Source organism: Globicephala melas, chromosome 2 (genome assembly GCF_963455315.2).
Source record: "Globicephala melas chromosome 2, mGloMel1.2, whole genome shotgun sequence".
NCBI classification, from domain to species: Eukaryota; Metazoa; Chordata; class Mammalia; order Artiodactyla; family Delphinidae; genus Globicephala; species Globicephala melas.
Window position 1 is genome coordinate 19,740,444 of NC_083315.2, and position 119,477 is coordinate 19,859,920.

Sequence of the window (119,477 nt, forward strand, 5' to 3'; positions counted from 1 at the left end):
GCTTTAGTGCGGGGGTCTTAATCTGAGGTCTAAGACCCCCTGAAACTGTGTGTAAAGATTTTCCTCAGGTGAGCCTATATCTTTCACCAGATTCTCAAAGAAATCCATTTCTCCTCACGCTTATTTGGAAGATTATGATGTTATTTACACTCAGTTCCCCAATGACTGCTTGTTCACACGCTATGAATGGGTAGTTGACGCCCCAGCTGCTTGCCTTGTTCCGAAATTAGTGCTGACATTTTACAGACATTTTTCAAGGTGGGGAGAACCACTTGCAACTAGTTGGGGAAATTCAGTTTAAGTCTTTCCTTGATTAAAAGTTTGTAAGTACATGGTGAGATAATCCACCTAAGAACTCTACCCATTAAATGTGAGTGTCCAACAGTCAAAAAAATCAGTGATGCAGAAAACCCAATTTAAGTCATCTTAGTTCATACTGAGACTTTAACAAAATTAAATGATCAATTAAAGAATCTCAAAATAATTATATTGCTAAATATTAACTTCTGTTGTGCGAAGAGAGATTTGTACTTTATACATAAATATCAGTAAGAATCACCGGTCTAAATTTACATTAAACACCCACATTAGGTCTTCCAACAAATTAAAAGATTTCAACCTGTAATATGTAAGAACTTTTTTTGTTGCCTTATCTAATTTTTTTTTTTTTTGGCTGTGCTGGGTCTTCATTGCTGCACGCCGGCTTTCTCTAGTTGCGGCGGGCAGGGTCTACTCTTTGTTGCGGTGCACGGGCTTTTCATTGCAGTGGCTTCTCTTGCTGCAGAGCACGGGCTCTAGGTGCACTGGTTTCAGTAGTTGTGGCTTGTGGGCTCTAGAGTGTGGGCTCAGTAGTTGTGGCACACAGCCTTAGTTGCTCTGCGGCATGTGGGATCTTCCAGGATCAGGGCTCGAACCTGTGTCTGTTGCATTGGCAGGCGGGTTCTTAACCACTGCGCCACGAGGGAAGCCCACCTTATCTAACTTCTTAGCAGTGTCCCACAGAGCTGGACATAATGCCACCCCCTGGCTTTCTTCCCCAATTTGCCAGGCCTTTTGATCTGCTCCCACTCTTCCACAGAAGTTCCAATTGTTTTTGGGGGGTTGTTTTAGCCGCACTGTGTGGCTCGTGGGACCTTAGTTCCCCGACCAGGGATTGAACCTGGGCCCACAGCAGTGGAAGTGCCGGGTCCTAACCACTGGACCACCAGGGAATTCCCCAAGTTCTAATTGTTAAATCCAACTGTCTCTCGACGTGTTTACTTGGTAAGTCACTGCAATCTCAAATTCTTCATGTCCAAGACGGAGGTCTTGATTTCCCTCCCTAACCTGGTTCCCTTTTATTCCTTCTCATGCTTAGAAAACTGCCTCCCCTCCACCCGGCAGCTCACACCCTCCTTCTCCTTCACGCCCTACATCCCATCAGTGCTTCCCCTTGGCTGTATCCCCAATCTTTGCACTTCATGTCTTCACACCGCCTTCCCCCGCAGCAGGGGCCACCCTGACCATCACGAGTCACTGTCTCCTAACTGATGGCTCCGCTTCCCACCCAGAAACCAGAGTGACACCTCAAAGCCCTAAAGGAGATTATGTCTCTCCTTTGCGTAAACCTCCCAATGGCCTCCCGCCTCACCTGAGAATGAAATCCCAACATCTCACCTGGACGAGGCCCTGACCGCTCTTTCTGCACCCACAGAGGTCTTCAAGTTGCTGCAACTCATCAAACCCTCCTTCTTTACGTACGAGTCTATCATGGTGTCCTGTATCCTGTTAGGTCTCTGAAGGCAGGACGCTTAAGGTGTACACACAGCATCTAACACTGTCCTGGACCCGAAAAATGTCTGCTGGATGAACAAGTCGCTGCCTCAGCATCTTTACCTTAATGTTCCACCTCTGTTAATTTTTCTGTCTATATGTATTTAGAAGCGTCATTTTATTTGGTTTCCCTGGTTAAAAAAAAAAAAAAGACACATTTGAATGCATTCTCTCTTCGGGTAATTAATGCCAGACTCACTGCCTAAGCTCATGACATGGGGCATTTAGCTGCTGCTTCAACCACTTTTTTGTTACTAGGTCTTATGTTGCCATTCCTCAAGCCTCTTCTTAATGTGTATACATAATAGAGCTGCAGTGCATATGGAGGGTGCGTTTATCACTATTTCTTTTCTTAGAACACTTACTGAAACTGTTTTCTATGAGCCAAGACAACACATGAATAAAACGTTTAGTTAAATAGGAATTCTGTCTTTAAAATGTTTAAAGATGGCTAAGTCTCCTCTCAAGATCAGCCTAGTTAATACAAACATGAAATTGAATTAAATCTTTCCGTTATTTCTTCATTTAATTTCTCTATATTTAGTATCTTTTTATTTAATTTCTCTGCACAGAGATGTGTGAAACGAATCTGTACTTACATTTATTTAAAAAACAATTCTTTTTGAAAATTTTATTATTAAAATAATAATTTGTTCTGGTTGAAACTTATCTACAAAAAATATTAGGCTACAAATCCTTAGAGAGCAGCATTAGACTAGAGGTTCTTTTGTGGTTCTGATTCTGCTACAATTTTGGACAAGTCTTAACTTCTGTGAGCAGTTTTCTGTTAAAAAAAAAAGGAAGGGAAAAAGAGGAAAGGGAAGGGGGAAAAAGGAAAAGAAACTGGGCTGAATGATCTCTGAAGTCCCTTTCCACTCAAAATTTTTTTGGTTCAGAAAGAATTTGCCTTTAATCTACATAAGTCTGCAAAGCAGAATGGTAATAATAGCTGACATTTCTTAGGGGCTTGCGTACGATGCACTACATGAAAAGCTTTACATCTCATTTAACGGAGGCATGAGTTGATTATTCTCCCAATTTATAGGTAAGAAAACAAATTTAAGCTGAAGAACTCAGTCACACAAGCTTTGTTTGCTTTTTTTTGTTTGTTTGTTTGTTTGCTTTTTAACAGACATGATCCTCAATTTCCAAAAAAAAAAAAAAAAAAAAAGCTGAGTAGATGGGAAAGATCTATGAACTCAGAAAATGCAGATCCAAATGACACTTCTTTAAACAGAACTTTTGGCAAAGTCTGCTGTTGGCGAGGCCTGGGCTACATGCCACTGCCTGCAGGACAAAGTAAACGTGTTTATCCCAACCTGTCAGAATCAAGATCTGTAATGTCTTCTCTTCCGAAGGCAGGATTTCAGAACCAGACTAAGGAATCACACGTGTATCCACTCTCTAAATTCAAGCGCAAACCTGAGGTACCTCAAAGAAAGAATAGATAAAGCCAACATAATAAAAGGATAATTCGAAAACTAATCTTTAGGCAGGCATAAATGACATCTGAATTAGGAGAATATTTCCTGCATGTTATCCTATATTTAATATTAACACCAGGATAATCAATTAGAATTAAATATACTACAGAAACAATGTACCAAATCACATTTTTAAAAGGGAGGTGCGAGTTCAACTCAATCATACCCTCAGGAAAATTAAAGGAAAAAGTTAATGAGTTTTACACCAAGAATTGTCCTTCTTATAAACTGTTTGCTAAATTTTGCTTGAGTCTTTTTATTATACATAGTCTGAACTTTTTCAATTGGTATCAAATACATTTCCTTTTTTTGACTGGTCAAGTGTCATCTTGGTGAAGCCAGCTTCGGAGCTAAGATGAAATCAACTCACAATAGATCCCTCCATTATGAGTTAACAGAAGGCCATGAGCAGTTTAAAAAACAAAAATATTTTTGAAGCACTTATACCTCAAACAGTTGGCCTCAGAAATGGCATTTGATACACTTGATCTTTGTATTTTAAACACCAATATCAAGTGACTGTAACGGAGAAACCACACAGCAAGCTAGAATTCGAAATAACCTAATGAGAAATGATATCTTTCATCACTACACGTAATCTGCCTTAACTACACAGAAAGGGGAGATTTCGCCCCACTTCTCTCTGTTATCTTTCTATGGGAGCACATGCTCTCTGATGTTGAGAAACATACCTCCAACTAGTAAAATATTCTTTGATACCACATTAGATAGATACCCTAGGAAACTGTAACGTCTGTTTTCTTAAATTGCTCCGTGATGTAAAATACCACATAAAGAGCACTTAGCAGAGCGTCTTAGCATTTAGTGAGTGCTGAGTAAATCAGGTATCGCTGACATATCATCAGTCACGACACTGAAGAATTACTAAAACGGTGGCCTCAAAAAGTGAATCTACCTCCCCCCAAATTCCAATAATTGTTTGAAAGGCTGAATTATATCTGTGATAGTTTTAGGTACTATACTGAAATTCATAGTTGACAGTTTGAGAAGTCTGTATTATTTTAACTATACCCAAACCGAAGCTCAACTGATAGAAAAATTACATGAAAATCCTCAAAGTAGGAAAAATATTTTCTATAGTAATATAAGGTTCTATTTTTTCAATGGGAAAAGTAATGATAAAGAAAGAACCCATTTCTGTATAACAAATATAAACTTGCCCAGCTACCTGCCAGGTATAAAAAAAATAGCACAAGGAACAGAGATAAATATAAATAGACTGAACCTAAGGAACAAGGTATTTCATAGAAAGTATTTTATCATCAGAACAGGATGGTTTCCTATGTTTAAGATCTATTTATTGTGTTATTTTTACAAGTAGCAAAGGCCCTCCATTTCCCCCAGTTTTATACATGAATATAAAAAGCCACTGACTTCCACGCTGCCCCCTCCCCCTCCCCCGCTGACTGGGTTAATAGGAGGTTGTGGACTATGTACGGCCTCCAGAAGCAGCAGTGGTTTCCTGTGTGACTTGGCCTTGAACTCTAGCATGCTAATCAGTCATCCTCTTGCTGATTCCTTTTCTGTCAAAGGAAACCAAGATGCATTAAAACAGCACATTCTAATTGGGATATTTGCTCAGCCAAGATCGCTTTTTCTGTCAGCAAGTATAATTTTCTAGAGGCCCTTAGCAAAAGATGTGGTTGAAAATTATCATGGAAAAAAACCCATGCCTTATGTAGTTCATTAAAGTAGTTTATCACTTTGGCTCCTGGGCACATTATCCTCAAGATATTTGAACATTTTCTTCTCTTTCTTCTTTATGTACAAATATTCCCACCCAGAAACACACACAAATACAAATACTCACCTTCCCCCTGGAGTACCCACAGGAGAGATCTGATCTGCTCTCAGCCCTATAACAGTATACAGTTCACCCTTGAACAACATGGGTTTGAACTTCACAGGCCACTTACATGTGGATTTGCTTCAGTAGCGAATACTACGGTACTGAGGACCCACCGCCGGCTGAATCCATGGATGCAGAACCGTGGATACGAAGGGTTCATTATAAATTATATGTGGATTTGCCCCTGGTTGTTTAAGGGTCAACTATACATACTTTCTTCAAGATTACAAGTATTATGAAAATTACTCAAACCATACACATAAAAAACATTTTCTGTCATTTTAATCAATAAATTAATCTTTCAGCTTACTTGACATATGTCATTATAAAATGACCTCAATTAGTAATTCTTGCCCATTAATTCCCAATCATCAAATAGAAGTCTACGTGGTATATAACTAAAGTGAAATATTCAAGAGTCAACTTGAAAGCAGAGCTGGCCAGCCTACGAAGTACACATAAACCTTACCAGTTTCAGAAAATCGATGAGTTTGTGAGCGTCCTCCCCGGTGGAGAGGTCCACAAAGTCCTTGGGCAGCCGGCAGCTCAGGTAGGGACTCGGCTGAACTGTGACCTCGCTGTTGGTGCAACGGAAGGCCGGAGCATCCTTTACAAAGGAAAAGAAAAAGGAAAGTCGCTGAGAAAGTCCTTTTTTAAGTCTACTCTTCAAACTGAAAAAGATACCGACCGGTGTAGCAATTCCTACTCCATGTCCTCTTCTGTACTACGTAGGGAAGAAAATCAGATACTGAAGTAAAAGAAAGCACCAAGGTTTTAAAAATACTTCCACATGTTCACAAGAAAATACACATCTAAGGTATCTGAAGCCAGAGTCCCTGCGGGGGGCTAGGTGGTCCCTGAGTGCTGGGTGTGCAGCCACCATGGCCATGAAGGGCTGCGGGTCTCTCCAGGCCTGAGGCTGCCTCGAGTGGTCCCACACAGGCCAGCATGCTTTATAAACATTGTCGCTTTCCACAGGTGCACTGCTGGAAATACTCCTTAGAGAACAGAGTCAACAGTAAGGGCAAACGAGTGCTCCGAACCCCTAACGCTGCTGTGCTTTTCTCACGGCATTTTACAGACTTATTTGTAGATTCCTCTCAGCACCTATGTAAAACTGCAAATTCAAGGATCATATTTAACAAGTCTTCACATTCTTTATTGTACACGCTCTGAGTCTTGCATAGGATATTCACATGTTGCCTGGTGCTGAAAAGGATTTCAGAGCCAGAGGCCTTGTGTTTGGGCTTCATGGGAGGCAGAGACCTAGGTGAGGGATGGATCGTGTCCAGCACGTGGAGACAGGCCGGGAACTTGGATGGAACAGGACCATGGAGCCCTAGAAAGCAGGCCACACCTTATGACAGACAGACCAGCCATCTGACAAGTACTCATGAAACACCTGTCTGCTGGACCTTGTTCTAGGGGTGGGAGAAAAACTGGAAAACAAGATGGTAGACAGCCACCAAGCAAGCAAATAATAAATTAACAAGCTTGTTCCAGAGAGTAAAAAGTGTTATAAAAACAAAAGAGCAGGGCACTATGGTAAGAGGAGAACCATGCAGACTCCTCTTTAGAGGGGGGCCAGGTGGGACCTTGCTCAGGAGGCGACGTCTGGACTGAGAACTGAGAAGTAGGAGGAAAGCAGCCTCGTGAGGTCTAGGAGTGAACACGGCTTTGGAGGCAGTGGAAACGACCAGTGCAAAGACCTGAAGGCCAGGCAGGGCTTTGTGGCTTCGAGGAACACAAGGAAGGCAGATCTCTTTGCGGTGGAGGACAGACGGGAGGTGATGCTGGGGAAAGGCAGGGGCCAGTTCCTGTTGCCCTTCTGTCATCCCCAACCTCCAATATGAGGTTGTTTACATTAAGAAGAAAGAAAGGGAGGGAGGGAGGGAAGGAAGAATGAATGAATTTGGATCATACAGTGAATCTTGTGCAAACTGTTTCTATCCAATAACTCTGTCCCTCATATTTAAAAATAACCTTGTGTGGGCTTCCCTGGTGGCGCAGTGGTTGAGAGTCCGCCTCCCGATGCAGGGGACATGGGTTCGTGCCCCGGTCCGGGAGGATCCCACATGCCGCGGAGCGGCTGGGCCCGTGAGCCATGGCCGCTGAGCCTGAGCGTCCGGAGCCTGTGCTCCGCAATGGGAGAGGCCACAACAGTGAGAGGCCCGCGTACCGGAAAAAAAATAACCTTGTGCCAAATCTTCTTCCTTGACGCTCAGATTTAATGGCCCACAACTCTTAAGATGCCAGCAGGAATAAGATCCCTTCATTCACTAATTCGATCAAGCTTAGCTGTGCCTGGCACTGTGTGCAGCCCCAAAGACACATGGAGAACAGAGACCCCATCAATGGGCTCGGAAACCTACAGCCCGAGGCAGGAGGCAGGCAAGTCCGCAGGCGAGGCCCACACAGCAGGGCAAGCGCCTTTATGTGGAAAACCGGGACCACAGTCAGATCTAGAAAAACAAGGCCCAGGACGGCCTGGGACGGAGTAAGGATGAAAAGGACTATATCAGAGACAGACAGAAGGAAAGATGTTCCCACAGAGGGCAAGGCAGCAGCCGGAGAAGCAGGAAGAAAGCCGGGAGGCGAGCAGGCGTCACGGAAACCAGGGGAAAGGGTGTGACAGGAACAAGAGGTAACAGCTCAGACGCGGCCCAGCGTTAAGGAAGAGCAGGGCCGTGCACTGCTCGCTGGAATTCCTGACACGTTGGTGGAGCCCTCACCACAAACAGTTTCTTCGGAACCGGGGGTGGGGGGGCGAAGCGGGGGGAGCCGGGGGAGGCCCGGCGGCAAGCGGGCTGGGGAGCGGTGGCCACAGGACTAGCGAGTGGCCCAACAGCAGGAGAGGAACTCGCAGGACTCCACTGCCAAAATAATGTGTGCACGCGCATGTGTATATAAACAAAAAATGCCCAGAAAACCTTAACAGAGGTGGTAAGAATAGCCATTTCTAGGTAGTAGGATTTCAAGTCTCGCCTCTTTCTAATTCTCTCTGTGTGTTTTTAAACAACCGTGTGAAAATAAAAGTATTTTGTAAAAGACAGAAAACACTCACGAGAGAGTACGAAATGAAGAGCTCCGTGGACAGAACTGTAGACGCAGAGCACTCTCATTTACTTTAGAAAGCCTCGTGTGTATGTGCAGGCAGGTTACACACCAGAATATTAACAGTGGTTCTCGAGGAGGTGGGATTATGGGTGACTTTAGAATTTCCTTTAAAAATGAGCAGGCATTACGGGGCTGAGGGAAGTCTTGCTTTCTATGACAGGAGGCGTCAGAACACGGTTACTTGCTTACAGAGAAAGGAAGAGACTGGAAAAAGGAAAGAAGACAGATGGTAGCCCCAGGAACCTGGAGAGACGCAGGGGCAGAGACGAGACTCGGGGGCGGGGAAGGATGCAGGTAAGTCTGTAGGTTTGACAACAGTTAAATGGAGTGAGTTCTCACCGATGGATTCTCTTTTCCTAAGAGGGAAGACATGAAAGCAGCTGCTGAGGAGGACAGGAGTGATGGACGGAAGCTCAGAGGAGCGTGGAGTGCGTGGAACGGCCACCGTGGACAGCAGGAGGGGACGTTGGTGAGGGCGACAGAACCTGCGGTCAGAGCCCACAGGAAGCTGGGGGTGGTGACTGGGACAAGCCCCCTCCCCGCCCCGTCTGCGCATCGGGGCGACATCCCTCTAACTATGCGTGGCAGCACGGGGCTGGGACCAGAATAAACAGATGCGTGACCTGACCCACGGTCCGGATTCTCAGGTGGGCAGGACAGAAGAGCCAAGAGAAAGAAAAATAACCAGAAAAGAAACTATCAGATGATCATCTTCACTTTAGACAAAGTGAAGTGAAGGAATCAAAGCGCACACCCTTTCTCTAATACAACTATTTTGTGAAAGCCAGAAAACATTCACGAGAGAGTATGAAACGAAGAACCCAGCAAAGCATCTATGAGTAAATCTGTGTCAGCGCCTGGAGAACCAGCAAGCAATTCCTCAGTGGACTGACAGGCTTCCTGGGGATCTTTCTGATCATCTTACCTGCTCCAGGGCTTCCTCACTAAAATCACCCTTTAAGTTTCTTCCAGATAACAGTTCGTCCCAAGTAAACAGCAGCGCATCTGTGACTTCACCAAATGGATTAAAATCAATCAGCCACACCTTCCCCTGCAGTACAGAAAGAAAGATCAATAAGTATAAAATAAAGTCTGTAATCTGGCTTATCAGAAAGATCATCTTATTCTACCCAAAAGGTCATCTTAAAAATCACATCACTTCTTTCAAAAGACAGTTTCCTCCAGGCCCCATCTGAGAAGGGGCCACCTGTCTAAGTGGTGCAGGCACAGCGCCAAAGGGGAGGCCGCCCATAAAGGCGGAAGAGAGACCCTGAAAAGAAAGCCCGACGAAGACATATACGTAGACTTTTGCCTCCAATCACACGAGAATTTTATGTCAAAAACCCAAGCAGGGAAAGGAAAATCTCACAAAATGGTTCCACCGAAGTAGCATGACTGCAATGCTCTCAAGGGTGACTTCAATGATCTTTCATGAAGAGGCCAGCAGTTCTCAGCACCATGCCTGAGCCCTGAGAGGTTTCTGCAAAGGCTTTTTTTTTTTTTGGTTTTTTTTTTTGTGGTACGCGGACCTTTCACTACTGTGGCCTCTCCCGTCACAGAGCACAGGCTCCGGACGCGCAGCCTCAGCGGCCATGGCTCACGGGCCCAGCCGCTCTGCGGCATGTGGGATCTTCCTGGACCGGGGCACGAACCCGTGTCCCCTGCATCGGCAGGCGGACTCTCAACCACTGCGCCACCAGGGAAGCCCGAGGCTTGTTTTTTTTAAACACACAAAAGACATAAGAAAATGCTCAGCTGTCTTTCATTTCAATGTAATAACTGTTTTCTCTGCATGACAGAACTTGATGGTACATGAAAGGGAGATGAAGAAAAGAAATCAACCTTTAAAAGAAAAGCCATCTTCTCCTACTCTGAGAGTAGCGATGGCCAAAGTGATAGGTTCCAGCCTCAGGGAAAGGACACCTCTGACCCAAGTCAGACAGAGTCTGCACCTTTGCACCTTGGTATAAAGTGGCAGAGCACCGACATAAAGGAGCTGGAGAATCTGTGAAATCCTGCCAGGAGATTAAAGTCAACACATTTGATCACGGAGACGTTATGTGACATTTTACTAGATAAATGTTTCGTTGAAACTTTCATCTTTGCTCCTTTTGATTTTTCTCACTGAGACATTTATTTAATCGTACCGTTTTGTTGTTGGTAGTTTTTTCTGTAAATATGTAGCAATCGTGTCTTGATCAGCCGCACATGTGTAAAATTGAAAAGGAACTGGACTGCTAAGCCAGCATTACTAATATCTAGCACTGTTTCTCATCTGTGTTAAAGGAAAAGTTTAAGAAAGATGAAACATCTTCCTAGGATTGGCTGCAAACTAGAAACCTCTAATAAGAGGCAAAGAACTACTGCAGGAAGTTTCTACCATATACCATTGGCTAAGTTTCCTGGTTTCTACAATCCCCAGGAGAAACCCTGCAATTCCTTCTTGCCACTTGACTTGTATCCTCACTTCAGTTTGGTGCCCACTCGTACCTTCTCTGACTACGTGAAATAATGTCAGCCATCAATCAACTCCTTGGTATGATTTCAGCTTTGCTTTTTCAGCAATTACTCAGATGTCTCTGATATACTGTATGTTATTTTAACAAAATGAGTACTTTCTAAAATTCAAACCATTTCAACTTGAGATTTTATAACCAGTAAAACTATCTCCTTATTAAAAAGAAAGAAAAAAAAACTTTTGCACCTGTTAGCATCAGAATATTTAGCTGTATAAACTAAAAATATGCCACATTGTAAAAAACAAATAAAATCACCACTGTTAGGACTGATAGCTGGCAGAATTTGTTATGTAGTTCAGAAGCCATCCTCTAGTTTAAAGAAAAATAAGCCAGCTGTAATCAGGCATAAAACTATCAAGATAAGGATTTCAAACCTGTAATATGTTTTTCATGTCACACCTCGGGAACAAAACATCCTGAGAAATTCTGCTTTTAGGCAACCCATCAGACAAGAGTGGTCACACCGACCTTCCTAATATCAACCAACTGACCACCCCCCCATCCACCCAATTAAATCTCTATGCACCAAACACCGTGCCAGGCATGAGGGCATAAAGATCAGTAACACAGAGTCTACTCCCTGAAAGAGTTCAGTTCAGACCAGGACATGCACACATGTGCACACACCAGTATATGGATTGTTCACCATAGCACAGTGTGTAAAAGACTAGAGACAAGCTAAGCATTCATCCATAGGGAAGTGACTCATCAAACTAGACAGTACATCCACATAACGAAATACTATGCCTTGTAAGAAAAGGGAAAGCTCTGCAAGATACACTGTTTTTAAAAAGTATAAAAAGCAAGGTGCAAGCGTATATCATATGCTAACTCTTGTGTAAGAAAGATGGAAAAAAATAAGTATCTTGCTTGTTTTTGCATCAAGAAATACTGGAAGGATACATAAGAAACTAACACCATAGGAGTGCAGAGGAGCAAGGTTAAGAATCAGACCTTCTATGTATATTTTCACACTAATGACATTAACAAGCTTAATCTAACAAATATCTAAAGAATACTTAGCACATTAGAAATTATACTTTCTTTCTCAATCACTCGTAAGACAGAAATAAAAAATAAAAAATGATGAGGCTGCAGATCCATTCTCAACAATATCAAAGATACAAGATGATATTCATCCCCAAAAGCAATGAAATTAATAACAAGACAATAACCATACCAAAAAAAAATACACAGGGGGACCCGAATCATTTTTCAAGTACCTAAAGTAGTTATTCTAAATTCTAGTTGTGCATTATCATCACTTAAGAAGCTTTTATTTTCTTTAAAAATAAACTTTTATTTTAGAACAGTTTTAGATTTATAGTTATTGCAAATATAGTACAGAGAGTTTTAATGTACTCCGCCCAGTTTTTAAATTTAGTTCTTGTTTGCTGTTGTTGAGTTTTAAGAGTTATTTGTGTAATTTTAGATAGAAGTTCTTTACCAGAAATGTGTATTGCACATATTTTCTCCCAGCTCCTGGTTTGTCTTTTATTTTTCTTAACTGTATTCTAATTTCCTTTTCCTGTTCTAGGATCTCATCAGCGATACCACATCACATTTAATGGTCATGTCTCCTTAGGCTTCTCTTGGTTTTCACAGTCTCTCAGACTCTTGTTTTCAATGACCTTGACAGTTTTGCAGATTACTGGTCAGACATTCTGCAGAATGTCCCACAACTGGGATTTGTAATACATTTAAATTCTTTTCTCAGTTTCTGCATTCCATTCTGGGATTCCCCCAAACTCCTAAATGATTTTTTTAAATTGGTATACATTAAGATTTATTCTTTTTCTTAAATATCTTTATTGGAGTATAATTGCTTTACAATGGTGTGTTAGTTTCTGCTTTATAACAAAGTGAATCAGTTATATATATACATATGTTCCCATATCTCTTCCCTCTTGCGTCTCCCTCCCTCCCACCCTCCCTATCCCACCCCTCTAGGTGGTCACAAAGCACTGAGCTGAGCTGATCTCCCTGTGCTATGCGACTGCTTCCCACTAGCTATCTATTTTACGTTTGGTAGTGTATATATGTCCATGCCACTCTCTCGCTTTGTCACAGCTTACCATTCTCCCTCCCCATATCCTCAAGTCCATTCCCTAGTAGGTCTGTGTCTTTATTCCCATCTTACCCCTAGGTTCTTCATGACCATTTTTTTTTTCTTAGATTCCATATGTACGTGTTAGCATATGGTATTTGTTTTTCTCTTTCTGATTTACTTCACTCTGTATGACAGACTCTAGGTCCATCCACCTCACTACAAATAACTCAATTTCGTTTCTTTTTATGGCTGAGCAATATTCCATTGTATATATGTGCCACATCTTCTTTATCCATTCATCCGATGATGGACACTTAGGTTGCTTCCAAAAAGCTTCTTAAAATACATATTCCAAGGCCTCGTCCCAGACCTACTGGATGGGGGCGCTGTAGCTCTGACTTCCCGGTCAGGTAGAAGCTCTCAACACTGAGTCCACCTGCCCAGTTGCTGTCAGAACGTGGACACATCAGAGTGTCACCAAGCCTAGATACACTTTGGTTATACTTCAGATCAGAGACAACATAAAAGAAGAGTTAACTTTCTCACAAGAGTAGCCATAAAATTATATATTCAAGACAATGTCTAAGAAACAGTGATACAAGTACCACTGAATGAATACAAATGAGTTTTACATCATGGCTGACATCTCTTCTCAGAAACCGTCAGGATGTTTACACTGGCGTGTTTCCCAATTTAAAAGCACGCAAACTGCTTTCAGTTCTGTCAGATCAGTCATAATTACTGACGTCCATGTCCAACTTCACTTAAGACATTTATATAGCTGTTTCACCAACTCACACATGTGCACGGACCTGCCAGCCCTACTGAACCACAGCAGACCTGGGCATGTGCCAGGGAAATACTGAGACACCCCAGCAAACCCCAAATTTTCAAATGCCATTAAATATAAGTGCATTAGAACAGAAATGCTTCAGACTGAATATCTGAACAATGGGAACAAATAACACAACTCACAGGGTGGTATGGACTAAGGGAGATGCTGAATTAAATGAGAATAAAGCTCTTCTGAGCCGCACATTCAGGGCAATGGGCTAGGTTCCCTCCCTCCCTCACTGATTCCATCCTGCTCGCTACCAGGCCAATCCTGGAACGCTTAAGTCTCGAAGATAAGCTCCTTGACAGTCGAGAGATCATCTGGTTGGAAGCTGCTTGTTAGAAGCCCAGCATCTAACACAGGACAGGCTCTCGATAAACAATGGTGCGTGACTGACTGGATGTCGCCGGGGTCCGGCTTTAGAACAGAGCCATGGGCGCACACCAGCTCAGGTTCCTACCCATTCTACTGTGCCAGCTCCCCGTCCTTTCTCTGAGATTTGTTTCCACTAAGCTGAAACTCTGCCAGGTGACATCTCTAGTACCACATCTCAGTTCATGCCTCCTCTTTCTAACTCTTAACAGATGCCATCACCCGTGAAGACACACACGTGGGAGGAGCTTCAAGATGGTGGAAGGGTAAGACGCGGAGATCACCTTCCTCCCCACAAATACATCAGAAATACATCTACACGTGGAACAGCTCCTACAGAACACGTACTGAACGCTGGCAGCAGACCTCAGACCTCCCAAAGGGCAAGAAACTCCCCACGTACCTGGGTAGGGCAAAAGAAAAAAAAAAACAGAGACAAAAGAATAGGGACGTGACCTGCACCAGTGGGAGGGAGCCGTGAAGGAGGAAAGGCTTCCACACACTAGGAAGCCCCTTCGCGGGTGGAGACTGCAGGTGGCGGAGGGGGAAAGCTTCGGAGCCGCAGAGGAGAGCGCAGCAACAGGGGTGCGGAGGGCAAAGCGGGGAGATTCCCACACAGAGGGTCAGGGCCGACCAGCACTCACCAGCCCGAGAGGCTTGTCTGCTCCCCCGCTGGGCCGGGCGGGGGCTGGGAGCTGAGGCTCGGGCTTCGGTCGGATGGCAGGGAGAGGACTGGGGTTGGCGGCGTGAACACAGCCTGCAGGGGCTGAGTGCACCACGGCTAGCCGGGAGGAAGTCCGGGAAAAAGTCTGGAGCTGCCGAAGAGGCAAGAGACCATTGTTTCGGGGTGCTCGAGGAGAGGGGATTAAGAGCACCACTTAAAGGAGCTCCAGAGATGGGCGCGAGCCGTGGCTAACAGCGCGGACCCCAGAGACAGGCATGAGACGCTAAGGCTGCTGCTGCCGCCACCAAGAAGCCTGTGTGCGAGCACAGGTCACTATCCACACCTCCCCTCCAGGGAGCCTGTGCAGCCCACCACTGCCAGGGTCCCGGGATCCAGGAACAACTTCCCCGGGAGAACGCACGGTGTGCCTCAGGCTGGTGCAACGTTATGCTGGCCTCTGCCGCCGCAGGCTTGCCCCGCATCCGCACCCCTCCCTCGCCCCGGCCTGAGTGAGCCAGAGCCCCCGAATCAGCTGCTCCTTTAACCCTGTCCTGTCTGAGCGAAGAACAGATGCCCTCAGGCGACCTACACGGAGAGGCGGGTCCAAATCCAAAGCTGAGCCCCGGGAGCTGTGAGAACAAAGAGAAAGGGAAATCTCTCCCAGCAGCCTCAGGAGCAGTGAATTAAATCTCCACAATCAACTTGATGTACCCTGCATCTGTGGAATACATGAATAGACAACGAATCATCCCAAACTGAAGAGGTGGACTTTGGGAGCAACAATAAATATATATATTTTTTCCCCTTTTCTCTTTTTGTGAGTGTGTATGTGTATGCTTCTGGGTGTGATTTTGTCTGTATAGCTTTGCTTTTACCATTTGTCCTAGGGTTCTGCCTGTCCTTTTTTTTTTTTTTTTTTTTACTTTTTAAAATTTTTCTCTTAGAAATTATTTTTTATTTTAATAACTTTTCTTTTCTTTTATCTTCTTCTTTCTTTTTTCTGTTTTTGCTCCCTTTTATTCTGATCTGTGTGGAGGACAGGCTCTTGGTGCTCCAGCCAGGCGTCAGGGCTGTGCCACTGAGGTGGGAGAGTCAAGTTCAGGACACAGGTCCACAAGAAACCTCCCAGCTCCACATAATATTAAACGGCAAAAATCTCCCAGAGATCTCCATATGAACGCCAAGACCCAGCTCCACTCAACGACCAGGAAGCTACAGTGCTGGACACTCTATGCCAAACAACTAGCAAGACAGGAACACAACCCCATCCATTAGCACAGAGGCTGCCTAAAATCATAGTAAAGCCACAGACATCCCAAAACACACCACCAGACGTGGACCTGCCCAACAGAAAGACAAGATCCAGCCTCATCCACGAGAACACAGGCACTAGTTCCCTCCACCAGGCAGCTTACACAACCCACTGAACCAACCTTAGCCACTGGGGACAGACACCAAAACAACGGGAACTATGAACCTGCAGCCTGTGAAAAGGAGACCCCAAACACAGTAGGTTAAGCAAAATGAGAACACAGAGAAACACACCACAGATGAAAGAGCAAGATAAAAACCCACCAGACCTAACAAATGAAGACGAAATAGGCAGTCTTTCTGAAAAAGAATTCAGAATAATGATAGTAAAGATGATCCAAAATCCTGGAAATAGAATGGAGAAAATACAAGAAATGTTTAACAAGGACCTAGAAGAACTAAAGAGCAAACAAACAGTGATGAACAACACAATAAATGAAATTAAGAATTCTCTAGAAGGGATCAATAGCAGAATAACTGGGGCAGAAAAACAGATAAGGGACCTGGAAGATAAAATAGTGGAAATAACTACTGCAGAGCAGAATAAAGAAAAAAGAAGGAAAAGAATTGAGGACAGTCTCAGAGACCTCTGGGACAACATTAAATGCACCAGCATCTGAATTATAGGGGTCTCAGAAGAAGAGAAAAAGAAAGGGACTGAGAAAATATTTGAAGAGATTATACTTGAAAACTTCCCTAATATCAGAAAGGAAATAGTTAATCAAGTCCAGGAAGCACAGAGGGTCCGATACAGGATAAATCCACGGAGAAACACGCCAAGACACTTACTAATCAAACTATCAGGGCTTCCCTGGTGGTGCAGTGGTTGAGAGTCCGCCTGCCGATGCAGGGGACACAGGTTCGTGCCCTGGTCTGGGAAGATCCCACATGCCGCGGAGTGGCTGGGCCCGCGAGCCATGGCTGCTGAGCCTGCGTGTCCGGAGCCTGTGTTCCGCAACAGGAGAGGCCACAACAGTGAGAGGCCCACGTACCGCAAAAAATATATAAATAAATAAAATCAAACTATCAAAAATTAAATACAAAGAACAGATATTAAAAGCAGCAAGGGAAAAACAATAAATAACACATAAGGGAATCCCCATAAGGTTAACAGCTGATCTTTCAGCAGAAACTCTGCAAGCCAGAAGGGAGTGGCAGGACATATATAAAGTGATGAAGGAGAAAAACCTACAACCAAGATTACTCTACCCAGCAAGGATCTCATTCAGATTTGACAGAGAAATTAAAATCTTTACAGACAAGCAAAAGCTAAGAGAATTCAGCACCACCAAACCAGCTTTACAACAAATGCTAAAGGAACTTCTCTAGGCAGGAAACACAAGAGAAGGAAAAGACCTACAATAACAAACCCAAAACAATTAAGAAAATGGGAAGAGGAACCCACATATCGGTAATTACCTTAAATTTAAATGGCTTAAATACTCCAACCAAAAGATACAGACCGGTTGAATGGATACAAAAACAAGACCCGTATATATGCTGTCTGCAAGAGACCCATTTATAGACCTAGGGACACATACAGACTAAAAGTGAGGGGATGGAAAAAGATATTCCATGCAAATGGAAATCAAAAGAAAGCTGGAGTAACAATTCTCATATCAGACAAAATAGACTTTATAACAAACACTATTACAACAGACAGAGAAAGACACTACATAATGATCAAGGGATCAATCCAAGAAGATATAACAATTGTAAATATTTATGCACCCAACATAGGAGCACCTCAATACATAAGGCAAATACTAAGAGCCATAAAGGGGAAATCGACAGTAACACAATCATAGTAGGGGACTTTAACACCCCACTTTCACCAATGGACAGATCATACAAAATGAAAAAAATAAGGAAACACAAGCTTTAAATGATACATTAAACAAGATGGACTTGATATTTATAGGACATTCCATCCAAAAACAACAGAATACACATTCTTCTCAAGTGCTCATGGAACATTATCCAGGATAGATCATATCTTGGGTCACAAATCAAGTCTTGGTAAATTTAAGAAAATTGAAATCATATCAAGTATCTTTTCTGACCACAACGCTATGAGACTAGATACCAATTACAGGAAAAAATCTGTAAGAAATACAAACACGTGGAGGCTAAACAACACACTACTTAATAACCAAGAGATCACTGAAGAAATCAAAGAGGAAATAAAAAAATACCTAGAAACAAATGACAATGAAAACACGACAACCCAAAACCTATGGGATGCAGCAAAAGCAGTTCTAAGAGGGAAGTTTATAGCAATACAATCCTATCTTAACAAACAAGAAACATCTCAAATAAACAACCTAACCTTACACCTAAAGCAATTAGAGAAAGAAGAACAAAAAAAACCCCCAAAGTTAGCAGAAGGAAAGAAATCATAAAGATGAGATCAGTAATAAATGAAAAAGAAATTAAGGAAACAACAGCAAAGATCAACAGAACTTAAAGCTGGTTCTTTGAGAAGATAAACAAAATTGATAAACCATTAGCTAGACTTATCAAGAAAAAAAGGGAGAAGACTCAAATCAATACAATTAGAAATGAAAAAGGAGAAGTAACAACTGACACTGAAAAATACAAAGGATCATGAGAGATTACTACAAGCAACTGTATGCCAATAAAATGGACAACCTGGAAGAAATGTTTTCAAATTCTTAGAAAAGCACAACCTTCCGAGACTGAACCAGGAAGAAATAAAAAATATGAACGGACCAATTACAAGCACTGAAATTGAAACTGTGATTAAAAATCTTCCAACAAACTAAGGCCCAGGACCAGATGGCTTCACAGGTAAATTCTATCAAATATTTAGAGAAGAGCTAACACCGATCCTTCTCAAACTCTTCCAAAATATAGCAGAGGGAGGAACACTCCCAAACTCATTCTACTAGGCCACCATCACTCTGATACCAAAACCAGACAAGGATGTCACAAAGAAAGAAAACTATAGGCCAATATCACTGATGAACATAGATGCAAAAATGCTCAACAAAATACTAGCAAACAGAATCCAACAGCACATGAAAAGGATCATACACCAGGATCAAGTGGGGTTTATTCCAGGAATGCAAGGATCCTTCAATATACGCAAATCAATCAACGTGATACACCATATTAACAAACTGAAGGAGAAAAACCATATGATCATCTCAATAGATGCAGAGAAAGCTTTTGACAACATTCAACACCCATTTATGATAAAAATCCTGCAGAAAGTAGGCATAGAGGGAACTTTCCTCAACATAGTTAAGGCCATATATGACAAATCTACAGCCAACATCGTCCTCAATGGTGAAAAACTGAAACCATTTCCACTAAGATCAGGAACAAGACAACGTTGCCCAATAGTGCTCTCACCACTATTATTCAACATAGTTTTGGAAGTTTTAGCCACAGCAATCAGAGAAGAAAAAGAAATAAATGGAATTCAAATCAGAAAAGAAGAAGTAAAGCTGTCACTGTTTGCAGATGACATGATAGTATACATAGAGAATCCTAAAGATGCTACCAGAAAACTACTAGAGCTAATCAATGAATTTGGTAAAGTAGCAGGATACAAAATTAATCCACAGAAATCTCTGGCATTCCTATACACTAATAGTGAAAAATCTGAAAGTGAAATTAAGAAAACTCTCCCATTTACCATTGCAACAAAAAGAATAAAATATCTAGGAATAAACCTACCTAAGGAGATAAGAGCTGTATGCAAAAAATTATAAGACACTGATGAAAGAAATTAAAGATGATACAAAGAGATGGAGAGATATACCATGTTCTTGGATTGGAAGAATCAACATTGTGAAAATGACTATACTACCCAAAGCAATCTACAGATTCAATGCAATCCCTATCAAACTACCACTGGCATTTTTCACTGAACTAGAACAAAAATTTCACAATTTGTATGGAAACACAAAAGACCCCGAATAGCCAAAGCAATCTTGAGAATGAAAAACGGAGCTGGAGGAATCAGGCTCCCTGACTTTAGACTATACTACAAAGCTACAGTAATCAAGACAGTATGGTACTGGCACAAAAACAGAAATATAGATCAATGGAACAGGATAGAAAGCCCAGAGATAAACCCACGCACATATGGTCACCTTATCTTTGATAAAGGAGGCAAGAATATACAGTGGAGAAAAGACAGCCTCTTCAATAAGTAGTGCTGGGAAAACTGGACAGCTACATGTAAAAGAATGAAATTAGAACACTCCCTAACACCATACACAAAAATAAACTCAAAATGGATTAAAGACCTAAATGTAAGGCCAGATACCATCAAACTCTTAGAGGAAAACATAGGCAGAACACTCTATGACATAAATCTCAGCAAGATCCTTTTTGACCCACCTCCTAGAGAAATGGAAATAAAAACAAAAATAAACAAATGGGACCTAATGAAACTTAAAAGCTTCTGCACAGCAAAGGAAACCATAAACAAGCCGAAAAGAAATGGGAGAAAATATTTGCCAATGAAGCAACTGACAAAGGATTAACCTCCAAAATTTACAAGCAGCTCATGCAGCTTAACATAAAAAAAACAAACAACCCAATCCAAAAATGGGCAGAAGACCTAAATAGACATTTCTCCAAAGTAGATATACAGATTGCCAACAGGTACATGAAAGAATGCTCAACATCATTAATCATTAGAGAAACGCAAATCAAAACTACAATGAAGTATCATCTCACACCGGTCAGAATGGCCATCACCAAAAAATCTAGAAACAATAAATGCTGGAGAGGGTGTGGAGAAAAGGGAACCCTCTTGAACTGCTGGTGGGAATGTAAATTGATACAGCCACTATGGAGAACAGTATGGACATTCCTTAAGAAACTAAAAATAGAACTACCATACGACCCAGCAATCCCACTACCGGGCATATATGCTGAGAAAACCATAATTCAAAAGGAGTCATGTAGATGAGGATGATTATAATTTTTGTGACTTTCTGTTTGAATAAAAAAAATAAAAATCCCACAAGGACTCAGAGTCAAAAAATATACAAATCAATTTTCACTGCAAAGTAAAGGAGCTGTTACAGTGGAGGATTACTGGACTGAACGTCAATATTATGACATAGTATGAGCGTGTTTCATATTTGGTAATTGCAATCATTGTTGCTTTTGTTGTAGTCATCCATTTACAATGCTTGGTACCAGTTTATTTATCTCTTGTAAAAATAAAATACAGTGTGTGTGTGTGAGTTGTGAGCAAAAAAAAAAAAGAAAGCAGATCCACATGAAAATGAAGTTTAAATGATGACCAAATGGTTTGTTTAAGGTATTGGCCAATTGTGCATTATTTTGTTACTCTTTGTGTGTATTAAAGTATTTGTGTCAAATTAAAAAAAGAAAAAAACCCCAAAAACCTAATAGTACTACTACTATACTATATAAATACATGTTTTTATATATTAAATATAATATATATTTAATATAAGTACAAGTATGATATAAATATATAATACATATTTTATAGAAAAAAAAAAGAGTCATGTACCAAAATGTTCATTGCAGCTCCATTTACAATAGCCAGGACATGGAAGCAACCTAAGTGTCCATCAACAGATGAATGGATAAAGAAGATGTGGCACATATATACAGTGGAATATTACTCAGGCATAAAAAGGAACGAAACTGAGTTATTTGTAGTGAGGTGGATGGACCTAGGGACTGTCATACAGAGTGATGTAAGTCAGAAAGAGAAAAACAAATACCGTATGCTAACACATATATATATGGAATCTTAAAAAAAAAAAATGGTCATGAAGAACCTAGGCATAAGATGGGAATAAAGATGCAGACCTACTAGAGAATGGACTTGAGGATACGGGGAGGGGGAAGGGTAAGCTGGGACAAAGTGAGAGAGTGGCATGGACATATATACACTGCCAAACGTAAAATAGATAGCTAGTAGGAAGCAGCCTCATAGCACAGGGAGATCAGCTCGGTGCTTTGTGACCACCTAGAGAGGTGGGATAGGGAGGGTGGGAGGGAGGGAGATGCAAGAGGGAAGAGATATGCGGACACATGTATATATATAACTGATTCACTTTCTTATAAAGCAGAAACTAACACATCATTGTACAGCAATTATATTCCAATAAAGATGTGAAAAAAAAAAAAGACAGACATGAATACAGAGTAAGTGATGCTTTGGCTTGATAGAGATGAGTAAACAGTTAACAGTTATTTTGGGATATGACCATATGGGCCCCTCCTTTTGTCCAAAAAATGATTCAAAGGTATCACAATCATCACTACAATGAGGCGATAGGAGCGTGGAGAGGGAAGAAGAAAAATGTGAGAGACATTTAAGAAACATAGGGGTCTAATGTTTAGAAAACACACCTGCTGTCCTCTGAACAGCTAAGTCAGTGAGCACTGTCACAGGACACCTAGTGACCCAAATTTCTCTGAAAAGATTGCATGTCTTGATAGTGAAATCTCTGCTGCAGGATGTACTAGGTCAGGTTTTTGTTTTCTTTTCATTACGGAAGTTGCCATCACTTCAAGATTACAGAATAAATACAAACTACTCGAATCCTCGTCTTCAGTCTAAAGATGCAAGTGACTCGAATCACGCTAAGGGCCTTTCAGGTAACTGAAAATAATAACTTCTAAATATCCAGTGACAAATTCCTGGCCACACCGAAGAGTACAAACTCAACTATTTTAAGTAGGCCCAGGCCCCCGACAAAAGGGGAAAGGAGGACACAGGGTGGCCTTAGCCGTCTGTTAAATTAATAATCCTTGAATTTGTGACACATAACAATGGAAGATATCCTGTGTTCTAGTGTTAAGGATATTTTAAGGGGAGATTCTTGGCCATGGTGAATTTCAAGCACCTTAGTTGAATTGAGAAAATATTTGTTGAGCGGTAAGCCCTTCCATAGAGAATGCCTATGTATTTAAAGCACATGAAATGTCATTTTTACTTACCCTACTGTCTCTATATATATCGAATACAACTGCAAAGGAGAAAAAACCTGAAGTTAGTAATGAACTTCTATTTTCATGATCTACACCTCCTTTTGAAAATTAAAATGCGTTTTATTATTAGTTACTCAAAGGACTTCCTGCTTCTACATCTCAAAACTTCAAACATAAAAAGGCATCCTGCAATGTTTTACTTATATAATTTTGTTTTCCTTTTCGCGATCCTCAGCCATAATCCCTTACGTTTAAAAATTCAAACCAAACACCAACATCGTCTCAACCAGTTCACAATTAGAGACAGGTTATCTATATCAGAGAAAGGAGCATCAATCACTAACTGCTTGATGGGGAATAAAATGGGTAAAATCTGCAATAGAAAAGCACACTATCTAGCCATGCTTAGGGCATGATTCACCTTTTTTAAAAGTCAAACCTGCCACAGACCCCAGGCTTGGCAAGTAGAAAAACAGAAACCATAGCAGATATAATTTGACAATGCATGAAAATTGTCTCATACACAATACTTTCAATACTTACTTTCAACTCTTAAAAACAACTCACAAATATCTACTTTGTAACTGGTGCTGTCTGATCATTCAAATAAAAATCTAGAAAGGCAGATCAGTCAACTAGCTAATTTAGTCCTAATAACAGAAGCATGTGGTTCTCTGTAGATAGACCCTTTGAAATGTATAATAAAATACCTCAAACGACAGGAGAGAGAACCATCTCAGTATTAAAAAGGGACTCTGGTTAAATAACGTAAAATTAACATGCAAACCCATCAGCCATACTATCATATAATAAAATGCTTGAAATACAGTATTTTGAATCCAGTTTTAAAATATGTACCACCGTGAAATAAGGTTCGGTAACATTATGCATGTCATTTCCCTGGGCCAATAAAAAATACTCACAGTCTTCATCTAAGAATTTATACTGTATGTGTTTCTTGAAAAAGTCTTGTATGCATCTGCAAATCTCTTCCTTTTGTTTAGAAATATGATCATAATATTGTGTGTAGTCCCTTTGAGAAATACCTGACAAGAAAATATTTTGTATTTCATTATTACACAATATTCTTTCCAAAAACACCAATATGTGATTTAAACCTCTTTTTGAGGAAACCATTAAAGTAGATCGAATGAATATGGCATCATACATTAGTCAGCATTTTATATAGATGTAAAGCTTATCAGTTGTAAAGGTTCAAATGGCTAGCTGAACCCTACAATTCCATATTGCCATGCATTCTTACTTTAGAAACAGTAGTTATTTTTATTGAGTACAATGGGAAGAATTCAAAGTCATAAAAATGTTTCTTACGTAAAAAATGAAAGAAGCAATTTTAAACCTACCCACATAGTCAACTGCTGCTTCTTTGATTTTTCCAATGAACTGTCTAAAAATTGGCATTCTTTCCCACTTTCTTTGGGAAAACGTAAAATACCCCTCACCATACGTCTTCCATAATCACACTGCACTTCACGGTCTATTTTCCTTGTTCATACGTGCTATCCTGCCTTCACAAGCCTGATGTTTCAAGCCATGGAAAAGTAAACATTCCTTTCTTCAGAGTGACTTGCTGACATTATTCCAAAAAGACTAAAGGGAGTATTGTAAGAACTCCTTTAATCTGCTCTAGACCTAAGAAAAAGTTCTCTGCTCTGAAAGAAGGGCTTCCAACCAATTTCTTAATCACATGCCAATATGACTCCCTTCTTTAACTGTACTTAATACTGCAGTGTTTCTTTCAGAGATATATAACAATATTATACAATAAATTCAAACAACCCCAGTGTATTTCAGGTAAGTTAAATGTCAACATCACATTCAATAAATAAATAATGTTGATCTGATTCTGTTCAAATCACACTTTTCTTGGTTGAAAATCAATTCTACCTCATGGAAAATGTGCTTAGACAAAATAAGAGCAAATTATCTACAATATTTAGCTTGAATAAATCATAGCAGACAAAATAATAACCTCAGAGGAAAGAAAATGGGTGCCTTTTAAAGCAATGTACTTCTTTGCATATTTTCTCTTGCTAGAATAATAAACAGTGCTTCAATAATAGAAATAAATGTTCAAAAACTGGGCTTTTTACGCTGCTTAAAATAAGCAGTGTATTGCCAGTAATACCTAGGAAAGCCCCAGAGAGAAAGCAGGTAGTATTACACACATCCTGAGAACAGTAAAGGCCACCACTTTCCTCTCTGGAATCCAGATTGACGTGATTCATCAACAAGACTATTTTCTGTGGAAACAGAATCTGGCCTCAGGACCCTTGTCGATACAGCATTCCAGAGAGTCAGTGCCAATTGGTTAGAGGTAGCATCTGAGATAAAAACTGATTGTTACCCTTGTCTTAATTACTAAGTAATTTATTTCCATCAAAAGCTTGTCTTCTTTTAACAATTACTTTCAAAGGTTTAAAAAAACAAAAAAACGCAAAAACCTCACCAATAAGCTTATTTTCCTTGACAAAACAGCGGAACTCAGCACCAGGAATTAATTCACACCATTTTCGAAGAACAAGCTGTAGACAAAGGAAAAAAGGGACACAACTATGTAACAAGAGAATATTTACTAGTCTAATAAACAATTTTATGTTGAGACCATATCTTAACAATTGCCATTATCAAGTGTTTTGGTTTTTTTTAAAAAAAAAGGCATCATAAAACATTCCTGACATGATATGTAGGGAACAGAGCTATGATCTATTAGTCTAACAGAACAGGGGAAATTGTATTAAAACTCTTTATGACAAAATGTGCCTTTGTCATTTATTTACCATTTTGGGAGTTCTGACATAACATACAACTCAAAGGATGATATAGTCACATCTTATCATCGTTGGGCCATAAGTTTCCCTATAATTCATGTTCCTCACTCCTTTAAGAACATCAAAAAGTAAAATAATTTCCAAGTTATCTACCTTAAGCATCATTCTGTAATACTCTGATAAAATTATTACGGCTTATCACAAAGACTCACTAAAATCCTTTCATGATTTTCCCATTATTTTAAAGTAATACAATTCTACCAATGGCCCAATTCATAAATGGGTTTATTACTATAACATTATTTAATATGTGTAAATTCTCATATTGTTGTAATTTATAAATAGTACAGTTGACAAATGTATGCTTCTGAGTCTGGTTTTAAAATGTTCTTTGGAAAAAACTAGTCCTGTCCTTTTGAAGTATTAACTGTAATCAATGACAAGAGCCCCAGCCTCCCGAATCCTGGCATGCACCTCTTTGCCCCTCAAGACCTAGGAGATAGGACTTGAATTACTCTAGGCCCCATTCCAGGAATCCCCCCAGTAGGCTCTGTACCTTCCCATGCCACCCAGTTTCTTGTACATAACATTCGAGAGTAAGCCCATACCCCATGTTGTACTAGGATAATCTGACACAAGTCTCTCTTCTAAGGGTGAGCAGCTGGGTCTTATTCACCTTTGCGTTCCCAGCACAGGTATGTAATGCCTAGCAGGTGCCTAGGAAATGTTTGTCGAGTGAAACATGGAATGGTAAATATTTAAGATAAGTAGCCACTAAAAACATGATATAAAAAAAATTTAATGAACTGTGAAAATGCTCATACTATGTCATAAGTGAAAAAAAAAAGTGGCACATAAAGCATCTTATGGAGTGTGTATATGCGCACAGGTGTGCACACCCACACCCACACACACACACCCACACACACACACACAAATATCTCAAGAAAGGGAAGTTAAAGGTCAAAATGCTAATAATACTGAGGATATCTGGGTGGTAGGCTCCTCATATTTTCTTGTATTTTTAAATTTTTGATAGTAGGTTGCTTTCCTTAAAAAAAAAAACTGTAGTGTTAAAATATGTCTTAGAAATTTGAAGTGCGCTGATTCCAATTTTCATTATTGTGAGCTCTTGGTCAAGCTCTGTATGTGCCACCTTTTGAAAAAGAACCTAATTATTAAATGAAGAATCCAATACTAAAAAATTACTCTGTTGTTACCTATTAAAAGTTGATACTGGCAAATATATTTTCTGACAGCTACAGTAATTTTTATGTAAGCAACAAATAAATATGCAATTATTGCAAACTGACATTAAGTTTTTGGAAAATTTGCATTATCTATTGAAATAACGTTTTGGACAGGTAATACAAACACTGTACTTGATTTTTTAAAAAAGGTAAAAGGTGAGTCTTCCCCCCAAACAGTGTCTCTGTCCTCCTCCGCACAGGTAACCAGTGTTGACAATTTCTCATACCTCTTTCCAGAAGTATTCTATGAATACATGAGCATATAGTAGGTATCTTTTTAAATACACACAGACGCAAGCACATGATACCTAGGATTTTGCTTGCCACTTTTTTCATTTTAATTACTTTCAGTTTCCTGGGCTTTTAAAACTGGGTTTTAAACCCTATGCACTAACATGATGATGGCACATTTCCCAAAAAGCAATAAAAGAGCAAACTGCCGGTGAAATCAATCTCGGGGACAGATGATGACATTACAACAAAGATTACGTCGCAGGGCAAGACTAGGAAAACAATCTTTTTCATTTTTGTGTTTCTAGCACAAAGTAATAAGATATAGCAGGTGCTTGATAGATGTTTGTTCAGTGAAACAATAGATATGAATGTATTACATACACACGATTAATGTTATAAAAAATGTTTAAAGACCTGGGAAAATGCTAATATATTACATACCCCTCACAAACGGTATGTAAAGATCTCAATTACAAGTGCTAAAAGATGTAGGAATTGTTTGGTGGCTTGGTGAAGAGTCAATTACCTGTTCACAGAAGATATGCCACTATATACACTCAACACACTCAGAATTACTTAGTACAGTAAGTCAGTGGACAACTTTTGAAAGCATGTGTATATACAAGTGACTGGAAGCAAATAGATGACGAAGAAATTAAACTAACAACAACATCCAAGGACACTGCCCACTTCAGGTGTGTGTGTGTGTGTGTGTGTGTGTGTGTGTGTGTGTGTGTGTGTGTGTGTGTGTGTGTGTGTGTGTGTGTGTGTGTGTGTGTGTGTGTGTGTGTGTGTGTGTGTGTGTGTGTATGCGCGCACGCGCTGTGTATACCTTCAAACCAGGAAAACATGGGTTTGCTATTGGGGGATGGGGAAGGAAGTTGCTGTGTTTCAACTCTTATTACTATCTCTAATAAAGTTTTCCACTGTCCTTTTGTTCTTACTTCTATATGTAATCTGTAAAATGAGAGAACCATAGAAAAAATAAACAAAAACGGTAAAATGGTGGTGACTACTTTTCCTTGTAAATCAGGTTAAAAAGCTTAAACAGGTTAAGCTGGATGGTATGAAGGTGTTTGCTTCATTTCAAAATATGTATAATATTCCATAGTATGTACATACTGTGTATATACTGTATGTGTATGTACATAATACATGCATTTTATGTGTATATTTCATAAATTTAAAAATTCAATGGCTCTAGGTTCCCAGAGAAATTAGTCCAAAAATTTGATTCATTTCACTTAAGAACAGAAATTCTCAATACGTCTTCATCTAGAATTATCAATTTTATTCAAGATCAAAAAAAAAAAAAAGATTCTTACCTCATATTCCATACACGGATCTGGGGAATCATCAGTACAATGAATAAATCTTTGAGGGAAAGAAAGGCAATTGAATCTTTATTTTATGGTTGTCAGTTTATGCATACACATTACTTATATTTACTTATATTTAAAGTGGGAGTAAGGTTTTACTAAAAGCTTCCAGAAACAGGAGACTAATTCAAATTCAATGAACATTTATTAAGCACCGTTCAGTGTCAGGCGTTAGCCTAGGCACCCTGAAATGTTATTTGTTATTTCATTTGTCCTCAAAACAACCATATGAGCTACTATAATCTCCATCTTTCTGTTAAAAAAAAAGGGCTAAAACTAAGGAAAGAGCACATTTAGTGACCAAGCCAGGAGTATAACGCAAACCCACTCTAGACTCCAAATGAGGGTGAGATGGCACTGTTGTTTTATAATTCTCACTGTGCTCTTCATGGCTGAACCAGAAGTCTAGTTCTCTGCTGACATTAACTCTGCCACCTAAAGCCACAAAAAGTTCATCTAATCCTTCTCCCACATCCCATTTAAAAATAGCTGACAGAAGAATTATTCATTCCGCCATTAAATATATTGCTTCCTCCTCTAAAAATCCTCAGTTTCATGGACAATTTTTCACATCCTTTATTAAACACCTACCTATACCAAGGGCTGGCGAGGCACTGGAACACCAAAATGACTAAGAGTCCCTTGTCCTTTAGTCTGGTGAGGAAAGCCTAACAAGTACCCAAAGAATTTCAAAACACTGAAAATAAAAATACTGTGATGGCACAAAGGAAACACTGATTAGCTCTTCATGTTTGGGGGGAGGGGCTTCATTTGACATGAAGAGAAGGGTCTGTGTTTGAGGCAAAGGGAGAGAAGTAAGAACTACGCACAGGACTACTGGAGGTCAGTACTGATGGGTGTGGAGGGAAGAACTGCCAAAAGATGTGGCTGGAGAGAAATTCTGGACAAGAAGGACTATCCAGATCATGAAGGGTCTTGTTTGCCTACGCAGAGAGGTTGTGATTTATTATACAGACAATGGGGGGCTAAAAACGTTTCTAAACATGTGAGGGAGATCATTGCACTTAGGCTTTAGAAATATCACAGGTGGCAACGGTGCTGGAGAGCCTGGGGGAATGGGCGGCAGGTTGGGAGGCTGAGAGCCCAGTTAGAAGGCTCATTGCAACAGCCCCAGCGAGAGATGAGGGGCCAACTAATGCGAAGGCAGAGGAGAGGGAGAGGAGAAGCTCTATACAAAGATATTTAGGAGACAAAGTCAGGGCTACTTGGTGCCTGATTGAAAGCGCAGGATGAGGGAGAAAGAGGCCAGATGACTGGGGTGGCTGCTTGATGACTCGCTGGATAATGAGGCAAATACTATTCACTAAGAAGGAAGAGCAGGTGATGTGGATGAGGAAAACATGGGAGCTAACTACGTTTGGGTGGGTAGTGTTGGAGAAGTCCTGGGAGAACCACAGAGAATGTCTAGTAAGCAACTGGAACAAGGAAACTCAAGAGTGGGTGGAGGTGAAAATAATTATCTGGAAGTAATCGTCCTACTGGTATAAGAGCTAAGGTCAAGGATGGAGACAGAAGTGATCAGTCAGCTCATTCAGATAGAAACCTAGGGAATACCAACAATTCAAGAAGCAAAACAGGTGGTCAAGAGACATTTTCATAAAAAAATACACAAGCAAAACAAAAAATAGTTTTAAAGACATCTTAAGCAATTTACAAGTAGAATTAAATTTGAAAAGCTTTTAAATTTCCCTGAATGTTTGATTAGTTTGGAATTCTCTGCAATCATTTATGACTTATACTACAAACAATAACAACACAAATAAGGTGGTTGGCTAAAATCCTCAGAAAATAAGAACTTTTATTGCCACTAACAGTTGGGCACTAATGGATATAATCTGAATGACAAAGAAAGATACACACGGGGAGCTTTGTTAAAAGGCAATGGGCTTTCTCCGTATTAGTGAACAGGCACCAGGTGAAGCATGTACATCTGCCATCTCATTCCATCCTTGCAATAATCCCTGAGAAAGTGCTATTATTATTATCCACATTCATCGCACAAGGAAACCAAGGCTTCGAAAGGTGAGAAATGAAGTCAGTGGTGGGAGGGCACTAAACCACGTGTGGAACTGCTCCTCTCAAGAGGTGGAGGTTCTAGAGCTGTTTGTTATTGCTCTCAGATTTCAGAGAAACCACAAATACCAAATGGATCCAGAGAAAACGTAAGTCCTGGATCATCTCCTTTAATAGCTCTACATAATATATTCTTCATTATTCTATTTTTTTTCAATTTTTAAAAAATTAATTAATTTTTGACTGTGTTGGGTCTTCGTTGATGCACACGGGCTTTTCTCTAGTTGCGGCAAGAGGGGGCTACTCTTTGTTGCATTGCGCGGGCTTCTCATTGCGGTGGCTTCTCTTGTTGCGGAGCATGGGCTCTAGGTGTGCAGGCTCCAGTTGTTGTGTCATGTGAGCTCAGTAGTTGTGGCTCGCGGGCTCTAGAGCGCAGGCTCAGTACTTGTAGCGCGTGGGCTTAATTGCTCCATGGCATGTGGGATCTTCCTGGACCAGGGCTCAAACCCATGTCCCCTGCATTGGCGGGCGGATTCTTAACCACTGCGCCACCAGGGAAGTCCTATTCTTCTTTATTGTAAAAGAGTCCCTCACCTTTTTTTTTCTGGTTTAACAGCCTAAATATTTTAATTAGCAAAAAACACTAATTCATTTATGAATTCTATTATAAAAATTCATTTTATCCTTAAAACATTTTCCCTCAACTCCTTTCTAAATTCTAAATGAAAAGATGAAAAGCGTGTCAAAAATCCAGACAGTGAGGAATAAAAAATTGTGTGGTAAAAGAATTTTTCACAAGCGAGAAAAGCGTTCACAATACAGTATACTTTTAAATAATAAAAAAGGTCACAAAACTACACAGTACAAGCTCATATTTTAAAACATACATGAGAAAACATAATACAATGTTAACTATTGGAATGTTCACAATGATTCTTTCCCAGCAGTGATTGTTCATTTCTTCTGCTGCTTTTCTGTAGTATTTCTAACATTATGTTTATCACATTAAATGTATATTACTTTAACTTTTAATTTTGAGGAATTAAAAAACACATAAAAGTACAAAGTGGGGACTTCCCTGGTGGCGCAGTGGTTAAGAATCCACCTGCCAATGCAGGGGACATGGGTTTGAGCCCTGGTCCAGGAAGATCCCACATGCCGTGGAGCAACTAAGCCCATGCGCCACAACTACTGAGCCTGCGCTCTAGAGCCCGCGAGCCACAACTACTGAAGCCCGCACGCCTAGAGCCCGTGCTCTACAACAAGAGAAGCCACCCCAATGAGAAGCCCACGCACCGCAACAAAGAGTAGCCCCCGCTCGCCGCAACTCGCCCACACGCAGCAACAAAGATTCAACGCAGCCAAAAAAAGGACAAAGTGTACATTACATATAGCACTTTTATAATAAGAAACCAAGTTTACTTTAAAAGTTAATATTTTACATTTTGCAGTGTATACAAAATATCAAATTATGTTGTATACCTGAAACTAATATATACTGTTAGGCCAATTATACAATTTTTTAAAAAGTTAGGACTTCCCTGGTGGCGGAGTGATTAAGAATCCACCTGTCAAGGCAGGGGACACAGGTTTGAGCCCTGGTCCGGGAAGATCCTACATGCTGTGGAGCAACTAAGCCCGTGCACCACAACTACTGAGCCTGCGCTCTAGAGCCCGCTCGCCACAACTCCTGAAGCCCACACGCCTAGAGCCCGTGCTCCGCAACAAGAGAAGCCACCCCAATGAGAAGCCCGCGCACTGCAACGAAGAGTAGCCCCCGCTCGCCACAATGAGAGAAAGCCCGCAACGAAGATCCAACGCAGCCAAAAATAAATTTAAAAAAAAGTTAATATTTTAGCTTTCAATTAACCAGTAATTCTTATCATGATAAAACTGAACTGCCTATCGTTTTTTAAAAATTTAAATGCATCTAAAATATACAAGGGAGGGCTTCCCTGGTGGTCCAGTGGTTAAGAATCTGCCTGCCAATGCAGGGGACTCAGGTTCGAGCTCTGGTCCGGGAAGATCCCACATGCCGCGGAGCAACTAAGTCCATGTGCCACAACTACTGAGCTACTGAGCCTGTGCTCTAGAGCCTGCACGCTGAGCAAGCTCTGCATGCTCTGCAAGAAGAGAAGCTACCGCAATGAGAAGCCTGAACACTGTAACAAAGAGTAGCCTCAGCTCACCACAACCAGAGAAAAGCCCGCGCCCAGCAACGAAGACCCAACGCAGCGAAAAATAAAATAAAATAAATTAAATTAAAAAAAAAATATATATATATACAAGGGAGATGGGAGGAGAGAAATGACAAAGGAATTCGAATAAACACTTCCAAAACACAGGTCTTCATTATCTAAATTTTTTAATGCTTCTATATTCCTACAAATATTGATTTCAACCCTTGGTTAATCCTCATTTGCTACTTTAAAATAGGTATACATTTTAATACACATTTGCATTCTACCATCCCATAACATTATTTTTTAAGTGGTGATGGGTTTAACATTTAATGTTAGTTAAAAACCTTGACTAGTTTCAGAAGATAGATGTGAGAACATATGTGCTACATGAGATTACTGTACAAGGCTTTTTCTGATTAAGATGATTAATCAGATGGTCAAGTACAGTCTCTGAAAGGAGAGGAAAGTGCAGAGCCACCTAATTAAGACTGAATGTGAAGGTCAACAACATTTTTAGGAGCTCAGCTGAACTACCGCAAAAAACACTGTGTATGAATATTTAAATTCCATTTATATTCTGGAGGAAGTAGATTTAAAAAGCAAAAATGTGTTAAGATATTTGGAGTATTAACAACACTTGAATGCTTACAAATCCTTATATAAATTACGGTTCAAAAATTCCAGGTTACATCAAGAAAGGAAAAAGAAAGAAATCCTTAAATCAAGGCTTCTTACTACACTGAAAATATTAGTAGAAACAATACTAGCAGCAACAAAGATTCAAGGATACTCATAGAAAATATGAGTATCCTAACAGAAATGATAAAATATCTTCATTCATATGGAATATAAAAATGTTTGTATTATTCTCTTAACTGACTGAACCAAGAACAGAGATGATCCAAACACTTGCATCTGCAATGGAGAAAAAAAAGCTCATTCTCTCACTTCCAAAAATAACAGTTTCTTAATTGCTAAAAGAAAGCAGGACCTCAGAGAGGTAACAGCAAGTTAAGATCAAGGAAAGCAATTTACAGAGAAAGAATACTGAATTGCTAAGTCTACTTTAGCTTTTGTTTCTATGAACACGTAATTTAAAAGTCATGGTAAGAACTAGTATAAATTCTCAAATCCCAACTCAGTATATAATATAAAATTATAATACATGTTATAATTTATGAGCAAAAGCAAGAAATATGTCATAATACCTAACACTTCCCCTGTGTTAACGAACACATTTAAATAACACTTGAAAAATTTGCCTGAATTATGAAATAATATGGAATCATTCATGATCACCTTGGAATTTGGGCAACTGTTAGAGAATTCCTCAAGTTATAACCCGAAATTAGTCTAGGTCCAGATTGATAAGTGTCCCATACAGATGAGAAACAATACAGGCATCTGTATTGTTCTATATCCATCTCCACCCTCCAGGACCCAGGCCCTTCCCAGCAGAGGTAGGACTAGATGAAACAATATTCCTGTTGAGAAACCTGCTGACAGTTTTACTGCGGTTTCTTTCCACAAAATTTGCCTTTGCTCTCTGGTTGTTGTTGGGTTTTTTTTTTACATCTTTATTGGAGTATAACTGTTTTAAAATGGTGTGTTAGTTTCTGTTTTATAACAAAGTGAATCAGTTATACATATACATATGTTCCCATATCTCCTCCCTCTTGTGTCTCCCTCCCTCCCACCCTCCCTATCCCACCCATCCAGGTGGTCACAAAGCACCGAGAAAGCCCACGTACAGCAAAGACTCAACGCAGCCAAAAATAAGAAAAAAAAAACAAAAACTTCAAAATAAACACAGGTATTATTGGGACTTCGTTGGTGGTCCACTGGGTAAGACTCTGCACTTGGGGAACTAAGATCCCACATGCCAAGTGGTACGGAAAAAAGCAAAAACAAAAACAAAAAAGACAAAACCCACAGGTGTTATTAAATAATTAATGTCATATAATCTACAATGTAAATTACAAAATAAAAGTATTCTCGGGTACAATCACAGTAAAGACCGAAAAAAGCAGAAAAACAAATAACCAAAGGTCTACTCTGTTGAAAGCTACTATGAAATTATGCCAGTATATTTTTTTCTTTTTTTTTTCTTTTCTTTGCGGTACGCGGGCCTCTCACTGCTGTGGCCTCTCCTGTTGCGGAGCACAGGCTCCGGACGCACAGGCTCAGCAGCCAGGGCTCACGGGCCCAGCCGCTCCGCGACATGTGGGATCCTCCCGGACCGGGGCATGAACCCGTGTCCCCTGCATCGGCAGGCGGACTCTCCACCACCGCGCCACCAGGGAAGCCCCACCAGTACATTTTTAATGTATTTTGCAGTGAACCAGTTAACAGGAATTTTGGAGACCAATATGTTAGATACAAAGTTTTAGAAAGAAGAAGAAAAGAAAGAAAGGGGAAAAAAAGATCCTAGCCTAAAACTGTAAGAACTGTGCTTAACTGCCACTGACGACTGACAGGAATGTCATCTTTCTTGTCTTTTACTTCTACCCAAGCTACTTTCCAAGTCATTCCCTCAACTTAAACTTCAGGTTGCATGTCCTACCAGCCAAATGGTCTTACTATAAATAGGCACAGTCATGATGCCCTGAACATGTCTTAAGATGGACATACTCTTTTCTGTGAACTTCTTAACTGTGATCAACACATAGCTTTTATCATGACGTTCCAACTATTTCACACATTGAAAGAGAACAAAGGCGATACGTTCAATGGTAAGGATGCCCGTGTGTGGAACTAGGGGAATGCAGACAATGAGAAAACTATGGATGTAGTATATGCTTTGTTACAAGGAAAGAAGGATACGTGTATCTGATGAGCTGTGCTACATTAAGAAATACACTGAACTAGAAAGAGCTCCATGGAAGTAGAATCCAAGAGACTGCTCTAGTGGAGAACACTGGAGTTAAAGATGAATCCTATTTGTTACGGGTGAGGTGTTAGACTCTGGCATTGGAGGAGCAGACTTACAGTGCTACCAACTTAAATTGTGTGAGTTCTCTAGTGCGGGCCAGTCAACGTGGCAGGAATGGGGGAAAGAGAAATCACAGTATTAGTAAACTCGGAGAGTAATAACTACGTGAACTGACTCCAGACAACTTAGGTACCGCCTAAATACGCTAAGATCACAATTCGATCATTCCTATCAGAGAAAACATCATCATTAAAGCTTTATAAGGTGGCAGTACACAAAATCACAATGCTTTAAAGTGGCAGACTCTTTACTGCCTAGCTATTTACTAGGGCACATCCTCATTCGTAAGCTTTCCTAAAACGTTGGAAGGTTATGGTATTATACCTCACAGAAAACAACTCTTAAGTATATAAGGAAAAAAAGTTATGTCAAGGGCAGAAATAAAAAAGAAAAACATGGCACCCAGGGAATATTTAGCATCAAAGTTCTGGTGCTGAAGATTTTACTGCTCATTAGGATCTAAAATGAGAGTTCAGGTACACAGATTCCATTTTTTACATCTCACTGGTGGAAAAGGAAAGATAAAAAATGATACTGAATTAAGGGTGATTGGGTGAGTTCATTAGAATTTTCATAGAATTCTTCAAAAAGAGAGAAAATATGCTCTCTAAAATTATAACAATCTAACAAAACATTGTAAATCAGCTACACTTCAATAAAAAAAACAATAAAATTATAACAATCTAAAGTGAAAAACTGTCACCTAAATAAATGGGCCTTAAAAATCACAAGGAATAGGTTCTGTTAGGTCCAACTTAGGTAGAACATTTTACTTTTGAAACTGTTTTGCTGCTGAATTTTAGGATTAATAACCAGTTTTGTGATAATCTTAAGAACAAAATGTATAAAAATTGTGCTGATCATAACTGTGCTTGAATTACTAAGACAAGTAAACTTTCCTGATCTCTAGTAACTCTAACTTCCTTAGTCATGAGCCTCTCAGAAACAATTAATGGATTAATTCTCTCTCAGCCCTTTCTTCTAAATGCCGATTGAATACCAGATATTTTTTTTCTGGCCTTGGCCTACTGAAGTGACACCTAATCAATAAAATAACCAGTGAAAGCAGCCTTCTGACTCAACAAGTCTAATTACATAGAAAGTTTATCTGGGCAAATAATTCACTCAGCAAGTATAATGCAGACAGATTATGCTAATGGTGTCAATATTTCAACCTCCACTTTTTAAAGCTTCTTGGGTACAATAACCACTTGACAAACAGAAAGAATAAGAGTACTTACTAGTCCATGTCAAATTACAACTGTGGCAGACAGTACTGGTGGTCTACCCTCTAGCTATTCCTAACCTTTATCCTTGCCAACAAAATTCTGTGACTGTTCGGAGGAGGACAGGTGGACCTGTGGAATCCCAGGGATGCACGTGTACATCTAAGCGCACAGCCCTCAAGGCGCGGGCCTGCACCCGCAGCAGCAGGGTCACCTGGGAACAGGTTAGAAATTATATTCTTGGGCCCCACTCCCAGCCTAGTGAATCAGAAACTCTGGGGGTGGGGACCAGCAAGCCGTGTTTTACCAAATTCTCCAGGTGACTCTAATCCGAGCTAAAGTTGGAGAGCCTCTGCTCTAAACCAATCATGGCGTCTCTGTTCCCTCTGCCAACTACTGGATGAGGCTGAGTAACTGTGTGACCGTAAGCCTATCAGGAAGTCTCCTGGGAAGCTTCCAGAATGCTTTACTTGCTCACAGACAGAGAAGAATGAGAGGAATTAGATGCACCCCCTCATATTTTTGACTAAGATATAGTCATCTTCATGCCATACCTGCAAAATACCAGCCACCTTGTAACCATTAGGTGATAAACCCAAATACCAAGCCAGTAAGCCAAGGATGACAGAGAGAAAGACTGAAAGAACCTGGTCCCTGGTGACCCTGATGAGCTGTGACTTAACCATTATAGATGGAAATAGCCCATCTCCAGACTCCTTGCTAAATAATGTGTTTTTAAAAACACTATGTGTGAACTCTTTTTGGTTGGCCCTCTGTTAACCTGTAATCCTAACTATAACATCTTTGTTTCTCTTGTTGAAGCAAGCTCCCAAAGAGTATAACATAATTTTCATAACATTACATAATTTTATGTACATAACTATATACTAGAATATTTTATCTTTTATCACATTCTATAATATTTTACTTTGAAGCATTTAGAAAAGAAGGAATTTATAACTTTATTAAGTGAAAATACAGAGAACATTTAGAATGACGTTACTGAAATTATATTCTGGTTTTGGTTCTATTAACTAGTTGATGGAAACAAATTACTGAGCAGATTCAGGCCTCAATTTTCTAACTGAAGAGTCAAATTAAATCACTGATAAGATCCTGTCCAATTTAAAGTATTGTATTCTTAATCTTTAAGGGGTCCAGAAAGGCCTCTGTGACAAAAGTTCATATTTCATTAAAGACCCAATCAATAGGGATTTTTCTGGAGTAACAAGACTCATTGTTACGCAACTGACTACCGACAAAGATTTCCAGAAAAGGTGACTGTGAGTACCACCAGTCTGAAAGGCTGCAAGCCCAGGGCTTGGTGTTTATCCTGCCAACTCCCAATTATTTACATGAGGAGAAAGATGGTATTCTGTGGATAAACACTCCTAATCCAAGGCCTCAAATGTACTTGCTGATTTAACTTCTTCCCCATGCAAAAGTCAAAAAGTACAAAACGCAAAAAGACTGACTGGTATTTCTACCCTTCACTGGAATCGGGGCTAAATTCATGTAAGACAAAAAAGGAGAGGCGGGCTAAGAGGAGCCAGCAGGTTGCTAGGGTGCAAAGATGATTTAAAAGCCATCAACCACAGAGAGTTAGAAGTGATTTATAATTTTTGGAGAGGAAATGTCCTCATATACTCACTGCAACTAATATCAAAGGTGCATAAAAATCCATATCAAATGAATTAACAGGTACAGAGTATTTTAACGTAATATATTCCAAGGCCTCTTTACAAAAGCATTCAATATCAAAAAGCTCTACAATGGCAAAAAAAAGAGAGGGCCACGACTTCCTCTAATCAGAGGGTGTCTCCCAGAACGAAAATGCTGCTGCATTATTACTAAAGCAAACACCTCATAACACCTGTGCCAACACAACCATAAAAGGCTGACACCTAAATGTCAGAACAACATAAAGCTTTTTCTGTAAGTGAACCAGAAAAACCAATACAGGTAAAGTCCTTTTATAATAAACTAGCGATACAATCACACTCATTTATTATTACTTAACTTCGTTTTCTTAATTTAATACTAAAACCATATGCCCAAGCTGCAGAACCAGATGCAAAAGCGATGATGCACAACTGACTTGTAGGGAATGTATTTTCTTTATGCCAGGCTCCTCTTCAAAAAAGGATTTGAGGCTGAAAGGGGATGAATGAGCAGGGCAAACTGAACTGGATGGATGGGGAGGAAGTGGCATGCATACATGAGGTATGTATGTATTCACCTGTGTACCTGCTTAGTTTCTAGATTTTTTGATATGCTTTATTTTAAAGATCAGATAAAAGGTTAGTTTAATTGATATTTTGGATCTAAAAATTGGGTAGGATAAGAAATCTAGAAGAATAACTGCTGTTTGATGACAGAACAAAAGAAGCATAAAGAGATCGCCTACAGTGCAGCAGTGCAGGTGGGCTGTCTGCCTATGATGAAGGATTAGTTACAGAGTAACTAGCAGAGGGAAGAAAACAGCAAGTCCATGTCTAGGAATTTATCCTAAGGAAAAAAAATCAGGAAAGCACGCAAAGATTTAGCTCAAGGATATTCACTGCAGGACTAAGAAGAAGAGAAAAGAGACAAATAAGAAGAGAGAACTAAAGAAATAAATGATGCTATAGCTGTCCAGTGGAATACTCTGAAGCAAGTTTAAAACAATGATGTGTTTAATATTTAATGACACATAAAGATGTTTAATATATACTGATTAAGTGCAAAAGCAGCCTCATAAGCAATTTGAACTATATGATCCCATTTTTGTTTTAAAAAACTGGAATACAGTTAGAGACAGGTGTATCTATATTATACCTATGCACAGACAGAATCCTGGAAGTATATAAAACCAACTGTGGCGAGATCATGAATGCTTTTACATTTCCTGTTTTTGTTTAGCTATAGTCCCCACTTTTATTTTTCTATGATAAGCATATATTAGCTTTATAATAAGAAAAAAATTACCACTATATTTACTGGGCAGATACACAGAAAGCCCTTGATATTTAGGGATATTCATTGTACAGCATTAGCTGTCAATGGAAAAGAAAGGTTTGCTTTAATAGGTCATTTGAGAAAATGAAACAGCCTTGGTATGTGGATCTGTTGTTTACAATAGTACTAGAACTAATGGAATTTCATCTGTAGAAAAACTCACAAGTACTGAAACTACTGACATAAGAGAACAAGAGACATACTTACGGTTGGGTGAAGTCACGAGTGATGAAATCAGAACTCTTGAACAGTAGGAAGATGTCGCTGAGAGTTTTACATTTCAGAGAACTATTCATTGCTATCCAGTATGCGTCCTAAATAACAGAGCACATGTTACTTAGTATATATTCCAAGTTAGTTGCTATAAATGAAGTTCAAGCCTATAGCCAAAATCAACAATGCATATAACCTGAAGAGGTTGAAGAAAAAAGTCAGGTAAGAAATTTTAGCTATACTGTCAAATGTCAAGTTACAGTTCTAAACAAGTAACAGCATCACCACTGCATGTCGGATACTCAGTTTTGAACCAAGATGTTCAGGTTCTCACCTTTCAGCTCAGGCCTAAGCACTGCCCTATGTCTTCCTCACTGATGATGAAAGAAGGGGGATAAAGAGATATCAGAAATGCTGACACTTCAGCTAGAAGATTCAGGAATGAAAAAACAGCCTGACCAGCGACTAAGAAAATAGAGAACCTTCCTTTCTTCCCGTTTCTGGGGAGAGACGGCTGGAACCCTGAAGTTGGATGACTGCAACAGTTAAGACCCATGTCTATCAAATCTGGGAGGGAGGAGGTGACATATTCTGAACCATCACAATTTTAAATGGTGAAAGCCTCAAATATATGCACCAAAAAAAAGTAAGAAGAGCAGACACAGGAGGCACAAACCTCAGCGAAATATGCCTAAAAATGATAGAATAATTAAGTAGTTTAAAAAACGTACTTCTCCCATAGACAGATCAGACACAGAACAGTAATTGGGAAAACTAATGATTGCAAAAAAAATGTCCAGTTACCCACACTGTATGAAAGAAAGCACTGGAACACAGTCGGCACTCAATAAATAAAAAATAAATGAAGGAATAACTTAAAATCACAAATAATCTATGCATTTTAACTAGAAAGCCTCAAGCCAGATCAGTAGTCAAGCACAACTCAAATTACTGCTCATAGATAAACTAAAAATGAGTTTCAATAACTTCTTTATAATAACTTCTTTAAAATTTCTCCAAATGAAAAAGGATGATGAACTTCTGGTTAAAGATGGTATACTGAACACACAAATTTAACTCCACTAAAACAACAGTATATACATAGAAAACCATGCAACTGAATAAACAAGACAGTTATTAACTCCAGGGAAAACAAAATGTTGAATAAGAAAACACAAGCAATGTACGGTATATATCAGATATGGACGTAGTGTTTGCATAAACATAATATGAGAAACACTGAATACTTGTCTAATCAAAGTATGCCATTCTGATGATGAGGACAGTGGAACAGAAAGCAGTGGGGACAGGCCTTCCCTGGTGGCTCAGTGGTTAAGAATCCGCCTGCCAATGCAGGGGACACAGGTTCAAGCCCTGGTCCAGGAAGATCCCACATGCCGTGGAGCAACTAAGCTCATGCGCCACAACTATTGAGCCTGTGCTCTAGAGCCCGCGAGCCACAACTACTGAGCCTGTGCACCTAGAGCCCATGCTCCACAACGAGAAGCCACTGAAATAAGAAGCCCATGCACCACGACGGAGAGTAGCCCCCGCTCAATGCAACTAGAGAAAGCCCGAGCAGCAACAAAGACCCAACGCAACCAAAAATAAATAAATAGATATAAATAAATAGATAAGGTAGATAGATAAATAAATAAATAAAGTAGTGGGGACAGGAGATGAAACAGAGCTGAACCTTTCTGTTCTAAAGCAGGAAGTCAGTAATAAACATCTAAGACAGAAGAACAGAGAAGTAGAGGAAAATAACAGAAGAAGGTACTAAAATATTTGAAAACAGCTGCCTCTGAGCAGTGGGAAATAGTGAAGCAAAACGGGTGTCAGAACTGGCTGATTTCTGTAGGAAGCTTCCAGATCTTCTGAAAATTTAAACTATTTTGTATATGTAATACAATGGAATATTACTCAGCCATAAAAAGGAATGAAATAGGGTCATTTGTAGAGACGTGGATGGACCTAGAGTGTGTCATACAGAGTGAAGTCAGTCAGAAAGAGAAAAACAAATATCATATATTAATGCACATATGCGGAATTTAGAAAAATGGTATAGGTGACCTTATTTGCAAAGCAGAAATAGAGACACAGATGTAGAGAAAGGGGGAAACAGGTGGGGTGGGATGAACTGGGAGATTGGGATTGACACATATACACTATTGATACTATGTATAAAATAGATAATTGATGGGAACATACTGTATAGCACAGGGAACTCTACCTAATGCACTGTGGTGATCTGAATGGGAGGGGAATCCAAAAGGGAGGGGATATGTGTATTTGTATAGCTGATTCATTTTGCTGTGCAGCAGAAGCTAACACAACATTGTAAAGCAACTATACTCCAATAAAAATTAATTTAAATGTATATGTGTCACTAATTTTAATAAGTAAAAACAAAAATTAGATTAAGTACAATTTATCATTCATGTTAGAATAAGAAAAGATAAGCACATGAGATGATTTTTTGAAAATGCAGGTAAGTCTTGATTCCTTAAATGAGCCTTGCTGACATAAAACTGTTTTCTACTGTAGTAGAAAAAATAATGAATTTTCCTTCAGACCTTAACTTAAAAAAAAATCTTGTCAATGAAATGTTGAAATGATAAAACACAATTTAAGAAAACGTCAGGTGATCTGTCAAACCGCTGTTTCTAGATCCTACAACATTTTAATTTTTATTACCTTTCAATAGAGAAAAATCTCTGTCAAACTGAACAGGTGAAGTTTTGAAAAGGGTAGAGAAAGGCTTTTCTCAGATTTCTAGCGCAATCAGCAACACAAGAGGTTGAAACTGTCAATTGGCAAAATATACAGCATTTCACAGACCCAGGGAAGTGCACTGCAAAATCAGGAAAATAAAATAACAGGGGGAAAATAAAAATAAATTCCACGGAATTCCCTAGAATTAGGAATATAATCAGACCCTCTGTGAGGATATAAAGTGAAATGGAATAGCAAAACAAATAATATTCACACAGTGAGAGATTTACTGATGTGTTCCTACCCTTGGGGCACTCCAGTTAAGCTTTGGAAATACACTGCCCCCCAGGGAATTGATAGCTTCTTGGACTTTAGTGGTGAACTCAGGAAATTCTGGTGCCTACAGAGAGAAAGAAGAAATATTTGGGCAAGTCAGTATCATCACAACAAATACAGAAAACAAGATCAAAATCTCAAAGTTCAACACTTCAGGGCGTAAAAAATAATTCAGAATACAAATTACTATCAGAATTTCTGAACTCAGTTAAATAAAATCAATGATCAAATAGCATTTATCTGAAAAGGAAAAAAAAATAACAAGTGCCAATGGCACTTTCCAAAACAATCAAGACCACAAAGCTGAAGAGACAGATGTTACAAGGCACCTGGGGATGTGAGGAAGGAATGAATGGTTCTCTTAGCACCTATAAAACCAGTATCTATTAAATGAAAAGAGACAGATAGAATATCACCTGTGCATATACTCCAATTCTCAGAAATAATACCTCGCACTTAAGGGCCAGAAGCCTTTCCATTTGCAGGAAAAGATTCTTGGACGTTTCCCCAAAAGGCTTCATGAGAATAAGAAATAAATTATGTGGTTAACTGTATTTAAACGCTGCTATTTCCGGATAAGTTTTAATATAAACAAAATTTAAAAATAGGACCTTGGTGAAGTTAAAATGTTCTTTCCTTTCTGGTTGATTTTAAAATGTGTATTTTTTAAATTTTTATTTATTTATTTTTTTTGTGGTACGCGGGCCTCTCACTGCTGGGGCCCCTCCCATTGTGGAGCACAGGCTCCGGACGCCAGCGGCCATGGCTCACGAGCCCAGCCGCTCCGCGGCATGTGGGATCTTCCCGGACTGGGGCACGAACCCGTGTCCCCTGCATCGGCAGGCGGACTCTCAACCACTGCGCCACCAGGGAAGCCCTATTTTTATTTTTTACAAATTTATTTATTTATTTTTGGCTGCATTGGGTCTTCGTTACTGCGCGTGGGCTTTCTCCAGTTGTGGCGAGCGGGGGCTACTCTTCATTGTGGTGCGCGGGCTTCTCGTTGCAGTGGCTTCTCTTGTTGCAGAGCACAGGCTCTAGGCGTGCGGGCTTCAGTAGTTGTGGCACGTGGGCTCAGCAGTTGTGGCTTATGGGCTCTAGAGCGCAGGCTCAGTAGTTGTGGTGCACGGGCTTAGTTGTTCCACGGGATGTGGGATCTTCCCGGACGAGGGCTCGAACCCGTGTCTCCTGCATTGGCAGGCGGATTCTTAACCACTGTGCCACCAGGGAAGTCCCTAAAATGTGTATTTTATATTGGTGAGTAACCAAAACATTCTAAGTGTTGTTTCAACCAGGAAGTACGTAGAAATACAGTGGTGACAGAACGTAAACGTAATTACAATTATGCTCTCCCTCGAGCCTTCTGTCACCATCAGGAGCACATGGACATAAAGTAGAGAAAAGGAGAGTAAGAGAGATGGAAGTGGGGCCTGCAGGAGAGACAAGAATACAAAAACACTAACACTGATGCTCTGCAGTCACTTTTTTCCTTTATATTTGCTGCCCCCTACTGGCAACTGCAAATACTGAAAAAGTCCAGTCATGACAAGTTCTTCCACAAGGGGAAAAAAAGTTACAATAGGTCTAGAATAAGCTAAGGGAGTGGGAGGTACAAACTACTGGGTGTAAGAGAGGCTACAAGGATATATTATTGTACGACACAAGGAATGATGCATTATTTTGTAAAACTGTAAATGGAGTATAACCTTTAAAAACTGTATAAAATTTTTTAAAATTAAAAAAGTAAATGATTATTATTGTTTCAAGTCACAAAGTTTTAGGATGACTTGTTATTCAGCAATAAATAATCAAATACCAAAAAGAAAAATGGCTTATGCTGATCCCCAAGATCTAATCCAGTTATGACAGAGAAAAAACTATGACTCAAGTCACAGAGACGCAGACCAAAAAATGAAAGTTAAAAAAAAAAAAAAAGGTAACATATTCCCCAGACAAGATACCAGCTTTAAGCAACAGGCTAGTGAGTGCAGGCAGAGATCAAGGGCAGGTTGGACTTCCTTTCTTTCTGCTGCAGGTGTACATGACCTCTGGACTAGTCAGCAGCATCTTTCAGTTAGTTATCTGACAGCCTGCCTCCGTCTCCATCCTCTGTTATTCTTCTTCTGCTTAGATACGTGAAACTAAACTGCAGCCATTTAGAGAGGTTTACAAAATGAATAACAGCTTTGAGTCCTTTATCTTCCATTCGTCTCTCCCTCATTTCTGTTAAGGCAGTAATTTCCTTAGAATCCCCTGAAGTTGCTGGTTTGGCTACCCTAGAGCTCTATCCATAAAAAGTCATCTAAGATCTGCATTAGCAATATTTTTGATAAATGGCACAGTTACACAAATTGTACAATATGAGGGGTTCGATCTTCAAAGACAAAACAATTTAATTTTCCTATCCCATAAAACTTCACATATAAGGACTGCTTTATAGTTCTGTATTACATTTTTTCTTTACCATATAAGTTATAGGTATACAATATAGTGATTCACAATTTTTAAAGGTTATACTTCATTTATAGTTATTGTAAAGTATTGGCTATTCTGTATCATTGATACATTTTAAAAGAGGCAATCGATTCCCTCAAATCCTCCAATTATTCAACTTTAAGAAATCCTGCCATAAGGATACTAAAACACATTTAAATGACGAAAAGTTTATGTACTGTACAGAAAAATCTGTGCTTTCAGTGAAAGACTATGCATTCTATACATACAGCACTTTCCGGGTTACCTGATTCTATCTGGGTCTGCGAGCTAGTTTACAACTTGGTGAATTATAGGTAAGTGAAAACAATGAGAAGTATTTCTTACAGACGTGAAAATTCTATCCTGTCTGGTGGAAATCAGCTATCTTCCCTCCCACGTATTCATCTCAATACTCCTAATCTATAAATGTGTCTGTCCTTTGGGTTCTCTTTTGAGACAGTTATAACATCTGCCTGGTTCCCTCATGAGTTAAAAACAGCCTTCAACGTGTTGTCATTATTCTACCTTTTCCTGAAAATTATCTTTTAACAAATTTAACTAGTAATAGGGTTCTTTTAAGCTCACAGTTCAAGTCGATTTTAAATTCGCGGAACACCTCAGTTGTCTGAGAAAAGGTTCCTGTTTTAAGTCAGATAAAATCCACATTTTAAATCATATCCATGGACTTTCTATGATCCAAACTCACCTATCTTTCCAACTTTACCCACCACAGCCCCCCTGTATCACACCCATAAGAAAGGTTATTTCTTTAAAAAAATGTTTTAATCATGAAATAAATGTTTTAAATATACAAAAAATATATACCTGGATCCATACATTCAACAGTTTGACATGTCTGATCCAGACCTTTAAGTTTCTTAAGGAAAAAACATCACAGATACTAATGAAGTTCCTAATCTCCTTGCTCTCCTCCCTAATGCTTCCCTCTCCTCACAGGCAACCATCATTACAGGAGTGGGCATATTCTTCTACAGTCCTGATGTTATACTACGTGTGCCTGTCCATAAAACATTAACATTTAAAAAATTTAAAGTAACTGTTGTCACTTGATATCTATACTTTTGGCAACTTGCTCTTTGAAATTCACCATTGTGCCTTTGGAATTTACCCATCTTGACTACTTGGTTCCATTTTTAATTTGGCATTTCTGTCACTACACTAATTACTAATTACTTGCAGTAGTAATTTTCCCTCCTGGCTCACATTCCTCTTCTGAGAGTGCTCTTCTGCCCTGAAAGCTCCCCTGCCCAACATCTAGCTCTCCCCAGTGAAACCCACTCACTTTTTAATTTTTTATTTTGAAATAATTTGAGACTTTCAGAAGCATTAAGAGAAGAGTAACAAGAATTTCGACACACTCTTCACTCAGGCACTTTACCACATTGCTTTATCATTCTCCCCCTCAACTCCCTTTCTACATATAAGTAGGCAGGGGTAGGGGTGGGTGTGTGGGGGTGGGGGGATGTGGGGTGTGTGTGTGGGGGGGATGTGTGTGTGTGGGGTGTGTGTGTGTGTGTAAGGCAGTAACTTTTTTTTTACATAACCCAGCCAAATTATCAAAATCAGGGAGGTAACGTGGATACAATACCATTATCTCATCTATGGATCTTATTCAAAATGTGCCCATTGTCCTGATAACGTCTTTTATAGCAAAAGAAAAATGGAACATTTTCCTCTAGCTCAGGACCCAGTCTAGAATCGAGCACTGCATTTCCTTGTCGTGTCTCCTTAATCTCCTTTCAGCTGTAACATTTCCTCTCTTCGTTGCTCTTTATCTTTCATGACCCTGACGTTTTGGAGAGTACAGGGCAGCGACTCTATGTAATTTCTAAAACGTTCAGTTTGCTGGTTGTTTCCTCATGACTAGATTCAGGTTGTGCATTGTTGGCAGGTGATGTGTCCTTCTGTGCCTTGTACGAGGAGACAGGCGATGTAGGTCTGTCCCATCACTGAGAAGGTTAACTTTGGTCACACTGGTGCCAGCTCGTTCCACTGTGAAGGTACTGTTTTTCTCTTTACAACTAGTAAGTAATTTTGGTGGACATAACTTTGAGAATACTCAAGTATCCTCATCAAATATTCACCCATGAGTTTTAATATCTATTCCATCAATTATTACTATAATGGTTGCTAATGGTGATTTCCAATTCTATCATTCCTTCTACAATTATCAGTTGGTATCTTTTCTACTATAAAGAAGGGCTTTCTCTTCTGCTCCATTTATTTAATTTAATCATTTGTTTATGTCAATATGGGACCATGGATTCTAATTTTAGTCAATGGTTTCCATTACTATTATTGTTTTGTTATGATGTTCACATATGGGACCAGAGGGAGCCCATTCAGGCTAACTTCTGGGTCCTCTGTGTCATGACCCATCATTCTTACTTTCTGACACAAGTTGTTGCAGGCTCATCTTTACCATGCCACCCCCATTCTTTAATTTCTCAAGGAGCTTCAACTCCTTTTAGTGGAGAATGCTATTTAGACACCAAGATCAGGGCACTAGGTGTGCTCACTGCCACCATGATGTCATTATGTCACTTTTAGAGCTAAGCAGAGTTTGGTAAATACACACACACACATTATTAATTTCTGTATCTATCTATCTATATTAAAAAACATGAGTTGATACTGATCATCCTTACACTTAGCATCCAGGCCAAATATCACTTCTCCCTTGAATTATTTCTAGATGCCCTTGGTGGTAACCGTCCTCTTTTTTTTTTTTTTTTTTTGCGGTATGCGGGCCTCTCACTGTCGTAGCCTCTCCCGTTGCGGAGCACAGGCTGTGGACGCGCAGGCTCAGCGGCCATGGCTCACGGGCCCAGCCGCTCCGCGGCACGTGGGATCTTCCCAGACCGGGGCACGAACCCACGTCCCCTGCATCGGCAGGCGGACTCTCAGCCACTGCGCCACCAGGGAAGCCCTGTCCTCTCTGTTCAACAGCACTTTGTCATCACCCCCAAATTGGAGCGTCTTTCCTCACTGGTTTATATACTCCCTAACGTCAGGAATCAAATCATAGTCATCTTTATTTACTTCATAGAACTTACTACAGGGCACTGAATATGGGCAAAAGCTAAGATGTATGCTGAACTGAACAGAATTTTCATAAAAGGAGAGGAACTGACCTGAGTGATATCCAGAGTAAAATAAAACATGTAAACTTGCCTTTTCTGCATGTGTGGGCACACTTTTTATACCTAAGGAAATGTTTAGGCACCTGCCCTTTTTTTCCCTTGTACCCTGGACATCATATCTCTTCCATCAAAATAAACAGAAATATCTCCTATTTAGAATTGCATTAGAATATACCCTCCTCTACAACTAGTTTCCTTTATTGTGCCTTTACATTTATTTGTAAGCAATTTTACATAAATCTTTCGCTTTTATCTCAAAGTATGAGAAGCTTCATTTGCCTCCCATATTTTTAGAAATACTCTCATTCCTTTAAAAAGATTTTTGTTCAAACGTATTTTAAGTTGAATTTGACGACACTCTTAGCCTGAAAGACTAAAACATGCTCAATCAACTTCTACAGGGACTTCCCTAGTGGCACAGTGGTTAAGAATCCGCCTGCCAATGCAGGGGACAGGGGTTAGAGCCCTGGTCCGGGAAGATCCCACATGCCGCGGAGCAACTAAGCCCGTGCGCCACAGCTACTGAGCCTGCTCTCTAGAGCCCACATGCCACAACTACTGAAGCCCGGTGCCTAGAGCCCGTGCTCCACAACAAGAGAAGCCACTGCAATGAGAAGCCTGTGCACCGCAACAAAGAGTAGCCCCCGCTCGCCACAACTAGAGAAAGCCCGCGTGCAGCAACGAAGACCCAACGCGGCCAAATATAAGTAAATTAAATAAATTAAAAATAAAAAAATCAAAGGGAGGGGCTTCCCTCACCATCCGGTGGTTCAGACTCCGTCCTTCCAATGCAGGGGGCACGGGTTCGATCCCTGGTTGGGGAACCAAGATCCCACATGCCATATGGCATGGCCAAAAAATAAAATAAAGGTGTACTTTTTATTTTTATTTATTTATTATTTTTAAAGGTGTATTTTTTTGAAAATAAAAATAAAAGGGAAAAAAGGGCGCACCATGTTTGCCTGTAAACAGTGATTTAAGTTATTTTTCAAAATAATAAATAAAAGCTTGAAAAGGTGAGTAAATGGGGATTTAGAGTGATCTGTGTTGAAACCCGGAAGCACCCCAGGGGGACAGCGCGAGGTGGTCCCCACACCTCAAGGCTCTTACCGTAAGCGTGGCTGTGTTCTCGTCATCCGACCACTGCATGGAGAGGAGGACAGAAACAGAACGTTAAATGTGGACAGTGTACTGGGCTTCCAAAAAGCAGTGCCCCATCTAAAAATCACCCATACACAGGAGACAGCTTTTCCTGAACACAAAGTATGTGTCCAAGGGAAATTTTCATGTACTTTCTCACTTGATTGAATCCATGCTAAGATCTCAAAGCCAGAACCATTTCAGAGAACATTTCGATTAGAACACGTTACGGAACAGTTTACATTATTTTGAACCAACCTGTATTTCTTCTGCTTCATTATCACTGTCTGGCTGAGAACATGTTGGCGGATCTTCCCTGGAAGAACATAAAATTTAAATTGAGCAAGAGAAAGCTTTGGTGCTGTGCAGTCATAATTGCAGGTGTGCTGAGTATATATATTTTTTAAAAAGCCTTAGAATTGGAGGGTAATGTTAGGAAAAGTTCACTTTTTGAGACAGAAACTAATAAAAACCAACAAGAAATTAACAAGACTACACGTCCAATAAGAGATGGCGGAATAAAAACTTCCTGCCCTCTTCTCAGAAATCACTACAAACAAGGAAAAGAAAAACTCAAACTCCACCTGTGAGGACACTAAGAATCCAGTCTCAATCCCGATATAAGAGAAAGTGCTGCCCAAGACAGGGAAGACCAGACGGGATGAAGGAAGCCACAGAAGGAACTGCCGGAGGAGCTGTTCCGGGCAACCGCTGGACACCCTGCAGGCGCAGCCAAAAATCTTTTGTTTACATAGTGAAAACAGCGCGTGTGGGCGGGTGGCAGGAGTTACCCTGGATCTGGACTGGCACCACTGGAGGGCATGGGGGAGGAAGAGAAAGACATACTCAGACATGCTGTCTTAGAAGGAGCCAGTGGGCAGAGTGGGTGTTGAAAAGGGCCATTAACAGCCAATCCTTACCGCCTGGGGCGAAGCAAGGGCTGAAAGACCGCAGAGGGAGCGACACTGCCCAGGCCTATGAAGAACTCCCTCTTGAAATGCTACTAAAATGATTTAAAAGATCCCAAGGGAAAAAGCACCAGAGAGGAGACAACTGCAGAGAGGAGACAACAGAAGTCTGGAAAACAGAAAGCCAGTGACGGGGGGACCCAGTTGGCAACAGGCAGACCCTGGAGCCATCATACACGATGGGACCACAGCTCCGGCTTCAAAAGGGGTGACCTGAGTGAAGTCCGTGAAGGGGGCAGGGAGGCACGCCGAGCTGTCCTCAGCTGGCACACCCCAGCAACTCAACCTCCTCCGTGGACCAAACCGGGTAAGGGCTCCGGTCCTTAATGCCCTAGAGGAAAATCGGGGTGAAATGCTAGAATACGACGAAGTCGTAAGTGGAAGTCGTGTTAACAGTGAGACTTCTAGTCCCCTTCCTCCCTCCCTGCTCCCCCAATACAGACAGATTAGAGGACTCATCTCTGTAGACACTGGAAAACCCCCGGGGAAAGACTCACAAATAACTGTCATCTGAGAATCTTCCATCAATACCTGCTGACTGCTGGCACTCTTAGTCAACAAGCCCCACCCGGGCACACAAAGTTTCTGCGTGTGTGTGTGTGTGTGTGTGTGTGTGTGTGTGTGTGTGTCTGTCTGTCTGTCTGTCCATCCCTCACTCTTAAATATGAATAAAGGCCTAGAATCATGAGAAAACTAAAGAAAGGCTCCAAGATGAGAAAAGAGTTTTTAAAAAGAGAGAGAAAAGGTACATGGATGAAATAAAGACAATACAGGAACCAGATGAAAAATAATTTTTTAAATCATAAATATCCTCAAAGATAAAAGATACTGCATTCATGAGAGGAGGCCAGAGGACAAGGTTGGACTTGTAGAAACTGAAAACGTGGTAGCCGAAACCTAAAAATTCAACAGAATGAATGGCAAAATCAAGGAAATTTTCCAGAAAGTAAAACTAAGAAGACAGACAATAGGGAAGAAATGATAAAATTCAGAGAATTAATCCAGTAGACCCAGCCTCTAAATAATAGGAGTTCCAGAAAGAGAAGCAAGAAAATAAGAGGAAATGATCAAAGACATAATATTTTTAACTGTTCTAGAACGAAAGAGCCCACCAAGTACACATCACAATGAATGGGAAAAACAAAAACAAGAAACTCTGATGATGTATTTACAAAGATGGCCACAACAATTCTTCCCATCTTGACATGCCCCTTTGCAGGGTGACTTTGCCACTCTTCCCATCAAGAAATGGCATCTGTTTTCCCGCCTCTTTAATTCAAACTGGCTTCAAGACTCATTGTGACCAACAAAATGTAGCACAAGCGACACCATGTGATGATGAACCTAGGTGTCAAGTCTTTACAGCTTCTGTGCCCCCGTTTTTGGAATGTTGCCACCACCACGTAAAGGAGCTGAGGCTGAGGCTGAGAAATCACAAGGAAAGAGAAGCCCAGGTGACAGTCAGCGTCCGCTGCCAGACATGAGTGAGGTATCTTAAAACCATCCAGTTTTTATGGTCGAGCCACCAGACAACTACAGCCGCAAGAGCGACCTCAGCAAGACCGACAGAAGACTTGCCCAGTGTCGAGCATTACAGAGGCTCTGAGATTTTACCCCACTTGCAAGCTAACAAGTTAGCCTGCCAGAGTTCATGGACTCTGGCGGAAGACAGGGGACTCCTGGGTCAGAAACAAAGGACTCTCACTCACAGTACAAAGCATGAGCTCCATCTTCGAATCAGTTCCCTCTGGCCCCTCACGCCCCGTGGGAGGTCAAGGAGTGACCCACGTTTGTGTTACAATTGAGGAACCCTGAACTTAGAGAATCTCATCTTTTATAATGAGCTGCAGGTAAACCTGGCTGGTCTTTGACCCAAGAGGTGACACTGTCTTTATCTGTACTAGACAGTAAGAAGCCTGCTCTCTGCTAGGGAGAGACACTATCTCTATCTTCCAAGGCCATCTGCTGCATAAACGTCTTTGAAAAAACAATCAGGAACAAAAGCTGTCAGTGCCTCTGCTCAAAAGACATGCAGAGACCCAAGGAGAAGTGTCTCTCAACACCCAGCTGAGCAAACATTGACACATAAAATGGTCACGTTTTAAGTCACTAACTTTAGGCAATACAGATGACTATCATGAAATAACAACACAAAAGGTACTCAATGAACTTGAAAATGCATTTATCACTCTAAAACACCACTTTTGGTTTTTGTTAGTATAACAAAATACATTTTAAAAAAACATATTTGTAATCGGTGTATTCATACAGTTCTTCAGAAAAACTGATTGCAATTCCTACCATGGGATGTGTCACTGAAATGGAAAAGATGATGGAGTGTATACACTGGCAAGTTCACCAGACTTGCTTTCCAAGGTAAACCTCTAAATACTGAGGACTGAGTTGATGTTAATATTTAGAAGTATTCTCTGTTTTCTATATCACAGCTAGCACTGAGCTGGTACCTAAAAGCCATGGGAAATGTGAGAGCACTGGCTTTGGAGGCAGACAGACATTGTCAGAATATGTCAGTTCTGCCTGTTAGTCGCGAGCGTGGCACCAGAATCCCATCTATAAAACCAGGATGACAGTAGCTACTCTGCAGAGTTGTGAAGATTCAAAACATGAACGAATCGAACATGTGTTTTATAATTGGCATCTATTGTCATTCTCCTTAAGGGAGACGATCAGGAAAGAAAGAACTCCCGGGGCCAAAAGGGGACAGTGAGGATTGGCACCTACTCGGGAGCGCTGAGTCAAACCACCTGAATCCGACCCAACTTGTGAGCCCAGGTCAGGCACCACCTCTTCTGTACAAACTCCCTGCATCACCCCAGCTTACAGTGATTATTTCAACTCCAAAAACATGGCTTAACAGAACACTGGGTGCTTTTGTTCCAAACACAGGCACCTATTTATTTACATCTTTGACTTGGCGACTAAGCCTGGACTCCCAAGGCAGGATGTCCCACCCATCTTTTCTTGTTTGTTTGTTTTAAATGGAAAGTTTATTTGCTCAGTACACCAGACACCCATCTTGTTATCCCAGTAGCATGCTCAGCACCCAACTCATGGTAGGCACCCAATAACGTGCAATGAAAATGAATCACTGTCTACACCAGAAATGCGTGCTACCAGCCTCCTTTCCTACACCAACTGCAGGCAACGATAACCAAACCAAGCACGTCAAGATCTTCCCTGCCTCGGAGCCCTCCTTAATGCTGCTCCCTCAGCCTTGAAGATTCTTCCCTTTGCCCTTCAACTGACTGCTTTCCACCCAAACTTCCTAACTGAGAGGCTCGTAAGTTAGCTCTTTGGGGTATTCCCTGACCCTCCCTGAAATCCTCAGCCCCAGCCCACTCCCAGTAATTTAATACGGCAGTGATCACCCCATTTCCTTCACAGCCTTTACCACAATTTTCACTTATATATTTACTGGTGTGTTTGTTTAATGTGCGGACTGAGATTAATGATAATGGTGAGAACAGTTAGTATTTCTTAAGAGCATACAATGTACTAGGCATTATTATATTTATAAACATTAAATATTTATGGCTAAACATTTTATGCATTATCTCCTTTTATCCCTGCAACAACCCTATTTACAGAAGAGGAAACTGAGGCACAGAGAGCTAGAAATGAGCAAAGATAGGATTTAGCCCTAGGCAATGCGACTGACAGACCAGCACTGTGCTATTTGACTCCCATAAAATACAAAGCTGAACTGTCAACTCCAAAAAGGCAGGGTCCCTACCTGATTTGTGCGTTACTGGAGAGCAGAGTGAAGTGCTGTGTGCTGTATCACACTGCTTAACAGTGTTTAACAGGCCTGCCTCTGCCAGAAGTTCATGCACACATCTGGCCAACGAAAAACATCACAGGAGCTCTTCCACAAGCTCAGAGCACTGAAATCTACCCAGGCCTTTCTAACAGCGGGAGGCATTTGCTTTACACTCCCATTTACGTAAGCTTATTAAGTGTTCTATATTTAAAAATAATAAAGTTACGTGTGTAAACATCCCAAGGTTGAGACTCACCTACCTATTCTGTTTCCTTATCCTGCAATTATTCCAAGTCAATGAGGCTCTAAATTAATAATTTCAGGTTATTAAGGGGTTGAGAATACCAAAAACAGAACTATAATCTAGAAAGCTACACAGAAGATCCATCAGACCAAAAAATATATATATGTATATATGTGTGTGTGTGTGTATATATATACATATACACACACATATACATATATATATATATACATACACACACATACATATTTATGGTAAAATTAGTGTTACTGAAAACATACACAATTCTAATTATATTTCTGAGTTCATTTACTGAAGAAACGTTCATCAAGCACCTCTTGTGTATCAGGCACTGTTCCAAGAGCTGGGAACACAACTGTCCAAGTCCCTGTTCTCATGAAGACTGTATTCTAATAGAACCACTAAGGGAATGATGTCAGATGGAAATAAGTATTATACTGAAAAATAAAGTGAGGTTAGGAGATAAAAAGTGATGCACCAAAATGTGGTAATCTATACAATGGGGCAGTATTTAGCCTTGAAAAGGAAGGTAATTCTCACACATACTGTAACACGGATGAACCTCAGGACATTATGCTGAGTGAAATAAGCCAGCCGCAGGAGGACAGGTACTGTGTGATTCCTCTTGTATGAAGTATTTAGAGAAGTCAAATTCACAGGCACAGGAAATAGAATGGTGGTTGCCAGGGGCTGGTGGACGGGAGCGATGGGGAGTCAGTGTGTAACTGGTACAGAGTTTCAGTTTTTCAAGATGGCAAGAGTTCTGCAGATGAATGGTGGTGATGGTTGTACAACATTATAACTGTACTTAATACCACTAAACTGTACACTTAAAAATAGTTAATATAGTAAATTTTATGTTATGTATATTTTATCTCAATAAAAAATATATTTTTTAATAATTCTAAGGGAAAATTATTTCCAACCTAGAATTCTATTAAAAAAACGAGTGACGTTATCAGTAAGGGTTACCATTAAGCTACTTCAGAAAGGAAAGAGAAGGATGAACACTTAGATAACATGACTTCTGAGCAGAGACTTGAATGAAAAAATAGGAATGACATTAAAGTATGATTCTTAAACTTTTTCCAGTTTGCACTAAAAACACTGAAGCATGGTACTTTCCTTTATAAACAGAGGAACTACTTGAACAAAAGGAATAGTTATACACATTTTCTAAAAGTAGAGATGAAAGGAATTACTCAATTTCACAACTTGTAATTATTAGTAGAGGAAGTACTCAATTTTGAAAATCTTATCAACTGAGCATTGACAAGGAATACAGAACAAAGATCAGCAAATAATTTTAACTAGGGAAAAAAGGGAGAGAATGGGGCCAAAGCTAATGTACTTATTTTACATGGTAATCGCTGAGATTTAATCATTACAAATTTCTTTATGCTAAAATTTAAAGAACTTTTTTCTGATATGCCTTACCTTCCTGACACCACCAGAGTTCCATCATCAAGTAAATAATCCTTCACATTCTGAGGAAGTGGAAGAATGACACTAAAAAAAAAAAAACAAAAACAAAATGCACATACCAAAAAAAAGGGCATCAATTTAAAAGACCAACCATAAGCAGAGAAAAAAAGATCAAAACTCAATTTCTGATTTACTTGTTCCCTTTATTTTAATATGAAGTGGGAAATGTTAATGATGGACACTTGGCAGCAGCAGACTGGAAATTAGGATAATATGAATAAATACTGTGGTAAACTAAATTAGGTGCATATAATTACCCCCATTGTCTCGGTGATAAAGAGACAAAAACCAGCCAAATCCAAAGAACTGGACTGAAATCACAGTATGAAAGCAACAAGCTCAGAAGAATTCTGAGTACAAGGGTTATGTGCCTTTAAGAAATTAGAGCCCTGCAGGTATTTGCAGCAACACAGGAAATGAGCAAACAAATCAGAAGATGAACAGCATCTGACCACCTTCTAAGGTATGGGGAGGAAGCAGGCTTAAGATGTGGAAACCATTCTTTGGTTGGCAATGAGTGTGTAAGGCTAAGAATTCACGGTAAGTTTGGATGTGCATTCTATTCACCTGATCACCAGAGTACACAGCTGCTTACCTGGGCATGCTTCAGTTGAATTGGTTTCAGACAATCATAATTAAGGAATGGCAAAGCCTATGTGAGAAAACTAGAAAGTTGCATGGGAAGGCATCAAATGCCTAAATAAATAAATGAATAAACTTTACTCTTTATATTTGATATACAAGCCTCATTTACCATCATCTTGTCTATTTAATAATCACTGATCATGTTATAAACATTCACTTGTGTTACTGTTTATTAAATACGTTTTTTTCTTTTGGGAAAAAAAAAAGGGATGGCAAAGCCATACTTGATATCACTTGAAAAAAACGTATGGGATAATTTGGTTTTTTATTCTGTAATAATCATCAAAAATCCTGCCACAGATACCTAAAATGCTATTACTTTGATCTTGAGGCATGTATTTTTTAAAAACTGAAAACGATTATGGCCTGCTCTCAGAGAGACCATAATTGACTTATAACAGTATGCTTCATTTATTTATTGAGTAAGTTTTTTAGCACATTACAGATGGATTTTGTGCACAGGAAAGATTATTCATGAGCTACTTCAGTTTTAGAAATTAATATCTGATTTATCAAAATTACAATTTCACATTCAAAAGCTTACTTCTTCTTCAGGCTTTTAAGTTCAACTACCAAATCTTATTCTTCTATTTGTAAATCTGCTAAATTTTAATGAAATTTCAAGTGAGTCTTTGAAACTTAAAAGTTGCTTTAAATTTTTTAACTCATAAAAATAATCTATTCAACTTTCTTCTTAAATATGTCAATTGTCTAATTACAGGTAAGCCTTTCCAAGTATTTAACTCTTACAAAACCAGTGAATTAAATTGTAAGTACAGTGAATCTAAGGTTCTTGCAAACATTCCAATTGAAACTGAAAAACTTAAAAATTTTTCTTATATCTTTTAACATATCACAATTCTAAACCAATTACACAATTTAAATTGGAAACACAAGGCTAACCTGTTATACATATGCCAAATGTTCTCAAAAAGGCAAATTCTTAAGGATATTAAATAAACTTAACAGGAGAAAAAACCCTCAGGTTTGAATTATTTCATCACCTCTATATATAATTCTAGCTCTTCCTGGGGTTAAAGATACTTACCCAACAATGTCAGCCCAAGAGAATTAGACATGACCTTCCTAAGAGAATTTGAAGTTTACCTTCTCATGGGCCTGAGACTGAGAAATATCGAAAGGGATGCTGGTTCCTAGACATTAGGGTGATTTTCCTGACCACCATAAGAGCAGAGAGAGCCCTCTTCTATGCCAGTAACATCTCTGAGTCCCCAAATCGATGATTTCCGAGTCCACGTCCCTTGTTTCTGAGTTACACTAATTCTCAAGTCTGATGTGAATCCTGACTTTCCCTCCAGGTTGCATCATCCCTTGACTGGATCTGAAACATCTATTTACTGTTTGATTCCATTGTGAATTCTCTGCATATTTTTCCTATTTGGAGGGTCTACAACTCTTACATGTATGAGCCTCACCGAGTTAGATTCTGCATCATTCTCATGAGTCCCTGAGTCCTGCTGTCACAGTTCTAAAGTCGCCCTAATGATGTGACCTTGCATTATGTTACCTAAGTCATGGAGGAGTCCTAGATGACTCCATTAAGAAATGAACGCCTAGGAGTGGGAAAAGATACAAAAGAAAAATAAAAATCACAGTACAATATGATAAGTGCTGTACCAAGTGCAGATGTACCAAAGGCCACCAAAATTCTGAAGAAAAGGGAACCATGCCTGAGAGACTGAGGCCATAAATAAGTCATGGCCAGGCGTACTTGACCCAAAGCTACTGAGGCTGTCGAAAAAGAGCTTACATCAGTCACTGAAATCCACGATGCAGGCAAGACTCCATGAGGCCCAAACGAAAGATGTAAAAGATTTAATGACAAAGTACCTATCCCATCAAGTCGATATAATTCTATACACAAAGACAAGCTAATCTAATGGAATGGAGGTTGAAGGGGCCTTTAAAAGATTATTTATAACTTTCATATTTGAAGAAACATTTAGAAAGGAGAGTGGATGGCCCAAAGTCATCTAGCTACTTATTCTTAAGCCTGAGTCAAAGTTCTAGAACATGTCAAAAAATGATTCTATATTCTTTCCTCCATAATCATCTCTGAACTTTGATTAATAAACACCAAATAATAAGGCTGAGTCAATAACCAGAATATGGTTTCTCGGCATTAAAGTTGACAATGACAATGACAAACCTAACACAACTCCACCAGAATGACCTGGGTCGTGGAGGGACATCCTGCCATATGTTGGGTTCCAGTGATGACACCACAGAACTAACTAGAGTTACAGTTCAAAGACAGAGGAAAGAATACTTTCAGGCAACACAGCTTAGTTGTGGACTGGTTAAAAAAAAAAAAAAATCCCACCCCTTGGTTTATTTTTCACTCCCAGCTTCACATGAATGGCACACATTTTAAGTGAACTAAAATTATTTTGCTTCAATGGAGCTTTGATTAAATCAAAAACATTAACAATGAGCAGCTTTTTGTACTATATGCCAGAAACAGTGGCAAGCATTTTTAATGCTTTATCTCATTTAATTCTCATGACAATCCTACTATTTTCTCAATTTTCCAGATGGGGCTTAGAGAGATTAAGCGATTTGCACAAGATGCTGGTGGAACCAAAATTCCACGCCAGACAGATGGCCCTGACTCTGGAGTCCAATTCTTAACCATTATACTTTACTGCTGAAGGCAAAGAAAAACTCCGCCAGAGGTGACAAAGGTGACTGCACACAAAGCACAAGGCAGTTTTGAGTGAACTCCATGTGAAAATGTCTGACAGGCTCACAAATATACCTTCTATCACACCAGTACAAAATAAATAATTCTAGCATCATCTCAGACCCTAAGCCTCTTTCGCTTATGCAAGATAATGAAGGACTGGCACATCATATAAGAAGATAAAGTCCACTGCTGCTGTTGAAGCTCTTCCTTCTGTTTTGGTGTGCCTTCAACCATCTTCAAATGCAAAGCTCCTGCGAGATGCTCTAACCTCCATTACACCCTGGATAACTGGGAGCTGATTCTATGGATGAATAACAGGATAGAAAAGAACTGTCTTTTGAATAATCTCCTTGGGCTTGTCCAAACACTCAGGATCTCAAAAGTTTCCCTCTCTGTATTCACACTCTCTGCACCGAGAATGAAAAGGGAAGATGCATATCTAAAAAAGTGGCAATGTAGGCCTAAAGGGGGAGCGCCAAAAGACAGAAAATCCTACCCGTGGATACGCAGCTCTTTGATCTATCTGCCTTAGTGTGGGAAAGCCTACCCTTGCATCACGCTCCAGATGTCACGACTGCTTTTGAACATTTGAGGATATTCTCCGAGCTGCTTTGCCTACATTACCTCGAATGACCGGGTGAAGGGTGAAAACAGTTAATCCTCTGCTTGCCCTGCAAACTGGTCATAGATTCCTTGTTGTGGGCCAGAGAACTAGAAAACAAATCCTGTTCCACTTCTCTTTCAGACGGCTTCCATCCCTAACAACACATAAGTATACTTTACTAATGCTTTCCATCTACACTATCATGTTGGAGCTTCACAATGGAATTTGAGGTTGGGTCTGTATCATTGTTCTCATTTGATAGTGACCAAAAACTATCAAGTCCCCCAGCGGGTTAGTCAGTGGCAAAGCCCAGACTACCCAGTTCTGCTGATCACCTCCCCCCGCTGGCAATTCTAAAGGCAGTTAAGGTGAACTCCCAAGCCTAAACTAGCTTCATCTGCTCCTCAGAACGCCTCTGACCTTCACTGAGCCACGACACTGCCCTTCTACCTCCCCAGCACCCTCCCTGATGCACAACAGGGGGCACAGCAAACATGGATCGACTTCATTCATCTCCCCACCCGAAATACCACCAGGAAGTCGAAATCTCGGCCCTGGCGCTCCCATCCAGGCCTGCAGTTTTTTTATGGAGCTGGGAGTCGCCCCAAATGTCGCAATCCCCTTTTGCCCATTGCCTCGGCGTAACCCCTCTCGTCTCACCTCTTGATGGTGAGGCTTCTGAACAGTGGATACCACGCGGAGAACTGACAGTGCAGCACATGCTCCTTCTTCATCCTCCAGCCGCCCCCGCCGCCGCCGTCGCCGCCGCCTCTCCCTCTCCTCCCAGAACCCTCCCGGAACCCTGGTCTCCCGTCCCGGAAGTGCCCGCCGAACTGGTTTGGTGAGAGGACACTTCCGGTCTATTAAGCAAGGAGGAAGGAGTGAAGAAGGAGCGGAGAGAAAGAATCTTGGGGCGTGCTTTTTTAGGGTACATTCACACGCACACGCAGACGCACACACACAGAGTTCTGTCCACGGGAGAGGAATTCCGAAACTGTTGAGACGAGGATTGTAAATGCAGGGCTCCTCTTCTCGTCTAGCCGCGCACTGCCCCGGAAGGTAATCCTCTGCGGCTAGGTCACCAGCGGGGGTGCTACGGGTGCCGCGAGGGGGCGAGCGCGCACCCTCGCTCATCAACGCGAGGCGCGCCTGCGGCTCCCGCAGTAGCCCAGCATCTCCTGAGACGGCTGCCTTGGACCCGTGCTTTCTCCTTTCCTCCCCCTTCCTAAAGGAGTACCCATCCCTTCGCCCCACGCCTGGGAGTAGGTAACTCGGCGCGGGCCAATCAAGTGCAGAGTCTCTTTGGCGGGGGAGGGAGGGAGCACACCTGGAGCACGCCGGCAGCGGAGCGCGTCTTCCCGGCTGCGAACCCAGCTCGCGTCCCGCGAGGCGCGGAAAGGAGGGCAGGTTCAGAGGCAAACCAGGAACCGGGGTGGAAGAGCTGGGCTACTCGGGGTACAGAAAGTAGGACACATCAGTGAAATGTTAGCGTGAGTGCAGTGGTGGAGGCATCTGCAAAGGGAGGCATGGCCCCGCTTCTCTGGTGGGGGAGGGTTGTGAGAGAGAGGGAACGAGCCCGTCTGTAAGGTCCTGGGGAGTTGGACTTTGGAGGTGAATAGAGGAGGTAGATTTGAGAGAACAGAGGAAAGGAGAGGTGTCGCCTTTGAGCGTCAAGTTTATTTATTCTAGCCTCTCAAAAGTAGCAGCTTGCAAAAACACAGCCAGATCGTGTCCGTACCCATGCCATGCTGGATTCACAAGACTGTAAGGAATGCTAGTCGAATTTGTTATACCATTCTTTTTCCCTCTTCTTCGTCCGTCGCCTATCACCCTATCGTCTGTTTTCCCTACTCCTTTCGTAAGGGCGTATCAGATGGCGGTCAGAAAGTGGAGTAACGAAAAAGTTCGCTTTTATTTATTTCTTTAAATGAATGAAAAGAGAAATGATTAGGTGCTGAGAAACGCCTTTTAAACCTAGCCTTGCTTCGTACAGTTACGTGCCTTGGGCTTGTCCCAGGCACCTTTGCCTAAGGGCGCACATTTCGGATAGCTCCTTAAAATTGCACATTCTTACTGGCTCATCTTAAGTCGTTTTAAATTAGAAAGAGGTGAGAACCCCACCGATTACAAGCCTCTTTAGAAAGGTATTCATTCGTATAATTACAGGATTCTCTGCCCATTAGGCGTTAGAACCCCGCCCCCACACACACCGGGAATATGCGTTGTTTCCTGTTTTGTTTTGCTCAAAAAGTGTTCCTAAGTGGTTTAATTGGGAGCAGAGCTTTTAAACACACATTTTCAAAGCAGAGTATGTTGGGGCAGGGGCGGCGGTAGTGGGTCGGTAGCACTTCTGAGATCCACGATTACGCAATCCTATCTGTTTTGATGGGGGAAAGAAGCAATATTCCATAGATGCTGGGAGAATGGTGCCAGGCTGCCAGATCTAAGAGAGACTTGATACCGGATGGAGTGGTCACTCAAATATTTGTTTTTGATGTGACCTAGAAATAAACAAGTTGCAGCTGAAGGCAATGTTAGCACTGATGGGGTTAATTTGGGTAAGGTATTTTCTGTTGAAGATAGGAATTAATAGATGTATAGGAGAAAGTAGAAACTGGGAACGTAGTCAGTCTGGGAGGAAGCCCAAGAAACTTGCGTGTAGAGGTTGAGGTGAGAATTGCAGTTATTTGTAAAGAAGCAGCTAAGTCTGTAAACTTAAATATAGACACTACAGGGAAGGGATTTGATGCAGATGTCTTTTATTCAGGCTATATATTTTAGAAGTGCTGACATTTTAGTATTACTCACAGCTGATTTTAAGTAACTTGTTACACATTTAACCAGCATCGAATAAATTGATATTACAAACAGACACTCCAGTATTTTGAATGGGTACAGCTAAATTCGCTTTCTTTTTTTTTTTTTTTTTTGCGGTACGCGGGCCTCTCACTGCTGTGGCCTCTCCTGCTGCGGAGCACAGGCTCCGGACACACAGGCTCAGCGGCCATGGCTCACGGGCCCAGCCGCTCCGCGGCACATGGGATCTTCCCGGACCGGGGTATGAACCCGTGTCCCCTGCATCGGCAGGTGGACGGACTCTCAACCACTGCGCCACCATGGAAGCCCCGCTTTCATTATTTATTAGCCACCATGTTTACCTTTTCTTCATTTAGCCATCAACTGTTTATATTAATCAAGTTTCTTCAATGAAACCTTTACAACAGTGGAAATTGTTGCTTTTTCTCGTGAGGGCCGAAAAATATCTGTAACCAAAGTGATAGGGGGGTAATTGAGCAATTCCAAATTAAATAATGAAAAAACATTTCCTTCTCTGAATCCATAATATAATTAATATTTAGATTAGTGTTTCCAACTGCCTGTTGGTTTTCTCCACTTGGGATATCTTACCGACATCTCAAACTCAGTGTTTCCAAGTTTGAACACTGTACCACCCCTTTCTCCCAGTTTTCTTTAATATCATCTCCTTCTTGGAATTAGCTTTGGAAACCCCTTCCCCAGAAACTGTTTTAGGAAAAGTAAAAAAGTCTCATCTGCAAGGAATTAAATCTGCTTGCTCCTGGTCCACCCTCGTCCAAACCTATGTTATCTCTTTCCTGGGCAATTATGAAGAGGTTCTTTACTGGTCTTGTTACTCTGTGGCTGTAACCAGTTAACTTTTCCAAGGGGTAATTACAATCAGTTCACTCTTGCTCAACCAGAACTAAAGGTAATGATTGTAAATCACTTGGTTAATGATCATAAATCACCAAGTATAATTTCAGTAAAATGTCAGTCCCTCCCTGCCCATCCAACCCCTACACCTACAAGAAAAGAAAGCTTTCAGTGGCTTTGCATCATTGACAAAGCAACTGCAGGAAGTTATGTGAGGTTAATTGTCAGCAAAGAAAAGCTCACTTGAAGTTAATCCATTTGATGTGGTTACCAAAATTTTACCATAGATGGTACAAAAGAAGACTGATCAAAATATTATCTTTAAAAAAACTAAAATTTTTGAAGCTTTATGATTTTAACCAAGATTATGAAATATAACAAAACTAATGGTACTTCGTTCATTATAAATCATGAGGCTTTTCTGTGTAATTTTTCTGAAAGACTGTAGAATAGCATTTTAGACATGCCTATTAACAACACAATCGTTATTTTTTGCAAAAATTGATCTCCCACTTAATTTCTTTCAAGTTGCCTTGTTGATTTCTCTATTCAATTATTAAACTGTTCCAACTGCCTGACCTTCATTTGTCAATCAGAAGTTTTGGCTTACGATTTGAGCTCCTACATCTTTGGTTGAGTATAGATGGTGTTTACAATACTCAGCTGTTAGCTGGGAGAGATTAACCAATGTGTGATTTCTCGCTCTGATTTTTGCTTCACTTTGCAAGCTCAGCAAGCTGCAGGGACTCGGGTATCGCAATACGTGAATGATGAGAGCCTGGGCGCAAACCCTACAGCCTGACTTTTGCGGTTCTCAGTTTAACTTCTTGAATCTTACTCCCACTTAACTTTAATCCAGCTGTTGTTCCTAATACTCAAATACACAAGTTTGTGAAAATGTGATCTTTTATCTTCCTCCCTTCAGTGGAGAATTGTAAGTGCTAAATCCAAGAGGAACGTGCCTAGCAGCAGGAGTTTGTGGCCTGCTGGTTAAGGTTGTTGAGTGCTTTGTTTGCCAGCAAATTTGGGGGAAAGGGGCGGGCATCCAGCCGAATCTGTGTAAGCCTTTGGAAATGTGTTTGTTAATATCATCCATTATATGTGGGGTTTGTTTGGTTTTTTTTTTTTTGATTGTTTGTTTTGGAGGGCGTAGGGAGGGAAAAGTTGAGGGCCCCAGGGCTTGCCAAACTCTCCTGTGATTTCTCAACCCTTCCCCCAGTTAGTATCTCTGCTTTTGTTCCTGTGGTTCCTTCTACTCAGAATGCTTGCCCTGCCTTCTTGGTCTCTAAATCATATCTTAGTATCAAACTACCTTTTAATAGTAGCTTTTTAAAAGTCTTTTCTATTTTCCCTGCCTCCCAAGTGGATGTGATTTGTGCCTCATTTAAAACACCCTGGTATTGCATTATCTTTCTAGCAGGCATTTGCCCTTCTGGTTATTTGCATATAAGGTCCCCAGGGCAGGAATAGTGGTCACTTTGCACTTGCTGTATACTTGAACTTTTGAACTGCCCACGCTCACAAAGCTAGTTAGACGCTGCTGCCCGACACTGTACAGGAATTCAAAGAATCCTGTGACATTTTCCTTCACTGGAGTTTTTTGTGCCCTGGAAAAATCACACATCTGACACATCATAGACCTTCTCTGCTCAAACCGAAGTAGGTTAAAACAGATTATGTGAATTAGAACACTCAGCGTTATGTACATGGGGGTTTTGTGGGGTTTTTTACGTATAACATACACCTATTAGCAAAATGTAGATGACCTTAAGTTCTAGCTAACGAAGTGGATAACATTTTTTTTTTTTTTTTTGCGGTACGCGGGCCTCTCACTGTTGTGGCCTCTCCCGTTGCAGAGCACAGGCTCCGGACGCGCAGGCTCAGCGGCCATGGCTCAGGGGCCCAGCCGCTCCGCGGCTTGTGGGATCTTCCTGGACCGGGGCACGAACCCGTGTCCCCTTTATTGGCAGGCGGACTCTCAACCACTGCGCCACCAGGGAAGCCCAAATTAAATTTTACTTTTAAATCTTGAAATAGCATGGGGTTGGCTTAGGAAAGCTGTGTCACAGTGATGTTGGAGACAAGCATGCAGCCGGGCGTGGAGAGCTGTCTGGTCTCTGAAGAGCTGTGCTGGTGACCAGCCCCACACCGCACTATTTAGCTTCTGTTTCTGAAATGGTACTAAGAATAATGTTCTTTTTCTGTTTCAGTAATACTTTTGACGTGCTTGCACAATCCTGAACATTTTGGGAATCGCGTGGTAAAGAATAGACTTCTGAAATCACTCTTTAATCCCATTTTTGTTTTTAACACAGTTCATAGATTGCCAGAGAATACTGTTCCCCCTTGGGGCTGATTGCATTCTAAGTAATTACCCTCGAGAGGCCCAGCCCTGTTAGCCACTTTTTTCTTTCTTTTTTTGTAATTTATGTCTGGAGCTTGTTTTTTGTTTTTCTAGACCTCTAACATTTTAGCTTAAACATTTTAAAATACAGTCTGTTTGAAACAACTGCTTATAAATAGTTTAGCATTTGCCAACTGAGGGTCGATTTTTGATTACTGGGACTGTTTTGTACTTGAGTTTAGCTAATTTAGATGAAGAGGGGTGGATGGGGAACCATCCTTCAGAATAGGGCTTTTTCACCTTTTTAGCCCACTAACAATCCCTTTGAAAATCTGAGGGCAGCTGTAAAGACCCAGCAGATAACATAAATGCCTTAAAGTGTCGTGTAAATCTGAAGGAACTACATGCCCCTTTGCCCCTAAAGATACTCACATGGGGGTCATAGGAGGACCTCTTGTTCTAAATTAGGTGTTACTGACATTTTGTCTCCTGGGAATCCAGATTATGAATCTTTTCGTAGAGGTTATCTTGCTCTGCCTATCTGCTCTTCTGTTGGCACGTATACCTTTAAGGACTGCAGTTCTCTGCTTTTAAGAAGTTTGTGTCAGACAGGGAGATGAGCTCGGTGCTTTGTGTCTACCTAGAGGGGTGGGATAGGGAGAATGGGAGGGAGACGCAAGAGGGAGGAGATATGGGGATATATGTATGTGTATGGCTGATTCACTTCGTTGTAGAGCAGAGGCTAACACACCATTGTAGAGCAATTATACTCCAATAAAGATGTTTAAAAAAAAAAAGGAAGTTTGAGTCGGAATGTCATTTTAAAGGAGGTAGAAATTTTGACTTAATCCGAGTGTTTTGTACCGTTCTAGACAGATTCTATATTGTGCACTAAATGGGGTTGCTTGGTTGCCTGAGAGTTACTTTCTCTTAAATGTCAGAACTAGAAGTGGAGGAAACTTTCCTTCTCTGATGTATATGTTGTTAATAGAAGGGAATGGAAATCTAGAAGATAAAAATCTAGGTGGATAAAGTTCTTTTCTCTGGATGTAGAACACTCAGGTGGAGACGGGTAGCCAGCCGTTTATGTAACTAACCTATGGTTCGTTTTCATCTGGGGCAGCACTCTACTGTGATTGCCTGTAATAATGTAAACTGTTTGTCTGATGTAAACCAATGCCAGTTAAAAGTTTACCTAATAAATTACCGTCTGGGGTACTTTCAGAGGAATAGCTGCCTGTTTCCTTATGCTGTATGCGTATAATTCACATGCTGTCTCTAAGTATGTAAACGTACGTGTACCTTACTACTTTATTACTTTCATGCCTCTGTTCAACTGTCACCGAATTAAAGAGGCCTTTCCTGATCACTCTGTATAGATTAGCACCCTTCTCCCCCCTTCACTCTGCTTCAGTGAGTGTGAAGATGTACAGGCATTTCTTTCTCTCATCCTCATTAAGTGGGTATTTTTATTTCTTTAGCATATAGTCATCTTTCCTCACCTCAGACCTCAAATTTCGCTTCTTTGCCAGAGTAATTCCTGAGTTCGCCCACAAAATAATGTGCGAGCAACAATGTTCATAATGTTTTAATAATACAGCATAAATACGTACTGAGCATCAGACAAAATGCGCACCGAGCGGACAGTAAAATGGTTGCGTGGTTTAGCAACGCAGTGTTGTTGAGTCCAGAGCAGAACTCTGCAAACTGGTCTTCCGGGCTTTGTCAGCCTTTGGACCCAGGGTGACAGTCAATAACCCAACTATCCTACACACTTACCTGTTGGGAATTTTAAGACTGCAATGGTGGTGGTTGTTAATTGAGATGTAATTCACAGACCATAAAGTTCACCTTCATGATTATAAAATTCAGAAGGTTTTGTGTATTCACAAGATGTGCCACCGTCATCACTATTTAGTTCCAGAACATTTTCATCCAAAGGAATGCCGTACCCTAGTCCCTCCCTCCCCCAGTCACTTGGTTATATACCTATGAGTGAAATTATTGGGTCATGTGGGAACTCTGTGGTTAACCTTCTAAGGAACTGTTTTCCAAAGCAGCTACACTGTTTTACATTCCTACCAGCAATATATTAGGGTCCTAGTTTCTTCACATCCTCACCAACACTTGTTATTATCTCTTTTATTATAATCGTCATAGTGGGAGTGAAGTGGTATCTCATTGTGGTGCTGATTTACATTTCCCTGATGGCTAATGACGTTGAGCATATTTTCATGTGCTTATTGGCCATTTGTATACACTTCTTTGGAGAAATGTCTGTTCAGATCCTTTTCCGATTTTAAATTAGGCTATTTGTCTTTTAATTATTGTGTTGTAAGAGTTTTTTACATATTTCACATACAAGTCTTCTATCAGATTTGCAAACTTTTTTCCCATTCTGTGGGTTATCTTTCTACTATCTTGATGGTATCCTTTGAAGCACAAAAGTTTTACACTCTGATGAAATGCAGTTTATCTGTTTTTTCTTTGGTCACTTGAGCTTTAGGTGTCGTATCTAAGAGACAATTGACTAACCCAAGATCATGAAGACTTAAAGTTATGTTTTCTTCACAGAGTTTTATAATTTTCGCTCTTACAATGAGGGCTTTGATCCATTTTGAGTTAATTTTTATAGATGGTATTAGGTAAAGGTTCATTTTTATTCTTATCTATGTGTATATCTAGTCCCAGAACAATTTGTTAAAAAGACTGTTCTTTTCCTCCAAAATTCTCTTGGCCCTCTTGTTGAAAATCAGTTCACTGTACATCTATGGGTTTAATTCTGGACTCTCAATTCTATCCATCTATATGTAGCCTATGCTTGTGCCAGTACCCACACCATCTTGATTACTGTGGCTTTTTTTTTTTTTTTTTCTTTTTTTTTGCGGTACGTGGGCCTCTCACTGTTGTGGCCTCTCCCGTTGCGGAGCACAGGCTCCGGACGCGCAGGCCCAGCAGCCATGGCTCACGGGCCCAGCCACTCTGCGGCTGTGGGATCTTCCCGGACCAGGGCACGAACCCGCGTCCCCTGCATTGGCAGGCAGATTCTCAACCACTGCGCCACCAGGGAAGCCCTACAGTAAGTTTTGAAATCAGAAAGTGTGAATCTTTTAACTTTGTGCCAAGGTAATTTTGAAATTGAGTTTAACTTAATTAGATAAAGACCAGTAGACGAGGAACTCTTCTTCAGAACAAGCCTAAGCAGGCCCCACACCAACCTGATTCTCAGAAACAGGTTGCTCTCTAGACTTAGCCAGCCAGTTGCACTCTTTTCCTTCATTCATTTATGCGTCAGTGATTTTAGGGAGTTTTTATAGTAACATAACTGTGAGCAATGTTGAAAGTTGGATAATGTAAACAAAAATCTAGTGTCTGGGAGATAGTTTTGGAAATCATTTCATCCCAAGTGGGAGACATTAAGGTTTTTAACCAGAGCAGGGATAGTAGGGGTAGGACACTTTCAGAAAGTGTTAGAGGTAGAATTTCGAGGACTTGCGATGGATGGGTTATGGTTGGTAAAGGAGTTTAGGGATCGGAGGTACTTGTATTTCCAGCTTGCGGATGACGTGTGGGACTAGATAGTGATGGCCTGAGTAAAGATACACAGTAGTGTCATCTGGTCTTTCAAGAAGTCCTGCAAGGTTGGAGCAGAGAACAGGATTATGAGAAGGTTTATTTAAGTTTTGTTGGTTGTGTTTTAGGGAAACTTGCTGTTTAATTATCACTTTAGGTCCCAGAAGAAACAGAGCAGACACTTTTCCTTCTAAGATGGTTGGTAAGAGAGTTGTTGTTTGATGGTTTCTATTTTCCCTGGAGCTAAAGTTTGGAGCTGGGGTAGGTTAGGAACTGTGGAACTTCAGGGTAGTGAAGGGTTGGAATAGACACTGAGAAATGTAGATAAAATAGCAAGGAAACAGAAAATAGGAATGAAAAAGACAAGACAGAGGACCGATTCAGGAAGTCCAACAGCTAAGTATTATTTCCTGAAAGAGAGAAGAGAGAAAACAGAGGGGAGGAAATTATCAGTGAAATAGTTGAGGAAGCACAGAATGAAGTTTCCAGATTGAAAGGACCCACTTGAATCCCCTAAAATAACACCAACATCACCGTGAAGATGTAAGTAACTGCAGGTTTCCAGAGAAAGAACACCGGTCACTTGGAAAGGATCTAGAATCAGAGTGACTCCAAATTTCTTAGCAGTAGCCAGTTTGCTTTTTATATATATATGTGTATAAATTTATTTATTTTATTTATTTTTGGCTGCATTGGGTCTTCGTTGCTGCGCGTGGGCTTTCTCTACTTGCGGTGAGCAGGGGCTACTCTTCGCTATCGTGCGCAGGCCTCTCATTGCGGTGGCTTCTCTTGTTGCGGAGCACGGGCTCCAGGCATGCGGGCTTCAGCAGTTGTGGCTCACGGGCTCTAGAGCGCAGGCTCAGTAGTTGTGGCGCACGGGCTTAGTTGCTCCACGGCATGTGGGATCCTCCTGGACCAGGGCTCAAACCCGTGTCCCATGCACTGGCAGGCGGATTCTTAACCACTGCAGCACCACCAGGGAAGCCCCAGTTTGCTTCTTAGAAGCAAGACCCTGAACAGTGTCTCCAAACTGCTGACAGAAAATGATTTTCAGCTCATAATTGTATATGCAGCCAGATTATCAATCAACTTTGAGGGTAGAAAAAAGATGTTCAGACATTCAGGGTACAGAATTGAGGGAATATGCCAGGAGAAAGTAGTAGCCCATGGCACCCGGGATGGGGCCTGCCCTTTCCTAACACATCTTCCTTCTAGTTAACTCATTATGTGCAGTTGTTACGTTGACACGTTAAAACTTTGAATGGGCCACTGAACTGTTCAGTTTTAAATTATTAGAATAGTATATCCATTTAACACACACACACACACACACACACACACACACACACACACACACACACACACACACACACACACACACACACACACACACACACACACAGACAAAGGGGAGGGAGAAGCAGCCAGCCAACAACTCAAAGTTTCGCTGATAAGCGTTGATAAGGGACAGCAGTTGAGGGGCGGGCGTTGGGAATGGTGTACAATCTTTGTACTGTTTCCCCGTGGAAAGCATTTTAAAGGTGGAGTCAGGAGATCTCAGGCTGTGTCTAAGGGCCAGGTCTGTGCATAGCAGGGTGTGGGTCGGTCTCACCGGGACGCTTTCTGTTCTTTCCTGGCGTTTCCGAGGCCTTGCGTTTCCTGTTCCACCTGGGGCAGCTCTCCCAAGTCTTCACGTGAGAAACTCAAGCTTTGATGACACAAGTTTTTCCGCCATTTAAGTACTTTGACCAGTGACCTATGGACAAATGTGTAATTCAGAAAAATTAATGTAGCCTAAACACATCTCATTCTCTTACAGCCTGGGGACTATAAAGTGAAAATGGAGCAACAAGAACCAGCAGATTCTCAAAATACCAAGCAGTCTATTATTTCAGAGGAGGTATACATTGATTTTTACTTCCCTTCTCCTTCGCCATATTAAGCTGAGTTTAAAAGAAATGTATAGACTATTTGCTGTTTCAAATGATTGCTTTTCATTCTTTTTTTTTTTTTTTTTTTTGCGGTACGTGGGCCTCTCACTGTTGTGGCCTCTCCCATTACGGAGCACAGGCTCCGGACGCACAGGCTCAGCGGCCATGGCTCACGGGCCCAGCCGCTCCGCGGCATGTGGGATCCTCCCGGACCGGGTCACGAACCCGTGTCCCCTGCATCAGCAGGCGGACTCTCAACCACTGCGCCTCCAGGGAAGCCCCTGTTTTTCATTCTTTAAGACAGGTTTTAAACACTGTTCCCGCTCCCTTTTTAGGACTTGGGCATTTTGCTCTTGTGTGGGAGCAGTGGTGTATCATTCTTAATTATATGTATTAGCGAAATTGAGGCTGTTTTTAAAGTGAGTTTTGACTGTTGATTTTTAAAATTCTCAATTTTTATTTTTTTCATTTATTTTTTATTGGAGTAGAGTTGATTTACAGTGTTGTGTTAATTTCTGCTTACAGCAAAGCGACTCAGTAATACACATATATACATTCTCTTTTATGTTCTCTTCCAGTATGGTTTATCCCAGGACATTGAATATAGTTACCTGTGCTATACAGTAGGACCTTATTGTTTCAATTTTTATTAAAAGTTTCTCTGGGTAGAAGAATAAATCATGTGAGTTTTAGGGCTTAGACATTTCATCCCTAGGTATCACATCTTGGTTAGATATTTGTGGTCTCAATATGTGTGTTTAAGAAGAATAAAAACCTAAGTTGTTAGTTGTGGTCTAAATTCCAGAACTAATGTATGTCTTGTGTGTTATCCAGTTTACCTTTTAAAAAGTCTCTTCCTACAGGAACCATTGTAGTGGATAAACTTTAAATCCTTCATCTTTGGAACTCTGAGCTTGACACCTTTCTGGAATTCTTTTTTTTTTTTTAATTTTATTTATTTATTTATGGCTGTGTTGGGTCTTCGTTTCTGTGTGAGGGCTTTCTCTAGTTGCGGCAAGCAGGGACCACTCTTCATCGTGGTGCGCGGGCCTCTCACTATCGCGGCCTCTCTTGTTGCGGAGCACAGGCTCCAGACGCGCAGGCTCAGTAATTGTGGCTCACGGCCTAGTTGCTCCGCGGCATGTGGGATCTTCCCAGACCAGGGCTCGAACCCGTGTCCCCTGCACTGTCAGGCAGATTCTCAACCACTGCGCCACCAGGGAAGCCCTGGAATTCTTTTTGATTTAAAAATCTTTCTGTGTTATCTGTGAACAGATGTGCTGATAACTATTAGGTTGCTGCTGGCGACAAGTGACAGATAGAATGGTAAGAAAAAAGCCACTTACTGCCTTATGTACACAGTGCACCTTTGTGCTCAGTCAGTATAGTCTGTAGGTAAGTTAGTCCTGGTAACCTAACCTTGGCATCCAGGCAAAATGATGCTGGGTGCCCCTCAGACTGGGTGGTAAACCCATGTGTCATTATGGGAAATGTAGTCATTGGCCGTGGTATCCCTGTATTCAGCTTTGCTGTGTAGTCATTGACAGTCAGATGCCACTGAGTTTTCACATCCTAAACACACACACGTGACTGGCACCCAGATCAGAGGAGAGACGGTTAGGAGCATCCCAAGAAACCCCTCCCTCCCTCCCTCATGCTCCCTTCTAGGTACCCCCGTCCTCCCCTCTCCCAAGAATTTGTCAACTCTCATTTCTTTTCACCTCTTCAGTCCTACCTCCAAAACTCCACAGGACAGCAGGCCCACCATCAGAAAAACAACTTTCAATTCTTTAGACACAAAGAAAACTTGGACACAAATTTTGGGGAGGGAAGCGTGATCATTGAGAGCCACAAAAAGTTTGAAAGGAAAAATAACTAAATAAAAAACAGCTCAGCTTGAAAGTTTCCCAACTTACTATCTGATCTTTTAGTTAATTTCAGAAGGAAAATGGGTCAAGCTTGAAAGAACAACTTACAGAGATCCTACTGGTAAAACAAGGTAAAGTATTTTTTTCTTCTTTTTGTAAAATGCTGAGGATTTGGGTTCTCAGGGTCTCTATTTAGTGTTTAGCATAAACTTCGATATTTTCCTCACTGTAATCTCTGTCTTAAGTAAAGAATCTAGTTAAGCTGTTTTAACACCATTCTCCCAAGTAGATGAGGGTGAACCTAAAACTTTTGGGCCAAGCCTAATTTAGGCTAATAAAGCAGCAGAATAATTAACAGTACAGGTGACTTCCTTCTATTAAACCAGTTTTTGTCTCTGAATTAGAATTTAGGAGAAATTGCTACTGGGTTTGAGGTAAAACTTACAGGCTTACACCTTGCTCATGGAAATGAAAATTGGGGGGGAAAAGTTTTGTAAAGCATTTCACACTGTGTACCAGTCGCCATAAAGACATATGTGGGTGAGGGCCGGGAGGGAGTTCCTGGGGCCTGGCACCCGCGGTGTCTGAGACTATGCTGAGAAAACTATTTGGGATCAGATTTATGCATGAAAAACGTTCATCATAAATTTAAAAGACAAATAAATTGAAATTCACCTCAACATCTTAAAAATAGAGAAATAATTGTTACAGTGTATTCATTTGTCAGAATCTAAGCAGCCGTCTCCACAGCAGATCATGAAGACAACCCAGCAGTGTCAGAAAAGTTAATAAGCTGGTAACAAAATAGGATATTGGATATATGGTTTTTAAACCCTGCCAAATAATATGTAAGAAAAGGCTAGAAGGAAAACTAGCAAAATATTAATGGCAGCTATGTGACTAGCCTTTTTCTTCTATTTTCCAACTTTTCTGTTTAGTAATTCTGTATATTATAAATAACAGAAAAAATGTGCTAAACGTTTACTTATGAAATACAAAAAAGGAGTAAAACAGAATGAGAAGATAGGAAAATGTAACTAAATTTAGTATCCAGGTTATATGATATAAATTCATTAACATAAAAACTCTATTTGCTAAGTGATCAAATGAAAATAAAGTTTCTTCGTAAGGAAATAAATACATCTATCGTCAGTGTGAAAGTACATGGACTTGCCAGTGATTTAAACCACTTTTGACTATATCTACTAAAGTAGCAAAAAACAGTAATAAGGTTCAATGTTGGAGAGCCATGGGGAACATTAAGATATTCATAGCACTGGTAAACCCAAAGTAAGAAAGCGAAATTTATTAATTCCTCAATTAATAAACAGGAAGGTCCTACTTTCTTACATTATGTAGCTGAAGTGACAGCTTTTAAAATCTAAGAAAGCTTACTTTGGGTAAACCCAAAGTAAGAAAGCTAACTGGTTTAACACACACTACGCCCCGTCCACAGAGTGGGAGGGGGTACCTGTTACGTGCAGTGAGCTGGGTGTGGTGAGGCCCGAGACTTGGGGAACACGACAGGTGCACACATACTTACACTTGTGAAAACGTAGCCGAGCTTAGAGCCTAACCTACCATGACACAGCTTGGTTCTCCTTCCTGTAGAGTTAAGTTTATAACACAAAATAGAGCCCTTAACACTAGTTAGTGTGAAGAGTACGTGTTGGTTGGGGCCCATGTGGCTGTGCACCTGCCCCTGTCCTCTCTTCCTTCCAGCACTTCTTCATCAGGGATGTGCCTCGGAATCACTTGGGGATTTGTTTCCAAATACTCAGGATTCGGTCTCACCTCCGGAGAGTCTGCTTCAGTAGTCGGGAGTGGCCTCAGGTCTCCCAGACTCCACACTGTGTGGCCTGTTTACAGCACGGTCTTCCGCATCCGTCCATACGTAGGGCTGCCCTGCAGCCTCCGGAGAGCGCCTGTGTGAAACATTAACATTGCATACCCGAATGTCAAGCTTTGAAGAATGAATCTCAGTACTTTACAGTACTATTGCATGTACAGAACAGTTAAGTTGCAGCTAGAAAATCCTTTGTTCCATTGTCTCGTTCATGGAAGAGGGTATGGAATTGATTTGGGGAGAGTAAAGATGTGCCGGCTGTGTGCCCCTGTATTGACATTCAGGAGAGAACTGAGCTCCCCCTCTGTCACCCTGCCTACCTCTTGGAGTTGGTTGACTAGAGGGAAGAAAGTAAAACAGGCTTTCCTTATAACAAAGACTAAAAACGGAGTAACTCAACGAGAATCAGAATTCTAAAGCTACAAGAGGCTTTTAAGACAACAATCAGATGGACGTCTCTCCTCTCTGAGTCCCTCTGAGATGACTGGAGCTCTCGGGGGGCGCTCTCGTTCTACTGTTTCTTATAAATACGTACCTATTTTATGGCTCCATACTGCTTATTTAATTCAGCGTAACCACTATAATGATGCTCCTCTCTTTGCTTCCTTTATTCCTAGTGTGTTGGGGATGGGACCTTCAGTGCTTTTCCCAGCACTGTCTTCTTCAGTCTTTAGGACTCTAACCCTAGGAGGCAGCAGAGAGAACTGGGCCAGAAGGTGTTTCGTCACTTGCGAGTTACTGACTGATCAGAATGGCTTGTTGGTTGGCTTCTTGCTACTAACAGGAATGTGGGCAGCTGTGAGTCGTCCTGGTAGTCTGGTTGATTTTCACAGGTTCATTTTTGACATATTTGCACTTCAGAATTTGGGTGCAATACTAAAAGATCTACAGTTTACCGAAAGGTTTTTTTTTTTTTTAACCAGATTAAATTCTGACACTTTTTAATAGAAGTGTGGCAAGGTCCAAGCCTCCAGGACAACCAGATAAAAAGTACGAGGTTTCCTCCGAGGAGCACCTCTTACCCTCAATCTTACTGTAGGGAGACAGATGTCAGATATGGGTGCTTTGCTTTCTTTCTCCGGAGCCATCCAGATGTCTTCCTTTTTTTTTTTTTTTGCGGTACGCGGGCCTCTCACTGTTGTGGCCTCTCCCGTTGCGGAGCGCAGGCTCAGCAGCCATGGCTCACGGGCGCAGCCGCTCCGCGGCATGTGGGATCCTCCCGGACCGGGGCACGAACCCGTGTGCCCTGCATCGGCAGGCGGACTCTCAACCACTGCGCCACCAGGGAAGCCCTGTCTTCCTTCTTTTAAACCAAAATTGTTTGCTTCTTTACTCCCATCTCTAACCGCTGCTTTTTTTCTGTTGAAGGGCTAAGAGTGAGGAGGAAATTCCCTCATGCGCCCTTCCCCCTTTAAACAACACGGTTGTTCCAGTAACTGGATTGTCAGCACCGGGTTCCCTGAAACAAATAGCTAGTCAGGAATAAAGCTGTGCGGGGGGACCAGGAGCCGCTCACCCCACTTGTTCTTTTAGGGACCATTTTCCCTTTAGACAGGATCTCACGCATGCAGAGTACTTACCTAAATTTATTAATTCCTCAATTAATAAACAGGAAGGTCCTACTTTCTTACATTGTGTAGCTGAGGTGACAGCTTTTAAAATCTAAACTATAAATAAACGTCTCAATGGTTTACATTATGCAGGATATCATTTGGAATTTGCACAGGGGCTGGATTTGCACTGACTGCTTAATCACCTTTAAAGCTGTGATCGCCCGCTGTGCTGCTCACGCAAATTTATGATCCAAACAGAAGTGTTTTGAGTAAATGATTTGAAAGCTGATTTGAAAGGCAGCTCAAGTGATGAGCAGGCCCTCTGTTTAGATGTAGAGAGTTAGATGTGGGAGGCAGTGGTTTTCTCTGATAATTTTTGGAGGCTGTGGGAAAGCACAGTTGGCTCTTTTTTTGATACAGATCTTTATTGCGTGGTGTTCCTGGCTGCTATCTTTAGCACATTTGCATGCTTTGCATCTGTAAGGTGCTGGTTATACACCCAAAACCTAAGAAGTCTCCTCTTGAGCACTAATGCTTTTGTTTTTTCTTGTCTGCCTGAACAGAACTTGGGAAACTGTGAAACGGACAACGAGGAAAGGCCAGTCGGCTGATGGTATGAGTGCAAACCTGTTAGAACTCTCCCGAAAGGAAGTCCCACACAGGACTAGGAGACTGGGGGTAGGAGGGTTTTTTACTGTAACCAAGACCTCAGAGCAGGGTTATCTTCAAGTATGATCTTTTATCTTTAACTCTGGTGTTCTATTTTGCAACACTGTAACTAAATCAAGCTTTCTTTATCAATAACTTCCGGTTCCTGTTACCTAAGCTCAGAACAGTGTTTTTGAGGGGAAGATGTCATCATACTTAAGGCCAAACTTAAGTCAGTGTAATTTGAAGCCACATACTGTATCTAGATGTGTTATGACTTCTAGAAATCTTTTGCGTTCTGGTCAGAGGATCTGGGTGAGAGCCTTTCGTTTGGAAAACTTATTTGGCATGACTTGGCGCTTTCTGACTGCTTGCTTTTATAAGTTGATGAGGAAACGACTTAGGAAAAGACTGTTCATTCAGTTCACTTTCCCTTCCAGCCTGGATGCTTTGCCTGCAAAGATCCCAGAAAAAGTCCTGAAAACCACCTCTGGTCTAGGGGAAGTTGGGCAATAAGTCTTCCTTGTTTTTCCCTTTTTTCCATTTTGTTCTGTGTTCTGTTTTTCCTGGAAGTGGAGCAGCTGCCGCAGCTGCTGTGTTTTCCTACTGGGAAAGCGAGACGAGCCGATGGTCCCCCTGGGCAGTTGTGTTTTCCAGAATCCAGTGGTTTTTGGTTTTGGTTTGGTTTGAAGCCCAAGTAAACTTGGGAGAAAGGGTCTTTTATCCTAAAACAATGAAGTTCAGTCTAGTTAGCATATACGACAAACGTTGGAACTTATTTGATTTATTGCTTAAAGGAAATCGAAGAGCACAGAGATCAATGTAACTTCGGCAGCGGCCTGGCTGCAGCAGGGCGAGAAATGATGTCTGTAGCGGTTTGTGTAGACCAAAATTTGTCCTGGACCCTGGGCTAAATGTTTACTTCTAGTTTCAATTTTATTTTAAAGAAATTGTGGCAATAAAAACAAGCTTTTTATAAAAAGAAAAATTAAATAATACGGAAGTGTGATTATTTTTTCCTTGCTTTTTTTTAATGAGAATAACTTCCAAAGTTAACTGCCAGTATTGTAGCTTAAATTAACTTCCTATTGCTAATGGCAGATACAAGACAGATTTCAGCTGCAGCATTTCTTAAAATGTGGGCTTTTATCAATAGTTAGATTGCTGTAAACAAATTCCTGGCGTTCCTGACCTTTCATTGGGGTTTCCTGGTTTTATTTCCTGCTGGCAGGTGTGGCGGTCATCCCCGTGCTGCAAAGAACCCTTCACTATGAATGCATCATTCTGGTGAAGCAGTTCCGACCCCCGATGGGGGGCTACTGCCTAGAATTCCCTGCCGGTGAGTAACTGAACACTGGGGAATAGAATGGCCCCTCAGGGACTGTTGGACTGGGCCAGGGCAGAGCCTGAGAACGGCAGAGCTTAGACATTGAACACCTTTTCATCTGTCCATGCGGTTTTAAGTAAAACAAAACCACTTCTGCAGTGAGGCACCTCCAGGCCACACTCCAGTGATCCTGTAATCCGTAGCGGTATCACAGCTCACCTTTCCAGGCCACCTGCCCTCCTCTTTGCAGCGTTCTTTCTAGCCTCTTTTGAGTCATTGGCTTTTCCTAATTTGTCAAGGTATTTCGTTTTCTATCACTAATGATCTGCCTCTGGCAAATTTACAGTAATAACTAGGCCTGGCTCTTAACTCCAGAAACTGTGAATGGGGAAGAACCATGATCCTCCTGTATGTATACAGGCCAAGGAAATCATCTTAATTTCAACTAGAATATTTTTTCAGTTGTACAGGAAGTATCTAGAATGCAGTGCATCCTTATAGCACTTAATTGGCTTGTTCCCATCTGAAGAGGTTAGATCTCAGTTATCATTAGTGGTTAAAGTTCTGTATTTTCAAAGTCCATCCCATAGTAACACATAAGTAACAGCTTTATTTTCTTTCTCACTTCCTTGCCATTTCACTGAAGAAATTAATAACTTTAAAACTAATTGAGGGCTTCCCTGGTGGTCCAGTGGTTAAGACTCTGAGCTTCCACTGCAGGGGGCACAGGTTCAATCCCTGGTCGGGAAACTAAGATCCCACATGCCGCTTGATGTGGCCCAAAAAAACAACAGAAAAGTAATTGAATAGCCCATGTTTCACTTTTTCTTTGCATCCTGTAAATTCCTTTCAGGAGAAAGGATCTGCGATGCTGCTGGCCTCCTCCCACTCGGCCCGTTTACTCCCTCCTCACAATGAACTAGTGTTACCCACAGTCCCCTCCCCCCTGCTTCCCTCCTTTCCGATCTTCTCCCTCCCAGGTGACGTTTATCCTAGCATTGCATTCCAGAGCCCTCCATATGACCTTGAGGGAGGAAGGCAAGATGGGAAACACTGTCCCCAACTCGCATGTGAGGAAACAAAAAAAAGCACAGGCTTCCTGTGCTGTAGTCACATGACTAGTCTAAAACCGGGGCCAGCTGGCCACCACCAAGCCACTTACCCGCCCAGGAGATCCGTGCTGTACAACAAGCTTGATGGTGAGATGCTCACAAAAACATCTAGGTCTAAACACGAGGAACAGAACCTACTAAATCTGCCCAGGGGTGTTCTTTTGTCTTTAATTTTTCTATGAAAGATCAAAACCGGAATCAGTTTTATCTGCACGCCCACTTCTCCCAAACCTCTTGCTTGATTGTTCACACGTAGCTCGGCAACTTGTGTGTTAGAAGAAGGGGGCTCCCTGTCCCACCTCTCACATGACTGGGACTTGCAGGTCTCATCGATGACAACGAAAGCCCAGAAGCAGCTGCTCTTCGGGAGCTCGAGGAAGAAACTGGCTACAAGGGCGACGTTGCTGAATGTTCCCCAGGTTCGTGCTGCTTCCCATGCGTGTGCTTGGGGACAAACTCTTGAAAATTAGCCAAGCAGTTGATTGTTCTGGATGTGAAAGGGACGATTCTTTGGGTGTTCTTTATGGTCAGGGATTTATTTATTAGCTAATTCACTGAAGAGAAATCCTTGATGAGGGTTGGTCACCTGAGAGTGAACCTCCCTGCCCCATGAGAGCACGGCTGAGCAAAAAGGGCTGAAGTTGGAGAAGAATTATGAGATTAGGGTGGGTGCCTTTCGGGGTTCCCACATTCTAAGCTTTATTTCGTACTCATCTCGTCCGTATGCCGCGCTCCTCACTAGAAGACTTTCTTGATGTGGTGAAAGGATATTACCGCATCTAACCCCTCAGATTTACCAAAATTTCCTCAGGAACTCTGGGGAAAATATGAGTACTAACTACACATGTGTTCTGCAGACCTACAGCGTATATACTAAGGGAATAGGAGAAACCAGTTCCCCTGCATAACTTATACATAAACTATGAGTTACAAGCCCACTCTTCCTCCAAAGACATTTAAGTGATGAAACGAATGACACCTGACTAGTGTCTGGAAAGGTGATCTGCTGCTTCTCTCCCCAGCTGTCTGTATGGATCCAGGTTTGTCAAACTGTACCACACATATGGTAACCGTAACTATCAATGGAGACGATGCTGAAAACGTAAGGCCTAAGCCAAAGCCAGGTAAGCATGTGTTGGCTCCGTTTACAGTGGTTGCGTTGTATTAAATTTCTTTTAACTTGCTGCTAGTTTGATTTTTGTTAATAGAATAATGGTCTTTCAGAGATGCTTCATTGGTACTCTTGGCTATTTTCCTAATCTTATGTATTTCAGCATTTTTCTCTTAGCACTTCATTGATTTTTGTGCTTGCTTTATATAAAATGTGCAGTTACAAATTTCCATACCTTCTATATGGAGTTTATTCCCGCTTAGTAATAAGGACTACAGGCCTTAAATCATAAACAGTGAAAATCTTCGAAATCACTCTGATTTCTGTCTCCATCAATATTGTAAGAATGGCAGAGGTGCTACAGCACAGCACCGTATTAACTGTTTTTGTTGAGTTCCATATTTAGTGAAGCTTTGGGGAAATTCTTTGCTCCACATTTCTTAGCAAGTTTGGATTCAGAGGCTTTAATGCCTCTGCCGGTTCCATGTGCTCCCGCAGCCCCACTAAAAGGTGGTGGTGACACAGACACCACCGTAAATCATGTGTTGGAGTGGAGGTCTTCCATTTCCCGTCCCTTTTAGTTGTTCCCAGTGTTCAGTTTCCCACTGCAGCTAATTTTAAATGCCCAGTTTTCAAACTAGCGAATATAACATGCTGATGAAGAGTTTGGCAGTTCCTCAGAGAGTTAAACATGGAATTAGCAGGTGACCCAGCAATTCCACTCCTAGGTAAATACCCAGAAGAACTGAAAGCAGGGCCTCAAACAGATACGCCAATGTTCATTCAGCATCATTCACAATACCCAAAAGGTGCAACAACCCAAGTGTCCATTAACAGATGGATAAACAAAATGTGGCCTACTCTTACAATGGAATATTATTCAGCCGTAAAGCAACGAGGCATGCTGATACATGAAGCTTGAAAACATCTTGCTCAGTGAAATTAAGCCAGACACAGGAGGGCAGATGTTGTGTGATTCCACAAATGTGAGATACCTAAAATCGCTACATTCATAGAGACAGAAGGTAGAATAGAGGTCACCGAGGATAGGGAATTCTTGTTCAGCGGGTACCACCTTTCTGTTTTGGATGATGAAAAAGTTCTGGAGATGCGTAGTGCTGATGATTGCACAACAATGTGACTGTATTTAATGCCACTGAATTTGTACCTTCAAAAATGGTTGAATTGGTAAATTTTATGTTATGTATATTTTAACAAAGTTTAAAAATACATATATGCATATCACAGAATATGCTTTAAACTTGGCCATTAAAACATTTGATTTGGAGAACAATAACTTTGTACTGTTGGAATTGTTTTACCACGTGTATAAATTAAATTAGTAGAGACCCAGGTTTCTGTTAAACTCTTATAGCCTTTTTGATAACGTCTTGCACAAAAGCCTTGCAGCGTTTGACCATTCCGGGCCTTGCTGAGATGTCCCGCTTCTGTTTGTTTTCAGGAGATGGAGGTATGTGTCCCGCTCGGGGGCTGGCCTTGAGTGCCGTGTGGTGCAGCGGGAGCGGCCATGGCATTGTGAGTTGCTCAGTTGGGCTCGCCTGGTGTCCGGCTTTATTTTCACTTGCACTTTGTTTGTTTAGAATTTGTGGAAGTGATTTCCTTACCAAAGAATGACCTGCTGAAGAGAATTGATGGTAAGCATTCTTGATTACCCCACTTGCTCTGTTTTCCCCATCCCCACCAACAGGGTACTAAATATAATTCTATTTCTTCCTCATTAAACTCAAATGCCTAGAAACTGTTATATAAGACTGCAGTTGACCTACACAATAAGTTTCCTTTCCAGGTGGCACAGAGTTTGAAAATAAGAGCAAAACATTCCACGTCAAGTGAAAGCTTTCATTAGGGGCTTTTTTAATTCTACAGAACAGTCAAGATATAGGCCTGCTGATTAGCCAAAACTATTCTATACCTTCAATCTTTAACCCCTGCCATGCAAAGGTATAGTAAATAATCTCTTAACTGATCCTCAAATATGCCAGTATGTTGGACGGTTCTTTGTGTGGGGTCTAAGTTAAAGATTTTAACAAATATTTAGGCATCTAATATATACGCAGTGTGATAAGCTGATATAATGAACTAACTAGCAGCGTGCCCCTTAGTAAACTACTTGTCATGTAGTTACATGTGGTTCCCAGTCAGCCCGTCTCATAGGACTTTGTAAAAATTAGTAAGGTTCCATGGACCGATGTCCTCCAGTAACCCTACACAAGGAGATACTGCAAAAGACGTGGCAGGGCCTTCGGGGGCTCCTCTGCCAGCTGGGTTCGTCTCCAGTCACTCATGACAAAGAAGTGGGTGATCTCCTAATTTGAATACTATTAAGTTTTTATTTCAAAAATTAACTTGAAGCATTGTTTGACCTGAAGCTTTGGGAGCAGTCTCTTCCTTCCTCCCGTGAGTACCAGTGGCGTACAGTTTTATTTCTGACGTCTGTGTTTGAAAAGTCAAGGGGATCTTTCAAAACCTGCTGGTTTGAAAAGTCAAGGGGATCTTTCAAAACCTGCCCAGACAGCCTCCATCCCTACGTTACCTTTTTATAGACCAGACCTAAGGTAGAAACCACCTTAGGATCCCAGGGTCAGAGTTAGAAGTGCTCGTCGTGAGGAGATGCAGTGATTTGAGGTGTCTACTCGGGGAGAGCCATGGCCACCCGTCACAGCACAACTCTGAGGCCAACAGGCCTGGCTGGATTGAGGCTCAGTCAACCGTGTGTTAGTTACAGCTGAGAACAGGCTCCTAGCTCTTCTCATTAAACGGGAACAGTAGGACAGCCCCTACCTCTGAGGAGGCAGGAGTAAAATTAAATGGGATAATGGTGACACACAAATGCTTGAAGGTTATGTGCTATTGTTTTTATTTGTTGTATTAGAAAAATGTCCTTTTAAAAAAAATTCCTTCCTTCTCCTTTCCAGTAACTTCCCTTCCAGCCTTAAAAGAGGGGGGAAAATAGGGAGGTAGAAGGATCTATATATATAGGAAGAGGGAGGGGCAAAGAAACAGTGTTCCTGGCTTTACTAGCATCACGATATAGTAATCTAATTATTTATTCCACATGTACCATTTGAGGAGTAGGAAGGCACGTGGAGTTCAGTTTTCTATGAAGAATAGCTTTTAGCACTCGCCCAGCACCTGCTGGCACAGATGAGCAGGACAGAACTCTGTCTTTGAGGGTCAAACCGACTCTGAGCTTGTTCCTAAACAAGTGGCTGGGAAACAAGGGGCAGATTGGAAATCTGGGGGCCTCCACCTGAGTAAAACAGAAGTTCTCATGAAAGGCCCTTGTGGTCAGATTCAGAGACCTCATCCAGTCCATCCGAGCACACAGCTGAACTTGCACATTGGAACCTGTGTGTCCCTGACAGTGGAGAGGATGGATGAATCATCACTGTGTAGTTCAGCGCAACAAAGCCCTGTAGTGAGCAATCTATGAAGTAACAGTTGCATCTATAAACTTAAAGCTTTGCTGTTTAATACACAGAATCATCACCTGGTATATGTGCTCTTCTGTCTTTAACTTTTTCTTGTTCTTATCTCATGCTGGAAACATAGTCCTGCTTTTACATCCTGTATTCTTCTGCTAGAGTAAGATCCTTGAAGGCAGGAAACGTCTTGTTCATCACTATACCACCAGCATCTAGCACAGGAACTGGCACATAGTAGCCACTCAGTAAACACTGATTGGCTGATAAGGGGTATTATCCGTTATCAACTTCATTATCTGACTTGTATTCTTCACCTCCTCTAGATCTGGTAGCTAATGAACATCTGACAGTGGACGCCAGAGTCTATTCCTACGCTCTGGCGCTGAAACATGCAAACACGAAGCCGCTTGAAGAGCCCTTCCTGAAGTTTTAAGGCCAAAGGACAGTCGCCTTGTTTCTGTAACCAGGACACAGGCCTCCTTCATTAAGACTTTGTATTCAGCTTAGTTTCAATGGAGATTTGAAATTAGTTTTTTCATAAAATAAAAGCACAGAATGCATGTGGTAGTATGGAATTGTAATTACAGGTAGATTATAGACTTCATTTAAATGCTAGACTCCACAGCTAACATTAAAGAACAACAACATAAATGCAGGTAATGTTTAATCCAGCTTTTAAAAAAGAAAGCTCAGCTGTTAACTTTTCTACTCTAATCCAGGAGATACGGTATTTTCATAGGAAAATAGCCCTGAATTCCAATTAGGTCAACGCTTCCCAACCCCACTGAAAAATATGTAGTGAGGTATGCAAACAACCGTTTACGGCATTAGAGTTTTTTTAACAGACAGACCTATATAGGGACTTTCTTGGCCTCTCCTAATTATCTGCTATATGGAATTAATCTGCATAGCACAGGATATAAAAGAGAATAACATTCGTAATAAGCAAATGTTTCCAGTTGGCTAGTGTCCTTATAGCCATCTAACTACTGGAGGGTGACCAGCTCTTATGTAATGAAAAACGGTCGGTTCATTCACGTACCAAGGTTCAGAGGCTAATGAAAATACAGGGCCCTTCCCTCAAGCACGTGTATATACTTCAGAATCTCTTTTCCTATCCATACCTCAAAAAGTACTTGAAGTTTCTAAAAACCAAGCCCACAGCAATACGATTTACATGGTTTGGGGCACTGTCTTGGTGTTAAACCGTGAGTATAGCCAGCACAGTTAGCAAGGACCAGAAACCCAATACAAGCTTCTTTAAAGGAAAATATGGATTGTTCCGGCTCATGCCATGCCCAAACTTCCCCTGCCCCCAATCCTCAAGGTCCACCGGTGTCACCGGCCATTTTCTTACCTCTTGAGCTTGGCTGTTGTGTGGACTTCTGTAGCCTCAGGGGCTCCAGGATTACTGCCTCTTTGGTGTAGAGGTCTCTGGATGGTTCTCATTGGCTACCCCTAAGTCATGTTTCCAGCCCTGGACCAGGGGTTAGCCAGGCCCCTCAGAGCCAGATAAGATCAGGGGACTAATGCCAAAAAGGCTGCAGTACAGTCTGCTTGTCTGCAGGTTCACTGACTTACCTAGAGATATTTTTATGAGCAAAAATAGATCTTTATATTGTACTTCCTAAAAAGAATGGAAAGAATCATGCAACTAGAGAACTGTATAAATGAAGTCTACTCTCCCTGTGAATACTATGAAAATTTAGCCCCAACTAGTTGCTCTAATAGTAGCCTTCCCCTGTGCCTCTTAAATCCTTATTTTTAATCATGGGCATCATGATTCTCCAGGGACTGTAATCCTCTTCCCTGAGCACCCAAGGCCCTCGTTACTGCTCTTCATCAAGAGACGCCAAAGCATACAAAGAATGCACAGGCTCAAGCACACAGAACTAGTCTCCAAACAGCCTCCAACTCTTGCAAAACCACTCCCCATGCCAACTGATAAAGCTACACAAACGCTGATGGAGGACAGAGATTTGTAACCCCTGCCTGTCCTTTCTGCCTTCTTCTTTTCCTGAGTGCAGTTCAGAAGTGACACCTAAATCCTAGAACATCGCCTAATGCAGTTTATGTTCTCTGCAAATATCAAAGGCTATGCTTTGGAAATTCGGTCAGTTTGAGAACTGGCAGTCTGGATGCTTTCACTGGCTGGCCCTGTTAGTGTATCAGTATTTAAACGTTGAAGGTTTATTAGTACTTTTTTGAAGGTTTATTATTAAAAGCTGTATGTCCACCTTCTTTGGGGAAAAAGAGCTGTAACACTGGGTTGTATTTCCATGGTAACAGTGGTCTGAGGCCCTCAGGAGATGCTCTCCAGTGGACATGGCGACTCTCCTGCCTGCCTGTATTTCCTCTGCCTTCCTCCTGAAGTTAGTTGGCTTTGTGATCCTAAGCTAAATAAGATACACGTCCTGCACTAAGAAAGTAAACAACGATAGAAAACCATATGAATGAGAAGGACTTCTTTGAAAAATTAAGTTTGATCTTTTGGGCAATAAAGCACATACCTTGAAAAATGAATTAGGGAATTCCCTGGCGGTCTAGTGGTTAGGACTCTGTGCTTTCACTACGAAGGATTCCTGGTCGGGGAGCTAAGATCCCATAAGCCATGCAGCACAGCACCCCCCCCCCCAAAAAAAGAGTCATTTATAAAGAACTGTGCTATAGCAAATGGAGGCTGGGATATTGTGACCATTTTTTTTTCTGGTCTTTCCAAATGTTAGTCACAAAACTGAGCACCCTTTTGTTGGCCACTCACTGTCCCTCAATATTTTTAGGATTAAACTAATACATTTGCAATAGATATCTCAGGATGAATTCTGTATGAATATAATGAACCTATATAATCTTAGAAATCATTTAATACTAGATTTTATTTTTCCAACACAACCAAAAGTTTTATTAAATAAAATTTTATTGTCTACTGTTTACACTCATGTTGCTGCTATAAAGTACAACAACATATACAGATTCCTAGCATGAATTACTCATTGTTCACCCCCACTGAACTACAGACATTGCTTGAGAATTAGATCTTTGCTTTAGGGATTAAAAAAAAAAAAACTGGGGCATAGTATCTTGAAGAGTATTCTCAAGTGACGTGTTGGAATTCCAAGGCATAGCCGATACAGTAAAACAGCACCAACTGTGCTGTCCCTGGGAGGAAAGGGGAATGGAAAACAGGCAGAGTAATTATAAGCAGTTGTTTCTGGTGACAGATTTGACTCTGAAAGCTTGATTCTGCTCATCTGGGCTAAGTGGCTGCTTTGAGGAGGAACAAATAAAATGGGGGAGGGTGGGAATGTGGATACTATGAGTTAAAAAAGTATAAAAAGTAATTATATCTAAAATATAGATTAGATATAAATGATCCAGAACTCATTAAATAAGCTCAAAAATACTGGAAAGTGGCAATTTGAACTGCATTTATTTTTAAACAAATGGGGGGAATACTGAGTGTCCTGAATGTTGTGTGCAAAACTGATCCATGTCACCATCTCACCGTCACAACCAAACATGGCAAGGCAGGTACATTGGTTTCCAGCATCACAGGCAACACTGCATGTAGGTTTTTTAATGAATAATGTAAACTTTAATGTTAAGGCAGCTGGTACTAATGCTGCACACAGGCTTAGCTCCGTGCCCATTTCAGGAATGAGACGGTCAACACTTGAAAACAAACTGTGAGAGAAGAAAAGGGGAGCCAGCATTATCTGACAAAAACAATGAGTCAAAATATTTTCCCTTTCACACACACAAAAATACTGGAACATTTAGAAAAACAAAGCACCCATCCCGCCAACTTCAGCCTGTTCCTTAACAAATATTTCAAAATACTGATAAATAATGGTGACTGCAAGCAGAATTCCAGTGCCCGAGCCAATGGCCCCGAGGAAGTCGGCCAACACCGACAGGGCGCCGATGCACAAGCCCCCAAACGCAGCCGCCGTGGGGATGTACCTGGAAGACAAAACCCCGAGTCAGGCAGGGGAGGCCCACAGGAAGGGGCAGCAGGAAGCAGCAGTAACAGGCAGAAGAAAATTGAACTAACGCGCCAGGGAACTGTCCGCAGTACTGACGATTCGTCCAGGGCTGTGCACAGTTATGTGTTGATGAAAATGATGAAAGGAATGATCTGACTCAAGAAATGATCTGATTTCAAGAAACCAGTTAATAGCCAAGAAAGGCAATACATGATTTTTACAGCAGAAGAGGAGAATCCTCAACTGTGATTTAAGTATTGGAATGTTTAATATTGTTTGTAAGTGGGTAACCTTTAGCTCCCTCTCGTAGATGAAGAGTAAATATCAAAATGCTTTCTAAGTATCAAATTTATGTGACAAGATTTGGATGACCCTATTCAATAGTAATTCAACCTTGGCCACATGTTAATATCACCTGGAGAACTGTTAAAAATAATGGGATTGTATTTAAAATACTCCAGAGGGGGAAAAAAGATGGGGGCGAGGGACCATGGATGGGGAAGACAGTAGATGAAACAAGAATGGGAGAAGGATAACGACTAAAGCTGGATACAGTTGAACGCAGGGGTTCATTATACCACTCTGCAATCTATTCCATGTTGTAAATAAAAAGTTTAAAATACCAATGCCTTTTCAACAAATGGTTCTGGAACACTTGGCTATCCACATGGAAAAGAAGGAATCTGGACCCCTATCTCACATGAAACAAAAATGAGCTCAGAGTTGTCACAGACCTAAACATAAGAGGATTAATCTTTGTGACCCTGGCTTCTTAGATACAATACCAAAAACAGCACAAAGAAACCAAAGAAGAAATAGAAAAACTGAATATCAAAATTAAAAATTTGTGCATCAAAGGACACCATCAAGAAAGTGAAAAGACAACCCACAGAATGGGACAAAATATTTGCAAATCATTTACCTGATGAGTTACATCCAAAATATTTTTTTTACCCTTATAAACAGTAATAAAAAGACAACCCAATTAGAAATTTTAAATGAGCAAAAGAAGAGACATTTCTCCAAAGAACATATTTGAATGGCTAATTAACACATGAGAAGATGCTTAACATCATTACTCATCAGGGAGACGCAAATCAAAACCACAATGAAAAGGGAAAAACCACAATGAGATACCACTTCATACCTACTAGGTGGCTAAAATCAAAACAAGAATTAGTGCTGGTGAGGACGTGCAGCAGCTCCAGACACTGCAGCTGGATGCAGAATGGGGCAGCTGCTCTGGAGAAGGGTCTGGCAGTTCCTCAACACATTCAACACAGTTACTACCCAACCCAATAGTTCCACTCTGAGAGAAATGAAAACATATGTCCACACAAAACCTGAACAAGTACGTTCACAACAGCATTATTCACGACAGCCAAAAAGTGGAAACAACCAAAATTTCCATCAACTGATGAATGGATAGACAAAACATGGTACATCCATACAAGGGAATATTATTCACGAATAATGAATGAACCCCAAAAACATTATGCTACGTGAAAAAGACAGTCACAAAGGATCACATATAACTCCATTTATATGAAATGTCCAGAACAGGCAAATCTACAGACACTAGATAAAAAGCCTGGGGCTGGGAGGTGGGAGGGTGGGTAGGAATGGAGAATAACTAATAGGTACAAGGTTTCTTTCCAGGTGATGAAAATGTTTTAAAAATTATATTGTAATGATTACACACTCAGAATATACTAAAAACAAAACCCCACTAAACTGTATATTTCAAATGAGTAAATTACATGATATGTGAATTATATCTCAATAAACTGTTATCAAAAAACAAAAAACGGGGGTTTCCCTGGTGGCGCAGTGGTTGAGAGTCCGCCTGCTGATGCAGGGGACATGGGTTCGTGCCCCGGTCTGGGAAGATCCCACATGCCGCGGAGCAGCTAGGCCCGTGAGCCATGGCCGTTGAGCCTGCGCGTCCGGAGCCTGTGCTCCGCAATGGGAGAGGCCACAACAGTGAGAGGCCTGCGTACAAAACAAAAACAAAAACAAAAAACTGATGCCTGGGACCCACCTCAGACCAGATAAATCACAATTCCTAGAGGCGGGATATCAGTATTTTTTAAAAGCTCCCAGGTGTTTTTAAGTGCAGCCAGACGAGGACCTCTGACCTACAGCATTTTAACACTGGGCTGAGCAGTGAAGGGAACATAATTTCAATTAAAATAATTTAGGTGTCAATTCTGATGTGGAGAACAATTCACTTTTGTGTTAAATTTTGGTTCTTTTGTGTTAAGTAGAAGAAAAGTGCTTCAAATATGAATTTAAATAACATCTGAGAACAAATGATAGATTGAAAAACCAAGAACACGTGTGTGTATGTAACACATTCTCTCTCTCTCCTATCCAAGACTGAGTCTAATGGCCTTCCTTACCTATTAAGCTCATGAACCATAGAGGTATCCCTGTGGCCTCTCATTACCATTTGCTGTTCTTTAAGCTGTTTAGCTACCTGCGAAGAGAAAAACAACTTTTAAAATCAAACTCTATTTCACTGTTTACTACTAGGTTCTGTGTGAAGTGCTCTCCACAGAAAATACAGGAAGACTGAAGTAGACACTGTCATATCATAATATTCCCTGAGGCTACAATGCTGCACAACCACATTATCCATACCTTAAGCCAGGGTTTCTCAATCTTTCCTTAATTATCACCTCCCTAAAGAGAAATTAAATACTAAGGAATAAGACTTTGTCGGGTAGAGTTGAGCTTTGGATGGTCACAAACCATTGTAAAATCTAAGAATTTTTCACTTTCCAGGAACTACCTGTAGTTTTTAACTCCCTGGGGATGACATTACCTCATTAAGAATGTATGAATTTGAGTTTAAAATTACAAAAGTAATTAAGTGTATCAATTACCATTTGACACCTAAAAATTATGAATTTTTTTTTTCATTTTCAAACAAACCAAATACTTACATCTTTGGCTGAGGAACCAGACACCTCTATCCATGTCTTAGAAAAGAATGCACATGATCCCAACATGAAGATGATATAAACAACCACATGGACAGGATCCTCAAATATGGCGCCCATGGACTCAGGAGGAGAAAGGTAGTAACAAAGGCCCCCCACTGGGTAAGAACGAGCAGGTCCTCCCCCACTGACGTCCTATAGAACAAGAATAAAAAGCACAAATGGTCACATTTCTGTGACTTCAAACTCCTCAAATATTATGATGATGTTTTAAGCTCAAAGCACCTACAGCTAATGATTCTATGTAACTTAAAGGATTTACTTTTGTGTCTGATATCTTCACCCTTACAAAATTATATAGTGAGTAAAAAAAAAATTATATAGTGAGTGTCTATTACATAAGACATTGTGAATATATTAACAGAAGAGCAATTTTTAAAAAAAATTATAATACTTCTACAAGAAGAATCTTCTCTTCCTGAAGACAGGAATAGATCACATCGATCTCTGATAATATTTAGAGTCAGAAATTTTCTGAACTATTTAAGAGTACATACATATTCTTTCACTTCAAGGTATGCTATTAAGAATGCAATCAACTGAAATATTAACAGAAGACTAACGACTCACTACCTAAACTTTATATGATTTGTATATTGTAAAGAGTAGTCTTTTAATAAGTATAAAGGGATTTTTTAATCCACACAAACATTTAAGAATTTTTATAGTAAAAGAAATGGTAATAACATGTATTTGCTCATATTAAATAGAAGTTCTGGGCATAGATGGTGGGAAAGCAATTTTTGGATGCAATGATTAAAATGTCTGGTTCCTGAATTTACAATTTCCAAATGATTCATTTACTGTGCCCCTAGAATCACTGATTCTAAATCAAAAGCCCTGACAAATTAAACTTCCCAATAGCTCTCTCACTTTAAAAAAAAATCTCATTAAGATCACAACACAATCTATACAACCACTCAGTGCATTTATTACTGTGAAATTATCATAGTAATAATGACTGCCAGATTATTAGCTCATGAGGGGAGGGACAGTCCCTCCCCTCACCACAGGCAATCCAATTTCTGTTAAATGAATGGAAAAGGAGTCCAGCTGACCCTTGAACGAGGGGGTTAGGGCACCAACCCTCCATGAAGTCGAAATCCACATATAAGTTATTGTTACTCCTCCGCGTACACGGCTCCTCCGTATCCGCAGTTCTGCATTGCAGGATTCAACCTGCTGCAGACCATGCAGTACTGAAGTGTTTACTACTGAAAACAACCTGCGTCTAAATGAACCCGTACAGCTCAAACCCATGTTCAAGGGTCAACTATTCTGGATAAAGGGAATCATACTTCCTTCAACTGCCTTTCAAGAATTACTGTTTCATCCTATTAAACTTTACATTTTAAAAATGGCCTTCAGTAAATGCAGAAAGATACGTCGCTACAACTTACAATACAAAAGGTAGCATGTTAAGACAAATGCATAGAATAAGCACCGTATTTCAGGAATGACTAAAAAAATAGTTCTTTGGGGGAATACAAATTCTAGAATTACATATTCTGAAAACAATAAAGGCTCTTACTCTTCTCTAATTCTGTAGTTTTAAGGGGGAAAAAACACTCCTTGGTCAGGTGAAAATTTAAACCAGTCAAAATTCAATCCTGGACTTCCCTTGTGGCCCAATGTTAAGAATCTGCCTGCCAGTGCATGGGACATGAGTTTGATCCCTGGTCCGGGAAGATCCCACATGCTGCGAAGCAACTAAGCCCGTGTGCCACAACTACTAAGCCTGCACTCTAGAGCTCACGCGCCGCAACTACTGAAGCCCGCACGCTCTAGGGCCCACGTGCCGCAACTACTGAGCCACATGCTGCAACTACTGAAGCCGGTGCGCCTAGAGCCCGGGCTCCGCAACAAGAGAAGCCACCAAAATGAGAAGTCTGCGTGCCGCAACTAGAGAAAGCCCATCCCGTGCGCAGCAACGAAGACCCAACGCAGCCAAAAAAAAAAAATTCAATCCTACAATAACTCACACCTCAATCACAATGTGGCTGGATTGCTTTAGGAGCTATGATGAAAATCTAAAAGAGGAAGGCAGAATTTACTGGATTCCATTTCTAGCAACTGTTCTCTCTTCAATATAGTTATTATGTGCCTTTCTTATTTACTGCCATTTGGGCCATGAAAAATGGCGAGGGAGGCAGGAGAGGATGATTTCGGTATCCTATATAATCAGCAGATAGCTTCTTGGAAAAAACCATTATTCTAGACAATAGAGGAATAAGATTACAAAACAGGGAATCACCTTCATAAGAGCAACTGTGATTTTAACCTAAAAGGTCACTCAAACGAGATGTGAAAATGCTTCCTAGACGTAAAATAGTACAGTACTCGGCCAATCTTAGTTTTACAATGCTTACAGTTTTACAACTCTTCCAAATAAATGATAAACTGGGCTACAGGTAAATGAATCTGGAAGTGTTATATATAGCAACTGCTTCAATTATGGCTCATCTCTTTCAGTTAAAAGCATGAAATGCAAATTACAATAAATTTGAATACTTAGAATAAATAATGAAATACTCACAGCCCACTGTCCTAGTAAATTTACTAAAAAGTTGCCACTAAATCGAACTGACAGCATCTGGGAAATAACATACAGGTTGGACACCAGGGCCGACTGCAGGATGATGGGGATGTTGGAGGTGTAGAAGAGCTTGATGGGGTAGCTGCTGTACTGCCCTCGGTACCGGGCCGACTTAATGGGCAGGTCCACACGAAATCCCTGAAAAAGGAAGCTTAGGAGTGAGGCGGAGAGGCTGCACGTACCACGACTCCAGACGAGGCAAACAGTCACAGGAGGGACTTTGCAAAGACAATGCTAACAAACTTTCCCTTCCACAGAGACACACAGAAATAGAAATCCTTTTCTACTTCATAATTGCTAATATTTTGCACCTTAGAGTCTAAACGATGGAATTATTTACCTAACTAGATTTTGAAACACTGACTTAGCTGCTAACATTTCAAATGGTATTCTCCTCTTTAAGAGCAAAATAAAAATCCACACTCCACTTAACTTCAGCGAAGAAAGTATACTTACCTGAAAATATATAACAACAGCAAACACGAAAACTGTAGCAATGAGGTTCATGAGATTGGGTAAATTCTGACGATAGAAAGCCTCCCTTAGAGCTCGAACTTTGTCTGTCCTGGTGGCCAGTAAATGAAAGAGAGCTATGACTGCACCCTCAAACTCGGTACCTGATAAATCAAGATAGAAATCGGCTGTAGCTTCATTACCCAAAGTTGTCCCAAAAGTCAAAAACAAATAACCTTGAAGCTCCAGTACAAGGCAGAAAATATGAGTCCAGATAATTCATCTATGTTTAAGATACAGCCATGTGTGGAGCTTCTAAAAAATATTTACATCATTGAGGCAAATATGTCTTTTTTTTCCATAAATCTTAAGTTTTCTCAAGAGACTATTCTTGATGAAAACAAAGTAGAATAAACCAAAGCAAATATTTAGTTCATAATGATTTGCCTCACCTTTACTTTAGGGAAGGGAAAAGAACATTCAGAGGTGGGGTGGGGGGAGATGGGGAAAAGAAGCAGCAAAGCAGAATAAAGATGTCAGAGTTGAAAGACAGACATTACTCTACCAAGCTTGCCTTTAATTCATTTTACTAAGTATATTAATAAACCATCACCGCTATTTTCTTAAGGCTGGGACCAGGTTAGATGTTAACCATTACAAATCTTGGATGGCATTTGAGAGAAGTGGAGATGGGTAAGGGGAAACACAATGAAATATTTCATAATTTAGGTGCTATTACAAAGCCAAGGAGAACAGCAGCAAAAGTACTAGTACTCCCTGATGATGCAATAAATGATGTTTTTTTAATCTGAAATCCACTACCTTTTTATCCCTCGAGGAATGCTGAAATCAGTCAAAATCAATGACTTCTGCAACAATGGCTTAGGCAAATAAAATTTTTTAAATGTTTGCAACCACTGAAATTTTAAATGAGCAGAGGCTAAATTTTAGATACTATTCTTTCTGAAGCAACAGTTCATACTCCACCAATCTCTGCTTATCAGCTTTGGAACACCTGACATCCGCCGTCGCCTGGGACAGCAAACCAGGGCGTCTGTCGGCAGTCCCGCTCCACCACCTTGTGCTCCTCTCAGCACACACCCGGCCAAACCCGTGCAGTTGTGTCCCTGTGCGTTGTACCTCTGCCAGTGTTAATGGTAGTGGGACTAAAGGCCTTCCAGACAATGGTTTCACAGATGTTGGTGGCAATAAAGAGGGAAATCCCAGACCCCAAGCCGTAACCCTTCTGTAGCAGCTCATCTAACAGCAGCACAATCAAACCAGCAACAAACAACTGTGGGGAAAGAAATGCAAGTAAGCTGAAGCAAGAATAAACTCAGAAAGGGGCAGTGAACACCATTGACTACTTTCAAAGTACAGGCATTTTCAACACTAAAACCTAGTCGATGCAGTATCACTATTATGACACCCTGCATCTAACCCGATTTAGTTTCATCAGAAGCCAATTCTGAAAATGAGAGGACTGGAAATTTTGTTACATTATAAAGCAGACACTTTGACTTTTAAAGTATATTTCTATTTCTCTTATAATGGTTAAATAAGACCTATTGAAAAGCACCCTAAAACAAAAACAAAAATGTTCACAAAGTTGTAGCATTTATGACAGCAAGAAACTGAAAAGCATTCCAAATAGCTTCAAGTAAGTAAAAGACCAAATGAATTATGATACAGTAACAAGATGCAATTTTATAGGCCATTAAAGGAAAAGCATGTGAACTATGCAGATACATTTTTAAGTATTATAGATTTTATATATGTGTATAATATATAAAATATACAATAGAATAAGTCAAAAAGTAGAGCACAAATATGTACACAGATTATAACAATGTAAAAATGCATTCAATACATACAGTGACAAAAACTGAATATAAACCTGAAAACAATTAAGGGTTCACCAGGTTCTTAAGTTCATGATTTTTTTTTTTAAAAAAAGAAAGCATACTAACTTTATGTGAAATTGAAAATTCTTAATTTTCCTCTTGGAGAAAACATCAATAAAAGTATGTATCAATTAGAAATAATCCATAGCTTTACAAGTGACCTCTTTGGTCATGTGACTCCTTCCCCACACTTCAGTAACCTAATCAAGGGGGGAAGAAAATGTGCTTCTAGGCCCCCAATCTCACACCTGTCCCCACTTCAAAGACACCCTCCTACAGACATGAGGAGATGCTCCTTCCATTCCTCCCAGCTCTGAAGCCTCCCACCCTCGTTCCTAACTCAGTTCACCCAATATCCCTGTTAAGAAGAGAAAACTACAGTACACTATTTGAAGCATGCTTACCTTACCGTGTTTTTTCTTTTCCTTAACTGTCATTTCAATGGCTGTACAGAGCCTAACTTGTCTGTTTACAATCTTTAAATTTGAATTTCAATGGACTGTAAAAAAGGTAAAATTCTCAAAACTCCTAAGAGAGCTCACAAATTCTTTACTGTTTGAAAACCAACTTTACCAATTTGACAAGATAAAAGACAAGTTAGGACTTAACTACTGAGATTTTATTTTGACCACAGTTATGTAACAAGTACATACTCCCCATCAGAAATACAGAAGCCCACCCTCTACAGGGCATGATAGCTGTCCACAAACCATCAGCCAACCAGTGTTTCCATGGACTTCTAATTAAATGACCTGTCCAAGGTCACACAGGCAGCTCTGAAACAACGATAATTCTCCAAACCCCTGTTCACACCAATGTCCATCAGACTAGAGGGTGATTCATTTATATCTGGTGAAAATCAAACTCGTGCTTCTCTAACTGGACAAAGGAATTACAGAGAAACCTAAATGAGAAATGGTTTCTATAACTAAAGGAATAAGAGATGGTAAAAAGCATGCATGCCTATGCAGGGAATGAGAAATCAGAAACTGACAGCATCTCATTGACTAGAACAGTTGATAAAAAAACTGAATATTAATTGCATGCCTTCTAGAATGTTCAATACATATGAATCTCTAAAGTATGTATAAAAATAACACTTAAACATTTCAACCTTGCTCATGCGTGCACGCACACACACACAACTCAGTTTGACAAAATAATACTTACCTCTACTATGTGCCATGCACACTGATACTCTCTCTACTCTTTTTTAAAATTTTAATCAACACCCACTATTTAGATTCCAAAACTCACTAGTGGAAAAACACTGACCATGTGAATGAAACAAGAATAATTAAGGTGAGAAATACCTTACATAACAGCATGCAAACAGTTTTCAAAATCTCTAGGTGGAAACACACTGATCTAATCACATCTCTTTAGCAAATCTACACATTGTCAATGTTAGCAAAGCCTTAAAAAGATGCAATGGGTCACTACCCACCTATGATCAAATGTGAAAAATTTCTCTATACATTAACACTAGAAGGATTAACCACAGGACAAATATTTGTGCACCAGAATTTATGTAAACAACTTAGTATATACCCACTTCACTTGTTCCGTTCCAGGAATTTAACTATTCCTTGATTTCTGGTATGAAAAAAAATTACAATAGCTTAACTCCATTTTTTATCAATTCAAATTCATAACTGACTTCATAAGAAGTCAATACTTTCACTAACTAACCCAGAACTGGTCAGCTGAGGTTCCTTAAGAATATAAATACACCCTTACTAAAATACTAGAAAAATTTTACTGATGCATAATGTTCTTAGAGCAAGATGCCAATTTTGAGTGTCTTTTAGAAAGCAGGGTTATTCTAACTATGGGTCACAAAGCAAATGCTGTAAAGAAACAAAATAAGGCAAAAATTGGTGTATCAGTATCCTCATGTCAAAGAACTGAAAGATACTAAAACCAATTTTCAGAGGATCTTCTTTCCCATCCATTGCAACTCTTCTTCCTCTAATTCCCCGGGGTTGTAAATTTGCCAGTCAAGGTGTTTTTTATTTTATTTTTAATTTTCTTACTTTTTCTTTTTGGCCACACTATGCGGCCTGTGAAACTTCCCTGACCAGGGATTGAACCCGTGTCCCCTGCAGTGGAAGCACGGAGTCTTAACCACTGGACCACCAGGGAAGTCCCAAGGTGTTTTTTAAATGCAGAAATAATGACAAAGTTATCCTTTAAAGAAGTGTACCTTATACCAAATGGGAACTCACTGGGGCTCAGAAAACTACCTAATAGTCCATTAAAGATTCCTCCCCTGGTTAAAAGATGAAATATTTCCATTTCATTAGAAAAGCCCTGTGATATGTGATATGCGTTAATGATGCCCAATAAACACCTCCACAATCCCATTCTCTTTGTTCTGAATCATACTCACTAAACAATCTTCTTACTATGATTTGTTTCCTATATAAGATTTCCTATAAAAAAAAAAGATGGTCAAGCATGCCAATCTGAAATGGTTGTATTTCTCAATGTATATATATACTAATAAACTGGTGTTTTAGTTTTATTTTAAACTATTTTTCTGACTTTGATCCTTTTGACCATTAAAAAATTTTTTTCCTAAATTAATCCTAATTTCGTAGAGTGAACAAGAGGCATCTCCAAGATAACCAGGACTCTAGACGTTTAGTGTTTAACTTAAGCAAGCTTCTTTTCAAAATCCAGTAAATAACTATTATATAACTTAAGTACAGTCCATTCCTGGGTAACTTCTCTAAAGGATTTTTAATGACTACATTAGAGAAATATCTTCCAAACTTTACACATTTTAAGATACTCAGTAGAGGGAAAATCACGTTGGCCTTCAAAAATTCCATTCCAAAATATCCATTTAAAAAATCCATAGGATATACATGTGTGTTTATATGGTATTTCACTTACTGTAAGATACTATTATTTGTAACACTATTATGTGTGTCATTAAGAAAGAAAAAAATACTTCAATTAAACTATGACACAATAACCTATTACAAAGAATTTTTTATTTTCTACTTAAAAAAAAGTTTAGACTTAGACATAGATGTTTATCATCTAACTTGCTCTTTCTGTGCCTCTGTTTATACACAATAACTCTTCATTTCAATAACAAATCACAGCAGACTGTTGGAAGACATTTTAAACAGCAGTTAAACTCAACGACATGTTTTATCAACAATGCATATAACCAAGTGATATAAGGACGATATAAACAGCTTTGACCAAGTTGACGTACACATGCAGGCAATGCCTACCATCACGACCGCCACCTGGCTGACCGCACGTGTGACTGCATCAACTCTAAGAAAACATCCTGATTTCAGAGACATCAAAATGTGAAAAATGTGCATCTTAGAATCAGTGAAATACAGTTGATTGATCCATAATTATTAGACATCTACGGGGCTATTACATTTTAATTTTTAACATCGAAACAACTTATACATGTCACTTCAATAAAGTAAGAAAATGAGTATATCAATCACCTAAAGAATTGTTTCAAAAGAAAAGAAGGAACAAACTTTTTTGTTATCCATATGAAAAATTGTATTTCTTACCTGAATGATGATAAGGAGACAGATTCCAGCACCCATTTCAGCGGGATCCCCATACATGCCCGTCATGACATACACAATGGCTTGCCCAATGGTAATGATCATACCAAATACTGACAAAAATTGGGGGAAAAGGAGTACATGCTTATAACCAAAGACAAAAAAGACTAGAAAAACATCTTTGCCACAAAATTCTCAAATTTGGAAAAGGCTCTTTATTAATTGTACTGATGCTCACGTTTCTGGGCTCCATTGAATAGGGCTCTATCTTTGGGTGTATCTCCAACTTCAATGATTTTGGCTCCAGCTAACAACTGCATAATCAAACCAGATGTTACAATTGGGGAGATACCCAATTCCATTAACGTTCCTGTAAAGGAAGGGGAAAAAAGTAAATAATCTTTACGATATCCAATGCAGATTAATTTAGAAGAGTCCCAGTCCTTAATTATGTCTATGAAATACATGTTAAATGTTAACAAGCAAATTTTCATTTTCTAAACATTAACTGCTAAAAAAAACCCTCTCATTTATTAACACAACCTCACAACAATGCATTAATCAAAATTACTATAAATACTACAAAAATGTAAATTTCTGTGAATTCTAAACTTAAATTGTTAAAGAAATCCTTTGAAAGAAATTGTCCAAGATTTCTGTCCAAATCACTATTTTTAAAATGTACACTAAACATTTTAACGCAGGATTTTAAAAGCCCAAAAATTAAATAACAAGTTAATAAAAAGATGATATTTAAGAATATCTGTGGGGCTTCCCTGGTGGCGCAGTGGTTGAGAGTCCGCCTGCCGATGCAGGGGACACGGATTTGTGCCCCGGTCCGGGAAGATCCCACATGCTGCGGAGCGGCTGGGCCCGTGAGCCATGGCCGCTGAGCCTGCGCGTCCGGAGCCTGTGCTCCGCAATGGGAGAGGCCACAGCAGTGAGAGGCCCGCGTACCATACACACACACACACAAAAATGAATAGCTGTGACTCTCCTAATTCAAAATATAAAATTATATAGAAAGTCATCAAAATCAATGTTGTAGAATGTTGAGTGGCATGAAAAATGTTAATGACATAGTGGATAGGAAAAATATTCAAAAATAGCATGTACAGTTTGATTTCATTTAAATATTTAAATGGAAAATCATTTCCTGTTATTTTAGTCTGGTTATCAACATGTTTCTATTGTTAATGAACTTATCTACGAAGTGGACTCACAGACATAGAGAACAGACTTGTGGTTGCCAAGGGGGAGGGGGTTGGGAGAGGGACGGTTTGGGAGTTTGGGATTAGCAGATGCATACTATTATATAGAGAATGGATAAACAACAAGGTCCTACTGTATAGCACAGGGAACTATATTCAATATCCTGTGATAAACCATAATGTAAACGAATATGAAAAAGAATGTATATATGTATAACTGAATCACTTTGCTGTACAGCGGAAATTATCACAACACTGTAAATCAACTATACTTGAATAAAATAAATTTTTAAAAAATATGGCATCTTAAATGGATTCTTCATGTTTTCTCAGATACTTCCTCAATGGGAAAAGATAAAAATATGTTTTATCATTAAAGCTAGTAGGCAGGTAGGGAGATTTCTTTTTATATTAAATCACCAAAATTTAAAACTGTCAAATGGATCTAGTCCAAAAATTAATCCAGTCAAGCTTTAATGAACATTTCATTTAGGAAATATGGCACTTCCACTCAATAGGGAAAAGAAGGATAAATGGACCTTGGCAAATAACTGGCCAATATAGAAAATTAAGCCTAGATTCCTTATCTCCATGACTTACATTAAAATAAAGGCCACAGATTTAGAAAATATAACCATAAAAGACAAAATACAAAAGTACCAGAAGTGAGTATGCTTATAATCTTGCAAAAGAAAAAGCCTCTCTAAGCCTTTCTATAACAAAATACATAAAGGCCACAAGCAAAAAATGGACGATATGATTAGATACAACTGTGAAACCTCCATGTGGCAAAAGACAGGGTAATAGTTAAAAGAAAAATGAACACAAGTAACAAAGAGCTCGTATGTCTAAAGGGCAAAGAATTCTTACAAATGAATTTTAAAATGAACAAACAGCAGTGAAATAAGTCAGAGAAAGACAAATACTATATGATATCACTTATAAGTGCAATCTAAAAAATACAACAAACTAGTGAATATAACGAGAAAAGAAGCGGGCTCACGGATACAGAGAACAAACTAGAGGTTACCAGTGGCGGTGGGCGGGGGCAATATAGGGTGGGGAGTGGGAGGTTAAAACTACTGGGTATAAGACAGCCTCAAGGGTGTGTTGTACAACACAGGGAATATAGGCCCCCCCCCGCAAAAAAAATAGAAAAATAAAAAAGATAAATGGCATGGCCACTCCCAATAATGCTCTTTTCTCAGGAAAATACCAACAACATAAGAGGAAACCCCAGCACCCAAATCTGTACTATGTAACCCTGAAACTGTAACCAAAGCTGGCTGGGTCTGGTGGAAATCCTGGTAATTTCTAATTCTGAACTGAGAACTGAAGAACCCAGGAGTTGTTGAAGCTAGATCACAAAGACAAGGTTCCCTGCCCCTGCTGCTGAGGTCTGAAAGCTGGTTCTCTCTCCACAAGGCTTAGTTGTTCTACCTCCTCTTTGGGTTCCAAAAAATGACTAGTATCCTTCCAGTAAATTCCATTTTTGTGTTTAAACCAGTCAGTAATTTCCTATGACTTATAACAAGTCCACTCATAGAAGAAATAGAAATATTCAATAAAAATATAAGATGATGTTCAAGCTCACCAACACATAAAGAAATACAAATTAAATACCAGATACCAATTTTTACTTGTCTAACACAAAGACTAAAGGACAAATATTATCCACTATTGGAAGCGAAATGGTCATTCTCATACACCATAGCAGAGTGTATAAAATAATTCAAAGCTTTTGAAAGACAATTTAACAATATCTATCAAAAATTTAAGTGTACATTCCTTGTAAACAAGCAGTTAAACTTCTAGAAATTCATTCTATTAAAAACTTACAGAAGATAGTAGTCATGGTAGCATTGATTATAATGATATAAAATTGGGAAAAAAACTACATGCATGACAGATCCTACAGGCCTTGGGGTCATACCTAAAACACACTCCTTACTGTCTACAAGCCTCATAATCTGGCTCTTGGATTCATCTGCAGCATCATGTCCTACCACGTTTCCCCTTTCCTTTTTTCTTCCAATCACACCATCCTCCTCATTGTTCTTGGAACACATTAAGCATACTCGCACCTCAGGGCCTTTGCACTTGCTATTCCCTGGGGGAAGGTTCCTCCCCCAGATCTTCACACGGCCTTCTCTCACGTCCTGCAGGTCTCTGCTCAAATGTCCCTTCCCCCTCCCAAGATACAGTTCATGTAAAGTCTACCTCCCCAAATAGAGTAACATAAACTCCACGACAACAGCATCACTGTCTTGATCACTGCTCTAATCTCAGCACCTAGCACAAAGCTCCACTCATAGGAAGAACTCAATAAATACCTGAATGAATGATTAAAGAAATCGTGGCACATCCATATAATGGAATAGTATATGGCCATTCAGTAAAATAGGTCATCCAAGATATTAAGTAAACACACCAAGTAGCAGAATAGTTATATAGTAGGTCTTATTTTTCAGTTTTTAAAAAAAGTATATAAATTCATATATATGAATATATATTCAGATAAAAGGTCTAGACGGTTATTCACCAATCTGTTGTCTTCTCAGGAGTTACCCCTGAGAAGCGAGACCTTCATTTTCAGCTTTATACAAATCTGAAATGTTGGTGCATTTTTTTTATAACAAACAAATGTTACTTTTTTGATGTAGAAAAAAACCCACCCCAAAAGCCCCTCCTGATCCAGGCCCTCCCTATCTCTCAGCCTCACTGATCAGCATCCCCCACCCGAATCCCCAGCCTGCACCCCGTGTCCTCATGCATGTGTGCTGTGACTCAGGCTTCCCTCTCCCGACGGTCCACAGGCTGAATTCCAACCCAAATGCTCTCCCAGCATCATCTCCTCCCTGGCACCACAGATCAGTCTTTCAGTCCCATGAGAAACTCAAGAATACACTTCAGAGAGTCCAGGAAATCTCCTGAGATTTTATGAAAAATCTGCACGTGTGAATGTACATGCATTTTTCTAGGGAGAGTACAGATAAATTTAATTAGATTCTCAAAGGAAACATGACCCACAAAAAGATGGAGAACCAAAGCTCTAGACAATGCTAATCACTCCATTCTGTCGTAACTCTATACTCTGTACATACTTCTATTATTACAATAAATACACAGGTTTGTAATTATCTTTATGTTTGTCTCTTCTCCTAGGCAATGAGTTTCTTTTACCATATACTGCCCCTCCCCATAGACATCAAAAAATAGTTGTTTCCACATTTTCACATCTATTTGATGTCAGTACTAGCATGGAGGCAAAAGAAAAGCAGCATATACCTCTGTTGGATGCAAGAATAACTCTCATCCAGTAGAAAGGATCTGCAGAATCTGATGACATGATTCCAAATAGTGGTATCTATAAGATTACATAAAATATTTTATAAAAATGTATTATATAAATTAAGTTTGAACTTAATTTATAATGCATTCACTTAATATTTGCAATACTTAAAAAAACCCCACTACTTCTCATGTTCAATAACAAAACAAGCATACTTTAAAAGTAAAGTTCTTTAATGAAAATAAAAACAATGGGAATCATTACTTACAACATTTCACTAGTAAATATTCCTATCAGTATGGAGATATGTTACACAACAATGTGAATATATGTAACACTACTGAACTGCACACTTAAAAATGGTTAAGTTGGTAAATTTTATGTTTTTGCAATTAAAGAAAATGCTCCTATCAGTACAGGATATATCTACCACGTCACAGAATAATCTTGGAAAGCTATGGGTACTAGTGACAGCCACGGCCATACTCCAAATGTAAGACTGAAGACAAGATATACAGTAGAATACTATGCAGCCATTAAAAATTATACTATGAAGCTTGTAACAGTATGAGGATGTGCTTATGTTGTAATATTAAGTATAAAACAATGGTTCTCAAGCTGGGGCAACTATGCCCCCCCAGGGGACATCTGGCAATATAGGAAGACACTTTTGGTTGTCCCAACTTGAGGGGGGTGCTACTGGCATTAGTGGGTAGAGGTCAGAGACGCTGAACATCCTACAATTTATGGGACAGTCCCCCACCGCAAAGAATTATCCAGCCTAAACTTCAGTGCCATTGTTGAGGAAACCTAGTATAAAAAGAATGGTATGAAACTGTATAAATAAAGTAAAAGATCAACACTGTAAAAATATGCATAGAAGAAAAAACTAGGTGTAAATTTTTTTTTAATCTTGAACAGTGATTATTCACAGGCGGTGGGATTACTGTTGTTTTTTTCTTCTATATTCTTTTCAGCATTTATCATATTTTCTATAATGAACACATATTACTTTTTAATCAGAAAAATAAAAACAAACCTTAACTTCAGAATGCTTCCTATTATACGACCCATGTTCAGAACACAGCACTTGGCCATACCCCCTCCCTCACCATGTAGGAGAAAAATACACTTCCAATTTCATAAACCTTCCCTATATGAAGTTGATTTAAAAAAAAAAAAAGTTCCAAAAGATGCTGCCAGCAATTTTAAACAGGTCATCTGGTCAACCTAAACCTCTTTGGACATCTGAATATATTAGCTGGGTTAGCAGAAGCAAGAAGCACAATATTTTGTGTGCACCCTATAGATGCAAACACTCTTCAGCTAATGTGAGAGATGGGGAGAAAGGAAGTTATTGAATAAAAACCAATTAACACTACAGGATAGTCCATATCACAATATTCCCTAAGTGGGGGAGAGACCAATCAATCAAATTACCTTCCTTAATTGAGTCTCGTAGAGATAGCCATTACCTCCATGATTAGATGCTTTGCGGGATAACAAACAAGAAAGTCAGCCAACCATCCCTAAGTAATGGTATTCCCTCCGTTCCCGTAGTCAACAGGATTAAACTCAGTGTCTAACTTTACTCCTCTTAGTAAATTCCATAGTTACAGGACCACGTCCAACAAGGGCAGCAACAGGAGCTATTTTCTATGACTCTCAAAGTTGCAGACTTTCAGGCTTTGCCCTATATTACATAAAATAATCAGTTTCAACTTCACAAAATACAGTATACACTTCAGAGAAACAAGCATTTCATGCTTGAATGGAAACCCTGAACCAGTCAGATGGACAAATAGAAAATTAGTAGTAGGGATCTCCAAACGCAGTGAGCACTGAAACCAAGCAAGATATTTCTGGGCTAAAATGGCAAGCCGTGAGTGATCAGGTTACAGAATTTCCCTCCCCAATACATAAGAAAACACATTTTTCAAAACATGTAAAATAGTAAAAGAATTTAAAAATCTAAAGGAAAAATATCTATAAAGCAGCCAAACAAGAAAAAGAATCATAAACTTGATGGTCATAGGCGGGGAGAAAACAACAATCGAGGAATAGGGACTCAGCATGAAACTGCTCCAACCATCACAAAGGGAAGGGCACAGAATCCCCACAACACTCCAAACCTGGAGAAGAGCGGGCTGCACAGATATCCTCATCTCTCCTGCCTCCTTTGGCAGCTGAGAGGAAATGGATGAGAGAAGCCAGGAACGGGGCTCTCTCTGGTGCAACTGACAATTACAGGGCTACACTGAGTCAGGAACTGGGGAGCGATCTGAGGTCAGTAATGGAATAAAGCCCTCCTCAGTCAGGTGGTGAGGACCCTCACAAGACACATAACAAAAGTCTAGCAAGAGAGCAGAGCCCAGGTGGCATTTATGGCACTTCTCTCAGTTGATCTCACCTCCCACCAGTTCCTCAAGCTAAAAAAACACTATGGAGAACACGAGACCCCAAACCCTTCAACTGTGGCTGGGAGGGGAAAACTGTGGCTCTCTCTGTTTGAGATTCAGTGGAAAGAGAATCAAGAAATCACCAGCCCTGGGCCAAACTGCCTAAGCGTGAGAAAGACAAAAAGGTACAGCTTGGGCTTCTCTGGTGGCGCAGTGGTTGAGAGTCCACCTGCCGCTGCAGGGGACACGGGTTCGTGCCCTGGTCTGGGAAGATCCCACAGGCCGCGGAGCGGCTGGGCCTGTGAGCCATGGCCGCTGGGCCTGCGCGTCCGGAGGCTGTGCTCCACAACGGGAGAGGCCACAGCAGTGAGAGGCCCGCGTACCACACACACACACAAAAAGGTACAGCTTGACAACCATGTAAACACATTACAGGAAAAAAATAATGAGGTAACATAAAATGCATAAATTAATTTATGGCATGAAACAGTCATGAGAAATGTCACACTTTAAGAAATGTAACTCAAGTTATGTTTTCTTCTTCTTGGGTTTTCTTGGGTTCCAGCTGCAAAGCTGCAAATATTTACTATCTGGCCCTTTACAAAAAAAATGTTTGCAGACCCTTGGATTAGAAGATTCAATATTAAGATGGTAATGCTCTCTAAATTGACCTATATATTCAAAGCAATAAAAATCGTAATGCCAGGAGACTTTCTTAAAGAAAATGACAAGCTGATTCTAAAATTCAGATGGAAATATGAGTGACCTAGAATAGACAAAATCATTTTGAAAAGAAAGAACAAAGTTGGATGACTTTTACAACCTAATTACAGGACTCAGTTTAAAGCTACATTAATCAAAAGAGTTATGGTTTACCATAACGATGGAATATGATCAATGGAACAGAACTGAGAGTACAAAAATAGATCCATGCTTATATGGCTAACTGATTTTCAACAAAGATGCCAAAGTAATTCAATGGAGAAAGGAGAGCCTTTTCAACAACTGGTTATGCATATAGAAAAAAATGAACCCTAACCTTACCTCACGCCATACACAAAACTTAACTTGGAATAGATCATAGACCAAAACATACAAGCTAAAACTGTAAAATATTTAGAAGAATACAGGAGAAAATCTTCACAACCTTAAAATAGGCAAACATTTCTTAGATAGGAAACAAAAACCATGAGCAATCAAAGAGAAAGATAAAATGAACTTCATCGAAATTAAAAACTTCTGCTCAAAAAGTTTTGTTAAGAAAATGAAAAGGCAAGCCATAGACTACGAGAAAATATTCACAATACATATATCTGATGAAGGACTTGTATCCAGAAAATATTTTTAAATGCATATAATTCACTAACAGACAAAAATGCAATTTTTTTTAATGGGCAAAATATCTGGGGAAAGAACACTTTACAAAAGATAAATACCCAATAAGCATATGAGAAAGCTGCTCAGTATCATTGACCAGGGAAATACAAGTTAAAACCTCACCATGGAGAAAAGAGAACCTTCCTATACTTTGATGGAAATGGAAAACAGGAGGGTCCTTAAAAAATTAAAAATAGAGCTACCATAAAATCCAGCAATCTCACTCCTAGGTATATGACCAGAGAAAACTCTAATTCAAAAAGATACATGTGGGCTTCCCTGGTGGCACAGTGGCTGGGGGTCCGCCTGCCGATGCAGGGGACACGGGTTCGTGCTCCGGTCTGGGAGGATCCCACATGCCGCGGAGCGGCTGGGCCCGTGAGCCATGGCCGCTGGGCCTGCGTGTCTGGAGCCTGTGCTCCGCAACAGGAGAGGCCACAGCAGTGAGAGGCCTGCGTACCGCAAAAAAAAAAAAAAATATATACATGCACCCCAATGTTGACAGCAGCATGATTTACAACAGCCAAAACACGGAAGCAACCTAAGTGTCCATCAGCAGGCTGGTTTAAGATGTGTGTGTGTGTGTGTGTGTGTGTGTGTGTGTGTGTGTGTGTGTGTGTGTGTGTACAATGGAATATTATTCAGCCATAAAAAAGAATGGAATATTGCCATTTGCAGCAACATGAATGGACCTAGACAATATTATACTTAGTGAATTAAGTCAGGGAAAGACAAATATCATTTACATGTGGAATCTAAAAAATAACATAAATGAATCTATAAACAAAACAGAAACAGACTGACATAGAAAATAAACTTTATGGTTACCAAAGGGGAAAGAAAGATGGGGGAGGGATAAATTAGAAGTACAGGATTAACAGATACAAACTGCTATACATAAAATAGATAAGCAACAAGGATTTACTGTTTAGCACAGGAAGGTATATTCAATATCTTATAATAACCTATAATGGAAAATAATCTGAAAAAAATATATATATATATAACTGAATCACTTTGCTGTACACCTGAAACTAACACAATATTATAAATCAACTATACTTCAATTACAATAAAAATGAAAAAAAACCTCATCCATTAGAATGGCTAATATTAGAATGCTGAACAATACTAAGAATAAACAATGATGCAGAGCAACCAGAACTCCTATACGGCTGATGGGACCACTTGGAAAAGAGTTAGTTTCTCACAAAGTTGAACATACATTTACCATAAACCTTAGCAATTCTACTCATAGGTATTCACCCAAGAGAAATGAAAACAAATATCCACAGAAAGCCTTGTACGGGAACGTTCATAGCAACTTTATTTGTTATAGCCAACATGTGGAAACAACCCGAATGTCCAACAACAGGTGACAAGATGAACAAACTGTGATACAATCAACATGGATACAATCAACACCATGGATGAATCTCAAAAAGCTGATGAAGAAGTTAGACACTGTATCACTCCATGTACATGAAATTCTGGAAAAGACAAATCAAATTATAGAAATAGCAGATCAGTGGTTGCCTGAGAATGCGGTGAGGTGGGAACTGACTAAGAGTACAAGAAACATTCTGGAGTAACAGAAATGTTCTATACCCACTGAGATAGTAGGTATGTAGATGCATACATTTGTCAAAACTCTTTAAAATGTACACTTAGAAATGAGTATATTTTGCTGTACATAAATTGTACCCTTAAAAAGTTGATTTTTTTTTTTAATGGAGGGGAGGGCAATTTCCAAGATGTTAAAACAAGATGGTAGGAATATGGATGATTCTTTTTTTCTACTTGTCTGTGTTTTTCAAAAGTTCACTCTCCCTGACCACGCAAAAGAATTTCCAACAAAGTATAATAGTAAAATATTTTAATGATCAAATAGTTTCACTTTTCAAAAAAATAAATTTGGCTTTTCCCCAGATTATGGACTTTATTTGTTCTACTCCTTCCTCATGTAATTTTTTTAAACTTTCTTATATGTATATTGGTACTTTTCAAACTCTCAAAGAACTTTACTTAAATTATCTAATTTAATCCTCACAATACAATAACCCTGTGACATGGGCAGGTCACATTTTATCCTCATTTTATGAACTTAATCTCTGTGAAATTTTACTAAAAAGCATCATTGAACTTTATTACTTTATAAACACAGAATATCCCTAGGATTCTAGAATTTGGCTATTGGGGATTTTTTAATTAATACATAAATTTACAACATGATTAAAAGCAAACAAAGTGGAAAAATATTTGCCCTATACATGTCAAAGATTTAACACTTTTATATATAAAAACCTGTCATAGGGGCTTCCCTGGTGGCGCAGTGGTTGAGAGTCCGCCTGCCGATGCAGGGGACACAGGTTCGTGCCCCGGTCCAGGAAGATCCCACATGCCGCAGAGCGGCTGGGCTCGTGAGCCATGGCCGCTGAGCCTGCGCGTCCGGAGCCTGTGCTCCGCAACAGGAGAGGCCACAACAGTGAGAGGCCCATGTACCGCAAAATAAATAAATAAATAAATAAAAATAAAAAACCTGTCATAAATCAATTTTAAAAATCTCAAGGAAAAAATAGGTAAAGATCATTAACTGAAAAGGGGAAAAAAGAAAATATGTTCAAACCCACTAGTAAACCAAAAGAAATACACAGTAGAAGATAACCATTTTCACTATCAACTCAGATTAAAATGATGATGCTCCTATTTACAAAAGCAATCTAAAGGTCCATTGACAGATGAATGGATAAAGAAGATGTGGGGTGTGTGTGTGTGTGTGTGTGTGTGTGTGTATTATATACACACACACATATAGGAACATATACACAGACACATATACTATGGAACATTACCTAGCCATAAAAAAGAATGAAATGATGCCATCTGCAGCAACATGGATGGACACAGAGATTATCATACTAAGTGAAGTAAGTCAGAAAGAGAAAGACAAATACCATATGATATCACTTATATGTGGAATCTAAAATATAACACAAATGAACTTATTTATGAAACAGAAACAGACTCACAGATATAGAGAACAGACCTGTGGTTGCCAAGGGTGGGGGGAGAGGATGGATTGGGAGGTTGGGGTTAGCAGATACAAACTATTATATACATAATGGATAAACAGCAAGGTCCTACTGTATAGCACAGGGAACTATATTCAGTATCCTGTAATAAACCATAATGGAAAAGAATATGAAAAAAAAATATGTATATGTATAACGAATCACTTTGTCGTATACTAGAACTAAGATAACATTGTAAATCAACTACAGTTCAATTAAAAATAATTTTTTAAAAATGATGTTGCTCAAAATAATTCAGTATATTTACTATTTGAACTAAAATAAGTTTCTCAAATTCTAACCAACCAAGACCTTAGAATAACAGTACAGACATTTGTTTAATGTTTGGTTACATACCTGACAACATACTAAGAAGATGAAGAGAGTTATAGCAGTCCATAGTACCTTCTCTCTAAACTGGATCTGTGCAAGAAAACAAAGAATGATCAATCAAAACCAAGAAATAGCAAATATAAAGAAAAATCCATATTAAACCTTAACCAGCATTCCCCATCATGACATGCTCCTATTATTTACTCTTAAAATACTCTCGCCCTAGTCAGTAGCAGCTAAAGCAAACAGCTAAACTTCTCAAACATCTTCCTTTACTTTTTCCAGAATTAAGTACAACTTAAATACAGGCTGGCCTCAAGGCACTGTACCACATTAACTGAGACTGAAAAGGATGAAAAGACACAGATCTAATACGCACACATTTCAGTTAACACTGTATTGTGGAAAGCTAGGACTGCCTGTAATATTATTCTGTGAATGTTTCATAGAATATGAAAAGCTAAAGTTTCTTGGGATGCCTTACATGTAACTGGAACAACTATTTTTATAACCTCAAAGCAATAAAAAAAGAAATATACTTCTAAATAAACAGTAAGTTTAACAGAAGTCTTACTTTACTCTTTTTAGTCCCTATTCTGGTTAGTTCCATGCGAAATTGAGCATACAGTAAAAGAGCAATGTCTGGGAACTGACCATTTTGGGATTAACAATATTTCTGGAATAGAAATGCCTCAGTTCCAAAGGCGTACAATGATGGAAGAACAATTAGATGTGGTCAATATCTTCCGAATGCATTTCTGTGATTTTTTTCTTTGTACTGAACGAATCAAGAAATGGGAGGTATATTAACTGCACAGTTGCAATCCATTTATGTGCAACAGTTGTACTCATCAAAACTGACCCAACAGACTGGGTCATTCCTAGTGCGGTAGACCACAATGGACAGGAGAATACTATATCTTATAACACACAGACCAAAGAAACACTTGGTTTGGAAACGTTACAACTTAAAGAACAGTCAGTTTTGAAACCATGAGATAAACTAGATTTAAAAGGTCTACACTAGTTTTATTCACTTTGTGCCTCTTGCAAGGAGAAGGAACAGGTAATATTTTTCCAATTACAACCAGAAAAACATTGGTGAAAATAAATCAATCTAGATAGTTTAACAGAATAAGTCATTTAGCTACCCTCTATATTACTAAAATATTATACTTACTTTCCTTTCAGGTTTCTGAATTTCTGGTAGAACTGCACAGAAAGGTTTGATAACTTCTAAAAATTTGACTGTTAAAAAATAAAAAAAGAATAAATGTCCCTATTACAAAGTTTTTAAAAAGAGATGTATCTTTCCAGAGTCAAATACAAATGTTTTCTTTTAATGGCAATCCATCCCATCCACACCCCCCAAAATGAATTAACCATAATGCTCTCCATTTCAAATACATAAGGAAAGAGAAATAATTCACGGGACAAAGGAGCCCAAAGGGTTTAAGGGCTGGTCAGCAGAAGCAAAGTAATACAAGTATCCTTGTACCACAATTTTGCTTCCTCATGCTTGAATCTCACCCCTTTTATATATACAGAAAAGGAATAATTCAGTGAGCACCACTACATCAAAAGGAGTAAATGCAGTGTACTCACAAGACCATGCATTACAGAAGGAAATAGGACATATCAGAGAAGGAAAGTACAACAGGAAATGGGCTGTAACTGCAGGACTGACTTAATTGGGGACTGAAAAATGCTGAAATGCATAAATGAGAAAGATCACGGAACAACCTTCTATAGGTAGGTTTTCAAAGTACTGTATACAATCTCTACCTCATTTCACTAAGTCGCTATTCATTGCTTGGTCACTCTCCCACAAAAGGATCTCAAAGTACTTGTGTATGTACAATCATCAGCCCAGAGAATGACAACTACATTTCATTAGAAAGTACTGTTTTCCCAGACAACTCATAATATTGAAAAGATAAACCAAGGTTCTTTAAGGATAGGCACTCTCTTCTGGCACGGCTTAAGTCAAAGTCCTGCCAAAGAACTGAAGGATGAAGATGATAATCTCTCAGTCTTTGCCAGCGTCTATAACGTACAGAAACACAAAAAGCCACAACTAGGTATTAGTCATGATCATCTTCCCTTACAAACACTGGATTCTGTATATATGAACATCAGGATATCATTTTTAAACTGACATGGGTAATTACACTTCAGCAGTTAGCCAAAAGTTGACCACACTATATATTTTTTTAATTTATTTTATTGAAGTATAGTTGATCTGACTATATTGTCTTTTTATAAAACCTCTCAAAATGATGGCAGCCACTGATGTTTGACAGAATTCAGAAATTCTCATGGGCAGATGTTTTGTTACCCAAGTACCATTTCAGACGATCTGGAAAGCAAATCTGAATTATGAAAGTGTTCATCTCTAATGTAAAACCAATGTCAATCACATCGGGAAACTTCCTAGAACCCCTTTACCCCTTTTCCTTCCCACTTCCACCCAAGCTACCCTCCCTGATCTCCTGGCTTAAGATCATCCGTGTTGGAGTATTTATGTAAAAAGCAATGCTTTTTTGTCTGCCACTTGTCTATTCTTGTGCTGCAGAATTTAACCCATTATACCGCTAATTCAAGACCAAGGGTCTCCTCTACTTCCTTTCCAGCTTCCCCCAAATGTCCACTAGTTAGCTAGCTGGCCAGTGGGTGCACAGCTTGGGTTTGCGGGAATCCACTAATACAACAGTCACCCCAACAGCGATGTGAAGGTTCCTGGTGTTGAGGGTTTGGGAGAGGGCCCTCAAAAGATCCCCATTATGCAAGGCCTTGTCCCTAAGGCTTACACAACCTGAGACACGTTTAGTTTTCAGTACACACTACAGAATGACTGAAATGAAAATTTTAAAGAAAACTTTATGCCACCAATCGCCTCCTTTCCTCCCCGAAACTACACGCCATGCATCACTTTTTAAAAAATGAAACAAGTCAGGGACCCTCATTCATCACAACTAACATGCCAAAGAACGGTGATTTGGGACTAAAAATATGAGTTTCCTAAGCTCCTGCCTGAAAAATTAAAAGTGGTCCAGGTTTCCCCTGGTTCCCTAACTCCCCGCCCCCAAAACCAATGGCCTCTCCGCGCCGTGTGCCGCTCCTCGCCACCCACCAAGATGCGCAGACCCCGGACCTCCGGGTCCCGACCCCGCAGCCGGCCCGGGCGAGGCCTCGCACGGCTGGAGGAGCCTCCGCGGAGGCCCCCGGCTCGCGCCCTCCTCAGCGGCCCGGCGCAGCCCGCGTCTCCCCGGCCCGCGGGCTAAGCGCTCCCGGGCGGTCGCCTGCCCCACCGCCCGCGGCCCGTCGGCGCCCACGCCCCCGGCGAAGGCCTCGCCGCCGCTACTCACTGCCCATGGCGGCGGCTAGAGCGGCCCGGCGGGGCCCTGCGACCTCGGCGCGGCCTTCGCTCGGGTCCCGCGGCTCGGGCCTCGGCACCCGCTCCCGACACGCTCCGGCCCGCCCCGCGCAGGCTCCGCCCCGGTCCACGTGACCCGCGCGCCCACCCAGCCAGGCCCTGGCAGGCCCCGCCCCCCGACAACAGCCTGGCCGTTGGCCGCCGGCGCAGCTGACGTCCGCCGCGTTGCCATGGCCACCGCCGGCTCTCCCGTGGGCGTCCTCCAGTGGGTTCCGGGAGCTGGGAGCCTCTGTGAGGCCAGGGCCGCCAGGGCTTTTCCGTTCTGAGTATCTCTCCGAGCTCAGTGTCCAGCAAGGGCCGTCTCCTCGACCGCGGCTCCCGAGCGCCCCGCGGGGCAGGTCAGCACCCAGCCAGAGAGGCCGCCCCAGGAGCGCGGGCCGGGGTTCGATACCCAGGACTGGGGCTGAGACGCCCCCAGAGCCGGCGTGACCCAAACCTTTTTATTTTGCTTCCATGTTATTGGAACCACTAGGAAGTTTTCAGAAATTTGTGACTCTTTGTCTATAGTTAATAGCTTCTGAACTCTCCGCTATCTAGTACTTTTTTTTTTTTTTTGGCTTCGCGGAGCAGCTTGCAGCATCTTAGTTCCCCCACCAGGGATTGAACCCACAGTGAAAGCGAGGAGTCCTAACCACTGGACCGCTGGAGAATTCCCTCCACTGTCTACCACTCACGCTCCTTTAGCTTCTCCGAAATACATCAGGATTTTGTCCCTCTGGACTAATCTCTTTTGTCTCCTCTTGGACGGCGTAGTGTAAGGGAACGCATGCAGTGTTAGGAATCTAATGGCCGTACGTTAGATTCCTAATTCCTAATGTATTAGGCCGTACATTTTAGTCCCTCCTACTTCTTAATGGCTTTGGGCAATTAATTTTTTCTGAGCTACATCAGTAAAATAAGGATAGTGATAGCCACAGCCTACAAGTGTGAAAACTAAATGAACGAAGAGATTGACACATGGAAGGCCCTCAAATTTATTTTCTTTACTCAAATTTTAAACCCCTGCAATGTAACTTCTGCTCTAACAACTGCTGAAACAAGCTATTTCAAAGGACACTTAATGACTTATAATCACCAAATCCAATGATCTGTTCTAATGCTTAGATGTATGTCTAAAAAAGAAGCAAAGTACACACACACACAGCCTCCCCTTGACCACACTCTAGCTAGGCTCCTCTGAGCCCTTTCTCCACTAGGCCTTACCTTGACCTATAAAGAGGTGGAACAAGCACCACACAGTTCCACCCTAGGCTGTCCGTAGCCCCCTTAAAATATCTGCCTGGGAAAGCTCAAGGCTGCCAAAAGAATTTACCGTTTCTTCCAGCCAACACTTGAAGGCAGGATCTCTGGCTCCCAACCTCTGTGGAAGGATAGAAGCTTAACTTCCATTAGCACCAGTTAACAAACCTGGATGGGTTTCACATGGACCAAATCTTCCAGCTTTTTTCACTTAATTTTTCACTTTCCTGACTCTACTGAGCCTCCACTCACTGCCCTCTTCCTATTCTCTCACTCTCCTCTTAAAAGGCCAGTCACTTTTGTCCAAATCAAAGTTGGGTTTAATTCACACTGGATTCTTTTCCCTAATGCAACACATAGTATATTACTGAATAAAATCTGTCCTTAGCACTTTAGTGTCCAGCTGTGTTTGTCTTTAAACAAAGTTATGTACATATACATACATGCACATACATATATATATATATATGGCATATATATATGGCAATTTAGGCTGGGCTTGCATGAGTCTCTGCTCCACTTGGGGTCATCTGCAACAGGTCCAAGGCTGGGGACTTGAATTATCAGAAGGCGCTCTCACAAGTCTGGCATTTGATGCTGGCTGTCAGCTAAGACCTCAGCAGAAGCTGTCAGCTCCAACATCTCCACGTGGCTTCTCCATGTGGCCTGGGCTTCCCCACAACATGGCAGCTGGGTACCAAGGCATGTCCTTGGAAGTGACCCAGCATCACTTTCAGTGCATTGCATTTATAGAGGCAGCCACAAAGTCTTGCTCAACTTCAAGAGGGAAGGGAAATAGACTCCGCCTCCAGGTGAGGATGTGGTAAGATTCTGGAAGAGCTTGTGGGACACAAAATACGACTCTGGCCTTTTGGAAAATGCAATCTGCCATAATCATCACTGCACATCCTGTGACTTCATTCTTCTCTCATTCTACTTTGTTTAGTCATTTTCATACTTGCCTAATCTCCCCTAGTACACCATAAACTTCTGGATAGCAGGGAGGGTCTTATTTAATTTTTGTATCATTTTCAGTTACCCACAAGTGTTTGACTTAAATACAGTTTTGACACTAGATTGTGAACTAATTTCGTGAATCCTTTCAATAAAGATGAGCTAAATTGAAAATCTAATTGACAGAAGGAGAAGAGTGGCCTGTACCTCTCTCTCTCTTTTTTTTTTTTTAACATTTACTTGCATTTATTTTTTGCGGCATTTATTCCCGGGCCATAAGTTTTTGTTTCTTCAGTTTCTTCTGGGATATTTTTCTTCTGGGCAACCTCCTCTTCTGGTTTAGGAACAATCTGTTCTTTTTCAGTAAGGATCATCTCAGTGTGGCAGGGAGAGCTCATGTATGGTTGATCCAGCCATGAGCTCTGTAAGTCCTGCACCACATCGTTGGGGCTTTGTTCGCCTGGATTTGCTCAATGACCAGAGACTCTACATCTAAGCCCTTAAGTTCAGCATTACTCTCTGCATTTTTGAGCACGTGCAGTAAAAATTCAGCACTCTTTTTGGGCCACCGACCCTGGGTCCAGCCCCGCTCTTTGGCCTGGACACACCTACCAACTCCGCCACTGTAACAACGGAATGGCACACATTGCTTCGTTAAAGTGACATCCTTCAGATACTTGGTGGCTTTTCGGATATGCATACCTTAATGGCCTGGGCGGTTTCATGAGTGTTCTTAAAGTGAACATGAAGATTTGAACCTCTTGACTTGCATGATTTTGTGGGGTTTTCTGGGTTAAGTGAATAGCAAACCATTTTTAGAGGTCACCTCAGGCCCCTTACCCGAAAAGTTCTCTCTTTACTACCTGTTTCTGGGACAGCTCGCTGGTTCACGGAAAAGCCTGGGAACAAGCTGGGAATATACCCTAGATAACTTTTGTGAATTCCCTTTCCAAGATTCTTCAGTCTTTCTGCTACTACTTGCCACTCAGGACTTTTCCTTGCATAACGTCAAGACACCACCTAATCTACATCTATCAGGAATATCACTCTATCATGACCTTCCCCCTTGTTTTAAGCACATTCAGCAAGAATCTCTCTCTGCATGTAAAGTATTTTGTCTTCTCAGATTATTAGTCCATTGGGGCAGTGGGCAACCCATTTTATCTCTAAATTTCATGTGTTTCTAATGTCCAGAACAATGCCATATATGCAACACATGTTCAATAAACTATTTATTGAGGAAATACCATTCTACTCTTACAGGATCATATCTTTGTTCCATTATAGCTGGTTCTTCACGTGAGTCAGAGAAGACACAGGGAAACAACACTAAAGTAGTGTACTTTTATTAACAGTTTGCTAAAATTAACTGATTTTGCAGCTAGCCATGGGGAAGTAGCAGCCTGCTTTAGATTGTGCTTTATCAGATTTAAACACAAACATGACAGTGAATTACTACTTCCATAGAATAATTTAGGAATTGTCTACTTGTGTAATAGTGTTACAAATATTGAGGATTTAAACATTTTGTCCAAATTTCTCCAAAATTTAATAGTTTTAGCCTGAATCCTCTGAGAAGCTTAAAAATGTAAACCAAATATCCAAGTACATCTAAGAGAAATTAGGTAAGACTTGAGGAACCTCAAGACCCAAGTCTTGA

At 40.4% G+C, this 119,477-nt stretch overlaps 3 protein-coding genes and 1 non-coding gene across 11 annotated transcripts; 1 reads left to right on the forward strand and 3 right to left on the reverse strand.

The window, feature by feature from the left end:
- Positions 1 to 1,138: 1,138 nt before the first annotated feature.
- Positions 1,139 to 1,211, reverse strand: TRNAG-UCC (transfer RNA glycine (anticodon UCC)). The gene has a single exon. It is a non-coding gene; the product is annotated as a tRNA-Gly (tRNA).
- A 3,382-nt stretch (positions 1,212 to 4,593) lies between these two features.
- CDC123 (cell division cycle 123) lies at positions 4,594 to 61,397 on the reverse strand. 2 transcript variants are annotated; one of them, XM_030836964.2, is made up of 13 exons: positions 61,240 to 61,397; positions 56,576 to 56,647; positions 50,383 to 50,440; positions 50,095 to 50,127; positions 43,314 to 43,409; positions 40,289 to 40,395; positions 28,596 to 28,644; positions 25,465 to 25,540; positions 23,918 to 24,040; positions 23,004 to 23,032; positions 9,209 to 9,334; positions 5,636 to 5,773; positions 4,594 to 4,840 (listed from the first exon to the last, which is right to left on the reverse strand). In XM_030836964.2, exons 1-13 carry the CDS (start codon positions 61,311 to 61,313, stop codon positions 4,814 to 4,816), a joined length of 1,008 nt encoding a protein of 335 aa, XP_030692824.1. In that variant the 5' UTR covers positions 61,314 to 61,397; the 3' UTR covers positions 4,594 to 4,813. The 2 variants fall into 2 exon arrangements, with proteins under 2 accessions (XP_030692824.1, XP_060149264.1); XM_060293281.1 differs by lacking the exon at positions 9,209 to 9,334.
- Positions 61,398 to 61,449: 52 nt separating this feature from the next.
- NUDT5 (nudix hydrolase 5) lies at positions 61,450 to 88,087 on the forward strand. Of its 6 annotated transcripts, none has more exons than XM_060293286.1 (9): positions 61,450 to 61,638; positions 71,988 to 72,068; positions 74,031 to 74,098; positions 77,930 to 77,979; positions 79,246 to 79,353; positions 80,777 to 80,872; positions 81,476 to 81,577; positions 83,027 to 83,219; positions 85,334 to 88,087. In XM_060293286.1, exons 2-8 carry the CDS (start codon positions 72,009 to 72,011, stop codon positions 83,197 to 83,199), a joined length of 657 nt encoding a protein of 218 aa, XP_060149269.1. In that variant the 5' UTR covers positions 61,450 to 61,638; positions 71,988 to 72,008; the 3' UTR covers positions 83,200 to 83,219; positions 85,334 to 88,087. The 6 variants fall into 6 exon arrangements, with proteins under 6 accessions (XP_060149269.1, XP_060149266.1, XP_060149265.1 ...); XM_060293283.1 differs by lacking the exon at positions 61,450 to 61,638 and adding an exon at positions 61,701 to 61,845; XM_060293282.1 differs by lacking the exon at positions 61,450 to 61,638 and adding an exon at positions 61,701 to 61,841.
- Positions 88,041 to 115,682, reverse strand: SEC61A2 (SEC61 translocon subunit alpha 2). Of its 2 annotated transcripts, none has more exons than XM_030836953.2 (12): positions 115,557 to 115,682; positions 113,369 to 113,436; positions 112,213 to 112,278; positions 105,005 to 105,083; positions 100,744 to 100,875; positions 100,509 to 100,618; positions 96,191 to 96,344; positions 95,054 to 95,214; positions 94,538 to 94,735; positions 91,945 to 92,136; positions 91,399 to 91,475; positions 88,041 to 88,973 (listed from the first exon to the last, which is right to left on the reverse strand). In XM_030836953.2, the coding sequence occupies exons 1-12, from the start codon at positions 115,561 to 115,563 to the stop codon at positions 88,787 to 88,789; spliced, it is 1,431 nt and encodes a 476-aa protein (XP_030692813.1). In that variant the 5' UTR covers positions 115,564 to 115,682; the 3' UTR covers positions 88,041 to 88,786. The 2 variants fall into 2 exon arrangements, with proteins under 2 accessions (XP_030692813.1, XP_030692823.1); XM_030836963.2 differs by lacking the exon at positions 115,557 to 115,682 and adding an exon at positions 115,322 to 115,339.
- Between the last annotated feature and the right edge of the window lie 3,795 nt (positions 115,683 to 119,477).

Excerpts from the sequence above, each read along its gene's own strand:
- NUDT5 (XM_060293286.1), top strand. The coding sequence starts at position 72,009 with ATGGAGCAACAAGAACCAGCAGATTCTCAAAATACCAAGCAGTCTATT. Across the intron at positions 74,099-77,929 it reads GATCCTACTGGTAAAACAAG|AACTTGGGAAACTGTGAAAC; the intron begins GTAAAGTATTTT and ends CTGCCTGAACAG. Across the intron at positions 77,980-79,245 it reads GAAAGGCCAGTCGGCTGATG|GTGTGGCGGTCATCCCCGTG; the intron begins GTATGAGTGCAA and ends TCCTGCTGGCAG.
- CDC123 (XM_030836964.2), bottom strand. The coding sequence starts at position 61,313 with ATGAAGAAGGAGCATGTGCTGCACTGTCAGTTCTCCGCGTGGTATCCA. Across the intron at positions 43,410-50,094 it reads AGAACACAGCCACGCTTACG|GCACCAGAATTTCCTGAGTT; the intron begins GTAAGAGCCTTG and ends TTCTCTCTGTAG. Across the intron at positions 25,541-28,595 it reads ATCCGTGTATGGAATATGAG|CTTGTTCTTCGAAAATGGTG; the intron begins GTAAGAATCTTT and ends CTTTGTCTACAG.
- SEC61A2 (XM_030836953.2), bottom strand. Across the intron at positions 105,084-112,212 it reads TCTTCTTAGTATGTTGTCAG|ATACCACTATTTGGAATCAT; the intron begins GTATGTAACCAA and ends GTAATCTTATAG. Across the intron at positions 91,476-91,944 it reads CTGGTTCCTCAGCCAAAGAT|GTAGCTAAACAGCTTAAAGA; the intron begins GTAAGTATTTGG and ends TTCTCTTCGCAG.